At 34.9% G+C, this 144,179-nt stretch overlaps 9 protein-coding genes across 10 annotated transcripts; 6 read left to right on the forward strand and 3 right to left on the reverse strand.

Annotated features, from left to right (window-relative positions):
* The first annotated feature begins 12,528 nt into the window (after positions 1–12,528).
* On the forward strand, positions 12,529–14,830 carry LOC111987045 (cytochrome P450 71A9). Its single transcript, XM_024018740.2, has 2 exons — positions 12,529–13,485; positions 14,215–14,830. Exons 1-2 carry the CDS (start codon positions 12,550–12,552, stop codon positions 14,821–14,823), a joined length of 1,545 nt encoding a protein of 514 aa, XP_023874508.2. The 5' UTR covers positions 12,529–12,549; the 3' UTR covers positions 14,824–14,830.
* Positions 14,831–18,268: 3,438 nt separating this feature from the next.
* LOC136062413 (cytochrome P450 71A9-like) lies at positions 18,269–19,590 on the forward strand. The gene is given in 2 exon segments (XM_065761421.1): positions 18,269–18,845; positions 18,847–19,590. Coding segments are annotated over 2 exon segments (1,023 nt in total). The 5' UTR covers positions 18,269–18,325; the 3' UTR covers positions 19,350–19,590.
* Positions 19,591–21,559: 1,969 nt separating this feature from the next.
* Positions 21,560–30,015, forward strand: LOC111987054 (cytochrome P450 71A9). Its single transcript, XM_024018748.2, has 2 exons — positions 21,560–22,501; positions 29,118–30,015. Exons 1-2 carry the CDS (start codon positions 21,566–21,568, stop codon positions 29,727–29,729), a joined length of 1,548 nt encoding a protein of 515 aa, XP_023874516.2. The 5' UTR covers positions 21,560–21,565; the 3' UTR covers positions 29,730–30,015.
* Positions 30,016–32,814: 2,799 nt separating this feature from the next.
* Positions 32,815–35,474, forward strand: LOC111987052 (cytochrome P450 71A9-like). The gene is made up of 2 exons (XM_024018746.2): positions 32,815–33,729; positions 34,863–35,474. The coding sequence occupies exons 1-2, from the start codon at positions 32,815–32,817 to the stop codon at positions 35,472–35,474; spliced, it is 1,527 nt and encodes a 508-aa protein (XP_023874514.2).
* A 9,755-nt stretch (positions 35,475–45,229) lies between these two features.
* Positions 45,230–49,881, forward strand: LOC111987057 (small ribosomal subunit protein mS75). The gene is made up of 4 exons (XM_024018750.2): positions 45,230–45,488; positions 46,059–46,814; positions 48,454–48,643; positions 48,999–49,881. The coding sequence occupies exons 2-4, from the start codon at positions 46,132–46,134 to the stop codon at positions 49,215–49,217; spliced, it is 1,092 nt and encodes a 363-aa protein (XP_023874518.1). The 5' UTR covers positions 45,230–45,488; positions 46,059–46,131; the 3' UTR covers positions 49,218–49,881.
* Positions 49,882–58,052: 8,171 nt separating this feature from the next.
* Positions 58,053–63,306, forward strand: LOC111987056 (E3 ubiquitin-protein ligase RGLG2). Its single transcript, XM_024018749.2, has 12 exons — positions 58,053–58,273; positions 59,164–59,432; positions 60,430–60,514; positions 60,591–60,731; positions 60,825–60,938; positions 61,022–61,119; positions 62,014–62,093; positions 62,171–62,276; positions 62,392–62,519; positions 62,635–62,812; positions 62,984–63,040; positions 63,127–63,306. The coding sequence occupies exons 2-10, from the start codon at positions 59,187–59,189 to the stop codon at positions 62,762–62,764; spliced, it is 1,128 nt and encodes a 375-aa protein (XP_023874517.2). The 5' UTR covers positions 58,053–58,273; positions 59,164–59,186; the 3' UTR covers positions 62,765–62,812; positions 62,984–63,040; positions 63,127–63,306.
* Positions 63,307–102,608: 39,302 nt separating this feature from the next.
* LOC112006136 (proline transporter 2) lies at positions 102,609–105,651 on the reverse strand. The gene is made up of 8 exons (XM_024038436.2): positions 105,396–105,651; positions 104,748–104,972; positions 104,541–104,635; positions 104,273–104,459; positions 104,022–104,146; positions 103,717–103,932; positions 103,101–103,331; positions 102,609–103,002 (listed from the first exon to the last, which is right to left on the reverse strand). The coding sequence occupies exons 1-8, from the start codon at positions 105,508–105,510 to the stop codon at positions 102,853–102,855; spliced, it is 1,344 nt and encodes a 447-aa protein (XP_023894204.1). The 5' UTR covers positions 105,511–105,651; the 3' UTR covers positions 102,609–102,852.
* Positions 105,652–112,209: 6,558 nt separating this feature from the next.
* On the reverse strand, positions 112,210–114,934 carry LOC112006137 (proline transporter 1). 2 transcript variants are annotated; one of them, XM_024038437.2, is made up of 8 exons: positions 114,745–114,934; positions 114,160–114,384; positions 113,954–114,048; positions 113,686–113,872; positions 113,435–113,559; positions 113,130–113,345; positions 112,532–112,762; positions 112,210–112,433 (listed from the first exon to the last, which is right to left on the reverse strand). In XM_024038437.2, exons 1-8 carry the CDS (start codon positions 114,854–114,856, stop codon positions 112,284–112,286), a joined length of 1,341 nt encoding a protein of 446 aa, XP_023894205.2. In that variant the 5' UTR covers positions 114,857–114,934; the 3' UTR covers positions 112,210–112,283. The 2 variants fall into 2 exon arrangements, with proteins under 2 accessions (XP_023894205.2, XP_065617479.1); XM_065761407.1 differs by lacking the exon at positions 114,745–114,934 and adding an exon at positions 114,517–114,715 and having other exon boundaries at positions 112,258–112,433.
* Positions 114,935–132,504: 17,570 nt separating this feature from the next.
* Positions 132,505–133,290, reverse strand: LOC112004298 (uncharacterized). Its single transcript, XM_024036525.1, has one exon. The coding sequence runs from the start codon at positions 133,288–133,290 to the stop codon at positions 132,505–132,507; it is 786 nt and encodes a 261-aa protein (XP_023892293.1).
* Between the last annotated feature and the right edge of the window lie 10,889 nt (positions 133,291–144,179).

A 144,179-nucleotide genomic window follows, 5' to 3' on the forward strand; every position in this document is an offset into this window, starting at 1 on the left:
CTCAAGGTATGACAATGGAAGAGAGATGGAGAAGAGGCTACAATGATTTCTCACTAAGGATGAGTAGCTCTCTCTCACAAAGATGGGTGTGTGTGTTGTAGAAAACCTATCTAGGGTTTTTCTCTTTAAATAGCCTCCTTTACATTTGTGGGTAGTGAGGGTATATATAGTATGGGTGAAGGGTAAGAAAGTCACACATTAAAATCTTCCAGGCAGAATGTTTCGCGACTATCTCGTAGGAAGGCCTTACATGCGAGACACTCGTGAAAACGACAGCCTGGCACGACTCTTCAGCTTCCAGTCATGTGCTCCTCACATGGCTCTTTCGCGGGTTAGCTTCCAGCGAGACACCCGCGAGATCCATTGATTCTTGATTTAAGCTTGAGTTTTCACAAACTTGATACTAAACCCAATACAATAAAATCCCACAAAATACAAGAAACAAAATTAAAGCAATTACAACACTTTTTGTCATGGAATAAAGCCAACATAAAACATAGTTGTAAATCACAACTTTACAATCTCCCCCTTTGGCTATTTCATGACAAAACACCTTATAACAGACTTTAAAGTTAAATTTGAGTTTGGGAACAATGTCAAAACTCACTCACACCTAAATCTAGAAGCTGTGACAAAACACCCTATAACAGACTTTAAAGTTAAATGTGAGTTTGGGAACAATGTCAAAAATCACTCACACCTAAATTTAGAAGCTGTGATGCACTTGGAACGAGATACCTGTAACTTAAAACACTTGCACAAAACACATTAAACCCTCAAGGTAAATCAAGTGATAAAAGGACAAGTATAATGTAACAAGTAAAATGCGATTAAATAAACATGTTGTAAAACATATGAGCAACTTGATCAAAAACAAAATAGTCATATAGAAATGACCATAATGATCATGTAGCAAATGATCATCCGAACATGCAACTAAGCATAAAGATAAATGCATGTCCAACACATAAGCACGATGCAATAAGAGCAATAAAGCATATCAAAGCACCATAAAGCAACGAGAAAACAAGTATAAAGTAAATCAAGGTTTACTAAAAAACAATGTCTTCTTCCCTTTAGTATATGCATCTCCTCTATGACTTTCTCCCCCTACGAATATGCACAAGGTAGAATTTCTCCCCCTAAAAGTGTACAAATGAGTCATATAGAAATGACGATACTCTCCCCCTTTTTGTCATGAATAGACAAATTAATCAAGAGGAAGGAGGGAAAGAAAAGAAGATATGAACAAGATGATGCATGAGGTGTGCAAGATGTATGAGAAAATAAAGCTCAAATGCAAAATAAAACATCTTCAAAAAAAAATGCTATAAAGCATAAAGAACATGACATGTTAAGGATGATGAAACATGGTATAAACTTAGGCCTGACAAAGACATAAAAATATGTTATATGTGCTAAAAAGTCTAAAAAGACTAAACTAGCATGAATGAATGCAAAAACATGTCAAGTATTCAAGTGTGTGCAGCAAAGGTGCATCTAGTGTACATCTATTATGCATGTGAGATGCATGACCAATGCATGAATAAGTACTTACAGGGCAAGGTGTATAAAACACACAATTAATGATCAAAAAATAATAAACATGAATAATTATGGTGATTCCCAAAGTTTGGTACTCATCAGAGTCCAAAACAACGAGAAAATGCCATTTTGGCATTTTATTAAACTCTTAGAGTGCACACACTACACATGTATGTTAAATATTGCATGAACATATGAAAATCTTGCCTAAATACATGTTATATTTGCCATAAGGGGCCAACATCCAAAGCAACTCATCATTTAAAATAAAACCCAATCAAAAAGATTGACAAAAATTAAGTTTTCCAACTCCCATTTGAGAAAATCTCAACTGTGAACATAAAACTCCAAAAACATAATCTAAGGATCAAAATCAATGAAAAGAGTTAAATATTACCTTAGAAATGTTTATAAAATGTAAAACACTTGAATTTAGTTGGGTTTTGATGTAGAAACATTAAAACAGGGGTTTGGGAGAAGATAGGAGGCATTTAAAACAAGAAACTCACGAAATTACTTTTAAAAAGCTAATCTGGAAATTTTCGCGGGAAGCTGAGTCACGAAGTTACTTGCGAAAATTTTCGCGGGTAAGTCTTACTCTCGAGTTAATCGCGAAACTCTCTGTCTAAAGGTGAAAAACCTTTAAAATTGGACCATTGAACTCCCAATTGAGTCTATACATGAAATAGGTCACGAAAACACCTAGAAAATATGTTTTTCACACAAAAAACAATTTAAAAACTTTGAAAAACATAAGTGATACAAATCACTTCCAAAAGCAAACAAAAAGAACAAAAATCTTTTTGGTTTGAACCATATATGGTTGAGCACACACACATCACATTTGAACATGTACAAACATACAAATGAAATATGCATTCATTGAACATTAAACTTGTGTGTTGTGTGTGTGAATCAAGTGTGGAATAGTCCTTAAAACAGAGTGAAGCTTTAATAATCAATTTAATCAAGTCATATACAACTGATACTAAGTCAAGTGGACTATCTCTATTATAGAAATGAGCATATATGACATCTCACAAAATGATTACAAAACTTAGAAGCTTTTCATTTGGCTTCTACATAAATCATAACATTTGATCCTTTTTGGATAATACATCTTATTTTGAGATTGGTGCTTGAAATTTTTGATATTTCAACATTGAGAATTAGACTTTGGCTTTTTGAGCACCATACATTTCAATAAAAAATCGCTTTCCCTTTTTTCTAGTAAAATACTAGTATATATGACAGGCTTTTACAACTCGATATCTCTTTTTATTTGGAGATTTACATTTGGTGAGCTCTTTTGCAAAAACATAAAAATAAAGTGGGAAGATATATAGACACAAATCTATGTAAGTCTCAAGATCATCAAGACTATTGACCAATTATTCATTACAAGCTTGAATATTTGTTTACAACAATCACACATAGTTTTCAAGATAGCTTTCACATAGATAAATGTGCATATAAATATAAGCCAAGCTCGTAAATGCACTACGCCATTAGTACGAAGGTACTAGGCCAAATTCATATGAGATATGTGCTCAAACATATACGATCAAACTTTTTGAATTTTTCACTTTTTATGTGGTTTTGGATTTTTACACACACAAAACAAAGACAGAAAAAGTAAGATCAAAATAAAAAACAAAACAATGCATATGAAAGGATGCATGATGCACAAATGTATGACAATGAAGCATCTAATGCATGAAGGGTCCTACAAAGATCGAAAGAATTAGATCAAGGACCAAAAAAGCAAAAGCTCAAACATAGGAACCCTTCCTCATCCAAACGGATTGATTGTTTGGAATAAGTATCTCATGAGAAGTGAGGTGAGGGTTGGAAGAATGAGAACTGAAGATGCACATAGACAAGGAGTTAAGAGCATTAAATACTTTCTTTAACAACATACTATTTTCACTCAAATCAAGTTTACCATTTTTAGCACAACTTACAAGAGGCTCAAGTTTCTCTTTTCTTTTGATTCTTCTAAGAGCTTGAAACTTAGAGCAATGTGGTCTAAGATGACCAAAGGCACCACAATGGTGACAAATGATGTGTTTAGGTCCACTAGAACTTTTGGGAAGGGATCTAGCAACATGAGTTTGTTCTCTCTTTAACTTATGACATTGAGGTCTTATATGACCAATCACACCACAATGGTGACAAGTAGGAACAAACTTAGATTCACTCAATTCCCTATGATGGGACTTAAATAGAGGCTTAGGCTTAAGAGCCTTTCTCTCCACTTTTTGATTTCTTTTGTGTGGAGGAATGTACACCGATTTGTCCTTTGGGGTAGAATACACAATAGGAACAAAATCGGGTACTACAACATGATTGCAACATATAATTTCATCATTTTTAACAAAAATTTTAGCAATCAAACACTTGACATGCATCTTAAGAGATTCATTTTCATATTTTAGCTCATCAAAAAGTTTGTTAGCTAAAACAAGTTTAGCATCCAAGTCCATATTCAAACATTCAAACTCTTTTAGCTTTTCAAGAGAATTTTCAGCAAGTTTCTTATATTTCTCAACCACTTTGTTGAATTCATTGAGCTTAGTTATCAAATCATCATTTTCATAAAATAACTTACTTAAACACTTTTGAAACTTCTTAGCCTTTTTCTTTAAAGTTTGTCAACAACACCCATAGATTCAAGTAACATGTCATCACAATTATGAGGATTAACACTCATAGAGGCATTTTCACAAACACATGACATGTTACAATCAACAACATCTATAGAAACATACAAAGTATTATCCATGAAAACACACTCAAAGGGTCAAGGATCATACTTAGGTATTTAAACCACAACAAGTGTACCTGCTTTGATATCAATTAAAAGTTCGGAAATGTGTCAAAAACACAAGAGCTATTTAGACCCCCAATTAAAAATTACGGCTAGATTGCTTTTACTCTAACTTATTTAAGTGTGGAAACAAGAGTAAATGATATGCAAACAACCGAAACTATTCTAGTGCATAAACATGAACAACAAATAATAAAAGTAAAGCACAAGAGTAATGGAAGAGAGAATGAAAACACAAGATAACACGCCAATGTGTTATCGAAGAGAAAACTGAAGAACTCAACGAAAAACCTCTCCGCCGCCCTCCAAGCGGTAATCGATCCACTAGACAATTAGTTGGGATACATGAGTTAGCAAGAGACCCTCCAAACCTAATCTACCCGATGTACCTAAGCCCTCTAAACTCTTACTCCAACAAGGCTTCTTGAAACCGTGTCTTGTCTAGCTTTCTGGATCCCGCAATACGCCCGATTGCATCCATCGAGCCTCACCGGCTTCTTTTAGCAAATTTCCAAAGCTTTCCAAGATTCAAAACACTCTCTACACTCTGAATAGGTGTGAGTTGTGTTTTGGTATAAATCTCATCTCAATGTATGACAATAGGAGAGGGATGGAGAAAAGGCATGAAAAAGAGGTTACAATGATTTCTTACTAAGGATGAGTAGCTCTCTCTCACAAAGATATGTGTGTGTTGTAGAAAACCTATCTAGGGTTTTTCTCTCTAAATAGCCTCTTTTACATTTGTAGGTAATGAGGTATATATAGTATGGGTGAAGGGTAAGAAACTCACACATTAAAATCCTCAAAACAGAATGTTTCGCAACTATCTCGTAGGAAGGCCTTACTCTCGAGACACTCGCGAAAACGACAGCCTGGCATGACTCTTTAGCTTCCAGTCATGTGCTCCTCACATGACTCTTTTGTGGGTTAGCTTCCAGTGAGACACCCGCGAGATCCACTTATTCTTGATTTAAGCTTGAGTCTTCACCAACTTGATACTAAACTCAATACAATAAAATCTTACAAAATATAAGGAACAAAATTAAAGCAATTACAACACTTTTTGTCACGGAATAAAGCCAACATAAAACATAGTTGTAAATCACAACTTTACAACCTAAAAAATGTCCGAAGGTATTTTGGTCTTGGGGTATTTTGGTCACTTTTTAGGTTTCAAGGTTATTTTGGTTATTTTCTAGGTTTCAGGAGTATTTTATTAATTTTTTAAGTTTCCATGGTATTTCGGTCATTTTTTAGGTTTATGGAGTATATTGGTCATTTTTAATGCTTAGTGGTAATCTGGTCATTTTTTTAAGTTTTCATTGTATTTTGGTCATTTTTTATGGTTTTTGGGGGTATTGTGGTCATTTTTTAGGTTTTAGGAGTATTTTGATAATTTTTTAGGTTTTGTGGGTATTTCGATCATTTTTTAGGTTTATGGGGGTATTTTGGTTTTTTTTTTTTTTTTTTTTTTTTTTTTATACTTAGGGGATATTTTGGTCATTTTTTAAGCTGGGAGTATTTTTGGTAATTTTTTAGGTCTTTAGAGTATTTTGGTCAATTTTAGGTTTCAGAGGTATTTTTGTCATTTTTTAGATTTAGGGGGTATTTTGGTTATTTTTTTAGGCTTAGGGGATATTTTGCTCATTTTGTAGGTTTAGGAGTATAAATTTGGAATTGTTCGATGTGGAGCAAATGGAGGATCGGGTCCACCGATCATGTTGCCTCCATTTCTTGTCACTTTTAATGTTTTGAGAGTATTTTGGTCATTTTTTTGGTTTAGGGGATATTTTGGTTATTTTTTAGGTTTTGGGTATTTTAGTCATTTTCTAGGCTGAGAGGGTATTTTTAGTCATTTTTTTTTATCTTTCGTAGGCAGTTTCGAGGGTATTTTGGTCAAAAGTACTGTAACTACAAATTGTAATTGTAATTTCAAAAGTGCTAACATGCATGTAATTTTAGAGTTAATAATATTCTAGCTTTCAAAATTGTACTTATAATATTCTAGCTTTCAAATTTCAAAAGTGGTGTAATTCCTTTTTCTTTTTTTTAAGAATTATTATTTTTGAAAGAGCTATTACAGCGGTTTTAATACCACTGTAATAGGTCTTCACCCAGTTATTACCTATTAAAGCGGTTTAAAACTGCTGCAACAGGTGTTGACGTTGTCATACTTATTGTGATAGTTTTGATAACTACCGCAACAAGTTTGCATTTCGCCATAAGAAGTCTATTTACTTATTGCAGCGGTTTTAGACCCGCCACAATAAGTCTGAATTTTGCCATAATAACATTTTCAGGATTCCCACTCAACTTTTCGATTCCCATACAACCCTTAAGCAAAAATTTCGGTCTCTCACTCAAATATCAAAAATATATATATATATATATATTAAAAAAAAAAACCTTAGGGGCAGTTTGGATTTTGTGAAAACTGAGTGATATAACTCAATTTTCATCAACCATAACTCAAAATATGTGGAACTCACAGAAGAATTTTTGTTTGGGAAGATTTTTGAATAATGCTTTCATCACTCAAAAATCTAAAAATTTGAGTTATAGTGATGAAAACTAAAAACACATTTGAGATGTTATCAAGTGATTGAAAACTGAGTTCAATGGCAAAGTTGTAAAAAAATAAAGTGCTAGGACCCACTATACCTGCTCAAATCAGACTTTACTACTCTCTCTCACTAGTCATTTCACCACTTTTTTTTCCTCTCTCTCTTTCTCCCTCTCTCTTCTTCATTAAAAGTTAACACCAAGAAGCAACTGAGTTCTACTTTCTTCTTCTTCTTTTTTCTTTTTTTTTTTCCCCTTCCTTTTTGCCATTCTCATTACAGAAATTTTTTTCTTATTCTTTCTTCTTTACAGATCTTTTTCTTGGTGGGTTTATGGGTTGAGATCGGTGGGTTTACGGGCATTATGATTTGTTTTTGCTATCTCATTCACATTACTAAAAAATATGTGGGTATTGTTATTCTTGTTTTAGTTATGGCGTTGAGTTTCTACTGGGCATAGCGTGGTGTTGAGTTTCTACTGGGCATAGTGTGGTGTTGAGTTGTAGCTATAGTTTTGAGTTTCTACTTCTTGTTACCGTTCCAAAGTGGAAGAGAGGCGTGAAATGGAAGAGGCCTGGAAAAAAAAAATGGACCATTCTAACTTAGCATAGTAAATGGGTCCCACCACTTTGTGTAAAATTTTGAGTTATAGAAAACAAAATAAAAAAACCAAATAAGTTTTAATTTGAGTGAGTGAAAAAATAGAGAGAGAGATATGAGTTATGAAAATTAGGGCTGTCAAAGGGTTGAGTCGAGTCGGGTGTGTGCCCAACTCAGACTTGACCTGAATAGGGCAGGTGGATAAAAATTTGGCCCAAAACTAACCTAGAGATCTGGTCAGATTTTTCGGTTCAGGTCTTGTCGGTTTCGGATTGATTCGGGTCGGTCTTAGGTTTATCACCAGGGCTAAAATCTGGTCGAATCCGTCGAGATCTGGCCTAGATTTCGTTGGATAACAGCGAGATCTCACCAAATTTGGTCGGAAATTCGTAATAATTCACCGGAAAGGATAAAGGTTCGGTTCAGGTCAGGTGTCATGGGTTTTGAAACGAAAAACGGACAACCGACCCACGTGGGGTCGGGTTATCTAGTTTGGAACCCACGTACGATCGCCGGAGTCGTCAGATCGGGTGGTGGTGCGTGGGTTTGCCGGGTTGAGTGGGTTGCCAAGTATTTTGGACAGCCTTAATGAAAACTGAGTTTGAGTTATGAGTGATAGTGTTTCCACCATCCAAATAGGGTCTCACTTTCTCTCACTCTCCCTCTCACTCCCTCGCCAATCAGCCTACCCATCCCATTGTCATCTAGCTCGTTGCTGGCCTGACCATCCTCCTCGCCGTCCATCCCGCCGCCGGTCTTACCCACCAGCCACCCTGCCCCCACTGCTGTCCTCGAACTCCTCCCCTCCCTCAACTGCCTAACACATCCCTGACGGTATAGCTTTCCCTCTATTTTTTTTTTTTTCCTTTTTATGAAAGAATCCGTTTTACATGCTTCTCCTCTATTTGTTTATGTTTTCTTTTTGGCTTCTGGGTATAGATTATTGTTTAAGGGAAAGTTTAATTCTTTACAAATACAATATGGGTATTGGTCTATTTATACATATCATGAATTGATAGAAAACCTTTTTTTTTTTTTTTTTTTTTTTTTTTCTGATCTTAAATTCTCATGAAGCAAACCATTTGAGATATAAGATTTTATAGGATTGGTTTTTTTTTTTTTTTTTTGAAAGAGATTTTATAGGATTGTTGAAAGGGACAGAGTTTTGGCTTTTGTGGTTCATAATTCGTGGAAAAGAAAGGAGGTGTGGACCATGGCAAGTTGATAACTTGGACATTGTTGTGGTTTTTTTAAATTTTTATGATGGATAGTGATGGAAGCAGCTTAAGTGCACCACCAATACTTGAATTCGGACCTACATGTCTTAACTCAGAGTGTATGGTCACAAATTCACAATTATTCAATTTTTTTTTCCATAGTGGCAACAATCCCACTTCAGAGTACAAAAAACAAAAAAAGTTCCTTCACAAAGGGCCTTCCATAAGTCAAAAGTCCAGCTTTGTTGTTTGTCACTAAGGGCTGATGCTGCTGGTTGTGAATTTTTGTTGTAGTTGTTGTACATGCTAATATGCATTATGCTTCTATTGTACATAGTGTTAGTTATATTGTGACAATCGATAGCTGTTGGCAGATTCTTAAAAAGCACTTACTGAGAAATATTAACATGGGTTGTGTTTGTTTGCTTCATATTAATAGAAAGTTGCATGGTAAATTCAAATGTTAATAAAAAGTTGACCTCTGAAGAGTGTGCCACCTCAGCTTTGGGGCCTCCAAAATTTTACACCTCACCAATATTTTTAATTTTTATTTTTAACACGGTATTTTAGTTAATATTTTATTTTGTTTAAACGACCTTGATCCCGATAAAGCACTCCCCCTAACTTCATCAATCAATTTTTATTGAAAGAGACTTTGTGATTTAGAAATCTATGGTTATGGCTGAAGAGGATCCTCCCCATTTCAAGCCGGTTAAGATTTAATTGTACAACCTAAATACTTTTATCTCTAAATATCCCAATTAATACCATGGATACTGCAATATATCATTCAATATACAAAACCATGGCTTAATTAATGGTCACATAGTTAAATAGTAATGCTGTCATGACATATGGTACTTAAAGCATGTTAGTTTTCTGGTTGTGTCCTCTAATCATATTTTAAAGGTTAGATGTATATGATGTGCAGGAACTTGAAAGAACTTTATCTTGGAGGAACACTGCCAACTGATCTTACAAAGCTAGTCCACATAAATATCAGGTGGATGTTTTGACTTCATTTTTTATCATGTGCCCTTGTCTTTACAAAGCTAGTCCCCATTTTTTTTTTTTTTGTGTTTTTATTGTCTAATTTTTACTTTAGATTGAAATGCTTGTTCAAAAGATTGAGTAGAAAATCTACCCATCCTTTTTTCATGTGCTTCAAGAGATCCACAAAGCTCATTTAGTGTAAGCTTTGATAATTCTTTAGCTTCTTCAATTGCATCAACCACATGTTCATATTTTATTGACAAACTTCTTAGTGAGGAGAAAGTAACAGTGATTAGGTATTTAGGGACAAAGTTGTCTTTTAGGGACTAAGTTGGTTAGTTTTGAGAAGTTTTAGACCTAGTTAGTATTGGCTCAAACCTCAGGGTAGTTTTCTATAATTTACCCTAATTATTTTAATCTTCTATTGGTGACAAAAACTTTGGTATAACTAGATAATCTCCCAACTTAAAGGTAATTTCTTCTATTTTTAATTAAATATTTTATTGTCATTTCAATGATTTTGGTTAAATCACTTCTTTACTTGATGTATTAATTTTAATTAATCTATGCATAGCTTAGACATGCTAGTGTTCTACTAGTATATATATAAACTTCTTAGAAGAAACTATGATGCAATTATACAATGTACAAAATGTTTTCTGTATAAAGGTTTTACGACCACAAGCTTTCTTCTCATTATCGTACAATGGAAACCATTCATGTCAATTCCTTGAAGCCCACACCCATTTCTTACAAAAATATAAAAATAAAAGAGAGAGAGAGAGAGAGAGAGAGAGAGAGAGAGAGAGAGACCATAACCTTGCATTGAAGATTTGAGATAAGATTTTTAAAATAGATAAAATTTGGCTATAAAATTGGTTGTAGTATAAGACTATAATTCTCGCTAAAAAAATTAACATGGCTATATATTTTGAAAAACTAACTATTAAATTACATGTTCTTTATGTTGTTAATACACATATCAAATTTCATATTAATTGGATGTAATTTACTATTTGATTCATAAACTTATTTTTTATGCATAATTTTAGATTACAAAAAGTTAACAATTAAAGATTTGATTGATGACATGTTGATCTTTGATATTATGAAAATTTTGCAAGTATGAAGGATATAAAAAGAAAATATAATTTAGTGATGGATTTATTAAAATTCACATCTAATAAAAAAAAATTAAAAATGCATTTGGCAAATATTGGCCTTTTGAGTTAATGTTAACGGTCTCACGCTTAAAAACAAAAAAACAAAAAACAAAAAGCAGAAATTTTCTCTTCATTTTTTTTTTTTTTTTATAATTTTTTTATTATAATGCTTTAAACAAAAGTAAAGCACATCCAAATATAATACCAAAAGAAAATAAGAATTCTTTTGAGTTTAAAATGCAACTCCGACCACTCTCAACCATAGATAAATGGAGTTGATGACTAGTTTTTTTGGTTCTTTTGACATTGGTAACAGCCCATTCTGTTTTGTTAAGATTATCAAGAGGGAGGCTGGGTGCCTTGTTGTTTTGTAGGTGCTTTCTTCTTGAATAAAATTATTCATTCATCAAAACAAAAACAAAAATCCCAACTACCTTTTTAGTCGCTTTATTACAAAGAAACATCTCGAAGTGAATACCTTTCCCTCCCATATTGTCAAGAGTCACAAAAGAAAAGGAACCGGAGTTAGGATAAGATCTCTTTGAATCGACAATACACATGGCTCCACATCCTTATAAAATACTAATGGACAAGCCAAATCCGAGTTCTGCCGACGCGTTATCTGGAACATATACCTCCCTCAGCTTTTTGGGAACGTCCAGGCTTGAAATCTATGTACCCCTAATTGGATTAGGACCTCAACAATTAAAGTGAAAGAAGAGAATTCGCTATCCAATACAGTAAGTTTTTAGGGTTGTTTAGTAGGAGGAGTAAAAAAATGAGGGGATAGAAAAGTGAGAAAATAGAAAATATTTTAATTTCGTATTTTTTTTAATTGAGAGTGAAAAAGTGGAAAGATGAAAAAAGCGAATTGGTATAAATTTATTTATATTCTCTTGTTAAAAAAATGATGCCCAATTAAAACCAAAAAAGTGACAAACAACTAAAATAAATAAGCAATCACATAAATTTATTAAAAAATAAAAATCATGTCCAGGAAAAAAATCACATCTAAACGAAAAAACAAAACAAAAGCAAAAAACACACAAAAGAAAGCAAAAGAAAAAGAAAAAAAATATGAGCAAGCTACACTTGCCTGCCCAGTAAATCAAAAGAAGAAGAAGAAAAAAAGAAAAGAAAAAAGGAAAAGAAAAGGAAATGTCCAGGGAAAAAGAAAAAAAAAAAAAAAAAAAAAATGAAAAGGAAATGTCCAGGGAAAAAGAAAAAAAAAAAAAAAAAAAAAGAAGAAGAAGAAGAAGAGGAGGAGGCAACGTAGAGGAAGGGGGGAAAAAGGTAAAAAAAGTGAAGAGCAATGTACAAATGAAGCTCATGCGCAAGTGCATAGGGGCATTTTTGTCCATTAAGCATATTCATTTTCTCCCTTTAATTTTTTCTCAATTTTGGCGAAAAAACTTTTTAGTGAGCTCAGGGAAATAATATTTGAATTTTACTATTTATTTTCCTACATTTTCACTCAACTAAACATACTCTAAAAAAGTTTTTATTCCTATTTTTACTTCAAAATTTTTCATCCACCCTATTTCACTTCCAAACAAATTTACCTTCAAGACAATGATCAGTGATTACATTATATATGAATTGCCCACATCTTGCTATGTTGTTCTATATATGTAGTCTCAATGGGACTATATTATTACATTCATGTAGACATGGGTGTCTCCTCTTCGTTGTTCCAAACCTATTACATTTTCCTTGCTTTTCTTGCACCCATTTTGTTTTTGTTGCTGATCAAACAAAGGAAGAAGCTTGTTCAATCAAAGAAGCTCCCTCCTGGTCCCAGTAAGTTGCCTCTAATTGGCAACCTCCACCAACTTCGTGGCTTACCACATCGATCGCTTCAACACCTTTCTGATGAACAAGGACCCCTCATGTTCTTGCAACTAGGCTCAATCCCCAATTTAGTAATCTCCTCAGCTGATATAGCAAGAGAGATTTTCAAAACCCATGATCTTGTTTTTTCAGGCAGGCCTGTACTATATGCTACAAAGAAGCTTACTTACAACCTCTCTGCTGTGTCATTTGCTCCCTATGGTGAGTACTGGAGGGAGGTCAGAAAAATTGTAATCTTGGAGCTACTTAGTGCAAAGAGGGTCCAAAGTTTCCAGGCTGTGAGGGATGAAGAGGTTGCACTTATGCTTGATTCCATTGCGGTTTCGTCGGGTCTGGTTAATTTAAGTGAATTGACACTCTTGCTAGCAAATAACATTGTATGTCGTGTGGCTTTCGGTAAGAAGTATGATTGCGGAGAAGATAAAAGCAAGAAGCGTAGATTGCATGAGACTCTTCGTGAAACACAAGAATTATTCGGAGGGTTTTGCATAGCAGACTTCTTTCCATGGATGGGGTGGCTCAACAAGTTTAATGGTTTTGAAACTAGGCTGGAAAAGAATTTTCGAGAATTGGATGAGTCATTTGAGGAAGTCATTGCGGAGCACCTTGATCCCAGAAGGCCTGAACCTGAACGTGAAGATCTTGTTGATGTACTGATTCGAGTTCAGAAGGATTCAAACCAAGCTATTTCCCTTGGTAGTGACCATATCAAGGGTGTTCTCTCGGTATGCTCCTTTTACTTTGTTTATGCATCCTATTCTTTTCCAAAAGTATAAGGCATGTGCAAGAAATTCTAGTTAAATTAATGTGTTTTCAATCAAGATATCCGGAGTTTAAATCATTCATTCTCATTTAAACTTTAAGATTTAGATAGGTATCGTTCTGCTTTATAGATGGATGATATCTTATTTAATTATTATATTTTATTCATGGCTACATGTTATATTATATAATATGCATGTTACTTTATAAATTTTTGCCAGCCTTGGTAGAAACCATAAAGAAAATTTGCAATTCTAGGGAAATCCGTGACATTAATTTAATTTTATATCTTACTATATAAACTTTTGCCATCCTTAGTAGCCATAAAGTATATAGCAAATTTAGTATTTTTGGGCAATACAATACCTGTTACTTTATAAAATTTTACCCGTCTAAGTCATAAAGTCAGAACTTTAATAATCAATAAATCCAAAGACAAAACAAATTTTATAACCTTATAAAAAAAAATAATAATAATAATAATAATAACCATTTTCACATGTTAAAATGGTAGCTTGTGATTTTTTTTTGGAGTAAAATGGTAGTTTGTAATTGATAATGTACAATAAAGCGATTTTAGTGGTCTCATTCAAAAGTAATATTGTGCTCATCTATCACTTCAATAAATTGTGAAAAAATTGTGAAATTGTTGTCTTTTAACTATGTTGGTTTGTAATTTTTGGACAATACAGGACATGTTCCTTGCAGGCACTGAGACATCTTCAGCCACCCTAGTTTGGATAATGGCTGAGCTGATAAGGAATCCATTTATAATGCGAAGAGCACAAGCTGAGGTGAGAGAAGCTATAAAGGGAAAGGCAAAGGTGGAAGAAAACCACCTTCCCAAACTCGTGTACCTAAAAGCCATTGTAAAGGAGGGATTGAGACTCTATCCATCAGTCCCATTAATTCCAAGAGAAACAATAGATAGTTGCATGATTGAAGGGTACCATATTCCAGCGAAGACAAGAGTGTTTGTCAATGCAAAATCAATAGGAACAGATCCTAAGTATTGGAAGAATCCAAATGAGTTCCAACCTGAGCGATTCTTGGATTGCTTAGTTGATTTTAGAGGGCAACACTTCGAGTTTTTAACATTTGGATATGGTCGTAGAGGTTGTCCTGGAATGAACTTTGGAGTCCTTTTAATAGAGCTTGCACTGGCAAATCTCTTGCATCGTTTTGATTGGGAACTGCCTGATGGGATAAGAAGTCAAGATTTAGATATGGAAGAAGCAATTGGTCTTACAGTACACAAAAAAGTTCCACTTTGCCTTGTGGCTAATCCTGTGGCTTTGTAGTAAACAAAATGCATTGCCTGATGGGATAAGAAGTCAAGATTTAGATATGGAAGAAGCAATTGGTCTTACAGTACACAAAAAAGTTCCACTTTGCCTTGTGGCTAATCCTGTGGCTTTGTAGTAAACAAAATGCAATCTTTATGTCAAAAAATTAGGGCACAAAATAAAAGGCACCAATAATATTGTGTAATAAGCAAGTTCTGTGTGACTAAAAAACCAGTCTCTCAATTGGTTCCTAGTTAACTTGGTCAAACCGAACGGTTAGGTCTGTGACTAAAAAACTAGTCTTTGAATTGGTTCCCAGTTAACTTGGTCAAACCGAATGGTTAAGTCTGTTTTTAAAACTATGGTCGTACCTCAAATATGTTTTACAGGGTCTTCTCAATTTTCATTTGCTAAACTGAAATGAGGTCAATATTAAATATTATACAATAAAAATTGTGACATACATATGGGAGTGTGCTCTTCTTATAATTTTGATGGCTCTCTCTCTCTCTCTCTATATATATATATATACACGTGTGTTTTTTTTCTCCTTATGCCGTGTGAATACATTATTTTCCCCCCTTGACTCATGTTGAAAAATTCTTTTCTCGCTTTATTTTTTTACATTGAAGGCTTTTTATCTTGACTCGTAAAAAAATCTCGTTACACTACAAGTATATCGAAATTATTATTGTATTTTAAGTTCAAAGAAATTCAAATTACTATTTCAATTTAAATTCTGTTACAATTTTTTTGAAAACATTTACAATAAATTTAAATAATTATTTCAATCATCTATTGATGACAAAAACTTTGGAATTACTAAATAATCCCCCAACTTAAGGTAATTTCTTTTATTTTTTTAATTAAATATTTTATTTTCATTTCAATGATTTTGGTTAAATCACTTCTTTATTTGATATTTTAATTTTAATTAATCTGTGCATAGCTTAGACATGCTAGCATGCTACTAGTATATCTATAAACTTCTTAAAGGAAACTATGATGCTATTATACAAATGTACAAAATGTTTTCTGTATGAGCATCCACATCCGGATTTCATATCTCATCTTATTTTACCATCCAAAAAAGCTATTTTATTAATTATATCATACAATTTTACAATACACCCAACATTCCAACTTTTATTTTCCTATTCTACTCATTAAAATAATATTTCTACATAATAAAATAATATATCCCACAATTACCATAATTTACAATAAAACACGTTATTTATTCTTTCTCTCTCTCTTTATTTCTGTTCAACAACCACAATCACCACCACCGCTGCACTACACATACCTGACACCACCACTGCCACCACTAACAGCAACCCATAATCTACCGTCAACACCAAAAAAAAAAAAAAAAAAAAACTAGGCAGTAAACCCACGCCACCACCCACTGACCCAAAACCCATTCCGACGGAGCCACAGACACCCACCCACCATCGGCCCACCAACCACAACTACTTCCACCACCTCCATTGTCGGCCCACTAGCCACAACCACAAACCCAAATAGTTGAACCAAAAAAGAAAAAAAGAAAAAAACACAATCCAACGCCAACACAGCACCACCAACACAACACAGCCAAATCTAAATCAAAATCAAAATATAAAATCAAAATCAAAGTCCAAAATCCAAAATCAAATCCATCTGTTCTCACTGGCAGCGATGGCGAGAGAGAGAGGGTCGCCCATTGTTGTCTCTATTCATCCCAAACCCGTCATCATCATCATCATCTTCGACCCAAACGCCAAACGCCAAACACCACCCAAACGCCAACCCAAACACGACCCAAACGCCACCCAAATTCGACCCAAACGCCAGAAACTTACGACCTCCATGCCTCCACCACAACTTTTCTGATCGAGCCTCCACGCTGTTGCCTCCATTCCGTTGAAGAAGAGAGAGCAGGAAGAAGAGAAAGAAGAAAGAAAGAGAGAGAAATTGCCGAGTTAAAATGAGAGAGGAGAGAGAAATTGCCGAGTTAAAATGTGAGAGGAGAGAGAAATGAGAGTATTAAAAAAAAAAAAATTTATGCAATTCAGCTACAATATTATCTTACATTTGAGATGGTACTATGGCTATATCTCAATATAAATTTGGCCTTTTAGCATTTGACCTTCCTATTGTTGAGCAGTTTTGAGGCTTAAATGCCAAATGTTCCTAACATTTGGCATATACAAGCCCCACTACTGATGCTCTAAAGGTTTTACGACCACAAGCTTTCTTCTCATTATTGTAGAACGGAAGCCATTCATGTCAATTCCTTGAAGCCCACACCCATTTCTTTCAAAAATATAAAAATAAAAGAGAGAGAGAGAGAGAGAGAGAGAGGAATCATAACCTTGCATTGAAGATTTGGTACTGAGTGGTTTTGTGAGTGAGTATGCTGTGTGTTGTCTACATTGAACGCATCATTCATCAATCCAAACTACACTTTCTTCAAATTAACCCATCAAGAGTACAAATTGGCATTAACCCACAAGTTATGTGTTTGTGCTGTCGACAGTGAAGAGAGAGACAGAATCGATAATGACAAATGAAGGAAAACAGTACTGTTTTCTGAAAATAAAGAACGAAAAAAGAAAAAGAAAAGAAAAGAGATGGTATTAAGCAAAGATCCAATAATCACAAAATTGTCATAACATAAAGTTGAAGCTGAAACACCAAAAAGATGTTTTTACTTCTTAGAATTTGCATCTGCACAATAAATTTGAGATAAGATATTTAAAATGGATAAAATTTTGTTACAAAATTAATCGGATGTAATTTACTATTTAATTCATAAACTTATATTTTATATATAATTTTAGACTACAAAAACTTAAAAATTAAAGATTTGATTGATGATGATCTTTGATATGCTGAAAATTTTGTAAATATGAAAGATATAAGAATCCAAATGTGAATTTATCAAAATTCACATCTAATAAAAAATATTTAGAAGTGCATTTGGCGAGCATTGACCTTTTGAGTTAATGTAAACGATCTAACACTTAACTTTTTTTTTTTAAAAAGCAGAAATTTTTTCTTTAATTTTTTATCAGTTTTTTTTTATAATGCTTTGCCTTTAAACAAAAGTAAAGCACATCCAAATACAATACCAAAAGAAAATATGAATTCTCTGAGTTTAACATGCTACTCCGACCACTCTCAACCATAGATAAAAATGAAAAGAAAACATGAACTTCACTCCACATCCTTATAAAATACTAAAGGACAAGTCGAATCCGAGTTCTGCCTAACATCTTAGCTGGAACGTATACCTCCCTCTGCTTTTAGGGAAGGTCCAGGCTTGGAAGCTATGTCCTCCTAACTGGATTAGGACCTCAATGCTTGATTCCATATCCAGGATTAGTGAAAGAAGAGAATTCCTTATCCAATTCGGCAAAGTTTCAATGATTAGTGATTACATTAGACATGAATTGTTCACATCTTGCTATGTTGTTCTCTATATGTAGTTTCAATGGGACAATATAGTCTATATTGTTGCATTCATGCGGACATGGGTGCCTCCTCTTCCTTGTTCCAAAGCTATTACATTTTCTTTGCTTTTTTTGCACCCATTTTGTTTTTGTTACTGAACAAACAGAGGAAGAAGCTTGTTCAATCGAAGAAGCTCCCTCCTGGTCCAAGTAAGTTGCCTCTAATTGGCAACCTCCACCAACTTCGTGGCTTACCACATCGATCGCTTCAACACCTTTCTGATGAACATGGACCCCTCATGTTCTTGCAACTAGGCTCAATCCCCACTTTAGTAATCTCCTCAGCTGATATAGCAAGAGAGATTTTCAAAACCCATGATCTTGTTTTTTCAGGCAGGCCTGTACTATATGCTGCAAAGAAGCTTAGTTACAATCTCTCTGCTGTGTCATTTGCTCCCTATGGTGAGTACTGGAGGGAGGTCAGAAAAATTGTCATCTTGGAGCTACTTAGTGCAAAGAGGGTCCAAAGTTTCCAGGCTGTGAGGGATGAAGAGGTTGCACTTATGCTTGATTCCATAGCTGTTTCGTCGGGTCCTGGAAAAGTGAACAGTAAAATCACATGATTTTACTGTTCAGGAGACAAAAACACTGTTTATGCACTGTTTTGGCACTGTTCACGCACTAAAAAATATTAAAAATGGGTCCCACGGTACTATTTACACATTTAAAAATTATTTTGCTACAGTATTTTCAGTTTTCAGTTTTCAGTTTTCAGTTTCAGCAACAATAAGTTCAATCCAAACTCACCCTAAGTATTGGAAGAATCCAAATGAGTTCCAACCTGAGCGATTCTTGGATTGCTTAGTTGATTTTAGAGGGCAACACTTCGAGTTTTTAACATTTGGATATGGTCGTAGAGGTTGTCCTGGAATGAACTTTGGAGTCCTTTTAATAGAGCTTGCACTGGCAAATCTCTTGCATCGTTTTGATTGGGAACTGCCTGATGGGATAAGAAGTCAAGATTTAGATATGGAAGAAGCAATTGGTCTTACAGTACACAAAAAAGTTCCACTTTGCCTTGTGGCTAATCCTGTGGCTTTGTAGTAAACAAAATGCAATCTTTATGTCAAAAAATTAGGGCACAAAATAAAAGGCACCAATAATATTGTGTAATAAGCAAGTTCTGTGTGACTAAAAAACCAGTCTCTCAATTGGTTCCTAGTTAACTTGGTCAAACCGAACGGTTAGGTCTGTGACTAAAAAACTAGTCTTTGAATTGGTTCCCAGTTAACTTGGTCAAACCGAATGGTTAAGTCTGTTTTTAAAACTATGGTCGTACCTCAAATACGTTTTACAGGGTCTTCTCAATTTTCATTTGCTAAACTGAAATGAGGTCAATATTAAATATTATACAATAAAAATTGTGACATACATATGGGAGTTTGCTCTTCTTATAATTTTGATGGCTCTCTCTCTCTCTCTCTCTCTCTCTATATATATATATATACAGGTGTGTGTTTTTTTCTCCTTATGCCGTGTGAATCATTATTTTCCCCCCTTGACTCATGTCGAAAAATTCTTTTCTCGCTTTATTTTTTACATTGAAGGCTTTTTATCTTGACTCGTAAAAAAATCTCGTTACACTACACGTATATCGAAATTATTATTGTATTTTAAGTTCAAAGAAATTCAAATTACTATTTCAATTTAAACTCTGTTACAATTTTTTTGAAAACATTTAGAATAAATTTAAATAATTATTTTAATCATCTATTGATGACAAAAACTTTGGTATAACTAAATAATCCCCCAACTTAAGGTAATTTCTTTTATTTTTTTAATTAAATATTTTATTGTCATTTCAATGATTTTGTTTAAATCACTTCTTTATTTGATATTTTAATTTTAATTAATCTGTGCATAGCTTAGACATGCTAGCATGCTACTAGTATATATATAAACTTCTTAGAAGAAACTATGATGCTATTATACAAATGTACAAAATGTTTTCTGTATAAAGGTTTTACAACCACAAGCTTTCTTCTCATTATCGTAGAACGGAAGCCATTCATGTAAATTCCTTGAAGCCCACACCCATTTCTTACAAAAATATAAAAATAAAATAGAGAAAGAGAGAGAGGAACCATAACCTTGCATTGAAGAATTGGTACGGAGTGGTTTTGTGAGTGAGTATGCTGTGTGTTGTCTGCATTGAACGCATCATTCATCAACCCAAACTTCACTTTCTTCACATTAACCCATCAAGAGTACAAATTGGCATTAACCCACAAGTTATGTGTTTGTGCTGTCGACAGTGAAGAGAGAGACAGAATCGATAAAAACAAATGAAGGAAAACAGTACTGTTTTCTGAAAATAAAGAACGAAAAAAGAAAAAGAAAAGAAAAGAGATGGTATTAAGCAAAGATCCAACAAATCACAAAATTGTCATAACATAAAGTTGAAGCTGAAACACCAAAAAGATGTTCTTACTTCTTAGAATTTGCATCTGCACAATAAATTTGAGATAAGATATTTAAAATGAATAATATTTTGTTACAAAATTAATCGGATATAATTTATTATTTGATTCATAAACTTATTTTTTATGTATAATTTTAGACTATAAAAACTTAAAAATTAAATATTTAATTGACAACATATCGATTTTTGATATTTTGAAAATTTTACAAGTATTAAAGATATAAAAATTCAATGGTGAATTTATTAAAACTCACATCTAATAAAAAAATATTTGAAAGTGCATTTGACAAGCATTGGCCTTTTGAGTTAATGTTAACGGTCTCACACTTAAAATAATAATAATAATAAAAAGCAGAAATTTTTTTTCTTAATTTTTTTATCAGTTTTTTTTTAGAATGCTTTAAACAAAAGTAAAGCACATCTAAATACAATACCAAAAGAAAATATGAATTCTTTGAGTTTAACATGCTACTCTGACCACTCTCAACCATAGATAAAAATGAAAAGAAAACATGAACTTCGATTTCGTCCACTTGTTTGCTTGTCTTTGAATCGACAATACACGATTCCACATCCTTATAAAATACTAATGGACAAGTCAAATCCGAGTTCTGCCGAACATCTTAGCTGGAACGTATACCTCCCTCTGATTTAGGGAAGGTCCAGGCTTGAAATCTATGTCCCCCTAATTGGATTAGGACCTCAATGCTTGATTCCTTATCCAGGATTAGTGAAAGAAGAGAATTCCCTATCCAATACGGCAAGTTTCAATTATTAGTGATTACATTATATATGAATTGTCCACATCTTGCTATGTTGTTCTATATATGTAGTTTCAATGGTACTATATTGTTACATTCATGTGGACATGGGTGCCTCCTCTTCCTTGTTCCAAAGCTATTACATTTTCTTTGCTTTTTTTGCACCCATTTTGTTTTTGTTACTGAACAAACAAAGGAAGAAGCTTGTTCAATCAAAGAAGCTGCCTCCTGGTCCTAGTAAGTTGCCTCTAATTGGCAACCTCCACCAACTTCGTGGCTTACCACATCGATCACTTCAACACCTTTCTGATGAACATGGACCCCTCATGTTCTTGCAACTAGGCTCAATCCCCACTTTAGTAATCTCCTCAGCTGATATAGCAAGAGAGATTTTCAAAACCCATGATCTTGTTTTTTCGGGCAGGCCTGTACTATATGCTGCAAAGAAGCTTAGTTACAATCTCTCTGCTGTGTCATTTGCTCCCTATGGTGAGTACTGGAGGGAGGTCAGAAAAATTGTCATCTTGGAGCTACTTAGTGCAAAGAGGGTCCAAAGTTTCCAGGCTGTGAGGGATGAAGAGGTTGCACTTATGCTTGATTCCATAGCTGTTTCGTCGGGTCCAGTTAATTTAAGTGAATTAACACTTTTGCTGACAAATAACATTGTGTGTCGTGTGGCTTTTGGTAAGAAGTATGATAGCGGAGAAGATAAAAGCAAGAGTAGATTTCATGGGATTCTTAATGATACGCAGGACTTATTGGGAGGGCTTTGCATAGCAGACTTCTTTCCACGGATGGGATGGTGGCTCAGCAAGTTTAATGGCCTTGAAACTAGGCTGGAAAAGAATTTTAGAGAATTGGATGAGATATATGACAAAGTCATTGAGGAGCACCTTGATCTCAGAAGGCCTGAACCTGAGCATGAAGATCTTGTTGATGTATTGCTTCGAGTTCAGAAAGATTCAAACCAAGCTATTGCCCTTAGTGGTGACCACATCAAGGGTGTTCTCACGGTATGCTCCTTTTACTTTGTTTATGCATCCTATTATTTTCCAAAAGTATGAAACATGCCAAGAGTTTGTAACTAAATTGACATCTTTTAATATTTTCTATCGAGATATGTAGAATTTAAATTCACCATCTTCATCTAAGCCCTAAGCTCTTGGAGAGGTATTATCCCACCTAATAGACGGGTGATTTCTTATTTAATTGTATTACTTTATAAACTTTTGCACCTTTGAAGCCATAAAGTGTAATTTTTATTTTTATTTTTATTTTTTGAGAAGGAACTTAAGAAATTTTATTAAACTTGAAATGCCAAATTGGCTACATCTTGTTCTGCTACAGAAAGTAAAGTATGAGGAACTTCCTCCATCCATGCTGAATAATTAGGAACATGAATTGAAAATCTAGCTAGATTGTGTGCTAGTTTATTGCCGTCTCTTCTACAATGAGAGTATAGCAATTTCGTGTATAAACCTAAAAAAATAGTAGCATCCTGTATGAGGGGCTCCACTGAGGCCATGGTTGCTCTGCCTGTCTTTAAAGAGTCTACAATCAGCTCTGAGTCTCCTTCAAGAATTGCTTCAGTGAGGCCTAGTTCATGCCCAAATTCCAGAGCCCGTGCTGCTGCAATCGCCTCAATCTCTGCTGGTTGAAGTGCTTGGGAAATACTCTGAGCTAAGGACGCAAGAATCGCACCTGTGTGAGTGCGGACCACCACACCAATACCGCTTTTGTTCTCATCCCTGAAAATCACGCCATCAAAGTTAATCTTAACTAAGCTCGCATCAGGTGGCTTCCATCTTTCTTTTGGTTTCAACGGAGCTGGGAGAATCGGTGGGAGCACTGCTAAATATTCTGCCAGTTTCTCTTTTGCCTGCAACGTGAGCTGATACGATGTGCAGCATGCTTTATTGTTTTGAACTTGGTTTCGCTGGTGCCAAATTCCCCATGTGACCATCGCGAAGAGCTCCCTGTTTCCGTGGTTCGTGAGCACCTAAGACAGCAGCTCCTTGAAACTTGTCACACCTGATGTTTGTCGAGAACTCCACTCCATGTGTGTCCATACCGAGTCGAGCTCGCTGCAAGTCCACAACGCATGAAGCGCTGTTTCCTCCTCATTCCTGTATTGTTCACACCGATCGTTTTCTGTAATGTGTCTCCGCTTCAGGTTGGCTTTTGTGGGAATGGCCTCTCGACAAGCACGCCACAAGAAGTTCTTCACTTTGTTAGGAACTTGCAAACCCCAAATACTTTGCCAAAAAACCTTATCTCAGTTCTGTACTTCCTCCATCCCTTCCTCTTCTTCCTCCATCTTCAAAAACTGATATCCTGATTTACATGAATAAGCTCCACTTTGTGTCTACGGCCAGAACAGCTTGTCATCCCTTGAGTGTCTCGACAGAGGGATTTTCTTCACAAGTTCAGCTTCCTCAGGTACAAATAGCCCATCTATCAATTGCTCATTCCATGTCCGGCTCTCCTCATTTATCAACACATTCACTGTGGTCTCCTCCTAGCCCTCTAGCATTGGTTATTGGACACGAGTAGGGTGTTTGCGTGGCAGCCATGTGTGTTGCCAAATCTGGACGTCCTTCTCGTTGCCAATTCTCCAACAAGCTCCACATTTGATCACATCTCAACCATGTAAAATGCTCTTCCAAGCATATGAACCACGGCTAGACTCCGCTGCTTCTATTATTGTGCAATTTGGAAAGAACCGAGGTTTGAAGATCTTGTAGAATAAAGAGCCTTGATCTTGCAATAAGCGTCATGCTTGCTTAGCCAAGAGAGAGTCATTGGGTAAGGCTAAGTCACGAAAACTCATACTACCCTCATTTTTGGACTTCGTCATTTCACTCCATTTTAACCAATGAATTTTTCTTTTTTCTCCCCTTTGTCCCCACCAAAACTTCCTTATCATCACCTCAATTTCATTGCACAAACCCATTGGTAATTTGAAGCAACTCATTGCATAAGTTGGGATGGCTTGGATGACCGCCTTAATGAGAACCTCTCTTTCGGCTTGGGAGAGGAGTTTTCCTTCCCATCCTTGCAATTTTCTCCATACCCTCTCTTTGATATAGTTGAAACTAGCTCTTTTTCCTTTTTTGGTCAAGGAAGGCGGCCCTAAGTATTTTTCATAGTGTCGGATTTCACGAACTCCAAGAATCCCTTTAATGATTTGTCTGTTGGCTTCAGTAACTAACTTGCTGAAGAATAAGGCTGTTTTGTCTCTATTAATTTTCTGGCCTAAGACATCTTCATATACTAATAGCAGGTCCATCACTTTACTACATTTTGTGGAATTGGCCGTACAAAACAGAAGGCTATCATCTGCAAAATACAAATGGGTTAGTTTAGGTCCTTGTTTGCACAACCTGAACCCAGTGATATCTCCATTGCTGGCTGCCTTTTTTTATAAGGCCATGTAGGCCCTCAATACACAAGAGGAACAGGAATGGTGAAAGGGGGTCTTCTTGTCTATGACCCCTTGTGGGGTGAATCAAGCCCTTCATTTCACCATTCACAAGTATGGAATAGGTTACTATTTTGACACACATCATGATAAGACTTATCCATTGTTCACAAAACCCCATTTTTCTCATCACATTTTCCAAAAACACCCATTCAACCCTATTGTATGCTTTACTCATATCAAGCTTCAAAGCCATAAACCCATTTGAACAAGAATTATAATGTTTCATGGTATGCAAGGTTTCAAAGGCAATGAGAATATTATCGGTAATGAGGCGTCCTTTAGCAAAAGCTGATTGGTGTTCAGTAATGATATCATTGAGGAATTTTTTAAGCCTATTAGCAAGGAATTTAGAAAATATTTTATAAAGAACATTGCATAGACTTATGGGGCGATAATCTGACACACAACTAGGATTTTTCCTTTTTGGGATAAGGGTGATAAAGGTATGATTTACTGGGTGTGGGAGAGTACCTGAGTTTAGCCATGATAACACCGAGTGAGTCACATCCCCTTCAATCATAGGCCAAAAATGTTGAAAGAACAAAGTGGGCATTCCATCCAGACCAGGAGCCTTCATAGGAGCCATTTGTTTCAAAGCTTGTACTACTTTCCATTCCTCAAACTTGCACATTAATTCTTGATTCATATCATTCGGATTGAGTTGTGGAATTTGATCCAGGACCTCCTAGTGTAGTGGCGGATTAGAGGTTGTGAAAAGTTCTTGGTAGAAATTGATAAGGACCCTTCCTATCTCATTTGGCTCTACCTTCCAACTCCCATGTGAATCATTAATTCCCAAGATAACATTTTTCCTAAACCAATGGGAGGCCCGGGGATGGAAAAATTTTGTATTACCATCTCCATTTTTTAGCCAAAGAATACGGGAGTGTTGATTCCACATCCTAGCTTCTCGATCCATCAATACATTAATCTCCTCTTTCAATGCTTTAATCCGTAAATTGCTACCTGTTCTTACAACCACAGCTTCTTCAATAAGCAATTCTCTCTTCTTCTTTAATTCCCTTTAGACATTGCCAAATACATTATAATTCCACCAAGATAAGTCTTTATCACACTTGTCAAATTTTCCAATGATTTCACTATCTGAATCCCTTGCTACACACGACCTCCAAGCAGCTTCAACAACCTCTCCACACTTACTATCTGAAAGCCACATTTCCTCGAACCGAAATGGCTTCTTATATGATGGAATTTCAATACCTGTTGGATTAATGAACAAAGGGAAATGATTTGAGGAAAGGCAAGGTAGATGGTATACCTGAGTGCCAGGAAACTTCCTTAACCACTGATTGGTAGCTAGTCCACGATCAAGTCTCTCCTAAATTGAGTGTCCATCTGTATAATGTTTACTCCATGTGAAGTTCAACCCAATGTACCCTAATCCATAAATCCGCATTCGTCAATAACATCCCTAAATGCTTGCATCTGACCATGAGCACAAATAGCTTTACCCACCTTTTCCTCCTGTCTAGTGATTTCATTGGAATCCCTTGCACACAACCAAGGGATGTGTGGTTTATCATTGAGGGTTTGAAGTTTTGACCATGCTTCATGTCATCTTACTATCACCGGTTCCCCATAGAAGCCTGTGAATCGCCATTCCTGTGGAGTATTTTTCTCAACGAGTACATCAATACAGTATTTTGACGAATCCTCCACTGTGATTCTGATCTCTTCCTTCCACAAAAGAACCAAACCACCGCCTTTATTTCCACTTTCAACTGACCACTTATTTCTGAAATCAAAATTACGTAACACTTGATCTAGACTTACATTATCTGTCCATGTCTCGGCTAAAAACATGATAGTATGATCTTTTGCCTGGATGTAATCTCCAAGCTCCCTCACTGTACGTGGGTTCCCAAGCCCACGACAGTTCCACACTAAGAGACTCATTGTGATGGGTGGGGCTAATCATCAACCTCCGCCATTGTAGAAGAGTTAATCTCAAAGGAAACCATGTGTTTTTTGGTTAACCATTGGGATTGGATAGTTGCTCATGAGTTCTTTTTGTTTGTAACACTGAAATTTCCTTACCGGTAGTACTGTTTGTGTTTTTCAGTATAGCCTGATTAGGTACACATTTCCAGATCCCTTGTTGCTGCGTGGATTTTTTTTCTTGTTTACCAGTTATGTGTAATTGGGTTGTAGCTTGAATTTCGGACCCCTGTGCATGGCAAACCCTAGCCGCCTCTACTTCCTCATTAGAAACCCTAGCCGCCTCTGATTCCTCATTAATTGCGTGGCTTAAATTCTGTTTCCTTGTGACCTCATTATTAGGAGCTGACCTAGCATTTAATTTGGAAAAACCCTCATTAATCTCGGCAAGTAATTTGGAAAAACCCTAATCAATCTCGGCAAGTGTGGATAGGAAAGGATCTTGATGCACTGAATCAGATGGAGACTTACTTGGCTCATTATTGTGCACTAAATCCGGACTGCAAAAGGAGGAAAATTCATTTCATGCCTCATTTATTGGAGAGTTATTTTTCAAATTAAGCTCCTTATTACCCAACGGCTCTGCCTGGACGTGTTGCTGTTCAACAACAAGTGGGCAATAAATGTGTCCCTTTGTAACCATTCCCCTTAAATGAGACATTGAATTCTTGGTCTGAGTTTTTTCCACGTCAACCAAACCTCCCTGTGGTGGCTGAACCACCGTGGAATGTGCTCTAGGTTTCCCTGGAGTGGTCAGATTCTGAGGAGTGGAGGAAACTCCATTTGTTTTCTTGAACAAATCTAGAACAGTGACCAAGTTTTTCCTAGTCCGACTTGTAGGTGCAGCTCATAACCAAGAGCCGAACTGCTGGTCTTCAGCTTTAAGTGACCCTTCACTCTCTAGCCAGGTCTCACAATCTTTTATTGTCATGGTTGAGACATTCGCACCAATAGCAAATATTTGGTAGGAACTCATACTTGAACGATACCCAAATTTCCTTGCCTTGCCCCAGTGACACCATTCTTCCTCGGCTCAAAGGAATAGTAGTATCCACTCTAACTTGAACCTTCATAAAACTTCCACCCTCCCCTTTAGCTTCAAGCTTCTTGATGACCGTACCAACCTGCCTACAAATCCCCGCGGCCACCTTCTAATTCATGAATCTAATTGGAATGTCGTGTACTTGTACCCAAAAGGAAGTGTAATTGAACTGTAACTCTTCAACTGGCGTATCCTTATCATAGCCTTGCAACACCATGAAGTGTTTGTCAAAGCACCAAGGCTCATTCTTGAGAATAGTTTCAACTTCAAGCTCGTTCTCAAAAATAAAATGACTATGTGATTCCCCATATTCTTGACTTTGAAACCATTTTTTGATCTCCACAAAGGCTGAAAAGTCTAGGCAATAGCATCCATATTCAGCACTCTTCTTGTGAAGAATTTTGCTGCAATGATAAATTCTGGCGTGGCTATCTCCTCCTCCAGATCGATGGTAGGCCCTTGTCTGTCTAAAAGTGATAAACCTTTGCAATGGTTTGCTAGTTCATCCATGACTACTATGTTTCCCCAACCCCGAAAGAAATATAACCACAAACCTTAAGGATAAACTTGTTATCCTAAGGAACTCAAGCACCTACAAGTAGGGACAGAAAATTCTAAAGCCTAGGAGAAGCTCTGAAGGGAACTTTCACTACTGTGTAAATTTTGTTATTCATGGGCAGCAATACACATGTTATATTATAACATGCATGTTACTTTATGAATTTTTGCCAGCCTTGGAAACCAAAAAGAAAGTTTGCAATTACATGTTACTATATAAACTTTTGCCATCCTTAGTAGCCATAAAGTGTATAAGAAATTTAGTATTTTTGGGCAACACGACTTCTTACTTTATAAACTTCTATCTGCTTTTCTTCTCAAAAAAAAAAAAAAAAAAAAAAAAACCTTCTATTGGCTTTGGAAGTTATAAAATAAGACCTTTCATACTCAAAAAATCCAAAACACAATAAATTTTATAATCATTTTCACATATTAAAATGGTTGTTTGTGATTGATAATGTACAGTAAAAATATGTTAGTGGTGGTAGTCCTAATAAAAGTAATATTGCACTAATCATAATTTATCACCTCAATAAATTATTGCATCTTTTAACAGTGTGGTTTGTAATATTGTTAAACAATACAGGACATGTTCATTGCAGGCACTGACACATCTTCTACCATCCTAGTTTGGATAATGGCTGAGCTGATAAGGAATCCATCTGTAATGCAAAGAGCACAAACTGAGGTGAGAGAAGCTGTTAAGGGAAAAACAAAGGTTGAAGAAAACCACCTTTCTAAACTCATGTACCTAAAATCCATTGTAAAAGAGGGATTGAGACTCCATCCACCAGCCCCATTACTAGTTCCAAGGGAAACAACAGATGATTGCACCATTGAAGGTTACCATATTCCAGCCAAGACAAGGGTGTTTGTCAATGCAAAATCGATAGGAACAGACCCAAAGTATTGGAAGAATCAAAACGAGTTCCAACCTGAGAGATTCTTGGATAGTTCAGTCGATTTTAGAGGACAACACTTTGAGTTGTTACCATTTGGAGCTGGTCGTAGAGGATGCCCTGGAATGAACTTTGCAATCCTGATAATAGAGCTTGCACTAGCAAATCTCTTGCATCGTTTTGATTGGGAATTGCCTCATGGTATAAGAAGACAAGATTTGGATATGGAAGAAGCAATTGGTCTTTCAATGCACAAAAAAGTTCCTCTTTGCCTTGTAGCTAATCCTGTGGCTATATAGTACAAACAAAATGCAATCTTTTTATAAGAAAAATTAGGGCACAAAATAAAAGGCCACCTGTTTTTTACTATTCAAAACCAGCAAAATTGTTTCTATTTTTCTATTTGAGTTTAGGAAGACATTTAAAACCTCAAATCAATAATGGATTCAAATAACTTTGGCTTGGTTGAACTTTTATGATCCCTAGCAAAATTCAGCTCTTGAATTATTAGACTAGTCACATTTTGTATATCCAAGCCATGTTTTCATGCACCATTAGTAAAAGTTTACTTTTCCTAACGGATCACTTATATTTTCTTATCACTTCACAAATAAAAATCCTCTATCCTATATTTAGTGAACCATATATGTTAAACCGTGTGTGATTTTGTAAACCGGTTGATTCAATTGTGGTTCAAATGGTTCAAAGTAACATTGTGTAACAAGATCTGTGTGACTAAAAAACCAGCCTTTGAGTTGGTTCCTAAATTTACTGGGTCGAACAAGACTGTCAAGTCTATTTTATATAAAAGTACAAAATTTAATATATATATATATATATAACTAACTTTAAAGTATTTGTCTATGTATCGTACGATACGTATAATTTTACGATATAATACAATTCATATAATATGCACATTGCATCGTTCGATTCATGAGCATTTACAATACGAAACTTTTTACACACAATACAATATGTATTGTACGATACTAACAACTATGATTGTGTGTATTTGTTTTCTCCTTATGCCACGTGAATCTTGTAACTATGTGAGTACAAAACTCTCTCTTTTTTTCCCTCCTTGTTTCGAGTAGACAATTCTTTTGTCTCTTTATTTTTTACGGACATTTTATCTCGACTCATAAAGTAATCCTCTTCGCACTATAAGTATATCAAAATTATTGAGTTATTTTTGCTCATGATGAAATTTTACTATCAAATTTCAAAGAAATTCAAATTGCTATTTCAACTTAAACTCTGTTACAAAAAATTTGAAAAATTATATAATAAATTTCATTAATTATTTTAATCATCTATTGGAAAAAAATTTAGTATTACTAGATAATCTTCCAACTTATAACTTAAGGTAATTTCTTTTCTTTTCTTTTCTTTTTTCAATAAATATTTTATTGTAATTTCAATGATTTTTTTTTTTTAAATCACTTCTTTACTTGATATTTTAATTTTAATTAATCTGCATGTAGCATGGACATGCCACATAGAAGAACTAGGATGCAAATGACAAAATGTTGTGTATAAAGGCTTCAAAACATCTAGGGCTGTTTCAGTTTGGTTTGTGTTTTTTAAAATTATTTTTAAAAACAACAAAAACCTGTGTTTTGAGAATTACAATTGTTTTTTATTGCTCTCCAGTCTCTCCCCTAAACAAACTCATTTGGCATTTATGTTTCTATTCCTGATTTTCCCCCTCCCCCAAACCACGAATCAAAACTCAGCAAGTACACTGTGTGTTGTCAACATTGATTGAACCCATCAACCCAAACTTCACTTTCAACAAATTAACCCATCAAGGCTCCAAATTGGGCATATGAACCTACAAGTTAAGTGTGTGTATGCGCGTGCGCGCACTGCCGACACTGAAGAGAAGGGAGAGAATCGACAATGGCAAATGAGGAAGACAGTGTTGGCTGAAAATGAAGAAGGAAAGGAAAGAAAAGAAAAAGAAATGGTATTGATGGGTTCCGGAGCAAAGATCCAATAATTACAAAGTTGTCATAGCATAAAGTTGAAGCTAAAAACACCAAAAAGGTGTTGTTAGAATTTGAATCTGCACAATAAATTTGAGATGCGTTTTTTATGATTCGATTTTACAAAACAATTAGCCAAATAACTTTTCTATCTAGGCCTCACCTCGTTTGGTTTTTAAGTGGGAAATAGTTTTTAAAATAATTCAAACCAAATAATCTCTATTCTCTTATGTCTAGACATTTTAAAAGTCAATGACTAGATGAGATGGAGAACCCATAAATGGGTAAAAATTATATGAACTTAATTAATAGAAACTCACTAAGAGTTTAAATTGACAAAATAAATTAAATTAAATAGTTGACACTAATCTATATATCTATATAGTATATAAAAGTTGAAGAATAGTATTTAATGTTGTCACGCTTCTATAGAGCCACATCATTGGTCATGTCACCATTTTTTTATTTACTAATTGTTCCACTAATTATTTGATAATATTAAAAAGATTAAGAGTAATAAAGAAAAAGAAAAGTGTGGAAAGAGTTCTTTCTAAATTAAAGTAGATAAACTTATAAAAACAAGGAATATGTAAATTTAAAACCATCCAATATATTATTGGGGGGGGGGGGGGAGATAAATTTTTGTAACATCTTTAGCATCACTCAACAATAAAATACTGTGAAAAACAATATAATGAATAGATGTTTAGAATTATTTTTTGTGATTGGTGACTGCCAATTTGTAAGATATAAGTAGTAAAATCTGTAACATCTCTAACATCATTCAACAATAAAATACTATGAAAAGTATCATTAATAGTGAAAATGATAAAAATAATTATAGAAAAAAAAAAAAAAAAACAATTGTGAAATAGGTGTCAAACGTGTAGCAAGACAAAAGCTACATACAAGAACAGTGAAATATGTGAAAAGCTGAGATAGTTTGATGTTTGAGGAAACTGTTTTTTACTTTCTTTTTCCTGTCAGCATCACTTTCAAGTTTCAAGCAAGTGGGAGTCCTTTTTTCTGTTTTTTCTCTATGCACTTAAGATTACATGTATAAGAAAATTTTAGGAGAAGTCAGAGGGGGCAGGTGCCCCCCCTCGCCCCCCTCTGGCTCCGCCCCTGAGTGGACGAGTCTCATCTGAGTTCCGCCGAACATCTTAGCTGGAACGTGTGCTTCCCTCTGCTTTTAGGGATGGTCCTGCATGCAGGCTTGAAATCTATGTCCCCCTAATTGGATTAGGACCTCAACTGAACTTAGTAGAGAATTCCCTATCCAATACGACAAGTTGCATTGATTAGTGATTACATTTTATGAATTGTCCACATCTTGCTATTTTGTTCTATATATGTAGTTTCAATGGGACTATATTATTACATTCATGTAGACATGGGTGCTTCCTCTTTCTTTTTACAAAGCAATTACATTTTCTTTGCTTTTCTTGCACCCATTTTGTTGTTTTTGTTGTTACTTATCAAACAAAGGAATAAGCTTGTTCAATCAAAGAAGCTCCCTCCTGGTCCTAGTAAGCTCCCTCTAATTGGCAACCTCCACCAGCTTCGCGACTTACCACATCGATCAATTCAACGCCTTTCTGATGAACATGGACCCCTGATGTTCTTGCAACTAGGCTTAACTCCTACTTTAGTAATCTCCTCAGCTGATATGGCAAGAGAGATATACAAAACCCATGGTCTTGTTTTTTCAGGCAGGCCAGCACTATATGCTGCAAAGAAGCTTAGTTACAATCTCTCTGCTTTGACATTTGCTCCCTATGGTGAATACTGGAGAGAGGTCAGGAAAATTGTAATCTTGGAGCTACTTAGTGCAAAAAGGGTCCAAAGTTTCCGGGCTGTGAGGGGTGAAGAGGTTGCACTTATGCTTGATTCCATAGCTCGTTCTTCGGGTCCTCCGGTTAATCTTAGTGAATTGATACTTTTGCTAACAAGTAACATCGTGTGTCGTGTGACTTTTGGTAAGAAGCAAGATGGTGGAGAAGATAAAAGCAGGAGCAGATTTCATGAGATTCTTCATGAAACACAAGACTTATTGGGAGGATTTTGCGTAGCAGATTTCTTTCCATGGATGGGGTGGTGGCTCAGCAAGTTTAATGGCCTTGAAACTATGCTGGAAAAGAATTTTGGAGAATTGGACGAATTCATAGATAAAGTGATTGAGGAGCACCTTGATCCTAGAAGGCCTGAACCTGAGCATGAAGATCTTGTTGATGTACTGCTTGGAGTTCAGAAGGATTCAAACCAGTCTATTGTTCTTAGTAATGACCAAATCAAGGGTGTTCTCACGGTATGATCCTTTTGCTCTGTGCATATTGTGATCAATGCAACATCACTTTCATTAAAATCAATATTAATCATATCATTTTTTTTTTAACCAATAACAAGTTTACAACACAATCACCTAAGTTGTGCAACTTATTGTGTCTTGGAAAATGTTAACTGATATCTTAACTCTTAAGTGCATTGGTTTAAAAAAAAAAAAAAAAAAACATTTTTAGAAACTTTTTATGATAAACGAAAAAAAAAAAGATTTTTTTATAGTTTTTTATTTTTATTTTATATTTCTCAAAAAAATTGTATCAAAACTTTTGTAAAGTAATAAATTAACCAATGTTCTAAAGTCACCCATTAACTAGATTCTTGTGTCTTTGGACTTATTGTTATGCATCCTATTGTTTTCCAAAAGCAAAAGACAACTTTTCTTGCAATTTTTTTCCATAATTGCTGAGGTGGTAAGTCATTAATGATACACAGAATGGTTTTAGTGTGTAGACCCATATAGAATAAAAATGTTATGATCTATGACATCATTCATTGCTCTCATTTAATCACATTTAATTACAAACTTTTTCACGCCTTTAAAGCTATTTAGTAGAAAATTTTGATACTCTTAGTAACAACATTTAAATTTAATGGAAATTATTATTTCACACTCACCCGTGTAAAATAAGGATATCAAAATATCCACATTTACACTTGATCTAAATAGACTATAAAAGTTTTATATGTAAGACCATAACGGTCCATTTTATAACATGCATGCTACTTTTTAAACTTTTCCCATTGCAACCATAAAGAAATTTTGTTATTCTAGGAAATACNAAGAACTTTATCTCATGAACATCGGCTGTCAAGTTGAAACATGTGATTCTCTATTATCTATGTTCTATTCTCTCTTTTTTTGGGTTAAAAAGGGAGAATGTTCTATTCTCTCTTTCTCTCACTTCCACTCACTATAATTCTATCTACAGCATTTTCTCATTTAATTTTAAATAGTTACATAAGATTTTTTTTTTTCCTTAGGTAATACAGGACAAGTTAAATTCAGCAGTCATTTTTTTTTTTTTTTTTTTAAATGGCTTTGTAATTTTCCACCCTTGGAAGCCATAAAGTAAGAAAATTTTCTTTTGGGAAAAACAGGAGCTTTTCATTGCAGGAACTGACACATCTTCAGCCACAATAGTATGGATAATGGCTGAGCTGATAAGGAATCCATCCGTGATGCAAAGAGCACAAGCTGAGGTAAGAGAAGCTGTCAAGGGAAAAGAAAGGGTGGAAGAATGCCACCTTCCTAAACTCATATTCCTAAAATCAGTTGTAAAGGAGGGACTAAGGCTTCATCCACCAGCCCCATTACTAGTTCCAAAGGAAACTTTAGAGAATTGCACCATTGAAGGGTACAATATTCCTGCCAAAACAAGGGTTTTTGTCAATGCAAAGTCAATAGGAACAGACTCAAAGTATTGGAAGAATCAAAATGAGTTCCAACCTGAGAGATTTTTGGACAGCTCAGTTGATTTTAGAGGACAGCACTACGAGTTGTTACCGTTTGGAGCTGGTCGTAGAAGTTGTCCTGGAATAAACTTTGCAATCCTGGTAATAGAGCTTGCATTAGCAAATCTCTTGCATCGTTTTGATTGGGAACTGCCTCACGGGATAAGAAGACAGGATTTGGATATGGAAGAAGCATTTGGCCTTACAATGCATAAAAAGGTTCCTCTTTGCCTAGTACCTAACCCTGTGGCTTTATAAAAAAAATTATGGTGCAAAATTAAAGGTCACCTGTTTTTACTATTCAAACCCAGCATACATGTGAACACAAATTAAATTGATGAATGATGAGGTTCCCTTGCAGCTTAAGAGAGTGTTGTTGTTGTTGTTATTGCTATCATATTTAATTTCATTGCAATATTGTTGTACATAAAACTTTATTACACCACTCATCTATTTATACATAGTTTGTATATGATACAAGAGAGTTTCCAGTTATTGCTGGAATACTTGAATGACACTCGGTCATAAGGTGTCTATTTGCATGTTTCTTCTCTTCACTTGCTACCACCTATAGTTTATGTTTGCTGAAATGCTGACAACTAACTTTTATCTTGGCCGCATGGTTGACAAATAACAAAGTTAATTACTAATGAGATTTCCATTTGTTTGTTTGTTTGTTTAGACCCCTTAAAACAAATTGTTTAGCTTAATATATTAGCCAGATGATTACTTAGATTAATTATGAAATCTAGGTTAAACAGTGAAAGATCATATCATGCACAACAGCGAAAAAATAAATAATACAAAAATATGATCACCTAGGAAAACCAATAGAAAGAACCATTTCAAGGTAAAAATTTAATGAAGATTTGACCTAATTATCCTTAAGATAAACAAATCCACTAACAGAGAATTGAAGTTTTTACAGTAAGATTTAACCCTAAATCTATTGCTACTTCCAGTAGTAACTTACTAACAGAACCTCATGCAAGCTACGAATCCACGAACTCTTCTCTCTTAGATTTGTAGCACACAAGCTCCCACGTTTATGACTTTGAGATCTTACTTAAAGATTTTAGATCACCAGTTGTTGATCTTGTAGCAGCAGCTAGATTCCACCAGCACTTGATTGTAAATCTTGTTCCGGTAAATACTTGTGAAGTTAGAAAGTACAAAACCTCTCAGATCTCACAGGAGTAACTCATAAGTCTTTTTAGAGTCTTCAAAACGTAGTTAAGGTTTTTCTTTTATACTTAGGAATGTTGAACTAAAACCCTAAACATTTTCCAAGCTTAAGCCTGATTTAAAATTCTGCAGAAACTATTTTAGTATGATTTTCGATCGGTCGAGCTTCACTGAATTTCAATTCTTTTTCCTGCAGCTTGAATGTTCTTGAGACTTGACTTGAATCACATTGAGCAATGTCTAACACCTATCCTAGACATGTTTTTGTTCCCGGTTTACCAACATAAACAAATTAGGACTCTAAACATTTAATCCTAAATCTTTAGAACCTAACACCATTCATCGAAAGAAAGAATATAGGAATTACCACTGGATTTGGACATCTCAAGTAAGTGAATTTATTAAAATAATTTCTTTACAAAGATGTTCTTTCTCTTGAAGGATTCAAGGTTTTGCAATTAAAAACATCTTGTACGCTTAAAAGCGTCAATATTCAATTCATTCAAATTTTTAGGAAGTGCAAGTTTATAATAATTTGATTAAAAATAAATGTGACTGATAAATTAGTTGTTATATCATGATTAATGTTATTATAACACCAATGTATAGAATCTTTGTGAATCGGAAGCGTAGATTACGCAGTTGATACATATGCATGTAACATATAACATGCAATAGGAAGTTTCCACACGAAAATTACATGCAGAATTTATGGGGTTAGCATATGTTCATTACAATTCATAAACACTTTGTCCTGTCTATGTCACACACTAGCATAGTCATTGATGCATGTCCAGAAAGGCAAAAATACTTCTAGTAATTGTTTCTTATCAGTTGATGCACGTAGCTAGATACATTAACTGCATTAACTAGCTGCTATATATATAGATAGCTAGCTAGTGTTTTTGCTGCCAAACCATGTATAGATAGCAGCAGTATTATTTGCAGTTGAACATTAATAATTTTAACAACTGACATCAACATCGAGATCAAAGCCAAGGTCGACTTCACATTTGTACTGGAGTTGGCCGGAGAAATCAGCAGTACCTCCGGGAATAGGGTATAGAATTGGATAGCTCAATTGGGAAAGAACGCATTCACAGATATTTTTGGTTCCAAAGTTGCCCGCATACGTTTCCACCAATTCGAGGGCGTAACAGCATAAATCAAGATCGGGGTCTTTCAGGTTTCTTGTTTTGATAATAGGCTTGCAATAATTGATGTTTTTATTCACCAATACACAATAGGGAGGTAGTCCTTGTCTTCTTTGAGATCTTCTTAGGAACATTGTCTTCATGACGAACCCTCATTGTGTTTCCTTACACAGTTTCTTTGTTAATATTTTGTGTTGTAACAACTAACAAGTGTTTGAGCTCTACAATGTAACTCACTCATGGCCTTATGCCTTTTACAGAATTTTCATGGGGAGTACTTTGAGAGGCATTTACTAGATGGCTCACCTAATTTTTTACATTAAATTGCCTCTTTAATTGTAGGAGAAAAACAAACACACATAGGAATAAGGGGATGAGACTCTGACACAAAGATACACTACAAACTTTACTGGAAAGCTATAACAACTTCTGAGGGAAAGTAAAATTGTAACTCTTTTAATTCCATGGATAGAAATGGGGAAATGGAGGCCCTAGCTGTTGCCAAAATGGCGTAGTTGAAAAACTGTACCTAATACCCTTGTCAAATACGAATGTCATCAAGAATTCTGTATTTGTGTGTGTGTGTAATCTATAATAAGCAAAGTGAATATGAAATCCGTAAATATAAATATATAAAAGGTATATTTGATTTATAAAAAATGGAATATATTTATAAGATCTATATTGAAATCATGACAAAAGAGAAGAAAGAAAAAAAAAAAAAAAGGACAAATCATCTCTCTTTCTTTTTTTAAGTCTACATGCATGTATTTTAAGGGCATGGTGCAAATTGTGAATTTTGTTATGAGAGAGAGAGAGAGAGTGTGTGTCTATTAATTGTTCATTAAGGTAACTTCAATTTATTAGTTTTTCTTAGAAACAAACACGCACAAGGGAAAGTGAATATGGTTTTGAAATAATTTTTGGCTTAAGAAAATAAATATATCATTCTTTTTTTGGATGAATACTTAAAATAAGCTATTCCCCCGACCCGACCCCCAAGCCGAAAAAAAAAAATCCTTTAACAAATATATTTAATTGAATTAGTCAAATAAAATGAAAAATAAATCATACCAAACAAACGCAAAAAGATTGTGAATGCACGTTATCTCACCTGTCTCACAAAAAGATTGACCAATTAGGTCCACTTTAGTCTATTTGGTCCACTTTGATCCATTTCGGTCTACTTCAGTCCACATCGGTCCATTTGGTACACTTTGATCCATCTCGGTTTAACTCAGTCCACATCAGTCCATTTCGTTTCATTTCAGTTCAATCGGTCCAGTTTGGTTGATTTGGTCGAATACTGTCCACTTCATGGCTATGCATTTAAATGTTTCTATCAAATTATTTGAGTAATATCAATTGTAATTATGTGATAAGTTATAATTATCATGATAATATCCTAATAGAATGAAACTTTTGAATAATACATTCATATACATTTTATCACATCTCAAAATAATTATATTCCCACACATTAATTGCATGAGTTTGCAACTAGTTCAGAAAAAAAAATCTTGCATTCTACTCTTAATACTCTATATTTTACCAATTTCAATATGTTATGTGAGTGATTTGAAAAAAAAATAAAAAACTTTGGTTTCTTGTAAAGATAAAAATTGGGCAATTGCAGTTAGTGGAGCACTAAGAGTGGGAACAAAATAGTCCCATTTTCAATCTTTCTTATTTCATTCTATTCATGGTTAGGTCTTTGATATTCTAGATCTAAAAATATACAGATGGTCACGCCATCTAATGATCACCAACTCACTCCAATATCGAGCCGTGGTCCAGTACTCACTCTTTCCCAAATGCACCATCAAAGGACTCTAAACTTATTCGAATTATATGCCAAACAAGAAATTTTTCCAAGTGATAAAATTGTATATTGGTTTATATATATATACACACACACACATTATTGGTTTGGGATGTGAAGATTTGAGTCCTAGATATTTTCACCAAAAATAGCAGAAGGTGTCAATCAGATGAGCTACAAAGCTTTTAGCGTGATTATATAACTTTAGTGATTAGTGTCGAATTATTATTCTTTGGATGAAATTGAAGTTTTTTTTTTTTGGACAAAAAATTGAAGGATATATTGTTTATGATCAAAGTAGCAGCAGTATCAGTACCTGGTACTAACTTAAATGGGTACAGTAGGTGGACCGGCCCTACAAAGTTCCTTGCTTACGGGCAATTAGGCAATTCTAATATTTTGGTCTCTGGAAAGTTCACAAAATTGTGTTAACATTTTTAGTGATGTGGTTGATTTTTATTTTTTGTAAATACGTCATAAGTTTTTCTTTTTTTTTTTCTTTTTTTTTTTTTTCATACATCATAGGGCTACAAGACTATCAACCCTAGAAGAACCTTTTTTTATTTTTTATTTTTTTTATATTGGATTTGTTGGATTATATTTTCTTCTTATATTTTATGTGAAAAGTTTCTAGAAAATCAAAAATCAATAACTATATCATCAATCAAATGTTTAAATTTTAAATTTTTATAATTTAAAATTATACGTAAAAAAATAAATTTATTGATTGAATAGTAATTAATATCTTACTAGCTCAAAATTTGACATATATTTTAAAGACATAAAAAATATACAATCTAACGGTTAGATTTTCAAAGTATGTAATAATATTATTCTTTTGAAAATTCTATTCCAATTTGATTTAGATTGTTACTGATCAACCTAGCCCCAAGTTCCTTCTAGTGAAGATAAATTGTTGAGACATGGGATCCTCTCTCCCTATTAATTATTGTAGAGTGTTACTACCTATTTAAGAGAGAGCCTTTGACCAAGTCTCTATAATTACCCAATTTGATAAACTGCGATTACATTAAAGCAGTACAATAATTGCGCCTACATGTTTACAGTATTGGGTGCAAGCTTGTGATTTTGTTGATATATGCTTGGTAGTGAGGCTTTAACAACAATATTAAAATAGAGGCTTTAAAAAAACTTTTTTATGTTTTCATTAGAGGGGTACACGGGTAAGAAGAAGAGGGCGTTGCTGTTGCTATTGCATTTAATTTCATTGCAATATTGTTGTACAGAAAACTTCATTACAACTTACAACTATTTATAGATGTGTAACGTCTTTTACATAGTTCATAATTGATGCAAGACAGTTTCTAGTTATTGTTGGAATCCTTGAGAGACGCTTTAGACTTTGCATACATGACGCTCGGTCATGAGGTGTCCATTTGCATGTTTCTTCTCTTTCATTTGCTACCAACACTTATAACATTTTTATTTAAGTAAATGCTTGGATAAATGCTAACTTTACAATTTTTTTCTTGAATTTTTCTAACTTTATAACAAAAAAGTTATTATAACATGATAACAATACACACATATGTAACAAATTATCTCTACTTTCTAAGTGTTTGAGCTCTACAATGTCACTCATTCATGCCTTTTATAGAATTTTCATGGGGAGTACTTCGAGGGCATTACTAGTTGGCTCACCTAATTTTTTACATTAAATTGCCTCTTAAATTATAGGAGAGGTTTCTCAAAATATATATATATATATATATATAGGAGAGAAACAAATACACATAAGGATAAAGGAGTGAGGCTCTGATACAAAGGCACATCACAAATTTTAAGAAAAAGCTATAATAACTTTTGAGAAAAGGTAAAATTGTAGCTTTTTTAATTCCATGGATAGAAATGGGGAAATGGAGTTCCTAGCTGTTGCCAAAATGGCGTAGTTGAAAAACTGTTCCTAATACCTATAGTTGTCAAATATGAATCTCATCATGAATCAATATTGAAATCACACTAAAAGGTAATATTTTGATTATCTTGTGGTAATTACATAAGTAAAAAAAAAAAAAAATGAGAGAGGAGACAAAAAGAGATGAAAGAAAAAAGTACAAATTATCTATCTTCCTTTTTTTAAGTGTACATTCATGTATTTTAAGAGCATGGTGCAAATTGTAAATTTTGTTATGAGAGAGAGAGAGAGAGAGAGAGAGAGAGAGAGAGAGAGAGAGAGAGAGAGAGAGAGAGAGAGAGAGAGAGAGAGAGAGAGAGAGAGAGAGAGAGAGAGAGTCTCTTAAATTATAGGAGAGGTTTCTCAAAAAAAAAAAAAAAAAAAAAACATATATGTATATATATAGGAGAGAAACAAATACACATAAGGATAAAGGAGTGAGACTCTGATACAAAGGCACATCACAACTTTCAAGAAAAAGTTATAATAACTTTTGAGAAAAGGTAAAATTGTAGCTCTTTTAATTCCGTGGATAGAAATTGGGAAATGGAGTTCCTAGCTGTTGCCAAAATGGTGTAGTTGAAAAACTGTTCCTAATACCTATAGTTGTCAAATATGAATCTCATCATGAATCAATATTGAAATCACACTAAAAGGTAATATTTTGATTATCTTGTAGTAATTACATAAGTAAAAAAAAAAATAATAATAAAATGAGAGAGGAGACAAAAGAGATGAAAGAAAAAAGTACAAATTATCTATCTTTTTTTTTTAAGTGTACATTCATGTATTTTAAGAGCATGGTGCAAATTGTAAATTTTGTTATGAGAGAGAGAGAGAGAGAGAGAGAGAGAGAGAGAGAGAGAGAGAGAATTCGTGTCTATTAGAAACAAACACACACACGATAAACTGAATATGGTTCTAAAATAAATTCTGGCTTAAGGAAATAAAAAATAAATAAAAAAATAAAATTCTTTTTTTGTATGAATACTTAAAATAGGCTATTCTCCCCCTCCTCCACACCACCCTTGAGCCGGGAAAAAAAAAAATACTTTAACAATTATACCTAATTGAATTAGTCAAATAAAATGAAAAATAAATCATACCAAACAAACACAAAAAGATTGTGAATGCATATTATCTCACTTGTCTCACAAAAAGATTGACCAATTAGGTCCACATCAGTTCATTTGGTTCACTTTGATCCATTTCAGTCTAATCTGCTCCACATCAGTCCACTATGATCTATTTCGGTCTTATTCATTTGACATTGGTCCTTTTCTTTCTAGTTTGGTTCATTCAGTCCAGTTTGGTTGATTCAGTCCAATACTGTTCACTTTGGTCTGTTTCAGTCCTGTTTAGTCCATTTGGTCCAATTCCTTCCATTTGGTCCATTTCATGTATATATAAACTAAAAATAAATAAAAATGTTATCTTTTTTTTTTTTTTAATTGTTAAATGTGTTTCTATTTTATTATAAATATAGCATATAGTGAAATAATGTTATTCTATTGCTCAACATGATTTGGATAATTTGATATTTACAACTATACCTTTTATTTTGAATATTGTTCTCATTATATTTTATTCTATAAATTTTCTATTATCTCTCATATTATCTCCTGAAAAAACGGGGATTATGCTATCTCTCTCTAGATTCTTAATTCTTTCTTGCAATTATACTTTAAGTTTGTGAATTTTTATGTTTTTTAGTATCTCTACTTTGAAATGATACGTTTTGATTGTGTTTTTTGAGTTCCCTATCACAAGTCCTCTCTCTCCTCCTATATCTTTGGTTTCATTTTTTTTAAAATATAGTTAATCCTTAATTAGTTTGGAATTGAGAATTTGAGCTATATCAAAACATAATCTACATGGTTATGTATTTAAATGTCTCTATTATGGTTCAATGGGTTAGTGGGTGTTTAACGGATTGAAGAGTAAGTTACTTCGTTTTGTTTGAGGCATAAAATATTTGTACTTAAAATACATGCATAAAATGACTTTATGCCAAAATGCCCTAAAATGTATAAACAACCTGAAAATATTTTCAAATTGGCCAACATTTTTAGTTGCATCAAACACTTAAACATAGATAGATTTTTTTTTTCCTTGTAAAATAGCAATTGCAAAGTTAAAAGCACAATTGTTTATCTTAAGAAAATAATAACAAAACTTATATGAACTTGATATTCACATTGACAATATTTTTATAACTTAATTGGCTTTTATGTTTAAATTCTCTATCTCCAATGTGTGTATATAATACCTTAGATACAATATCTTAAGTACAATACTTTAGATATCCTTTTTAAAATTTAAACACCTATCAACTTATCTAATACGTGAAACTGGTATGTGTTTGATATAAAAGATGTTTTGGGGTTTACCCTTTCTATTTTCTGAAAACACTTTTCTGGGATGCATATTGGGTTGGGGGCAAGTTTTGGGTTGGGATGCATATTTTCTGAAAACACTTTTATGGTATTAGTTCAACAAGATGATTCTTCTTCTAAAATATAATAACAAAACCAATATATGTTTTTCTAACAGTGGGTTCACTTTTAGTGTTTTCATTTTGTGATTTTGGTTGTTTTATGGGTTTTGTGCTTTGATTTCGGTGGGTGTGATTTGATTTGTGATTTGGTGGGCTTCTGGGTTTTTGTTGCAATTTGATTTTGGTTGGGTTTTGGCCATGGTGGTGGTCGTGATTTGATTTTGGCTAGGTTTCGGCAGTGGTGCGTGGTTGGAGGAAAGCTCCGGCCATGGAGGTTTAGAAGAAGAGCTTGGTGGTCAGCCATGGAGCACGGTGTGACGTGGGTTGAGGCAGAGAGAGGATGAGAGGGAAACGGGGGCGGCCCTAGACATTTTGGAGCCTAAGGCGAGAACTAAAAATGAAGCCTTTTTTATACTTGTATATTAATTAAATTAATTTTTATATTATATTTTCATCATTATTTTCATTTTCTTCTAAATTATTTTGAAGTTCATTATCAAGATTTGTTGTATTGCAAAATTAAACATCATTTTCTTCTAAATTATTTTGGTGAATTTCTTACTCATTGGTGATATTTTCAACTAAATTTTGTGTTATATTTTGTTTATTACTAATAACAAATTTATCCATTGATCTTTTTTTAGACTCAATTAATTTTTCTTCTTTTTTTTCTTTTTTTAAGTTTTTTATATCCAGATGTATATTTTCTAGTAGATATTTTTAATCAAACAATATATTTATAAAGAATAAAATAAAAAATAAATTTCAAGTGTAGAGCAAATGAGAAATAGAACCTGATTTATATAAAAAGTATTGTTGTAGTTTCACTGAACAATAACAAGTTTTTAGTAATCTCAACCTGCATAAATTTTAAAAAAAAAAAATTAAGCACAAGCATAAAAAAAATTTAAGCACAGCCATAACACTAACACAAGACTTATTATAAGACCCACCCACCAAAAAAAAAAAAAACCTTGAAGGCCCAAACTTAACGCCCGGTCCAGGGAGGGTCCAGGCAGCCATAATGATAAACTGATAAGTGATAAACAAAGTTACAAAAGCAGCCAGGGAGGGCCCAAATAAACAAAGTTATCTTAAGTTCTTAACAAATAAAATGGAGTGCCAGTGCCCTGTGCCCAAATATTTATAATTTTATACCTGATTCCTGAACTCAGTACCTGATACGGTGAGGTGGGCAGTTGAGACTTGAGAGAGGCGGAGAGCAGAGAATCAGAGAGAGGCTTGAGCCTTGTGCTGTTGTCTGTTGAGCAGATGAGAACAGGCTGAACAGTGGAGACTGGAGACTGGATAAAAAAAAAAAAAACCTTGAAGGCCCAAACTTAACGCCCGGTCCAGGGAGGGTCCAGGCAGCCATAATGATAAACTGATAAGTGATAAACAAAGTTACAAAAGCAGCCAGGGAGGGCCCAAATAAACAAAGTTATCTTAAGTTCTTAACAAATAAAATGGAGTGCCAGTGCCCTGTGCCCAAATATTTATAATTTTATACCTGATTCCTGAACTCAGTACCTGATACGGTGAGGTGGGCAGTTGAGACTTGAGAGAGGCGGAGAGCAGAGAATCAGAGAGAGGCTTGAGCCTTGTGCTGTTGTCTGTTGAGCAGATGAGAACAGGCTGAACAGTGGAGACTGGAGACTGGAGAGTAGAGAGAGGCGGAGAGCAGAGACTAGAGAGAAAGGTAAAATTTTTAGGGTTTTGAGTGGATTTGTAGTTTATCTGGTTGATTTTTGGTCAATGATTTTGTTTAGAACCAATGTTTAATAGGATTTACCAAAATTTTTGTTTTCTTGGTTAAAAGGATCTGCCAGATTAATTCATTTTTGTAAATGGATCTGCCAGATTATTAGGTGATGACCTAATGAAAGGAATATTCACAATGCGTTTAGAATTGTTGGGGTTAGGCTTTTCTTTATACTGGTCAGGAGAACTTTTTTTTTGTTTTTTTGAACGTGAGATATAGAATTTCCTTTCCTTTTATCTGGGTTTCTTAGCTACCAAATAGATTTTTGGGCTTCTTAATCTTACATATCATAGTGCACTAATCTTTTCCTTTTTAAATTTGTTGTTTAATTTAATTTTTAAATCTTATTCTTGTCTGTGCGTATGCATATATACTATTACACATGCACCTGTTGGGTCTTGACTGCATAGCACTTCTGACCCTCCACCTTGCTATATTGCCATTTGAGCTAGAGCTCATAGGCCTCTATATTTTGCTAGTTTTTAGTTTTTATATTTTTGGTTCCAGGATCCTTGGTGGTTGTGGCGCTGCATTATAGAAGGGGATAACAATTCCACTTTTGCGGGAGATTGCTGAAACAATGCAAAATCTGCACCGTGTTATATCCCGATTGTCATCCACTTCACTAGGCTCAAGCACTACAACAGCCAGAGTTTTGACTGACAAAACAAAAACCAAGTTGAGAAATGATGCAATCAACTTGAGAGCCTTTTCGGCAAAATCTGGTGAAAATGACGGGAAAGATGAGTGGGAAAAGAGTGTGGCAGGATCATTTGGTAATACGACGTCAGGTGATTTGGGGTGGGATTCTGTGTCCTCTTGGTCGACTGGGTTGACCAAGGAGCATTTTGATGGTGAGGCACCCCCACCTAGTGGAGGAGACACGTCACATTCTTTGGTAATCTCTGGATTGCAAGAAATTGATGATAGGTTGAAAGAATTGGAGGCGGAGAATCGAAAGAGTAAGGCATTTGTGGATGGGTGGGGTGAGAGGATGCGGGAGATGAGTGTGCTGTTGAAGCAAGTAAGAGAGCCTGGTGCTAGAGGGTCTTATCTGAAGGACTCGGAGAAGGCCGAGATGTATCGCTTGCACAAACAGAACCCCGAGGTGTACACAGTCGAGAGGCTAGCCAAGGATTATAGGATTATGAGGCAAAGAGTGCATGCCATTCTTTGGTTGAAGGAGCTTGAGGAGGAAGAGGAGAAAAAGCTTGGGCATCCTTTGGATGATTCTGTTGAGCTCTTGCTTGATACTTGTCCTGAGTAAGTTATTACTTCTGAGCATTACTTAGTTCAAAGTGGAGTGGTACTTATTTCTGTTGTTATGATTTTTTGACTGGCAAATGTAGATGTTGTGTGGTTTATATTGATTGGAAATAGGTTCTGTGACATGTTTGTTTGTAAGATATGTTGTTTAGAAGAATTAGTTGCCAATCTTTGAATGACTGCATTGTGCTTATTTGAAGTTGTAACTTGTAATTACTTCGAAAATGTTGAAGCATTGGACTATTGATGGCCCAAAGGCCATTCTTCTACAGCCATTCACACTGATAGTGGTAGGTAGTTACATGATTTAACGATTGTCCATGTTTTATGAAATTATAATTTTCATCAAGCATCCCATATCTAGTCAGCCCATTGCTAATCTGGCCTGCTTATCTGGCAATGGCTAAGCCCCAGATAAGCCCTCTAAAGTCCAGATTAAAGTTTCTACTTTCACCCTGCCACTTTCTCTCACAGGTCTTGATGACAAATGACTACCTAAATTAATAAAATTGAAATACAAGTCAGTGGGTATGCACATTGTAATGTGAATTGTCTGCTTGTCTATCTTAAAATTGCTTGCTTTGAAAATACAAGTTACTGGCTTGCTGGAAAGGACACTTTGGCAAAACATTGAAATTTGGGAGGTTGGTCCTATATGCTTAATGTGGAGTAAGTGGAGAACAAGGAATGTGAGGACTTTTGAGTGGAGTGAGCCATCAGTAGTGAAATTGAAGTTTCTATTTTGAGATTGCTCTAAGATTGGACTACAACTGGTTATTCACTCTCTTCCTCATGCATTACAGCAATTGTTATTTTGATAAATAACGTAGTATGTTGCTAATTGATTAGATTGGTATGAACTGACAAAATTACTAGATTCTATTTGCTAGAATTGAGTTCATTATTAAAACCGGAACTTTTACCTATGAAAAAAAAAAAAAAAAATACTACAACTGGAATTTTTGGTGCATATTGGAGAGAGAGAGAGAGAGAGGATGTGGGGTGATGGTCAGTTGTAGTGGTGGCAGTGACTGGTGATTGAAATTGGTAGAATAGAGCTAGTGGCTATGGTGGCAGCTGATTTTTAATCTGAAAAGAATGTATTGCCTTCTTTGTTGGTGGTGGTGCTGAGAACTCATTCTAGACATTGTTGGTTATGGAAATCTTGACATCGTAATAAACAATCTTTGAGTGAGAGTAAGTGCGAGGATTGAGGTGACGTTTGAAAATTACTTTAGGCTGTTTGATACAGCTTAAGTTTATTGGCCTATTAAATAAGCTGTGAAAAATTATTTGTACCTAGAAAATTACGAGGTTTAGAGTCTATAGCATGCATGTGCATGTGCATGTGTAAATCCCATAATTGCTAGTACACATGCAAGCACATACATTACATGCACTCACATAAATTTTTTTTTTTTTTTTTTTAATTGATGTAAATATGATCGAGACAAAGTTTTGAGCTGGCAAATTGTTCATCATTATCACAATTAAGCTTTTGCTTATTGTTCTGAGATGGTGATTTGTTCATCTTCACCACAAATATACTTTAGCTTGCTGATGTATGCTGATTTTTCCTCTTATTGTATAGAACAAACTTTATTTCTTATTCTAATTATCTTCTTTCCTCTTGCAGATTTTTTAATTCTCATGACAGGGAATTCCATGTGGCTTCCCTTCCTTACAAACCTGACTTCAAAGTCATGCCAGAGGGTTGGGATGGTACCACCAGAGATCTCGATGAAGTCCACTATGAGATATCCCAGAAAGAAGATGAAATGCTTTATCAAGAATTTCTCCAGAAGATGAACTTCAACAAAAAGAAAGTAAGTTCTATTTGTTCCCTGCATTTGCCCTGGAACAAAGCAAGTGAAAAAATATATATATATATCATTTGTTATTGTTGTTTTAAGCTTTTGTGCTCTCTATTATTGGATTTCAATTACTTAAATGATTTCCTACAAGGGCAAACGAGCTCATCTATTTTTCCAGTCATGCTTCCTTAATCGTCACACACATTCAGATGAATGAGGTGAGGATTGAGGAAGCAGAACTTATTAGGTGTCTTGATTAGAGGAAGTTGGTTTGTACCCAATGGCTTATATATATATATATATAGGGGTTATATGATATGGCGTGTATCTTGAACCCTTCATATGATATGGTTTTGCTTGTGTACAGTTGGCAGGGGAGGTGAAATGCCACAAGTATAGCCGACGCCGTCCTTCAGAGGGGTGGAATTTTACGGTAGAGAAAATGGGACCACGAGGGAAACGTGGAGGTGGTGGTGGCTGGAAATTTGTCAGCTTGCCTGATGGTTCCAGTCGACCTCTGAATGAAATGGAGAAAATGTATGTGAAGCGAGAAACCCCCCGCCGCCGACGGAAGATATTGCCGTGATGACCATGTCTATGTTTGTGATTCAATCTCAAAATCAAGGATTTTTGTAGCTTTTGTGTTTTCAACTGAGGTTTTGTTATCATCATTTTATTTGCCTCAATTTTTATTTAATATTTTTCTTCTGGTGAATTAGTATTAAGACTTTTTAGGAAGCAACTTTGTTTTGAACAAAGTTGCCCTGTGAGCAATACTTCCTCCTTGCCTCTTATTGAGTCTAAGCTTGAGGAAACTTTAGGTGAAAATTAATGCAGCTTCAAGCAATTAGAGATTTTAAAAGCCTGGGTTTCTCTTAATGCTGCTGCAGTCTTCTCAAAGCTTGGACTAACCTAGTGGAGTGTTTGGAAACAGATTTTGCTGCAATCCTGAGCAGCAGAGTTGTCTGCTCTATCAATAGTGAAGCAATTATCACTTGGATGTTTAAACAGGACTGAAGTCCATCAGAATGGAAGTCCCATGCCACAAGTACAGCTAATGGAGTGGCTCATGAACTTTCTTCTGTATGATTTAGATCCATGTCATTTCCAAAATAATTTCCATTCTTGGCATGAGACATATTCTTTCTTCATCAGTTTTGTTAAGGTGTCTTTAACTTTATATCAAGTTTTGGCTTACTAATAATTTTAGTGCAATCTTGGAGAATGAATAGACATGGATCAATTTCTTATTTGTTGAGAAAATTTTAAATTATAGCTGGTTTATGGACTTGTCTAATTACTGTATGGGTTTGGTTAATGTATGCCTTAGGCATACATTAACAATCAATTTTAGGAAAATTTTAAGTTTTTTCCCCCTCACATTATGACAAGTAACCATGGAAAGAATACAACGTTTTTTGTAATTTTAAAAAAGAATTTAAATAATTGCTGACATGGTTTGGGCTACATGGCTCTACTGATGCAAGAAAGATGGTAATAGTAATTTTACCCGGCTTGGCCTGCCTACCTATGAGGCCACGTTGCTCCTCTGCAAAAAAAAAAATAATAATAATAATAATAATAATAATAATAATAAACAAATAAAAAAAAAAAATTTGAGTTTGCTCCTCTGCAAAAAAAAAAATAATAATAATAATAATAATAATAATAATAATAAACAAATAAAAAAAAAAAATTTGAGGCTACATTGCTTCTGAATACAAACAATTAAATTGCATAATGTATTAAGTTTAATTAGATCCATGTGATTTTAATTTCAAAACTTCAAACTAGTATATCTTGAGATAAGTATAAGGGATTTCTTCCTGTAATTATCTTGTAATTATGTGGTGCGTGAAATGGAGAGATTGTACACCTCCGGAGTATAATCAAGTGCTTGAAAATTTTTGGATACTCATGTTAACCGTATATCCTTTAGAGTTTGTGCCTGCCCCTCGAGCAGTGTCCAAAATTTGCTATTATGGCAAAAAAAGCACAATTAAGTTAATCAATTTGTTGACTAGTAAATCAACCAAGTGGAGCACGCCCCTAACGTAATTGCGGTGCAAAAAGTTTCCCATATCTGCATAGACTGCATTCATGACTATGCTAACTGTTGCCATGATATAGAAGTAGGTTATGAACCTAAAACTCAGTGGGCATGCTAGATGAATAAGGCTAAGCTAGCAGATTTATGATACATGTGAATATGTTTGACATGCTCTTGAATTGATTTCTGGAAAACTCAAAAAATTGTTTTAACATTTTTAGTGATGTGGCAGTTGAATTTTTATTTAATTTTTGTTAATACGTGCTAGGGCTACAAGACTGTCAACCTAAGAAGAATTTAGTGTGTGAGTTTTTTTATTATTTATTATTGACTGAATTTTCACAGTAAATTGCCTTTTTTTTTATATATATATATATTCTGTGAAAATTTCTAAAAAATCATAGATTAATCATAAATCAAAGTTTTAAATTTCAAAATTTTGTAGTTTAAAATTATGCATTGACATATGTATTAAGTACATAAAGAATATATAATCTTTTCAAAGTATGCAATCATGTTAATCTTTTGAAATTTTATTTATATTTTATTTAGATTGTTACTAATCAAGCTAGCATGCACCCAAGTTCCTTCTATGAAGACAAATTATATTGTTGTGTTGTACCAACCATTTGTTAAGAGAATTAGCAACAAGCTCTGGACCAAGTCTCTATAATTACCCGTTCTGATAAACTGCAATTACATTAAATTAAAGCTTGTGATTATGAGTGAGTAGAGGAGAGAATATGTATTTTTTTGAAATAGAGGCTTTAATTTTTTTTTTTTCTTTTTTTGGTAGAAACGGGTGATCTTATTTACTAAACATATAGTTTATACAACAACAGCATTATTCGACCTCCAGGCACACAATCTACTACTCCCGAGGCCGACCAAATCTCTTACTAAATAGTGAGATACAAAATTGGAACAAGCAGTATAAACAGACAAAAGATGCTATTGGTGGGCTCCTCGTTTCGCAAATGCATCAACGCATCCATTTGCTTCATGATATATAGGATGCGCCTGCATCTCCCACTCTTGCCCCATGAGGCTCCTTAATGCATGCATGTATACTGTATTCACTATTAGTGAGAATCTCCACCTTAAGGGCATGCTCTCATTACAAAGCAACCATATACCTCTAGAAAAACCAGTCGGATCTACTCTCCTAGAATGGGTGTACAGAAGGGTGTTGCGATGTTGATTTCGCTTAGGTAGAGAAAACGAAAAATGGCTTCGGGCAGACGTTCCGTTGACTCCACACTGGTTGAACTCACCTGGGCGTTCTGCTGCCAGAATGGCTGTGCAATTGGATAAGAAGAAAAGGGTGTTGTTGTTTCTTTAGAGGGGTACACGAGTAAGAAAAAAGGGATGTTGTTGCTATTGCATTTAATTTCATTGCAATATTGTTATACATAAAACCTCCTCACACCTACCACCGTGCACCCACCTACCACCGCGCACCCTCGGTGCAGTGGTCACTCTACAAGTATAAGTATTTGTGAGGTGTGAAGGGTAAGAGCCGAAGTTCAAGTCTCCAAGAAAAAGTTTCACACACATATGCTAGAGTAAAATTTCTATCTTGTAAATAAATAAATAACTTCCTCATAGTCACACCTTATAACTATTTATTGATGTGTAAAGTGGGTTGCATAGTTCATAAATGATGCAAGAGAGTTGCTATTTATTGCTTGAATCCTTGAGACGCTCTAGACTTTGCTTGAGTGACACTTGGTCATGAGGTGTCCATTTGCATGTTTCTTCTCTTCATTTGCTACCACCTATTGTTTATGTCTGCTGAAATGTTGACAACTAACCTTTATCTTGGCTGCATGGCTGACAAATATCAAGCTTAATTACTAATTAGATTCCAATGTCCAAAATGGCAGTCGGTATTTTGCAATTATTATAAGAGAAATTAACTTTGAGAACAACAAGTTTAGCAGTAGAATGAGCTGCAACTCCAAGTTTGTTCAGCAAAAAGTTAAAAGATCTCCTAACTCAACAAAACTCATAGTTAACAAAACATAAACTTAAATCTACCAATTAGTTTTTCAAAGGAAAGTTTAGAGATCAAAAAGCATTACTAATGACACTAGAAATACACCAGTCAGTTAGTTTTTCCTCTTTGTCAGGCCTCAACTCTTAATTTCTCACCATACTACCAAAAGCAAGTGCATCTTAGTATTTTGTTTACAGCTTTAAATCCGAAATCCAAGTTGTTGTCTAAGGCTTTATGAAAAGCTACCAAGGCATGTCATGTAGCATTCACACATTTCTTTGGTTCCGATGTCTTCCTCAATCATTTGCATGTAATTGAGGCTGAAATAGCATAAAGTATGCCCGGGAATATCCATGTCTCTTGCTTTGAGAAGAGGCTTGCATTCATCGACGTCTACACTCACCAATTCACAATAGGGAGAGAAAGGTCGTCCTAGTCTTCTGTGAGTTCTTCTTGCACTTCTTGTGGTCATCATCAATATGGTGAGGAGGAGGAAGGAGATAAGGAGCATTTTCTTTATGATAAACCTCGTTGTGTTTCCTTATACGGTTTCCTTTTTAAGTATTTTGTGTTGTAACAACTAACAAGTGTTTGTGTTCTACAATGTCACTCATTGCCTTATGCCTCTATAGAATTTTCATGGAGAGTATTTCGAGAGGCATGTACTAGTTAGCTCACCTGAATTTTTGACATTGAATTGCACTTGAATTATAGGTGAGAAACAAACACATACACGAAGGAAAGAAAAAAGAAAGAAAATGGAGCTTTGACACAAAATACACCATAAATTTTACACAAGTTATAATAACTTCTAAAAAAAATATGAAATTGTAGCTCTTTTTATTCCATGGGTAGGAATGAGAAAATGAAGGTCCTAGCAGTTGTCTAAATGGGCTAGTGGAAAAATCAGACCTTATACCTATAGTTGTCAAATGTGAATCTCATCATGAATCCTTTTGTTTTGTTTTGTTTGTTTGTTTTTGTTTTTTTTTTTAATCAACATTTTTTTTTTTTGTTAAAAAGTTTTTGCTGAAAGTTTGTTAAAGCATATTTGTACATAGAAAAATTTTGAAAAAGTGAGAAAAAATGGAAAAAAAAAAAAAGGGCGAGGTTTTAAAAAGTTAAATATAAAAGCTAAAAGTTGAAGTTGATACCAAACATATTCTAAAGGTCTGTTTTGATACATCTTATTTTGTTGAAAATTAAAAATACTGTAGCAAAATAATTTTTAAATGTGTGAATAGTACCGTGGAACCTATTTTTAATGAAAAAAATTACTGAAAAGTGAAGTTTGTAGATCCCATAAACAATGCACAGTTGCACTGTTCATGGAAAAAAAAGTGAATAACTGCAGTTGGGAAAAAAAAAAAAAAAAGTTGAAAACACGCAAAGTTTGAAAACGTAAACGTGGAGGTGCTATCCAAACCCACAATAAGTCTACATGCATGTCTTTTAAGAGTATGGTGCAAATTGTAAATTTTGTTAAATGAGAGAGAGAGAGAGAGAGAGAGAGAGAGAGTCAATGTTATATCACCTTTCAACATTTAACAGGGTCAATCTCAAAGTTATGAGAACGTTCTATCTCTTCCATCTAAAGTCATCTCCAATCCTTAGTTAATGAACGTCTCTCCTCACCAGTCACCATCATCACCTCCCTCCCTTTGTGATATATGCATGTGTTGAGCTTGAATCAAATAAATAGTAAGATTTTTTGAAGGCAAAAGTGGATCATGCATTGATTATCATCGAAAAAGATGATACTAATTGCAATATATATATTTTTTTTGGTGGGCATTCAATCTCTTTTTTATTTAAGGCAAATAGGTTTCATGCAGATGATGTTCTACCTATTTTACAAATAAAATAAATATTCTTAACAATTGTGTCAAATGAGGAGCTAATGGAGATGGTCTTTTTTTTTTTTTAGAAGAATATAGCGATGGACTTTTGTATTGTGACGATTGTCTACGATTTCAAATTCCTCTTGCCCTGGAGGTGCAAGACTCAAGCTGCTGGACATGTGAAATTGGGTTTAGTGGTGGGCTCGGGTTAGGTGGAATTGTGATGCGAGCCTGAAACATATTGGGCTTTTTTTTGGGTCTTGGAATAGCGAACATTTTGGGATTGCAAGCTTAAAAAAAAAAAAAAAAAAAAAAAAAAAAAAAAAAAAAAAAAAAAAAACCTCCTTAACAAAGCATGCCCATGAAAGCTGAACTACGCCACAAAAGTGTTCTTAATGAAACTTTTTCTTTTTTGAGAAGAATGTTACTATTGAAACTGCTTGCCTATTTGTAATGCAATTTTGAAGGAAAAAGGGTACTATAAATTTAAAAAAATGCTAAGTTTACAACAAATTCTAGATGGCAAGTTGTTTCTATTTTTAATCAGTACTTTTTTTTTTTTGTGTGTCCACTAATAACTACTTGCTGACTAGATGTGTTGTAAACGTAATATTTTACTTATATTCTACTAAATAAGTTATATAAATTAATACATCACTAATCACAAAAAAATATTTTAATTATTCATTTATTATTTTGTTTAAGAGGCACTAATTACTCTAATTATATTCTTTCTAACCATATTAGTTTCCAAGGTTTTAATAATAAAATTTTAATAATTTTAGCATTTTGGCTTTGAGAGGCAAGCTTTGCAAACTTAGTCAAGCATGGCATCATTACCAAAAGCTTGATAAGCCTTAGGTCTACTCTTGAATGAATGTTTTTCCTAACCAAACAAGAGATGGGACGTGGCTATTGTTCTCATCCAGAAGGCTCCTTTTATGAAGTTTGGAGGAAAGGTTTATAGAGAGCTTTGGTTCTTTTATAGGTGGACATGATTTATAATATATTGCACCAGAAGCAAATAATTGGGATCTCATTATTTACCAAAAAAAGTATTAATAATTGGGAACTCATGAAAGACTTCACCAATTTGTGAAGACCTAAAAGTTCTATTAGGGATGTTCCAGAATCTACAATATTGAGTTGTGTCAGAAATACTATTTCAAGTATAGAAGGCAATTGAAGATCTATAGTATATACATATTATTCAATTATGTCACTACATAATTTAATAATTTTTTCCTTTCTTTTGGATGTAACCAAAAACATCCCCAACCAAAAAAAAAAGGTTAATAAAATAAAGGAACTTCATGGAAAACAAAAAGGTGAAATGTAAGCAAAAGTGAGTTGATTATTGCTGTAATCCTAAGTAAAGTGACTTTTTTTTTTTTTCTTTTTTCCACAAGAATCTCAAAAAGGTCAAACAGAACTAGTCATGAATCATGATATACATATTTAATCACCACACTATAAAATAATTGATGTTTAAATGTTGAATATTCATTATGGATTTGAGTTAGTTCAGAATCTCTAGCTAGCTAAAAGGAATATAAAAAATATAAATAAATATAGTAGAAGAATACATTCTTTATTGTATCTCTATATACTCTTCAATCGCCATGCTATCCTATTTTTTCTTTTTTCTTTTTTACTCTTCAATTATTTAAAAATGGGTGTTAAATTCTGTCTACTGCAAAAGGACAAGGGCATCTGAAAGGATAAGAATGTGTGGAAAGCAAATTATTGGATGGGGCTTACTTGAGATATCCAATTCATTATTTTTAATCAGACCCACACCCAAAAAAAAAAAAAGGAAAAAAGAAGAAGAAGAAGAAGTTCATAGAACTTTATTTGGTTTTTAGAGTTATAAATAATATTAAATTGTATTTGTTTAAATTAATTAGAATTCATTCTCTTTTTAAATAAAAAATTTAACACTACATATTTCCTCTTTTTTTTTTTTGAGATAACACTACATATTTCCCGATTTAATTAAGTTTGATATTTTTTTAAATAAATAAGGTATATGTACTTAATTAGAATTTTTATTTATTAATATTTATTAATTAATTAATTATATATATATATATAAGAGAGAGAGAGAGAGAGAGAGAGAGAGAGAGAGTATATATATATATACAAACACAAAGTATTGCACCGGTTAGTGTCGGTTGTGACTAGATAGACAATTCCAAAGATATCTATTTTATACATTAGATTGAAATTATTGAATGGAACACTGGATTGTAAAAATGTAAAGAAACTTTGATATATAGAATATTATAGGAATCAATGAGTATATCTTTTTTTTTTTTTTTTTTTTCTGAATTATTAATTAAGAGTAAGGAATCTTAAAATTCCTTAAGTTAACCTTTTTTTGTTCTATTATAGAATATTAAGTGAATGTTTATCTTTAATATAATATTATTTCGATTTTTTTTTTTGAAAACTAATATTATTTGGATTTTATCCATTGGATTAGTGTCATTCCAATCAATACAATTTTTTATTTATTTTATAAACAATATAATCTATATCTGTATATATAATTTGAAATTTTGAATAGGATTAATTGGTGCATATTTAGTATTTATATTTTATTTATTTCCATATTATACCGTGTTTTTTTTTCTTTTTCTTTCTAAAGCTACATCACTTTATACCGTTTTCAGAAATTTAGAAAAATTAATTTACGATGATAAATTGATATATTGACTCTTTTTAATAAACATGAGACACCGTTCAATAAACATGATTTTATTCTTTCCAAGATAAACTCCAAGCTTTAAAAAAAAAAATTATTTATTAAAGGTTAGAAAGGTAAACTCCAAGTTAATTAAAAAAAATTCTTTCTCCAAAAAAAAAAAAAGATAATTAAAAAGAATCCAAGTTTCTAACTGTTTCATATCAATTATCACCAAATTGATCAAGTTTAAAATATACAACAAGGCAAATTACACCCTCTAAATTTGATCAAAATTTATTTTAGTTCTTTAATTTTACTTACATTCAATTGAGTACTCTAGATTTTAAGGTTATTCAATTAAGGGATTTTCATTAAATTCCATTAAATGTTGTGATTAAGTGTCTAAATTTTATTTTATTTTTCAAAATTTTCAAAGAAAAATTCAATTAATTTTTAAAAATTATTTTCCATAATTTTTTTATATAAATATTTTAACTGAAGTTGAGAAAAAAATATTTTAATTAAATAAACTTAAAAAACTTAATTTAACAAAAACAAAGTTTGAAATAAATTTTGGTCAAATTTAGAAAATACTCTTTACATTTTTTTTCTTTAAAATAATAGCGTAAAACACTTCATTATTAATTAAAATAAAAAAATTGATAAAAATAGTATTAATATGAGTTTATCTAGACTCTATAAAAGTGATATTTATCTTTAAAAAAAAAAAAAAAACCAAGGTGAAGCCAAAAAGTCACCGAACAATATAGAGGTGGCTGTCCCAATCAGCAAAAAAGCAGCAGCATGGTTTTTTGCTTGGAAACAAGCCTTTTTCTGCAGAGGAAACTTCCTGGAACCACTTATATTTTTATACACACACACACGCTATACATTCTTAATAATTACCATTATTAAACGCTATAACTTTTAAGCCCACAGATTTCTTCGCTCACCGAAAGAGACTATCTTTGACACATCCTACGATTCTTCCTCGTGGGCTGGTACCCAGAAAAAAAAAAAAACCACTAATGTGACTGAAGTTGACTTGCTCTCTTAGTAAAAGGTAAAATAAAATGCTTGTGATGTTTACATAGAATCTTATTAGATTTATTTTTAACAAAAAAAAAAAAAAGGTGCTTGTTTTTGTTTTTGTTCTGTTTATAAATTTGTGATATTTGTTAGTTTTGATGGGAAATTCTGGATTTTGGTAATGGGGTTTGTTTTCTATCTTTGGCTATAAATGTTGTGTTTTTTGTATGATATATGAGAACAATGTGTGTGATTTGAGATTCGGCTTCAAGGAATTTTGTCTATTTTTGGATTGTTTGGATTTAAATTATGGTTGGGACTAAGAAACTACGAAATTAAGATGATATGTAGAGTATGCTATTTTTTTTTTTTTTTTTTGAGATAGGAGTAAGCTTGTTTGGTTAGCATCTTTGGAGTACATTTCTTGCTTTAGGCGTGTAAAAATTATTTAATTTCAGTTCTGAGGGTAAAGAAGAGTATACTGTAAAAATTAATCTTTTTTGGAAATCAAAATAATGCAGACTGGTTGTCCTATATTAGGGGTCGAAAGCTGTAATGGAGTGCCTTCCGAATCAAAAAGAAGTACCTATCTGAGTGGAGGAATCAGGACTCTCAATATATTTATTATATTATATGGGATAAGGTTTGAAAGCTCGAAAGGTTGTCTACCAATCACTTTCCCAAGCCTCTGCAAAAAGTATAGTTTTGTGCAATGGGTATAACCTTTTTTCTTTTGTATGTGTTCAAAATTCCAAATTGTGAACTCCTAAATGCTTCATTTTTTTTTTTTTTTTGGGGGGGGGGGGTGTGGGGGGTGGTTAATTAGGGTTTTAGGTATTGAGTTTGATAAAAAAATGGTGTTGAGTTTGCATCAATGCTCTTATTTCGTCTGGCAGTTGTGTTCTTATTCTTTGGATATTGCAGAATTTCTGTAGGAAATTGAGGTAATGGGTGGGATTACTTCGAAGCGGTCAAGTCCTAGACAGGCTTCATCAATAGGATCTAATTCATACTCATGGAGTCATCAGAATCATCCACAGCCACCATACGCACAACCAACCCAAGAGTATTGGCAACAGCAGCAGTTTGCACCCCCACCTCCGACGTATGGGGGTGGTCAGGCCCCTGAGCCAAGAAGGCGGTTGGAGAGGAAGTATTCAAAGATAGATGATAATTATATTAGCCTGGAGCAGGTATATTGTATAATGTATGCACATTATTTCTAATGGATGAACTGGTGTAATTGTAGAATGTCAAGATATTGCTCATTTCTTTTGAAGATTTAGCATGCTTTCACTAGGAATGTGTTCAAGGGTGTGCTTCATAGTGAAAAAATCTGGTTCCTACGTCATGATTTTTTTTTTTTTAATAAATATTCTCATTTTCCATTTTAACTAAAGAGAAGATGTTTAATATTATCATTGTTGTAATTATATTTGAGATGCTTAACATTATTATAGTAGGACTTTCACATTGATGGCATAAACTGATGAATTGGGAGTGCATCAAATGTGAAATGTTTACTCTTGCCTCAGTGATGTTATTTTCTAACACTTATTTAATTTTTTTTTTAAAGTTATTCTCTAACACTTCATGATGTGATCCCAATTTACACTAAAAGGCACATGGTGTTCTTATAAGAGTCGTATAGGAGTACCTTTTTTGCTTTAGGGGATGGTGCCTTGGTGAGGCATTGGACACTGCATACTATGGTTATATTTTTAAAAATTTGCTTTGTAGAGTGAATCTCTAAAGGAGTTGTGGTGGTGTTGGGCATGTCCTGCATGTGGTCAACCTCATGGCATGAACATGGGATAATGTATCTGTGCTTCATATTTAGTTATGTACTCACCCAAATACATAATGTATTTGCTTTGTTCCTCATGTACATCAACCTGTTTTCATCTATTGGTGTACTCTTGATGAAAATGCAACTGGTTGATTGCATTTGTTTATGGCTCACTATATCTTGATATTTTCCGTCTTTGAGGTAAATCTGAATTTTCAGATAATTGTACTTACTGGTTTCTTTGTCTGCGTGTTATCATGATGTTGTTGAAGAAAGTATAGATAATTTTTTGTAGAAAATATGAACTTTTAAAATATTTGTTCTTATGAGGGCATATACGTAATGGTGATTTTAACTGCTCAGTGGCATAATGACATTGTAAAATTCTTTACTTACCTCAGGTTACTGAGGCATTGAAACGTGCTGGTCTAGAGTCTTCCAATCTTATTGTTGGTATTGACTTCACAAAGAGCAATGAGTGGACAGGTTTGGCCTCATAATGGTGCATATAAGCCCATCTTTCATTATTTAGTAAAGTATGTTTAACTTGCTTTCATATCAGGTGCGAGGTCCTTTAACAGGAGAAGCTTGCATCACGTTGGAGATGAACAAAATCCTTATGAGCAAGCAATATCTATTATTGGAAAAACATTGTCTTCCTTTGATGAGGATAACTTGATTCCCTGTTTTGGATTTGGAGATGGTATCTATTCTATAGAGGTGTTACATTGGTATTTTCTTTTTGAAATTCATCCTCTGGATAACTAAGATTATATATAATTCTACACATTGACAGCATCAACACATGATCAAGAAGTTTTCAGTTTCTATCCAGACGAGAGATTTTGTGATGGATTTGAAGAAGTATTGGCACGATATAGAGAATTGGTCCCTGTTCTACGACTTGCAGGTTTGAATCTGAATTATTCTTTTCACCTTCGTTTCTTTATTGGTCTTTACTCATGGTATTTTTGTTTCCCCTTCCTGCAACAGGGCCAACATCATTTGCTCCTGTCATTGAAATGGCCATCACTATTGTTGAGCAAAGTGGTGGCCAGTATCATGTGTTATTGATAATTGCTGATGGACAGGTACCTTGTCTCTGCTCTTTTCTTTGTAACAATTTATAGGAGACTCCTGATCAAGATGAACATATTTTAAAAACTGATATTATTCTGTAATTTCTAGAACCAAATATCAGAGGAAAAAGAAATTCTTTAGTGTTAAATGATGAAAGTGCTATATTTCAAGAAATTATGAAGTTTTCATTTAATTCCAATAGAAACCTAAAATTCATCATTTTGAATTTAGCCATTAATGAAACTTGTTTGACCCTGTATATCTAGTGACCTTTCCAAGGAAACTTGGAATATACATAGTTTATTTAAAAAGATTGTTTTAATTCTCTGGTATTGTTGATAACAAGGGCAACTGAAATAATTACTATAATTATTTAAACTTGGGAGAAAACACATTACTATAGAGTATAAATGGCAGAGTTCCTAGGTCACCAAGAATTTGGACTTATTTGTGTGAAGGGCTTATCAAATAGATTTCCCTGCCATACATATGGCTGCAAATATCTAATAATATTAGTAGCCTGTCAGATTTTCCTCATTAATGAAAGGATTAACAATTGAAGCAGAATCTTAGAGCGAAGCTCAGGAAAGGCACAAAGCCAATCCCACGGAGCAGTGAAACTTCATAGGGTATTTCTGTCCAGGTGCAGGTAGTAACATCTCATTGGTTGCTGGCTTTTTCTTAGAGGAAGCTGGACCTAACAAGTTTTAAGATTATAGCCAAGTTCCAGTTTAACACCTATTGTCTATATTAGTATAGCAATACGTGCAACTGGGAAAGTTTAAGTTTTTTATTGGAAAGTTTAATTGCAGTTAGGCATGCTACATTGGTGAGCTTGTCTGTGTTTGGTGTTTGTTATTTCAGATTGTTTATACCATATACCTTAAAACAGTGGGTTCTTGCAGGTGACAAGAAGTGTTGATACCGAGCGTGGTGATCTAAGCCCACAAGAAAAGAAAACTATTGATGCAATTGTGAAAGCCAGGTATTTCTTATAATTCTCTTTTTTGTATTTAAATACTCTTGCTCAAAAAACTTTTTTAATATTCTTGCAATTTGCAGTGAGTACCCTTTGTCAATTGTTTTAGTTGGTGTTGGAGATGGGCCATGGGACATGATGAGAGAATTTGATGATAACATCCCTGCTCGTGCCTTTGATAACTTCCAGGCAAGTTTCCATAGCTATTTGGATATCATTCTGCTCTATTTTGGAGCTTGTATCTTCTGACTTATTATTGGTCAATGTTTGATTGAGAACTAGAGTGTTCTTTTGGCTTTTGCAGTTTGTGAATTTTACAGAAATAATGTCAAAGAATATGGATCGTTCCAGCAAAGAAGCAGAATTTGCTCTAGCTGCACTGATGGAAATACCATCCCAGTATAAAGCAACACTAGAGCTTAATATATTGGGGTAACAATAAATGAATTTTCTATTGTACTTGGATGGTTCTGCTGTACCAGCATATAACAATTCATTTGCCATTTATTCTTTTTATTTTTTATTTTTTTCCCCATTGTTCAATCAGTGCCAGTAGGGGGAACACTATAGACAGGGTTCCTCTTCCCCCACCCATGTATGGTACAGCTCCCTTCAACACTAGAAAGCCTTCACAGTCAAGCAGTTTTCATTCAGGTGCACGTTCTTCTGGTGTATAGGAAACTGTTGGTGTCTCAGCTCCTCCAAGTTATGCTTCTGATAATCACGTAATGAATTCTTCCTACTTAAGGAATTGACTATGTGCCTTTGATAATCATGTCATGATGGCAGTCTTAAAATAGTGATGGCAATGTCACTAAAAGTAGACTGTTGTATCCATGTGGTCTCAAGTCAATTTGAGGAATTTTGAACTCTTTTTTTTTGGGTGGCCCTGACAGGTTTGTCCCATTTGCCTTATCAATCCAAGAGACATGGCCTTTGGTTGCGGACATCAGGTAATGCAGTTGGCAATTTTCTCAAATCTTTTCTTGAAGCCTAGATGAAAGAATGCATATGTAACTTACATTTTACAAATTTTCAGACATGTTGTGACTGCGGAGAAGATCTTGAGTTATGCCCCATTTGCCGGAGCTCCATCCAGACCAAAATAAGGCTCTATTAACTGGGAGCTGTTCTACTGGCAAATTTTGAGGTTGGCCTCAACTTTAGCTTCCAGACTTTTCCGGTCTCTTTGCTGGTTGAGAGTTGGTGCTGGATTTAATCGGATGCAATGTCAGATCTCGTAAAATTAGAGGCAAGGGGTTACTCATCAGATCTTCTGCCTTGTATATTTTGTGTTCTCACTACAAAAAACGCGGGCTATAGCTACGTTTTTTTTAGCCGCGTTTACAAAAAACGCGGCTATAGCTAACATATAGCCGCGTTTCTTCTAAAGCCTCAACCTATAGCTGCGTTTCTCAAAAACGCGGCTATAGCCAACCTATGGCTGCGTTTTTTAAATGCGGCTATAGGCCCAGCCGAATAATTTTTTTAGCCGCGTTTAAAACGCAGCTAAAGGTGACCTATAGTTGCGTTTTTAAAAAACGCGGCTATAGGTCCAGCTATATACCCTAAAGCCGCGTTTTTCAAACGCAGCTTAGTAAGCCTTTAGTGACGTTACCTATAGCTGCGTTTTTGAAAAACGCAGCTATAGGTTAGCCTTATAAATATGTCACTGACCTATAGCCGCGTTTTTATAAAAACGTGGCTATAGGTCAACCTTTTGTGACGTTACCTATAGCCGCGTTTTCAAAAAACGCGGCTATAGGTCCAGCCTGATAAAAACGTCATTGACCTACAGCCGCGTTTTTGAAAACGCGGCTATAGTTTATCCTTTTGTGATGTTACCTATAGCTGCGTTTTCAAAAAACGCGGCTATAGGTATCAAAAAAAAAAAAAAAAAAAATTTTTTTTTTTTTTTTTTTTTTTCCTTTTTTTTTTCTTTTTTAATTTGAAAATATCTTCTGTAGCCCATTACATTATGTGCTGCCTGTTCCAACTCGTCACAATTTTTATCAATTCTCAGTCTCTTCAGTGTGCTAAAAATTATTTTTTATGAGATGGTTCATGAACATGTATCCACGATGAGATTTTTCTTCCAGCATTCTTGAAATTATTCCAGCTTGTCCCAAGGAAAAACACTCGCAGTTGTAGGTCTAGGCTATTTGAAGATGACAACATTTGCTCAAACCCTTCTTGTTCTGCTACTTTCTAAAACCAACTTATTCCCTTTTACCAGTTGACTATCTCTCTCTCATATGTTAGGTACTCTTATCTTTGGCTAGTCCATAGGTTGGTTTCACATTGGAACCCGCCAAGGGTAGGTGCTATATTAGGCTGCCTTTCCTGGATTTTGACATAGCCAAAGCTTTGATTTTGAGCTTCATTATCTGCCAACCCTCATAAGAGCTGGATGCGATTCGTATTGAGACTGGAACATAACTAGTTTGTTGAGATTTGGTAAAGTTGTTCCATCAGCCAAAGACTTGTGTAAATTCAGTGAATTTTTAAAGATGATCGAATTGACTTTTGCATGCAAATCTATAGAGGCTGAAGAGACTGAAATAGTCACTTTTCTTGAATGCGTATTTAATTGGCTTGAACCAAAACACAGCCAAATATATAATCATCTTTACTCCACAGTATTCAACACAGTCCATCACCCTCCTGACCATCACATAACTGACAAAAAAAACACTATTCTCTTGCTTGAAGTCATTTGATCATTGGAACCTTTTTTTATTTCCATTCTGTTTGATTTAATGGTGCAGTTGGAGCTTGGAGGGTCCCCGGGAGGAAGCAAGCCAAGGGCAATGGCAGCTCCTTTAAAATGTCGGTGTATTGGCTATGCACATGGCATTGACCCACCATAACACTCATAATATTTGATCAAACAGAGGCAGGGTGGTCTGGTTAACAACTCCTGCAGCGTGACAATGGAAGAAGGTGCAATACCTTTAGCAATGATTTAGAAGATTCTGTCATGTTACGTTCACTCTGTTGAGTACGACATTTCGAGTAACAAGATTATGCCTCTTAAGGCTTTATGCTGATCCCTGGTGCTCCTCAGGTTCTTTCTTGAGCAATGGAACACTTAATACAAACTGGTGGATATGGCAGTGGTTCTAGATGAATTCGATACTTATTACTGGATGCTACGATCAAACCTCTACAAACCAAATACTAAAAAACAAGGCAGAAGGTTCTCAGTCCCCTACCAAAATAGCTAGAATATTATCATTTATCAGCCTTTCTCTTTACCTGATGGGAGGGCCTTCGTTGCTGGTGATAACTCTAACAATAGGTACAGTTTCAAAAACGTAGTCTATGGAACTGAAACTTAGGTTACAAGCATTTGTTCAACACTCACTGATTGGCAATACCATAATTGGAGTCTGGCTAAGGATAAAACTTAGGTACAATTCCATAAATGTTATACTTTAGGGTTTCCAAATTAAATTCAACAATATGATTACACTAATGAATGAGTCATGGTTGAATTTAATTGTTTTTGGAGACGACAATACAATTTTTTCTACATTGATAAATGCAACCACATAATTGAATTCAATTAGGGAATTAATATTACGTATAAAGAAGCGTACTTGAGTTTTGGGTTAATGCAGTTTTGGAACAACACCCTCCCCCCCTCCCCCCCGCGAAGTTCCTAGCATATCTCAGAGGGTGAGATGGTCCCATGCCTGAGAAATTTTAAAGGATACACAATGGAGTAAAATTTTTGTAGACAATACATTTGTAAGAGAAAGCAAGACTTTATTTTATTAATTAGACATGACATAAATTTGTAAGAGAAAACAAGATTTTATTATGTAGAATTATTAATTAGACATGACATAAATTCCCATGACTGACTCAGCACTACAATAACTTGTAGCATCTATGGAATGAACCATTTGGGATATATCAAACTGGCTAATATCCCGCACAATGTGCAGTGCATTTTTAGATATGGTAAAACGGGCAGGTCGGGTTGGGTTCGGGTCGGGTCAATCGGGTTGCGGGTCGGGTTGACCCGTATTTTTTCACATGAATTTTTTTTATTTTTATTTTTATAAAGAAAATAACATGTATCTGTCATTTGGAAAGTTATGCAACAAATTACTTGATGTAAAATGCATTATTTTGAATTCATCACTTATATCAAGAATGAACTCAGTTAAACTTATTAATACATATTCAACAATTTTAAAATTATACAAATCCTAACATTACTATCTCAAACAAAATAACACAAAGATAAGTAAAACAAATACACAAGTTTTATTTCTACACAATATCAACATTCCAAATATAAAATAAAATTACAAATGACTTATTGGATAACTCATTTGATAAAGAATAAAAATATATAAGACATTTACGATCTTGAAAATTAATTTTATAATCTATTATCAGTTGTGATTGACACTCTATTTCAATATGAGATATACTTTAAAATTTGATTGCTTACTTATTTATACATGGTCTCTTTTATGAATATCATATTATTGTTAAGCAACATACAGTCTAGGAAATATCATAATTTATTTTGAAAAGCCGTTTATTTTGGACATAAATTATTAAAATATAGGTCTAAGTATTCATAATTTATGCTAATTTGATACTTTAGCTTCACTATTTTCACACTTGTGAATATTTCTCACATGTCTACAATTTTAAATCTACGTTTTTAACTCTACTGTAACCAGATTATCTTGGCATGTACTTTGCTATTTGATATCTAAAAATATTTACTCATTACAGAATGTTCAACCATTTATCTTTCAATTAATTTGCATATAGTTATGTAAATGTATCAATTGTTTCCTTAAAGTTCACAATAAACAATTAAACCAATATTGTCTTAGTTTTACTATTTTTTTACCCAAAAAAAAAAAAGTTTTAAAAAAATGGTTCGGGTTCAGGTCAGGTCGCCAGTCGGATCGGGTTGACCTGCAAAAAACACGGGTCGAGTCACGGGTTAACCCGTTTTTTGCTTCGGCTCAAAAAATCGGGTTCGGGTCGGGTATTTTTCGGGTCGGGTCAGAAAATTCTGACTCCTTTTGCCATGTCTATGCATTTTAATAAATTTTCTAAGAAGTTATTTATGACCCATTCATGAATACTATTATAATTAGTCACATTTAATCTTTGAATTTTTGTAGTAAAACTAAATTCAAACTAAATACATTGGGGAAAAACTTTCTCTAATTCATGCAACTAGTAAATGTCACTAGACTATAGTTCACATTATCACCTGCAAACCTGTTAGTTCTTAGGTGTCTTTCTTGTATGATTTATGCTTTATATATAGAATCTATAGTGTTAATTTCTACATTTCTTATGTCACTAAAGTCTCTATATCAACAACTACAATTTTAATGTCAGTGAAAGTAGCTTTTCATTGATTTCAAAATTGATATGAGAGATAAGATTAAGGCACATTAACATTTTAATTGAAGAAAAGTTTGATTTTCAAAGATCATAATTATAATAGAGTGAAAATTGATAGAAGGATATCTTAATCAATTAGCTATAAAAACTGCTAGAGTTTTCATAATACAACAATAGAAAAAATAATGCCACAATAATACAATAATATTACAATTTAACCTCCAAATTTTAATTGAGTTAAAAGCAACCAAAACACCAAAAATACTACAAATCCTTAACAAGTATATGCATCATATAGAAAACCAAATTTTGGCACATAATATGAAAAAATCAGCCTAAACTCATTACAATTGGCACATAATATGAAAAATCAGCCTAAACACATTAGAATGCTACATCATAAAAATGTATACATAAAATCTAAACAAAATATTTAAGATGCACACAATATTTTGGAAATTAACATACCTTTCAGAAAGGGAGCCAAAGATATTGTTAGAGAAATTATAGAAGTTTAATTTTTAAGTCCAAAGGAAATGAGGACCTATACTGGACAAATGTGGAGGCAAATAATCATATTACCCAATTCGTTGAATCTAACTCTCGCAATTTTACATTGAAGTAAGCTTATGCAGAAAATTGAAAAGTTTTCTTAATTTGTACCTTCCCATGAATTTTTAGATCCATTTGTATATATCCAAAGCATTTAAAATTATAAATGTATACAAATTCTTTAAATTATATTAATATATTGAAATAAATGTATTTGTCATTACTTAAAATTTTGACATAAATGCTAAATTTGGATTAGGTGGAAACTTAAATGAAAAAAATGTCATACAATGCACCACTTGGCAAAACATTATGCTCTCTCGCAAGAGGTCTCTACTTATATATATATATATTGATTGATTGATGATTATAATTGATAAATGGTGGTTATCAATTATAATTTGATATATATATATATATATATAAAAGAAAGAGAAACAAGAGAGATTCCCAACCTATCTTTAAGGGGTAAAAAAAAACCTAAAAAGGAAGAAAGGAGATGGAGATGGGCTACTCCCAATTATAAGAGACAGTCTGACGAGCCACATTCTGTGACAAAAAAGTTTACATTCTTGAAGACAAAAATAAAATTCCAACAAGACAGAGAGCCTAAAACCCTTTAAAGTAAGAGAATAAAGGAGCTAAAAACCATGGGGGAGGAATGTAGCTGCAAAAGAGCTTTAATAGCTCCTTTGGAATCTCCTTCAAAGTTAATGATGAGGTCTAAAAAATCACCAATGAATTACACATCGCTCACACATTCCAAAAATCACCTGCACAGTAAGAAAGAGAAAAAACCTACAGAGAGCACCAGTGTGGTGCCGGCCAAATACCCTCTGAAGGTCAAGTTAGAACCTTTTACAACTCCAGAGTGCTAAAGAGGGTCGATTATGCGTACCTTGATTTGTGAAGGTATTGGGGCTTTTATAGTAGTCAAAAGTTGACCTCTTTTACTTGGAGTCGAAGTCCTTTCCTTGTAGAAATCATCTTTAAGAGCCCAAAACGTGGTGGACAAGTCTTTTCCTTATAGAGAAGATCTTCATCAATGTACGTAATCTCTAGAATTCCCTTTGCATTAGGATTCTGTTTAAGATTTTATGATAATGTGCTGCAAGTATTCCTATCAAGAGGTCCCAGCAGGCCCATGGCCAATTAGTCCGTTCCTTTCTCATTTGTCCACTCCGGATCCGTCCTCAATAGGTCTTGCACATAACAGGCTCGTCTACCTTTCAGCCCATAAACAATAAACAGCCCGTTCCATTATACTAGGTATCGTAGCTGTACATTTTTCCCCTTTCAGTTGCCCCCTCACCCGATGGATCCGTCATACATAAGCAAACGGACCCATGGGGTGACAGTTCCAAGCCTCAATCAATTGACTATGATACATAACTCTGCGAACTTATCCCCGTACACTGACAGGTTCAGAAGTAACACATTTATGACCTATGCCACGTGTCACCCCTTCAATGGTTGTTGTTTTAGAATGAGGTGTCGCTTCGTCTTCTGTGCACCTCTTCTATAAATATCAGCCCCTCTGCCTCTCATTTTTCTACTTTTCACTGAAAAATATTGTCAGAGCGCATCCATCACACCTATCAGAGACTACTCCGTTCACTCCTATACTCATCGTCTGCAATTTCCTTTGCTCATTCCGTAATTTTGGTAAGTAATCTTTTATCCGTCCTTTTTTTAATTTTTATTTACTTTTTGGTATTATATATATTTTTTAGACTTTATGCCCCCGTCGCTCTTTCCAAACCCGTCAGAGTCTTAGGTTTTGTCATTATATGTAGGCCATGTCTAGTACATCAAGTAACCAGTCAGTCATCTGTGACGGAGCGGACTACAAAGAGGTATATCCGTCAGGTCCTAAAGACCAAGACAATCTGAGCGAGGAGAGTAGTCTGTCTTCATCCTCCCTGTCCTCAACAAATGAGGATATGGAGATGATTGAAATAGAGGAGGGTTTAGCTGACGGAGAATAGCAAATAGTTAGATCCGTCATAGTAGCTGATGGACTTAAGGAGTTCATCATGCTTCCAGAGTGGACGGTGCATGCCTTTACATCCACCATTAAAGAACCTCACTTTAATACCCATAGGGCCCGTTACCAAATCCCAGATTACATCCCCCTCTGTCTGCCCTACAAGTCAGAAAAATGCTATTATGAAGGAGTGGACGATGTAGGGGTGTATGAACAGATGCTCAAGGCAGGCCTCTGGTTCCCTCTAAGTTCCCTACATCGTAAACTTCTTAAATACCTGGGTTTATCCGTCAGCCAGATATCCCCTAACGCCTGGAAGGTCTTTATAGCAATGGAGGTCCTGTACGGAGCTATGTCGGACGGTAGAAGAAGGCTGATGATAAGGGAATTCCTTCACTACTACCGTCCAGACGAGATAGATAAATCATAGTTTCGTTCCTAGGAGCCCCATCCTAAAAGTGATCTATGAAACCCCAGACTCAAATAGAGATTGGAAGAGCCGTTATTTTTTCATTGAGAGAGACGGTTGGATGTGTTATCCAGGGGAAACGGATTATATGCCCGTCGACACAATTTGGGGCATTTTAAACCCATCTGGTATGAACCCGTCGTATAGCAACTACTATGAGTTTATTTAATATTTATTGTGTTTTTAATGTCCGTCTTCTTTGGCACAGTTCGACGGCGTCCACAAATCACTCTCGAGGAGTTCAGTTTCCTTGAGAAAATTTTTGCAAAGTTAAAACCTGAGGAACGGACCTGGGCCAAGCTCGTTAACGTCAACACCATCCACTGGTACTACGACGAGCCCAAGCCAACTCCAGTGGCACTTAAGTACGAAGAGCGCACCCATCAACATAAGTCTGTCGTTCCTCATTGATCTTTTTTTTTTTTTTTTAACACTCGTCTACCTCTTCAGAGATGGACGATGCTAAAAGGAGAGCGGCTATCAGACTACAAGTTGCTAAAAACAAAGAAGCCAGAGCGGACGCTATGGGGACGGGCTTCAGCAAACAAACACTTAAGAGGAAACAACCCTCAAAGGGTGACCATGCACCCAAACAGCCCAAGGTTTCCCTGGAGCCCATCGTTGGCTTGATGGCTAGGGGGACTAAAACGGTCACCCCTGTGAAGTATGGGGCTGGTAAAGGCCTAATGACAGGTCCGTCTAGTAGCTAGAAGAAACCGCCCGTCCTACTCCGCGAGGATTCCAATTATGCTCTTGAGAAGCTCTCGTCCATAATATCGACTGATGACTACGAGTACTTGGGAAACCACTCAACGGAGGCGATGGGAGAGATGACCCTTTTCAGTATTGCACAAGTAACTCATCCGTCGCCATATGGTCGGTCCTTTCCCCCTTCTCTTTTGCCTTTCATTTTTAACTTATGTTTTCTTCCAGACCATGATTATGATGAAAGGCATGATGGGACAGTGTCTCAACTATGAGATGACCCTTGATCGTGTACATGAGAAGGCCAAGGTGACGGAGGACGAGCTGCTCGAGCTTAAGACCTGGAAGGTCGTCCAGGAGCAGAAACTTAAAATGGCTGAGACGGCTAGGGACGAATGTATCAAGATGACGGACCGTTTGAAGAAAGCTCTGGAGGAGAAGGACAAAGAGGCCCGTCAGGCGAAGGAGGTCGCGATACGCGAGTATCGTGACTCTGACGCCCTGATCACGGAACTGAGTCTTGCATATAACAATGGTTTTGACGATGCCATTCGTCAGGTAAAGACTTTGCATCCGGAGATGGACTTATCAACCGTCGCTATTACTGCCCTCGAGCAAACATTCGTTCAACCCGTCCAGACAGATGATACAGACGCTCTCTTTGGCGAGAACTCTCCCATCCGTGAAGCTCCTGTTGACCAGACGGTCATCGAAAGCGACCCTAAGGATGATCAAGCCCGTCATGGCGAGGAGAGAGATACGCCTGTTGAAAATTTGTAATAACTTAGTTTTTTTTTTTTTTTTTTTAGAAAAAAAAGTGTAGAACAATTTCTAATTCCCCGTCATGTTTTTGGGCTTTTGAACATTGCCCTTCTAGGGCTTTTCTTTATATATTTGTCAAACTCTGCAAGGTCCATCGACCTTTATTTAATTCTTGTGAAATGCAGCCGTCTTACTTTATTTGAGTATATTTTTGTTTTTCATGGATTTTGGATCTTAACACTCTTAGATGGATTCCGTCCAGTTTATGTGCTTCGTCTGTTTCTTTTTTATTCTATTGGGACTATCCGTCCAGTCTTGTGGACGTAGGCTTTGTTCGTCCATTGTTTGGACTCAAATTTTCATCCTCTTTGGATGATCCGTCCATCCTGTGGACTTTGTTTATTTTTTGGACATTTAGGGGTTAGTATCCTCTTGGGATGATCCGTCCATCTTGTGGACTCATCCGTCCATTTTCTGGACTTTAAAAGTAATCATCCTCTCAGGATGGTCCGTTCATTTTGTGGACTTAGCTTTTTATCCGTCCATTATCTGGACTTTGAGTCATCATCCTTTAGGATGATCCGTCCAGCTTGTGGACTTCGTTTTTTATCCGTCCATTATCTGGATTTTGAGAGTCATCATCATTTAGGATGATCCGTCCAGCTTGTGGACTTAGATTTTATCCGTCCATTATCTGGACTTGGAGAGTCATCATCCTTTAGGATGATCCGTCCAGCTTGTGGACTTAGTTTTTATTCGTCCATTCTTTGGACTTTAAGAGTTATCATCCTTTTAGGATGGTCCGTCCATCTCGTCGACTAGCCTTTTATCCATCCATTCTCAGGACTTTGTAGCTATCATCCTATTAGGATGATCCGTCCACTTGTGGAATTAGTTTATATCTGTCCATTTCCTTAAATAGACAACAAACATAGTCGAGTCTGAATATTCCTCTTATTAATTAAATGAAAATCATATGTTTGTAACAAGCCAAAAAATACCTTCCCCCTTGGGCTTAAAAAGGTACTTATAGAAAGAATCGTTTGAAGTAAAATCTAAGAAAACTAAATGATAAACTGGGAAATTGGGAAGTGCTGATGCTCTTCATATCTTCACACTGTCTCTACTGGTAGTATTTTCGAAGGTGCTCCGTGTTCCATGGGTGTTGTAGCTTCCGTTTGTCCATGGTTTCGAGGTGGTAGGTCTCCTTCCTCTGCCATGACGAGATCTTGTAGGGTCCCTCCCAGTTGGGGCCAAGCTTTCCTTGTGAAGGATCTTTAGCTGCCCCCATTACCTTCCATAGCACAAGATTTCCGATCTGAAAATCTCTGTGTCTGACATTGGAGTTGTACTATTTTGCCATGAGGTTCTGGTATCGTACCAACCTCTGCTCTGCTGTAGCTCGGACTTCGTCCACCAAGTCTAGCTGAAGCCACAAAGCCTCTTCGTTCTTATCCTCGTTATAGTTCTCCACCCGATAGCTCGTAAGCCCTACCTCTGCTGGAATTATAACCTCGCTTCCGTATGCTAGTCTAAATGGTGTTTCTCCAGTGGGTGTTCTTGCCGTAGTACGATATGCCCATAAGACACTTGGTAGCTCGTTAGGCCAGATGCCTTTTGCCCCTTAAAGCCGGGTCTTATGGTTTTGAGCAAGGACCGGTTTGTGACTTCGACTTGCCCATTGGCCTATGGGTGTGCGGGTGATGAGTAGTGATTCCTAATGCCTAGTTCCGAATAGAAGTCTTTGAACGCATTGTTGTCAAACTACTTTCCATTGTCGGAGACGAGCACTCTTGGTATCCCGAACCTGCATATGATATTCCTCCATGCAAAACTTCGGATGTTCCTCTCCGTGATAGTTGCTAGGGCTTCCGCCTCTACCCACTTAGTGAAATAGTCGATCCCCACTACCAGGAATTTTAGCTACCTTGCTGCCGTCGAGAAGGGGCCTATGATGTCTAGTCCCCATTGGGCGAATGGCCAAGGGGTCGTCATGGGTGTCAGCTCCTCGGTTGGTTGACTGATCAGGTTGTTGAGCTTTTTACATTTGTCGCAAGTCTTGACGTAGGCTTGTGCGTCCTTTTGTATTGTAGGCCAATAGTACCCTACTCGGATCAATTTGTGTGCTAAGGATCGTGCCCCTGAATGGTTTCCACAGATACCCTCGTGGACTTCTCTCATTACGTAGTCTGCTTCCTCGTGGCCCAAACACCTTAGGTACGGTCGTGAGAATCCCCTTTTGTATAAGACATCATTGATCATTACAAACCGCGAGGCTTGGACTTTCAGTTTTCTTGCTGCGTCTCTTCCGTCTAGTAACGTGCCCGTCTTCAGGTATGCTATTAATGGCGTAGTCCAATTGTTTTCGAAATTCACCTCCTGCACTTTTGTTCCATTGTCAATAATTGAGGAATTTTGGATAAACGACAATACCTGATCGAGGACCATCATAAACTCTGTAGAGGCTGCTTTTGCCAGACGATCGGCACATTCGTTCTCCTCCCTTGGGATTTGGACGAATGTGACTTTGAGGCTGCCAATCCGATTCTTGACTTCTTCCAAGTACTTCTTCATCCTTTCACTTCTACACTCTTAGATGCTACTAATTTGACTGGTTATTACCTGCGAATAGCAATGTACGACCATGTCCTCAGCATCTGCTGCCTTTGTGAGGTCTAATCCTACCACCAACGCTTCATACTCGGCCTCGTTGTTGGTTATTAGGAAGTCTAGCCGAATCATGCACTGAATTTTATCTCTGTCAGGGGTTTGAATTACCACACCGGTACCTCCCGCTTGCCTGTTTGAAGATCCGTCCGTGTGGATGTTCCATTGTCTGAGGGCGTCTGCCCCCTTGTCTTCTGTTTGAGTGTACTCAGCAATAAAGTCTGCCACTGCTTGTCCCTTTATTGCAATTCACGATCGATAATGTATGTCAAACTCGCTCAGCTCTATCACCCACAGAGCCATTCGTCCGGCAGCTTCAGAGTTGCTCATTGCTCTTTTCAGGGGTTGATTCGTCAAGACGATGATGGTATGGGCCTGAAAATATGGTTTAAGTTTTCAAGCTGCAGTTACCAGCGTGAAGGCGAGCTTCTCCATCTGGGGGTACCTTTCTTCTGCCCCCCAGAATCCCCTACTTATGAAATAGACGAGTCGCTGAGTTCCTTCCTCTTCTCTTACTAAGGCTGCGCTTACCGCTGCCCGCGAAACCGTTAGGTACAAATAAAGTTCTTCTCCTAGTTTGGATGGGCTGAGCAATGGTGGAGAGGTGAGGTATTTTTTCAGTTCTTCCCCTTGCTGACACTCGTCCTTCCACTCGAATGATTTCCTTAATATGCAGAAGAACGGTAGACATTTGTCCATTGCTTTAGAGACGAACTTATTTAAGGCCACAATTTTGCCATTCAAGCTTTGCACATCTTTTACCGTCCTTGGCGGTCCTAGCTTCATGATAGCCTGTATCTTTTCTGAGTTGATCTCTATTCCTCTTTGGGATACCATAAATCCCAAGAATTTCCCCGCCGTTACTCCAAACATGCACTTGCTTGGATTTAGCTTCATGTTGTATGATCGAAGGGTGTCGAACGTCTCCTGGAGGTCATTTAGGTGGTCATTTTCGCGCAGGCTCTTGACCAACATGTCATCAACATAGACTTATACGTTCCTCCCAATCTGGTGCACGAACATTTTGTTCATTAGTCTCTGGTATGTTGCCCCCGCATTCTTGAGTCCAAATGGCATCACCTTATAGTAAAAAAGTCCTTGGCTGGTAACGAAAGACGTTTTCTCTTGATCAGCTTCCTTCATCTTGATCTGATTGTAGCCTGAAAAGGCATCCATAAAACTTAGGAGCTGGTGTCTGGCCATTGAGTCGACCAGAGCATCTATCAGCGAGAGGGGGTAACTGTCCTTCAGGCATGCCTTGTTGAGGTCCGTGAAATCGATGCACATTCGCCACTTCCCGTTAGCCTTCTTGACCATGACTACATTTGCCAATGACTCTGGGTAATATACTTCCCAAATGAAATCCGCCTTAAGTAGTTTCCTGACCTCTTCCGCTATCGCTCGATCTCGTTCCTGAGCAAACGCTCACTTTTTCTGTTGGACAGGTAGGGATGTAGGGTTCACGTTAAGCTTGTGAACTATGATAGAGGGATCAATCCCGGGTATGTCCTCATGGCTCCATGCGAATACGTCTTGGTTCCTCTTGAGGAATGCCGTGAGGGCTTGACGCACTGGCTAGCTGGTTAATGTCCCTATCCTAGTTGTTCGCTCAGGCTTTGATTCATCGAGTATTATCTCCTCCAGCTCTTCAACTGGTTTTGCGACGGTCTGCTGTTCTTCTATACACATGGTCTGCTGGTGATCTTCCATTTCTAGCATGGCAATGTAGCATTCCCGGGTGGCCATTGGTTTCCTCGCAACTCCCAAATCCCATAATCCGTAGGGAACTTGATCATTAGGTGGTACATCGATGTTGCCACTTTCCACGAGTTAAGTGTGGGTCGTCCGAGAATACCATTGTAAGCAGACGAGCAGTCACCACAAGGAATGTTACGTCCCTAGTGATTTCTCGTGGATAATCGCCCACTGTTACCAAGAGTGTGATTGAGCCTAACGGGAATACCCTTGTTCCTCCAAAACTGACAAGAGGAGCATTCATTGGTATCAATCGCATTCTGTTGATCCCCATTTGCTGGAACGTTGGATAGTATAGGATGTCTGCCAAGCTGCCGTTGTCGATTAATACTTGGTGAACATTATAGTCCCCCATACGTACGCTAACAACTAGCGCGTCGTCATGTGGATGGTGGAGTCTTCTTGCGTCTTCCTCGGAGAATCCAATGATGGGGTTTTCCCTCCGTGCTGTCTTAAGTACAAAGCCTGTTAGCTGAACATTCTGGACCATCCTAAGATATGTCTTTCGAGCTTTTTTAGAGGAGCCAGTAGTTGCGATTCCCCCCACAAATCATCCTTATGTCTCCGATGGGGGGTCTAGGATGCTCATTATCTCGTCGGGGGGCCTGCTCTTGGTGATTGGGCTCCACTCTCTCTTTGTTGACGAATTTCTGCAACTTTCCTTATCTAATGAGGGCCTCAATCTGCTGCTTTAAATCATAGCAATCGGCCGTGTCATGACCGTGATCTCGGTGGAAACGACAGTACTTGTCTCGAGGTCGTTTGCTTGGGTCGCTCTTCAGGGCCCTGGAAACGTTAGCGCCCCCTCGTCCTTGATTTGCATCAAGACTTGGTCTATTGGGGCGTTTAGTGGTGTGAAGCTTCTGAACCTTCTCCCGGGGGTTTAGGGCGCCTTTCGTCCCTTCTGTCTCCTGTCCTTGGTCTCTTTTACCCTTAATCTTGCCGTGTGTCCCTCTGTCGCTCTCTCTTCCTGGGTTTTTCCTCCCGGACTAGTAGCGCATCTTTTACATTCATGTACTTAGTAGCCCTGTAGAGTACCTCTGATATGGTCTTGGGGTCGTTTTTGTATAGTGAGAACAAAAAATTGCCTTTTCGTAACCTGTTTGTGAAGGCTACGACCAGTATTTTGTCGTTAGCTTCATCGATCGAAAGCGCTTCCTTATTGAAGGGGATTATGTAGGATCTTAACGTCTCGTCCTCTCTCTGCCTGATGCTCATTAAGCATGCTGTGGATTTCTTGTACCTGTGTCCCCCTATAAAGTGTGAGGTGAACTGAGCACTTAACTCTTTAAAAGTGCTGATGGAGTTTGACGTCAGCTGACTGAACCATATTCTCGTGGAACCCTTCAACGTTGTACGGAAGGCCCTGCACATGATTTCGTCCGGTACCCCTTGTAGGTGCATCAACGTCTTGAAGGTCTCCAGGTGATCTAGGGGATCCTTGACTCCATCGTAACTCTCTATCTGTGGCATCCATAACTTATGCGGTAGGGGAAAGGAATTGACGGGGGCAGTGAATGGAGAGTCGGTCCGGTTCACTAGGTCGTCAAGATCGCTGGACACTCATCCCTTAAAGGCGTTCATCATGACCTCCATCTGTTCCTTCATCGCCTGCATCTCTGCGAAAATAGGAGGTGGAGTCGTGTCCATAAGGGATGGGAGGCTCACGTTTTGCCGTTCTGCTCTGCTTGGGGCATTGCTGCCTTCAGGTCTTTCTCGATCTCTTTGCATGGCATTGGTACCTTCCTGGTCCTCCCTCTGGTTATTGGGTGCTGTATTTTTCTGACGCAGCTATTCTTTTAAGTAGTGGTTTTGTTTGGTAAGGTGCTCCACGGCCGCGATGAGAGTTCGAACCTGTCTCTCGAGGGTAGTTGTGGGTGGTTCCTCTCCTTGGATGTCGATGGTGGTTGCCATCGAGCGAGTGAGCACCATACAACCCTTCTGTCTCAGGAATGAAGTAACGTTTGATCACTTCTTCTCTTGCCACAGACGTCGCCAACTGATGAGGTCTGAAAAATCACCAATGAATTACACGTCGCTCACACACTCCAAAAATCACCTACACAACAAGAAAGAGAAAAAACCTACAGAGAGCACTGGTGTGGTGCCAGCCAAATACCCTCCGACGGTCAAGTTAGAACCTTTTACAACTCAAGAGTGATAGAGAGGGTCAATTATGCGTACCTTGATTTGTGAAGGTATTGAGACTTTTATAGTAGTCGAAAGTTGAGCTTTTTTACTTGGAGTTGAAGTCCTTTCCTTGTAGAAATCATCTTTAAGAGCCCAAAACGTGGTGGACAAGTCTTTTCCTTATAGAGAAGATATTCATCAATATACGTAATCTCTAGAATCCCCTTTGCATTAGGATTCTGTTTAAGATTTTATGATAATGGGCCGCAAGTATTCCTATCAAGAGGTCCCAGCAAGCCCATGGCCAATCAGTCCGTTCCTTTCTCATCCGTCCACTCTGGATCTGTCCTCAACAGGTCTTGCACATAACAGGCTTGTCTACCTTTCACCCCATAAACAATAAATAGCCTGTTCCGTTATATTAGGTATCGTAGCCGTACATTTTTCCCCTTTCAGTTAATATATTGGAATTTATGGTGGACAGCGAGTTTTATTACTTGAAAAGCTGCATAGGCTTCGCCTTGAATTGATTTTGTAGGGGGGTAGAGATTTGAGTGGACAAACACAACAACCCCATATTCAGCGGCAACATTAAATGAAGTGAAAGAAGCATGGGTTAGATGGCGACATCGAAATTTACCTTCAACAAACCTAATTGTGAAGGACACCAACATATGTTTGAGGTTGAAACTTGAAACTAATAAGGACCAGATTGATAAGTGGTCAAGATAGGCCTTTTTATTCTTTTCAGCATCATTTGTAGGATTTGGAATGTGCTCAGGAAAAATGGTTTGGTTAAAGAATCTCCAAATATTTTCAAACATGACAGTAGCAAAGAGAGTAAACTCGTGACCTTTAGCAGGAATCTTCAAAAATTGATGTGGAAAGATGACATATTTTACTATATCACTTGGAGTCATTGAGAAAACTGTTTGATTTTTCAATATTTGGTGATAACCTCAAAAATGAGATAAAGTCGTTTTCAATACTTGAGCCATCATCATTAGTCATTGATTGCAGCAACCTAATTTGAGAATGAAAGGCAAAAGCTAATGCAATATGAAAACTATTAGGCCAATCCCCCATCATTATTAGCCAAAGATTCCAAAATTACTGAAAACAACTCTATCTCATTTTGAGGTCACTACCAAATATAGAAAAATAAGATAGCTTTTTAAAAAATATCTCATTTTTTAGAAAACATTAACATTGAAACAAATGGAGCAAATACTTTGTAACTCAATTGGTATCTTATGGAGTTTCCAATAAAGACCTTGATTGCACTGCATTTGGTAAAAGCATACACTTCCGTTTATCAAAATCATAACAAAGGTTCTTAAAATTCTTCTCTCTCTTGAGATTTTTTTTTTTTTTTTTTAATTTTTTGTTGTTGTTGTTGTCAATTTTAATTGATACAAGGTAAATTTTTAACCTTTTAATTTGAATTATTTGAACACAACCTTGTGCTAGAAAATTATTCAATCTTTTGTACTAAATCTATAATACAAACATAATTTATGTGAAGGAAATCGTAGCCACGTACTAATCCTCTACCAAAAGATTCCTATTTGGACTATTCTTTCATGAAAGGTGACTGATGATAGCAAATTACAAGAAAAATTATTAGGTACTCTTGGAGTACCATTAATGCGTAGTCCCTCATTTCATATGAATTGTGGGTCCCAATATTAATTTAATTAGTAAGACTCACAATTCATGTAAGATGAGAGAATACGCATTTATGGTACCATGGTTACTGTGCGTACCTTGATTTCTTAACCAGCATTACCAACAAATCCCGGCTACCATGGTTACATTAATTGCTCTCTACTAAATTCTCAATTTGTGTCACTTTCCTTAAAACGTAAATATCACAAAAAACACAAACTAAAGAGACCCCGTAAAATCCTTTAAAAAGCAAACCCACCACACTTCTATTCACAAGCACGACAGTCCTGGCTCTTAATATTAATATAGTTTATAACCCCATTTGAGCTTTGACATGGCTTCAGAAAACTTTTCCTATTATAAACAGAAACAAGAAAGTTGGTCGATTACAAGGTCACTAGGCAGGAGAAGACCGAAGGTTCGAATTCCGGGCTTGAGAAAAAAGAAGGGGTTTTTCAGTAGAGTTAAAGTTTCGTGGAGAAAGGCTTTGAAGAGGTTGAAGAATGGACAGGTTCACATGAATGATCTATTTGGTGGAAATTATCTGTTTATGCAGTTTCATTATAGGACTCCTTTTCACATGTGGTGAGAGACCTTATATGGGTCATGGCCTTCATGGCATGCCTTCTAGGCAAGGAAGAATTGCCAGAATATCTATCCATAAAATTTGGTTATGTATATTGTAATTACTCGTATAGTATTGTATGATGCTTAATACTTTTGTGTTAAGTAAGTAATATGGCTCTCTTGTCTTTGAATTAATATGATTATCTTCTTCCTCTTCCTTCTTCTTTTTATTTATTATTTTTTTTCCAGATAATTTAATTGTTATAACTAGTGGTAGAAAGAAATTTGAATCCTAATTCTTCTCATAAAAAAGATCAAACAACGTCATTGAATTGCAAGGAGATTGTAAGAAATATACTAGAATTTTTTTATTATAAATTAATTAATTAATCTACATAAATATATATATATATATATAACCGAAACCTATATAGTTCTCACAATTTTTCACATCAATATAATATTTAAATAAAATTATCATTTTATTTAAATAAAATTATTTTTGTTTAGTCTAAACTTAACAAGGAGTGAAACTCTATTTTTCTAACAATTTTATTGAAATGGTCAATAAAATAATATTAAAAAATTTATTTGGCATTTAATGAAAAAAAAATTATCTAACAAGTGATTTACACACGTGAAAAGGAACTAAACTGTGAATACATGTACTCCTACGTCTCTACCTAATCTAACCAAGAAAAACAAGAATCCTTATTCTACTAGAACAAGGTATAATAATGGCAGTATATAATTTGGGCTATAGTTCCCGTATAAGTCAATAGTGTTTTGAAAGAAACCCTAATCTATATTCTATATTCTATACATATATATATATATATATATAACCAAAACTTTTCACTTTTTATTAATCTCTTCAGAGCTTGCCACATCATTATCATTTTTTTTAAAACAAAATTATTTTTTTAAAACAATATCAACAGCTAAGTCCAAACTTTTTTTTTAAAGCTAAGTGGAGGTATGAGCTCTTCTTTTATTATTTTCTTCTTCTTTATTTTGTTAAAAAGAAAATTTTATTTTATGGTTTTTTATGTATTTTTTAAAAAGTAATTTTCGTATATGAACTACTAAATTTTCTTTAGCCATTTTTACTAAATAAAAAACCTTGCAATAATTGAAATTATTTTTTCGAATGCAACCCATCTTTCTCTTATATTTCTTTATTGTTTAGTCATATATATTTTGTTTTGTTTCAATAATTACTAAGCAATAAATCATTTGATTCTTTAATTTTTTTTGGTCTTTTAGAAGTTTTAATATTTAAATTTTTGAGTTAATTTTTTACAGTTACTGAAACTATCTGACAATTTTTTTGTAAGCCATTACACATTCAAGCAATGGCTTCTTTATCAAATTGTAATACAAATTGAAGTCATATAAGAGCAAATCATACAATGATGTAGTTTCTTAAATTTTTTATAACATTATTTTAGTCTACCTTACAAATATGTAGGTTCTTATGCATAGCACAGGATAACAACTACTTAATTAATAAAATAAAAGAGGCTAGCTAGTGATGTAGTGTTGTCAAGAAATATATTAAATAAAATATTTCACTATCATACGTTCTAAAAGATTCTTCATGAATCACTTCAGACGTAGTAGGTATGAAATCGACATATAACCAATACAATACAAAACGACCTTTTTCTTTTCTTTGAAAGCTTCTTCTATATTCTATGGAAATGTATGCTATAAAGTAAAGTGTTTGTTTGTTTAGACCACTTAAAGCAGATTGTTTCACTCAATATATTAGTCAAGTAATTACTTATGTTAATTATGAGATCTAGGTTAAATAATGAAAGATCATATTATACAAACAATGGAAAAGTAAGTAACACACAAATATGATCACTCAGGAAAACCAATGAAACAAACTGTTTCAAGGTAAAAACCTGAGGAGGATTTGGCCTAACTATTCTTTAGGTAAACAAATCCACTAATAGAGAATTGAAGTTTTTACAAAAGATTTAACCTTAAATACCTCCAATAGTAACTTACTGACACGACCATGTGCAAGTTTCGAATCCACGGACTCTTCTCTATTGAATTTGCTGCACACATGCTCCCACGCTTATGACTTTGAAATCCCACTCAAATGTTTCAGATCACCACTTGTTGATCTTGCAGCAACTAGATTCCACCAGCACCCAATTGTAGATCTTGTTCCGGTAGACACTTGTAGAGTTAGAAGGCACAGAACCCCTCAAATGTCATAAGAGTAACTCACAAGTCTTTCAAGAGTCATTAAAATGTAGTTAGGGTTTTCATTTTATACTTAGAAATGTTGGACTATGAAAGTTCAAATAGCGTGTAAAACCTTATAAACGTTTAGATCTCCAATTTACAAATTACCAATTCAAGCTTAATATCAAACACTGTAAGTGCTGAAAATGAACATAAGCTTATAACAGAATTGATAAAAAAAATCTAAACCAAATAAAATCACATCCACAACAGAAATTAAATGGAAAAAATTAGGGAAAGAGAGATGCAAACACAAAGACAACACAACGATGTGTTTTCGAAGAGGAAACCGAAACCCTTGGTGTAAAACCTCTCCGCCGCCCTCCAAGCAGTCAATAATCCACCAAAGAATGAAGTTGGGATACGTGAACAGCATAAGACCCTCCAAGCCTAATCTACCTAGTGTACCTACGCCCTCCAAGCTTCTTGCTCCAACGAGGTTGCGCCGAACTTTTTTCTTCTTTAGCTTACCAGATTCCACTATAACCCATAGCATCAACCAATATCCATTAGTCCCTTCCTAACTACTTTCCAAAGCACCAAAAAGCCTTCTCACAGATATGGGTATGGTGAGAAAATGATTTGGGTAATGAACCTCTCAAGGATGTAACAATGGAGAGGGTGAGAGTTGAGGAATTTAAAGATTCACTATGTAAAGATTGTGGATGAGTCAATATTATTTTTCTCTAGGGTTTCTCTCTCAAAATTCTCTCTAGAAGCTCTTTACATTTCGTGGGTATAAGGGGTATTTATACTGATGTGAGAATGGAAGGTGAAGAGTTAGTTTTTCAAAACAAAGCTGGCTGGTAACTTGGCCTCACGACTTGACTGAGTCGCGAGTTGACTGAGTTGCAAGTTCAAGCCGCGAGCTAACTGAATGGCCAGTTTAGACTTTTTTCCCTGTAGTGCTACAGATGGCATGATGGTTTAACTTCTCTGCATACTTCACTCGTGTGCTTCTTCTGACAGCTTGCCAGTCGCGAGCCACCCGTGAGATCCAGTTGTGAGTCCCTGCTTCACTACACAGTTTTAAGCATCTTCACACTCTTTCACACACTACCCTTACATGATTCCCACATAAATAAAAGGTTTCTAAGTGCTGAATTACAACCAAATTGCCACGAAATAAAGCCAACAAGATGATTGATTAAATTCAACTTTACAATCTCCCCCTTTGACTATTCTATGACAAAACCCTATAACAAACTCTAGACTTAACATGTGAGTTGGGAACAGTTGAACAAAACTCACTCACATCTAACTCTAGAATCTGTGAAACTCTTGAACCATAAGAACAAGTATCTCTTGAAACACAACAACACAATATGTTCATTGTATGCAGAAAAACTTATAATGCATATGGAGCAAGCACAATGCGATCGAGCAAAATGGAATTAAGCAATAAACCATGGCTTGACCAAAATGGAACAATCACTATAAATAGTGACCACAATACTCATTTACACATGGAATGAACATCCGAACATGCAAGCTAATAAGCTCAATGCAAAGTATCATTTGCATGTCCAACACTTAACCGATACAAAAACTCAAAGTAATTGCATCAAGGATATAAATCCAACAAGGACGTAAGAGTGATGTACATAAAGAAATGCATGACATTTAACAGTAAGTACTTAAGCTACAAAGTATGGATACAAACCCTAAAAGCTTACAAATGCATGGGTACAAAAGTACCATAAACATCTAAATAACATCTTATATATAATACCAATGTACCAAGAAGTTTCAAAAGTAAACAAATCCGTGAGTTTAAACCAAAACATTAACCATAGTGTAGCAAACCCATAATAAACACAAAACATTATCCAAAACATAATTCTAAAACACATAAACCCATAATAAAATAAACACTGAAATAAAGTTTTTATGGCAATCTCCCCCTCAAACTGGCACTCCCCATCAAGAGCTACCCCCAAAAATCTCCCACTTTTTGACCGGAATGGCCAAAAGGTCACTGCTTAGTGGAGAAGCTATCAAACTTTGCTGAGAGGATGTTCATCTGATCTTGAAGTGCAACTAGCTTGTCAGATTGTTCATTTTGGACATCTCTGTGCCCATCAATCTTCTCAAGGATGATCTGGAGTGCATTTGGAGGTATAGCTTATGAGGATGAAGCTCTGCTCCTCTTGCCATGGCCTCTTGAGCTTGAGGGTTCTCATGCAGCCTCTATCTCAGTGTCCATGTGTTCACCTTCTTCTTGGTCGCCTTCCTCTTCATCACCCGGAAGATGAACTCTTATCCTTGTGATGGTTAGCTTGTTAATTGCTGAGGGAGTAGACAACAGGTTGATATCTTAAGGGATCTCCACACCTTTCAACCTAAAAAGCCTCATAAGAAGGCTAGAAAAAATCAATTTGGCCCTGGAGGTTGTTTTGGTCTCATCAACAATGGTGTGGAAGATGTGAGAACTGATGTCTATGTAGGTTTTCTGCTTGAGCTCCATAAGAAAGATGGCTCTGGCATTGTTGATTGTGGTCAGTTTCTTCATTGGGTATAGGTTAAACATTATAATCACTGTTAGGCACCTTATGTCTGCTGAAAAGGCTACGATGTTGAGGCATCTCCCCTCTCTCACTCCACCAATATGTGTCTGAACAGTTTCTAAGGACAACATCCTATCCTTATAATGAGTGAGATCATGATCATCTATGCCTTGAAAACCTAATACATCATCAATATCATTCACATCTATAGTGAATTCCTTTCCTTTTATCCAACAATTAATCTTATGCTCTCTTAACACAGCATTTGCATAAGACTCCCTGATCAAAGGATCACAAACTACAAACAGGTCACTCAAAAGCTTATCCCAACCCCTTCCCTCAAAACAGCTTGGAATGAAGGTGTCCTTCAAATCCACCAAGTCAATAAATCTCTCTTGGATGAGAGGTGCCTTCAAGTAAAAATCTCTATATCTCTTAAAGTGATAAGGAGACCTGAACTTGGTATTGTCCATCTTCAGCCTTTTATCACCCTTCTTGGCAGTGGTTTTTTTCTTGGTAGGATTCATCTACAAAACACAGCAACATAGTCCACAAGAACAAAGCACAATAGATGAAAACTAAAAATATTAGTAACATGTTAGTGGCATAGAAAAGAACAGAGACTCATACCAACATTCAATCCATAATTAGTTCAGAAACAATCATGGAATGAGATAACACAAATCAGAAGAGTATAGAACAATTTGTCATCAATTCTTAGGCATAAAACATTTTGACAGTGAGCATAGAGCCCAGCATGAACAACATAGGGTACACAACCAAACACATACACCAACATGCAATAATCAACCATTGTGAACCAACCACACTCACAAATAGTGCATATCACAATAAACTCACAAAAGTAAGCATATGTCAATGAAACATATCTTAATGGGTATGAGATGCTCAAACCAACATAGAACAGTATACCAACTCAAAATAGAAACTAAATCATGATAACAATAATATCCAGCATCCTTAAATTAAGATCAACAGAACCCAAACATCCAAACTCAACAAAATAGACTAAACCCATGTTTGAACACCATAACTCTCAAACCCCAATAACAACTCAAAAATCCAAGAAAGCAGGGCTATAATCATGAAATACTTAGCGAAAATAAGAAAACCCATACCTTTTTCTTAGAGATTAAAGTTGAAATGATGAACAACAATGGAGGTTTTTGTGAGTAACATGGTGGGTTTGAGAGAGGAAAAAACGAGAAAGACAATGAACAGTCACAAAAAGTTCGAGGGAAAACTGAAAAGTTTTGAAAACTCCCCTTAAAGCGCAAAACACGCAATTTTTGCGACTAAACCAAGTTGCGAACAAGTCACCAAGGCAAGTCACTAGAACACTTATAACAAAACTTTCGAAAAAATTTTCAAAGTATTTTTCGTGACTGGAAGGTCTACCCGTAAGGAAGTCGCAAGGTAAGCCACGAAAATTTTATGTGTACCCTTCGTGACTAGACCTTTCACTCATGAATAAGACGCCACACTAAGCCATGAGAAACATAAAAACCCAAATTTTGAAAAATATTCTTAGTATTTTTCGCGATTGGGACATTGACTCGTCAATGAGTCACGAAAAATCTCTATGTAGGCTTGCGACTGGGGCATGCGACTAAACCAATCCGCAACTAAGTCGCCAGAACAAGGCAACACTATTTTTGAAGATTTTGACAATTTTTACAAAAACAAAATACTTTCCAAAAATAACTAAAACACACAAAAATCTTTTTGTGTTTGATCAACAAGGATTGAGCATTTGAAAACACATTTAATCAAGTACAATCACACAAATGAATATGACATTCATTGAACATAGACATGTGTGATGTGTGTGGGTATCAAAAATGAGATAGTCCTTAGTCTAATGTGAAGCTTCAATGATCAATTCAACCAAGACATACACAATTAGCACTAGATAATGTGACTTATCTCAATTATAGAAATATACATATATGAACTCCCACAAAAACTTGATAACATAACTTTGAAGCTTTTCATTTGGCCCCATATGCATCATATCATTTGATCTTTTTGAATCAATACATCTCATTCTGAGATCAATGCCTGAAATTTTTTATATTTCAATTTGATGAGTTAGCCTTTGGATTTTTGGGTATTATACATTTTATTTCAAGTCGCTTTTCCTTTTTCCTAGTCAAATACCTGTATGTGTGATAGGCTTTTGCAGCTCATTATTTCTTTTCATTTAGAGATTTACATTTATTGAGCTCTTTAAACTAATACAATAAAATAAAGAGTGTGAAGATATATAGACACAAGTCTATGCATGTCTCAAGATCAACAAAACCATTGACTAATCATTCATGACAAGTTTGAAAATTGATTTACAACAGTCATATAGATGTCTAGATTTTTCCCACAATAATATGAATGCATAAAAAACAAGATACGCTCGAAAATGCACAGAGCCATTTGTACAAAGGTACATGGCAAAACATGCTTTGAGACAAAACTCAACAATGTCGATCAAACTTTTTGGATTTTCTACTTTTTGAATTTTCTACTTTTTATGTGTTTTCGGATTTTTGACACAAAAGAAAGAAAAAGATTGATAAAAAACAACAATGTAAAAACATTTACAGCAAAAGCAAACAAACAAACAATTTTCAACTCAAACTAGTAAAAAGCACACAACCAAGCATAGTCACAAAACATAAGAAATATTAATGTATGAACATGTTGTAATATTTATGCATGAGTACCTTTCTTCACCCACACGTCACGTGCGTTTGGGGTGATATCTCTATAGGATTGGGTATGAGTGTTAAGGCTTTCAAACCTTCTAGTGAAGCTTTCCAAACAGGTGGTGAATGCACCAATCATCTTCATTACATCCATCATTCCGAAATCACCATCTCGATCTCTTGATTACTCAACAGCCCAAGTCCTCTTGACCTTTGATCACTTGCATTTTTCAATGCTCTCAACTTATGACAGTTTGGTCTGGTGTGTTCTTGAAATCCACAGTGATGACAGAAGTGTTGAGTTCTCAAATCTCTTTGTGACTTTGGGAGTGATTTCCCATTACCCTTAAGTTTGACCACTGGTTGTTTACAAGGCTTCGTCAGAAACCTTTGGTTAGTCACATTCTTCTTCTTCCTCGGCTTCACTTTCTTAGCATTCGTGGTATCTACCATTGGTTCTTTAGCTTTCACAAACTTCATTTCCTTGGATATATTGGCAACCGAACTGCTTTCACCGGTGTATCCTAATCCACTTTTGTCAGAGAAAGGCTTTTGATGAGCAAGTACTTCATCAAGCTTCTTGGAGGAAACTTGCTCTACCTTAGCATTGGCTTGAACTACCTCTAGCACAAGAAATTTTATCTTTGAGTAGACTTTGGTCAGCTCTCTATTTAGCGTCTCCATTTCACATTTGGTCTCCTTATATCACACTAGAAGACTTCTATAATCTTCCTCTACCCTCTTCATCTTTTTAATGGCTGCGTTAGCCACTTTTGCATATTCACCAGTCTTCTCAAGGAGGGAATTGTAGGTCTCTTGCAGTCCCATTGCTTCTTCATCTTCCTCATCTTCAGATTCCTCAACTGCATAAACAAAAACAAAGCACTAGTTCTATTCCATTTATTGCAAACAAAGTAAACTTCTGTTCCCTACAATTATTGTATATTCATTTATACTTTATTTTAGGTTTTAAAGATTTAGGATTAAATGTTTAGAATTCTAATTTGTATATGATACCAAACCGAGAACAAAAACATATCTAAAATAAATGTTAGACATTGCTTAAAGTGTTTCAAGTCAACTCTCAAAAATATTCAAGCTGCAAAAAAAAGAATTAAATTTTAGTGAAGCTTGATCGATCAAAAATTAGGCTCAACCAATTAAAAATCGCAAAAAAAAATAATTTCTGTAGAATTTAAATCAGGCCTAAGCCTGCAAAAATGTTTCAGGTTTTAGTCTGTAAGGTTGAATTTAATCACCCATCTTGTTAGCTTTATTCCGTGCCAATTTTCTTGTAATTTAGCAATTAGAAACACTGTACTTAGGTGAGAATCATATAAGGGTAGTGTGTAAAAAAGTGTGAAGAAATACTCAAGACTATGCAGTGAAACAAGGACTCACGACTGGATCTCGCAGGTGGCTCGCGACTGGCAAGCTGCTAGAAGAAGCACATGAGTGAAGCATGCAGAGAAGATGAATCGTCATGCTAGCTGTAGCACTACAGAAAAAAAAAGTCCAGACTAACCATTCAGTTAGCTTGTGGCTTGAACTCGTGACTCAATCAAGTCGTGAGGCTAAATTGCCAGCCAGCTCTGTTTTGAAAAACTGAGTCTTCGCATTCCATTCTCACACCAGTATAAATATCCCTTATACCCACGAAATGTAGAGAGTTTCCACAAAGAATTTTGAGAGAGAAACCCTAGAAAAAAACAAGATTGACTCATGCATAATATTGGCTCATTCACAATCTTTACATAGTAACTCTTCAAATTCCTTAACTCTCACCCTCTCCATTGTTACATCCTTGAAAGGTTCATTACCCAAATCATTTTCTCACCATACCCATACCTGTGAGAAGGTTTTTTGGTGCTTTGGGAAGCAGTTAGGAAGGGATCAATAGATATTAGTTGATGCTATGGGTTATAGTGAAATCCAGTAAGCTAAAGAAGACAAAGGTTCGGCGCAACCTCGTTGAAGCAAGAAGCTTAGAGGGCTTAAGTACACTTGGTAGATTAGGCTTGGATGTTCTTTTGCTAGTCATGTATCCCAACCTCATTCTTTAGTGGATTATTGACCGTTTGGAGGGCGGCGGAGAGGTTTTATGCTGAGGGTTTCAGTTTCCTCTTCAATAACACATTGTTGTATTATCCTTATGTTTGCATCTCTCTTCCCTTAATCTTTGCCATTTAATTTCTGCTGCGAATGTGATTTTATTTGGTTTAGATTGTTTATCAATTCTGTTATAAGCTTATATTCATTTTCCGCACTTACATTGTTTGATATTAAACTTGAATTGGTAATTTGTAAATTGGGGGTCTAACGTTGATAGGGTTTTACACGCTATTTGAACTTTCAATTGGTATCAGAGCAAATGCACTCTTTGTGGTTTAAACACCTTAATGCGATCCTTGACCTCGTATTGAGATGGACCGGTCTTAATCTCTAAATGCTCTACCATATTTTGATGGTAGCAACTATGCCTTTTAGAAATTCAAGATGAGGGCATTTTTCTGTTCAATGGATGAAACCGTTTGGGATGCGGTGGATATTGGATGGATTAGGCCAAAGGCAACCAAATCCAGGTGGGATAAGGCAACCCTCGCGGCGTCTAATGCAAAAAGCAAAGTACTTAACGCTATTTTTTGTGATGTATCTCCAGATGGGTTCCATAGGATATCGTGTTATTTTATTTTATTTTTTTAAATTATCATTGGACGTCCTTGGCAGGTATTAATTTGGTTATCAATGATCAATTTTGTTAACTCAAGAGCCAAGAAAGATACCAAGGCAAACTAGTGCTAATTTTGTTGTGACTTGTGAGCCTAAGTATTACATATTGCTCATATGGAGGTTATATTTAGGGTCCGATTAGATACAGCTGAAAACTAAAAACTGAAAAATACTGTAACAAATAATTGTTAAATATGTAAATAGTACAGTGAGACCCATTTTTAATGAAAAAGTTGCTGAAAAATAAAATTTGTAGGTCCATAAACAGTACACACCACAATGCATGGGAAAAGTAAAATATTGGCCTGAAACGTGTCAAAAAAAAAAAAAGCTGAAACACAAGCACGCATTTCAGCTTTTTTAGCCCAATCCATACGGGCACTTAATGACCCAACTTCCTCATGTTGTACTATTTGTTGGATGTAATTATGTGGCTCAAGCATTGGGATTTCCTTATGTAAGATGTAGCTACACGTACTGGGGATGTTTGTTATTGATTGTTTGCTTTAAAACATTGGTCAACAACCATCTCACTTTAAGTGTGCGTTTGGGAAGCGCATTACGCACGTTTTGTGTTTCTGGAAATTTTTTTTTTTTTTTCATATGTTGTAATTGTTGACTTTAGGGACATGAATACTGCACACACAATGCACATACAGTGCACACATAGTAACTTTTTTTGCAACTTTTCAATCATGAGACCCACAAATTTAACTTTTTAACAATTTTTTCATTAAAAAGAGGTCCTACGGTACTATTTACACATTTAAAAATTATTTTGCTATAGTATTTTTCAATTTTTAGTTTTCAGCTTTCAGCTGTATCCAAACGGACCCTAAGAGAGTTTGTAAGTGTTGGTACCTTGATTTCAGACAACTTGAAAGCCCTGGTCGTAGCTATCTAGAAGATGAAATGTATAAAAGGGTTCATTTGTCTCATGTTTATAGGCTCTAAAGTCTAAGAGTCTTAAGTGAATATTCTGTCTTTGAAGCAATATTATAAGGGGCATATAAATTCTTTCACTAGAAACTTTTTCTTTAAGTGCTGGGACTCGGAAAGTTTGTCTTAGGAATTTATGTTATTCTACAAAAGAATAATGATGCCTCTCTGGGATGTTCTAGAAAGATTTAACTATATGGATTTGGTAGGGGTAGATGTAATTGAGAAGTAGAGAAATGAATGTTAGGATGGTCTTCAAAGAAAACTGCATTTTGCAGTTTTTGTATCTGATAACTGAAAAGGTCCATTACCCACTGTTTATTCTGGCAAAACAGGTTCATTGTTTGATGGCAGAAGATCTCATCCGGCCCTAACTTTCAGCATTTTTTATGATGTTCATTCGTGTCACTAGTCACTACAATTGTTTAGATGCTTCTGACTTGCGTTCTTAGATTTCTACTAAGATGATTTAGCTTGCCAACAACATTTTCTTATCGGCTTTTAGTCTATTCGTTTATGTACAGTTTTTTAAAGGTTCAACTTTTTTAGATTCAACTATATATACTTTAACCAACTTTCAGCAAATAAGCCTCTAGCAAAAACTCATCCAAATGGCCACAAATTGATCCATTCTCTAGGATTTTTAGATTATGAGATGTCTTTAACATTAGTTCAGCAAGTAAATGACGTTGTTATTATCTATAATTTCTATCACTATGAGTTTGTGTCTAATGATAGGCCATTACCATAACAAATCTACTACTAAGTCTCGTAGTGTTGTATACTTTATTTTAGTAGCAAATGAACTCATCAACATTGTTTTGGTTTTATTTCAAAGAGCTGTGTATAGAAGACCATCATCTAATTCTTGGTTATTAAATATATATTGTACTTGTAACGAATTATAAATATTCATGTATTTGCAAAGAAACTATACTGCTGAACATCGTTAACAATCAACTGAACTGCAGAAATTGTGGTTACAACAGCAAGTAGAGAAAAAAGAATAATGTTGGACCAATGCCGCACCTTCTTTTCTACTCTGGCTGTCTTTCCTTTGACCTGTCACAGGGATAGAGTAAATATATTTTAGTTTTATTTATTGCTTCTTTTATATCTTTCATAAGTAAAATCAAAGCAGTCCAGAAAAGGTTAGTTACCTTGAGAAAATTCATACTTGGGAACACAAAGGCTATAGGTATGAGCGTAAAGGATCCAAACAAGTTCACAAAGTCCCCCATGAAAAGGAAAAGCTGCTGTCACGAATGTATTAAATGAGATGAGGAGTGCGCTCGCACATAGAATCTACGTTTGATGTTTTCTTTCGAATCCATGCTCTCATCAAGCTTGAGGAACTTAGTATCAAGGGTCTCATGAATTGGTGCCAGAAACATCTATGTTCATTATCAACACAATGAATCAGACTTCAGTTGAAAGGTCCCCATTAAGTTATTACAGCAATTTAATCATAAGGACTCTTCATATAGTTTGCTATCTTTTAGCTTATTGTGGACTTTTGAATTTTTTGTACCGGAAAAAATTATAATTGTAACGTTTCAACACAGCATAAACTTCAAGTAGAAGCTTGGTACGTAGAAATAATAATAGAAGTTTTGCAAAAGGCTTTATGGGAGTCTTTTGCCTTGAAGGTCAAATTCTTTAGCAATTTTCCCATAACCTAAGGCTTACTAGAAAATAACGTAGAGGCAGGGCCGGCCCTAGATATTTTGAGGACTTAGGCTAGAACTAAAAATGAGTCTTTTTTATACTTATATATTAATTAAATTAATGTTTATTTAATATTTTTATATTATAATATATTTCATTTAAAATATATTTTTCTTGCATTTTGATATGCAAATTGACTAATTAAATTTTTGTATTCAAGTTCTTCTAACATCTCTTTTTCAATCGATAATATAGCTAATCCACTTAATCTTTCTTTGTGTCAATATTTTTCCAATTACCTAGATCATAAATATTTGAAGGAATATAATTCAACATGTCATTATTATTTTCATTTTCTTCTAGTTGAACATCATTATGGTGAATTTGTTCATTTGTGACATTTTCATCATTATTTTCATTTTCATCTAAATTATTTTGAAGTTCATTTTCAAGATTTGTTGTATTGTAAAATTGAACATCATTGTTATCTTGCAATTGTATCATTTCACTATCTTCTAACTCTTTTTGGTGAATTTCTTGCTCATTTGTGATATTTTCATCTAAATTTTGTGTTATATTTTGTTTATTACTAATAATAAATTTATCCATTGATCCTTTTTTAGACTTAATTAATTCTTTTTTTCTTTTTTTAAGTTTTTCATATCCATATGCATATTTTCTAGTAGACATTTTTAATCAAACAATATATTTATAAAGACTAAAATAAAAAATAACTTTCAAGTGTAGAACAAATGAGAAATAGAACCTGATTTATATAAAAAGTATTGTTGTAGTTTCACCGAACAATAACAAGTTTTTAGCAATTTCAACCTGTAAAGACTTATCCAATATATTACCACTAACTAATATATATATATATATATAAAAACACAAGATTAAAATTAAAAAATAAAAAAAATTAAACACAAGCATAACAAAAATTTAAGCACAGCCATAACACAAGGCTTATTAATAAGACTCACCTACAAATAAACACAAAACAAATCGTATCTAATATCTATAACCCAAAAAAAAAAAAAAAAAAAAAACCGCAGGCTTAAAAAAAAATTGTGAAGGCCCAAACAAACGTGAAACGTCCAGCAGGAGGCAGGCCCAATCTTTTAATCCTAAGTCTGAACAAATAAAATAAAGTCTTAAGAGAAACGCTGAAACTAAAGCCAAGCGCCCAAATAGGCAAATAATTTATACCTGAAACGCAAAGAAGTCAAAACCTAGAGCAGAGGCGCAGAGCTCTGAGCAGTAATTCTTCAGCCTATCAAACAATACAATTTTTTCTTTGTTCATTAATGCAACCACATGGTGGAATTTAATAACGGAATAGTTGAATTTAAGTAGGAAATCTAATATTGCATCTAAAGAAGTGCACTTAGAGTTTTGCGTTAATGCAGTTCTGGAGCCCCCCGTCCCATGCTTGAGAAATTTTAAAGGATACACAATGGAGTAAAATTTTTGTAGACAATACGCATTTGTAAAAGAAAGCAAGACTTTCTTACGTAGAATTATTAATTAGACATGACATAAATTCCCATTAGCGACTCAGCAGAGTGCCACTTTCAATAACTTGTAGCATCTATGGAATGGACCGTTTGGATTATATCAAATTATAATTGATAACCATCATTTATCTATTACAGACCCTACAAAACCAAAGCCCAGCTAATACAGTTTGTGCGTGTGTGTGTGTGAGATCAAAGATAATATAAGTTAAAGTTGAGCCATCTTTTATATATATATATATATATATATTAAAGAAAAACGAAAGAGATTCCTAACTCATCTTCAAGGGTAAAAAAACCTAAGAAATAAGGAAAGAAATGGAGATGGACCATCCCAATTATTAGAGACAGCCTAACAAGACCCATTATGAGACAAAAAGTTACATTCTTCAAGACAAAAATAAAATACCACCAAGACAGGGAGCCTAAAACCCTTTTCAGGTTGGAGAATAAAAAAGCTAAAAACCATGGTCAAGGGTATGCATGGGTCGGGTTGGATCAGGTTAAAGAGATTTTTTGACCCAACCTACCATGATAGGTCAAAAACAATTCAACTCAACTCAACACATCACATAAGTCCAACCTAACTCAACCCAACCCAACCCACATGGATCAAGTTGAATCCATCGGTTGGACAAATTTTATTTATTTATTATTATTAAATTGAGTAGAACAAAAATATAAATATAAATATATTTTAAAAAATTCAAAGATTAGTATTAATGTAACTCCTTAAAGGCAAACAATACTAATGACTAAACAACAATAGTAATTTACTAGAGTTTGTGTGAACTAATTGGCTTTTATATAGGATAGGAAGAACTAGTTATTTTATAAAAAATTATTAATTATATAATATATTTTAAATATATATATATATATTATATATTGGTGGGTCGGGTTGGGTTTGGCGGGTTTAAAATTTTATAATCCAAACCCAACCCGATCCGCTATCAAAAAAATTTGTGTAATCCAACCCAACCCACCAAGGCCTAAAAACCGACCCAACCTGGTGGGTTGAGTTGGGTCAAGTCGGTTTTGGCAGGTTGGTGGGTTGGATGCACACCCTTAACCATGGGAGAAGAATGTAGCTGCAAAAGAGATACAACAACTCAAGTAACACTTAGGTACTCCTGAAATACGGAGAATTGTGTTCCTTCCTCTCACATTTATGGTGGGATCCATTATGAATCTGAGAAGAAAAAGTACTATTTATCTATGCTTCGAAAGTACCTAAGAATGTTCCCTTTGGAATTTCCTTCAAAGATAACATATTCAAATTTATGGTGGACAATGAGTTTTATTACTTGAATGGGCAAACGCAACATCCCCATATTCATTTTGGCACATAGAATAGTATAGTAGTAGTGAATAGGATGGGTTAGATTCGCCATCTAACCTTCACCCAACTTGATTGTGAAGGACACCGACATAAGTTTGAGGTTGAAACTTGAAACTAATAAGGTCCAGGTTGAAAAGTGGTCAAGATAGGCCTTTCTATTCTTTTCAGCATCTTTTGTAGGATTTGGGATGTGCTCAGGAAAAATGGTTTGGTTACAGAATCTCCAAATATTTTCAAACATTACAGTAGCAAAGAGAGTAAACTTGTGACCTTTAGTAGGAATCTTCAAAAATTGATGTGGGAAGATGACATATTTTACTAGATCACTTGGAGTCGTTGGGAAAAATATCTTATTTTATTATGTATGGTGATGACCTCAAAATGAAATAGAGGTGTTTTCAATACTTGAGCCATCATTAGCCATTGATTGCAAAGGCTTGATTTGAGAATGAAAAGGCTAAGGCTGATGCAATATGAAAACTATTAGGCCAATCCCCATCATTAGCCAAAAGTTCCAAAATTAATGAAAATAATCTCATTTTGAGGTCACTCTCAGACATAGAGAATTGAGATAGTTTTTTCAAAAATATTTTTTGAAAAATAACTCAATTTTTAGAAAAACATTAATATTGAAACAATCAGAGCATATTTTTCAGTCTTTCCAATAAAGAACTTCATTGCCCTGCATCTAGTAAAAGCATGCACTTGCGTTTATCAAATTCACAACAAAGGTTCTTAAAATTCTTCTTTCTCTTGAAATTTTTGAAGTTGTCAATTTTAGTTGTTACAAAGTAAATTTTTAACTTTTATTTGAATTTTCTAATACTAGTCCTTGTGAATTGTTTGAACACAACCTTGTGCTAGAAAATTATGCAATATTTTGTACTAAATCTATAAAACAAAAATAATTTATGTGAAGGAAATCTTAGCCACTTACTAATCCTCTACGAAAACATTCCTCTTTGAACTGTTCTTTGATGAAAGGTGATTGGTGATAGAAAATCACGAAGGGTTACCATCTTTGAGTCATTATTCCTAACCAGCATTACCAACAAATTCCGGCTACCATGGCTAGATTAATTGCTCTCAACTATATGCTCCATTTGTGTCACTTTCTTTAAAACGTAACTATCACAAGAAACACAAACTTAAGAGACCCCGTGAAATCCAATAAAAAGCAAACCCACCACACTTCTCTTCACATGCACTACAGTCAGTCCTAGATCTTATTATTAATATAGTTCATAACCCCATTTGAGCTTTGACATGGCTTCAGAAAACTTTTCCTATTATAAACTGAAACAAGAAAGTTGGTTGATTGATGAAGAATCAAAAGATGAGAGATCACTCAGAAAGAAAAGGAGATGGTCCAAGATTACAAGGTCACTAGGCAGGAGGAGACCGAAGGTTCGAATTCCGGGCTTGAGGAGGTTCTTGAGGAAAAAGAAGAGGTTTTTCAATAGAGTTAAAGTTTCATGGAGAAAGGCTTTGAAGAGGTTGAAGAATGGACAGGTTCACATGAATGATCTATTTGGTGGAAATTATCTGGTTATGCAGTTTAATTATGGGACTCCTTTCAGATGTGGTGAGAGACCTTATATGGGTCATGGCCTTCATAGCATGCCCTCTAGGCAAGGAAGAATTGCCTGAATATATCTATCCATTAAATTTGGTAATGTATATTGTAATTACTCGTATAGTATTGTATGATGCTTATTACTTTTGTGTTAAGTAAGTAATATGGCTCTCTCATGTCTTTGAATTTATGTGATTATCTTCTTACTCTTCGTTCTTCTTATTTTATTTTGAATAATTCAATTGTTATAACTAGTGGGAGAAAGAAATTTGAATCCTAATTCTTCTCATAAAAAAGATCAAACAATGTCATTGAATTGCAAGGGGATTGTAAGAAATATACTAGAATTTTTGGATTATAATTTATAATAAATTAATTAACAAAATAAAAGAGGCTAGTAATGGTAGTGTTGACAAGAAATATATTTAATAAAATATTTCATTATCATACATTCTAGAAAATTCTCCACGAATCACTTCAGACTTAGTTGTTATGAAATCGACATATAACCTGTACAATACAGAACGACTTTTTTCTTTTCTTTGAAAGCTTCTATATTCTATGAAAATGTGTGCTATAAAGTTAAGTATAGATGAACATACAATAATTGTAAGGAACAGAAGTCTTACTTTGTTTGCAATAAATGGAACAGAAGTGGTGCTTTGTTTTTTTTTTTTTAATGCAAGAAATAATGAGCAATGCTATTGATAAAAAAATATTACAATAGTTGACAAGTTTTTACTTATTATTATCTAGAGTCACTGTTAATATCAATTTTTTACCCACAACTAATAAATAATAATCTGTAACATTAGTTTTTTTTTTTTTTTTTCTATATTTTTTAAAAAGTGTTACATTAGTAGGAATGTTAAAGTTTTTGTCAAATATTTTTTGTGCCTATATACTTTCTCATAAAATATCGTTCTTTTGTATCTATCTCAAGTTATTGCTACCAGCTTTAATCCAACATTAATTTAGATTTTAAATCTAGATTTTGAAATCCAATCTGGTCCAAATAGTCTTTAAGTTTGAAGATCTTCAATAAAGTACGAAAATTCTTAGGTAGCAGTAATTTAAAATTTACTCTCTTTTTTCCCCGTAAAGTTCCCATGTATTTGAAAATTTTAGGAGGATGAGAATATGGAGGTCAATTTTTTATATAATTTTTGGATTTTCAAGTTTTAGTTTTTATTTCCTTATTTCTAATTTCTTTTTGTTTTTTTAGTCTAAATAATTTACTGTGGTTTGGAATATTTTATTTGGGACATTGGAATTAATTTTTATAGAACCTATGCATTAGTTCTTATATGCTATAATGTGTTCTTGATATGATATAGATTACGGTGGTGTGACATTAAGGTGTTTGGCTCATTTTATTTTTTCTAACATTATCATAATATAATATTACAAAATATATTACATTACCTTAATCTTATTACATTCCTAAACAATGTAATGTTATATTCTTGTATTGAGATTATATTAATGTAACATTATAATAATATAACATTACAATGTAATGTAACATCGAGAGAACCAAATGCCCTCTAAAATGAAAATTGAAGTACATCATAATATATATATATATATATATATTTTAAAATCACTCTTCATGATGGAGTCTTAAATTAGGGTAGTGTGTAATTTTTTTTTTTTTAATTCAGGTTAGTATGTAATTAAACCAAGATTTATTGGTGTTTAATTTTAAAAATTGTCAAGGGTCTTTTAATTCAATTATATTGGCTAGTCTTTTTTATTGGGAGGACAAGTTGCAAATTCCTTCTCCCACTTAACCATTTATCTAAAAAATTAAAAAATATTCTATAAAAAAATTAAAAAATAAGGAAGAGGAAGAAAATAAATTAAAATATGAATTTAGCATCAAACATGCCATAAATTCCTTACATATATATAATTATATTCCGTTTATTTCATTGGAAAATACTTTCAAAAGTTGATTTCTTTCCTTACTTGATTATGACCCTAAAATTATATACTAGATAACTTAAAAAAAAAAAAAAAAAAAACCTATTTGAGTGATTAAGAGCTTGTTTGAATTAAGCATCACTCATAACTCAAATTCAATTCCCATAACTCATTTCTCTATCTCTATTTTTTCAATCACTCTAGAAATAACTTGTTTGGTTTCATATATTAATGCATTTTTCTATAACTCAAATTTTTGTATAAAGTGTTGAGACCTATTGAAAACCCATAACTCGAAACTCAAAAACATCTAAACTGTGTTCTCAGTTTCCATGACCCAAACTCAAATTCCTGAGTTTTAAGCTATTAAAACTCAACTAAAAAATCAGTCCAAACAAGTTGAGTTTCGATGTTATTTTTGAGTTTTGGGTGATCCAAACACCCTCGTACTCACACTATTTGTTATAATTCCATATATTTCAAGCAAAACAAATGATGCATTAAAGAAAAACCGGTAAAGAACAGTAAAATAACTGTTTTTTAATTAAAAAAATTATTTAATATAACAGTAAAATAACGGTTAAACCAACTAACTTTCAAGAAAACCCCAGCATTGAGATGCGACAAAAAAAAGCTCTCAAAAAAACACGGCTTTATGTCCAGTGAAAATTTCAAAGCAGTCATTGCTGTTTCTCTGCTAAAATCTTGTTCATCCAAATCTCTCTCTCTCTTCAACGACGCCATCCGAGCCTTTTCTAAGACTTTCGTTGCTTTGTGTTCAATCAATAAAAGTTCACGTTCGAACGTTTTGCCAACCCTTGTTTGCTTAACTCGCGTCACGTGCCACTCTAAATGATCTTTATCATGGAATTGAGGTCCACGGACCCTTTGTGAAAATGGGTGTGTTCCAGTTATAAAGGCTTTGATTGACATGTACGGTTAATGTGGTGCATTAAAGAGGACACATGGAGTGTTTGATGAAATGGGTGGAAGAGATTTGGTTGGCTCGCTGGGAGGATTTGGACCATATGGTGAATGCCTTGATGATGAGATGCCAGTGGGGAATGTGGAAAATGTTGGTTTATGTAGAGATAAAGGTATACAGCGCGTGCTATTTTTTTTTTTATAGGATGCTGGAGAAAAATGCTGTTTTTTGGACTACTGAGTTGGTAGTGTGAGCCCTATGTGGACAAAGGGGTTTGGCAAGAAATGAAGGAGAGAAGTGTAATTAAGCTTCATGGGTGCAGTTGGGTTGAGATTAGTCGCAAAGATCATGAAAATGAAATCAAGAACTGAAACCTTAATGTGTGCCACAAGTCATCATTGATGTGTGAAAAGAAAACTCTTGCTGTTTAAAATTCAGGGAGGGTTAGTTCTTTCTGATTGTATTCAATCTTCTGCTTTGCAACACATTGGATTCTGTTCTCATTTGTGTGTGTGCGTGTTTTTTTTTTTAATTATTATTATTTATTTATTTATTTATCATTGGACGTCCTTGGCAGGTATTAATTTGGTTATCAATGATCAATTTTGTTAACTCAGGAACCAGGAAAGATACCAAGGCAAACTAGTGCTAATATTGTTGTGACTTGTGAGCCTAAGGATTACATATTGCACATATGGAGGTTATATTTAATGACCCAGCTTCCTCATGCTGTACTATTTGTTGGATGTAGTTATGTGGCTCAAGCATTGGGATTTCCTTATGTAGGTAGGATGTAGCTACGCGTACTGGGGATGTTTGTTATTAATTGTTTGCATTAAAATATTGGTCAACAACCATCTCAGTTGAAGAGAGTTTGTATAGTGTTGGTACCTTGATTTCAGACAACTTGAAAGCCCTGGTCGTAGCTATCTAGAAGATGAAATGTATAAAAGGGTTCCTTTGTCTCATGTTTATAGGCTCTAAAGTCTAAGAGTCTTAAGTGAATATTCTGTCTTTGAAGCAATATTATAAGGGGCATATAAATTCTTTCACTAGAAACTTTTTCTTTAAGTGCTGGGACTCGGAAAGTTTGTCTTAGGAATTTATGTTATTCTACAAAAGAATAATGATGCCTCTCTGGGATGTTCTAGAAAGATTTAACTACATGGATTTGGTAGGGGTAGATGTAATTGAGAAGTAGAGAAATGAATGTTAGGATGGTCTTCAAAGAAAACTGCATTTTGCAGTTTTTGTATCTGATAACTGAAAAGGTCCATTACCCACTGTTTATTCTGGCAAAACAGGTTCATTGTTTGATGGCAGAAAATCTCATCCGGCCCTAACTTTCAGCATTTTTTATGATGTTCATTTGTGTCACTAGTCACTACAATTGTTTAGATGCTTCTAACTTGCATTCTAAGATTTCTACTAAGATGATTTAGCTTGCCAACAACATTTTCTTATCGGCTTTTAGTCTATTTGTTTATATACTTTTTGTTAAAGCTTCACCTTTTCTAGATAAAACTATACTTTAACCAACTTTCAGCAAATAAGCCTCTGGCAAAAAGCTCATCCAAATGGCCACAAATGGATCCATTCTATAGGATTTTTAGTTATGAGATGTCTTTAACATTAGTTCAGCAAGTAAATGACGTTGTTATTTTCTACAATTTCTATCATTATGAGTTTGTATCTAATGATTAGTCATTACCATAACAAATCTAATACTAAGTCTCGTAGTGTTGTATACTTTATTTTAGTAGCAAATGAACTCATCAACATTGTTTTGGTTTTATTTCAAAGAGTTGTGTATAGAAGACCATCATCTAATGGAACACTGCCTTACAATATTTTCAAATCATCTGCCATCTTGAACAGAGTTGTTACTTGTGAACATTTTTTATTTAAACAAGGGACCTCACATCAGTCAGTTTGTCATTTATCTAATTCTTTGTTATTAAATATATATAGTACTTGTAACGAATTACATATATTCATGTATTTGCAAAGAAACTATACTGCTGAACATCATTACCAATCAACCGAACTGCAGAAATTGTGGTTACTACAGCAAGTAGAGAAAAAAGAATAATGTTGGACCAATGCCACACCTTCTTTTCTAGCCTGGCTGTCTTTCCTTTGACCTGCCACAGGGATAGAGTAAATATATTTTAGTTTTACTTATTGCTTCTTTAACATCTTTCATAAGTAAAATCAAAGCAGTCCAGAAAAGGTTAGTTACCTTGAGAAAAATCATGCTTGGGAACACAAAGGTTATAGGTATGAGAGTAAATGATCCAAACAAGTTCACAAAGTCCCCCATGAAAGGAAAAGCTGCTGTCACGAATGTGTTAAATGAGAAGAGGAGTGCTCGAACATAGAATCTACGTTTGATGTTTTCTTTCGAATCCATGCTCTCATCAAGCTTGAGGAACTTAGTATCAAGGGTCTCATGAATTGGTGCAAGAAACATCTATGTTCATTATCAACACAATGAATCAGACTTCAGTTGAAAGTTCCCCGTTAAGTCGTTAAAGCAACTTAATCATAAGGACTGTTCATATAGTTTGCTATCTTTAAGCTTTTTGTGGGCTTTGAATTTTGTGTACTGGAAAAATTTATAATTGTAACGTTTCAACATAGCATAAACTTCAGGTAGAAGCCTGGTAGTAATAATAATAGAAGTGGTTTACCAAAAAAAAAACATAATAATAATAATAATAATAGAAGTTTTGCAGAAGGCTTTATGGGAGATTGCGCTTACTTCTTAAGTCTAGCTTTCCCATTTCCTATCCTGCTAAGGTGTATGGTTAAATCTGAGCTTAACCTTAAAATGAAAATGAAAATATATATCTTACATGCTGGGAGACTATAGACTGTAGAAAGGTAGCAAAGTTGATGACAATCTTGACCCATTTGGGACCGCTTAGGTCTTCAGGAAGGTATGTGGATACCACTGAACCATAAGCCCAGTAACCTACGATGCTTACACCATAGTAAACTAAGAGCCCTGCTGTGTATTGAGTATATAAGGCTTTTCTCATGTTCTCGACTGCTGGCTTGCGCAAAGTTGACTGCAGAGTGAATATAGAAATATTAATGGTGAATTATAGATTTTGAGATGAACTTACTCTTCATAATCTGTCTATATTACTCTAGTAACCTGTATTTCGAGTAGCAAGCCAGAGGTGTTACAAACAATAATGGCTGAAATTGCACCAAAGCCATTGAACACCTTGTCTGCTTTACTTCCATGAATCTTATAATCTTTCTTTTTGTTAGATTTCCCTGCCCAAAATTGCAACAAATTAATGTTTAAGCAAAGCATGGAGATGGTAACAAAGCTTCCACAATGCAAGATTATTGTTGAAAACATTTCAAGGACAAAATAGGCCAAAGGTAAAGTATATCTACCGTCCTTAACTAGTACCACCAGAAGGATGATAATGTAAGTGAAGGTGAGGATGGTAGAGATTCCTAACCATCTTCTCATTGCGGACATAGTTGGAATGAGAAATGCGAATAAGAAGTATGCTGCCCCAGTTATGATGATGTAATATTGGAGCCTCAAGGGTGAATCACTAAATTCTGAATTGATCTCCTGCTTCCAGTGAAACATTCAAGAATTGATACTTTAGTACACAAAAACAAGCAACATACTACGTTTGAAATTATTAATTACCTTAAGTGCTTTACCACCAAGGAGAATGAAACCCATGTTTCCAAGAAGAATGGTCAAGTATTGGAACACCCAGGTGATATAATACAATTCTCTACCTTGAAAACAAAGAAACAAATAGTTTAATGCCTGTATTTGACTCTTTTTGACAACCAGGACATTAAAGACATATACCCTTGCAAATTTTTGTTGGTATGTGATAAAACTTACCAAAAAGAAAGCCCATAAGATCTCTGTATCTAATGAACCTCTGGCCATTGATGAAGTGAAAAGCAGCCAAGAGCCAGTTAGCATAGGCAGTGTAGAGACCCACAACAACCAGACATATGATACCCCAAGTCCAACCCAGAGGCACCAACATAAGATTTGAAAAACTCAATATGTATCCGCAGTTGAAACTTGTCACCAGCAGCAACCCAACTTGTTGCCAGGAATCTATAAATTCATATCAATTAATGGTAGTGAAGAAATAAAACCTTGATGCATTTGGAACCTATTTAAATAGAGTAGGGCTTAATACAATCTTTTTTATATAACTAAACATGAAGAATAAAACAAATTCAGTGGACTTATAAAGCCTCGAGATAAATATTGGTGTATAAGACTGTAAATCTCTGAACATAGAGAACATACCATGTTTATGCTTTTCACTATTCGTTATTTGACTTAGTTCTATGCTATAAAATCCACTTAAGGCCTTTTATCATACAGAAGAAACAAAACTTAGAACAGATTCAAATAGAAGTTGCATAAAAACAGCTGAGAAGAAACCCAGATGTGGAGGACTTAGTATAATCTCATGTATAACTAAACATGAAGTGAAAATCCAGTTGAGTTGAATATAAAGAGTAAACATACCATGGTCTATGGTATGAGCAGATGTAAGACCATTTTCATGTTTTACACTGCTCATTATTGGACCTTGTTCAGTACTGAAAGCTTCTATATTACTTGTTTCTTCCTTTGTTTCCATTGCTCCTATGGTGTTGCTAGCTACCTTGGATCCCAATTTATTTCTGAGACTTAGTTCAGGCTTTCTACTACAATGACAATCATGGTGAGAGTAGACTTTCTAATTCAGGAACACATAAATGTGACATCAAGCTGCCGTCATTAGATCATGTTCTTCAAAGTATTGGACTCGGGAAGTCCAATTTGACCGATCAGTCAAAAGGATAGACTTTTTAATCATACAAAATTTTTACAGTACTTCTTAGAACCGTCGATAGACTTAGTTGTTATTTGTGCTTAATAAAACTATAAAAGTAGTCTCAATTGGCGTCTATACGAAAGTGATGTTTTTCTGATCACACTATGACAATTTAACCAATTGTGAAAAATGTTTTGTGTTAATTGTAGGTATACATGTCTGAGTGAACATGAAATATAAATAAGAGAAATGTTATATTCACAATATTTTCATTACAAATCTTAAGTAGTATGTTATTATTGGTTTTTATGGATGAACGGAAAAGTAATTTTAAGCTGTAGATTCAAAATTAAAATCAATAACTACTTACTACTTATAATATGTTGTGAAAATGTTGTGAAAATGTTGTGAATGTAACACCTCTCTATAAATAAAGAACTTGAATTTTTTTTTATTTAATAAGAATTCCAGAATTAATATACATAGTAAGACTAATTAAATCAAATCTATATACTTAAACTATGGCACTAAGTGGTGTCTTGACACATGACACAGGAGTGTGCAAAACTTCAACAAACCCAATAAAAAATTATATATATAGTCATCCCAAATTCTTCATGACAATATCAATTGAGTCCTCCATAGTGAGACCCATAAAAATAAAGAATTTGTGATTTTTTTTAGTTCAATAAGAATTTGAAAATTTATATACATAGTGGGACTAAATAAAATCTATATGCTTAAACATTATGTGGTATCTTAACACAGGAGTGTATGAAACTTCAGCAAGCCCAATCGAAAATCATATATCTAGTCATTCACATTCTTTAAGATGATATCAATTGGGTCCTCCACAGTGAGACCCATACAAATAAAGAATTTGAGATTTTTTTTTTAATTTAATAAGAATTTGAAAATTTATAGACATAGTGGGACTAAATCAAATCTATATACTTAAACTTTTGGCATTAAGTGGTATTTTGACACAGGAGTGTCCAAAACTTCAGCAAGCTCAATCAAAAATCATATATCTACTCATCCTGCATTCTTCAAGCTAATATCAATTGGGTCCTCCATAGTGGGACCCATATAAATAAATAAAGAATTTTAGATTTTTTTTATTCAATAAGAATTTGAGAATTAATATACATAGTGGGACTAAAATCAAATCTATATACTTTACTAGTAAAAAAAAAACAAAAAAACCTATATACTTAAACTTTGGCATTAACTGGTGTCTTGACACAAAAGTGTCTGAAACTTCAACAAGCCCAATCGAAAACCATATATCTAGCCATCTTGCATTCTTCATGCCGATATCAGTTGGGTCCTCCAAACTTTTCCGGTATCACGTCCTTATATTTGATATTAAAGTAAATCTTAAAAACAGCTTAAGTATTATATCTTAGGTTTTTAAATTTAATAGACATAGATCAAATTTGAGAAATATCTTTTTAAAAATGAATTAGAGAATTTATATAACACAAGTAATGTGTTATACTAAAGTCTTAATTAAAAACTCCCAAGGTAATAACTCCCCAAAAATGCATTATGTATTTGGATGGGCACCGAGGTTACATCTATTAAGCCTTTTAAATCCAATAATTTCTTTCTCCTTGTTTACCTTTTATTATCAAAATTTTCAAAAAAAAAAAAAAAGCATTATTCGTAATTTACTTTATTGGGTTTGACAAAGATTCCACGTGTTGTCCTTATCATTACATAATCAGGCATCAACGAGAGTAAGCTGTTTCTTCTGTGCGCAAAACTCGGATTATATGCGTGCCCACTTGCCCCCGAGTTCCTGCATTTTTTTTTTTTAATTTCATTTTAAATCCTATAATTTAGATATAATCAAAATTAAATCCTAAATTTCAAAAATATTAAATTAAACCTTAAATTTTTGAAAAGCAATAAACTTTTAAAATTGGTACATCACCATTAAATAAAGATTTACCATATAAAATATTTAAATGAATTTTAGTTAACTCAATTAATAAAAAAAAAAGTATCGTTAAATAAAATATATGAAAAAAGAAATGAAAAAAATGAAAGAAAAGACATACATGTTGGACTAAAGGATGGATGATGGTGAAAGTGAAAGCTATGGAAATCGGGGTGGCCTTTGCTTGGGATGTTGGTATAAGGGATGTGGTACTTGAAAGTGATTCCAAGATGGTGGCTAACTCTCTTCTAGGTTTATATACTCTTCCTATGGTTATCTTCAATGTTCTGGTTGGTCTAGCTCACAAGCTTAAAGATTTTAGATCAGCTCAAATCTCTCACGCAAAGTAACAAGACAATAAACCTGCACATTTATTGCCAAAATGTGTCAAACAAATAGATAATATTGATAATTATGTAACATAGATAAAGGAAGATCAATTGCTAATTGAGTCTGTTGTTGCTCATAATATACTAAATTTATCTTCTTTTTAATAAAGATACACGTTTCTCATAAAAAAAATTAAAATAAAAAAAATTAAAATAATAAGGATGGCTGATGCAATTGGGGACAAATTTCCAACGTAACATTGGAAGGGAATCTATTGGTGGGCAGTAGAACAAGATGTGTACGCATTGTTCTTAGCCATCCATTTACAATTTTCAAAAGAATATTCGAATTTTGTTTCTAATCAAAGGATCAAAGGAAAATACAACTTTTTTGTTGAGGTGGATTGAAAAGGTTGAGTTTGGAAACAGAATGTTTGTATTGCCTCTTGTGCAGAAAGTATTACATCAATTTTGATTCTAAAATTTAATTTTTTTTTTTTCTTTTCAAAAGTTTAGGATTTAATTTTGGTACCTTTAGAAATAATAGGATTTAAAATGAAATTTAATATATATATATATATATATTTTGGGTCATAACATCATCATAACTATTTTTTTTAATACATGATCATGTTCCATCACTATTTCAACAGCTATTGAGTCAGAACTTTTGTTTTTGTTTTTTAAGAATCATTGAGTTAGACTTTACTATCTAAATTTGCTGACATAAATATTTATACCATGACTTATTCTTTAATGTAAGTTTGTGGAAAGCAACATAGTCCAATCTAAGACCAATCGTTAAGAAGCTGGACTGTCTTCATTTTGTACACGTATTTTGATTTTCAAGCACCGACTGTAGAGTCTCAAATGAATACCTAAAAATAAATATTTAAATTACGTAATTGGTGACACATCAATTTATAATCTTTTTTTTATTTTTTGATAAAACATCAATTTGTAATCTTAATATGGTAAAAGTTGTAGGACTCATAACACTACTAAAAAAAAAGATAAGGAGTAAACGTGTTGATTAATTAAATGCATTCTATTGACTAATGGGGGGGGGGGGGTCTTAATTATTATATTTTTGTGAAACAACCTTAATAAAAAAATTATGACATATATAATATATATATATATATATATAATATTATATTAATTAATAAAGGAGGAGTTAGACGATTACCTAAGTTGCCTATATAATTAAGCCATCACTCTATGGTATGTGACATTATCAAACACATTTTGTGCATTACAAAATTGTCTTTTTAAATCCTTAATGGTATTTAAAATAAGGATAAAACTAAGGCATAATTCTTTAGGGGAAATACCTTTGATTCCTCGATTAAATTAAACAATGTGATTGTATTGAGTCTATTGACTAATGAGCCATATGATTCAATTTAATTATCATAGAAAAGAATAGCATTTTTTTTTTTTTGGGTTGTATTTGTCAGTACACCTATGATGTTGAATTTAATTAGGTAACCTAATTATTGCATTTAAGAAATTGTATCTGATTCTCAAAAAAAAAAAAAAATATATATATATATATATATATCTAAATATTTCCTTAAAATAATACAATTGACCACGTGGACATATGTATTAGACGATGATTAGCTATTGTGCTCACGAAAGTGACAAAATTCTACATAATGGGTCAATTGTGTTATTTTACATACTACAAGGATTTAAAAAGTCAATTTTGTAGCACAAAAACTGTGTTTGATAATGACCCATATCACAAGAGACCTCTCTGCATTTAAACCTTATTTTAAATCAACACGGATAGAAATGTATTACATTAATATCTTGAATAGTTTCTCAAGAAAAAAACAAAAAAATCTTGAATATCATGCCCCACCAATACTGATTGAAGATTGATATCTTTAATATCTTTAACATGCATATATTATATGTATTTTGTTCAAGTTACATATGATGTAACTTTAAATAATGTTACACAATTATATTTTGAAAATATCATTGTTAGATTATATATTCTATATGTTCTTAACTTGAATACCAAATTTTATTTTAATTATATGCTATTTACTATTTGATCTATAAACTTATATTTATATATTATTTTAAACTAAAAAACTTGATTTTAAACAATTCATTAATAATATAACTATTAATTTTTTATTATATGAAAATTTTACAAGTGTGGAGAATATAAAAAATAATATAATCTAATGATAAATTTATTAAAATTCGAATATATATATATATATATATATTCCCCCATCATTGTAAAGTCTTATCGTTTTGAATGTTAATTGGGATATGCACGTATCTTTATCTATTTATATTCTTTTTTGAGTAGGATATGCACGAAAACTCATGTAAGTAAGCGACTACACCATTTTGTGGGAGATCGATATACATCGGTGATGACAGAACGAGTCGGCCATTCAATTGATTTGATAGAGGACTCCAATTTCAACATCTAGTTGCCGCTAATTTTGATTTGGTAAAAAAAATCTAAAACAATGAACAAGTTGGCAATAAAAAAATCTAGGAAGAATTTGAGTAAAAGCTTAGGCCTATCATGGGGTTTGGCAGTTTGTATAAATATCACTAACCTGTTATATCCATAAAATATTGAATTATTCTATGATTTATTTTGTAATGCTTGCATCTATTGTGATGTGTTCTATATCATATTTTTATAAACTTAATTTGAACAAAGCATGATGATGCAGTAACTGTCAACAGTACCAATTAAAAAAGAATTTAAAAACCCGAGCACATTTGTTAGTCAAACACACGCGAATTACAAGTAATTTTGTTGCTTGGATTGAGGAGAGTCTATGTTTATAGAATAAGCACTTTGCCACTATATAAATTTTGCTTTTTCTAATGAATAAAAGTTTCAGCTTCTTATTTAAAAAAAAAAAAAGGATTTCAACTTCAAATTTCTAATTTTTTTTTTCTCAGACTTTGTCTCCCAATCCTTATTTAGGTTTATTTATGTTCATAAGACATAAAATTTTAAGGTAGAATGGCATTCTTCTTTAATTCTTAGGTTTATTTTTATTGGTTTATTGTCCTTAAAAAATAAGATGGGCAACTAGTGCAAGTAAAAAAAAATTTTTTTTTTTTTTTAAAGGTGAAGTTTTGAAGAATTGTTCATGAGCCAAATAGCTGAATAAACAGAGGTGGGATTGGTAGGGAATATGGCAAATGAGCACATAGTATACTATAGCATATTTATTTATTAATACTAGTTTAGCTAAAATTGAATTTTTCAGAGCATTCAACTTTTTAGAGCACCTAGACCATTCCCATAAACATAGGTAATTGAATTTTTTAGCTAAAATCTAGTTGGCTCAGTCCAAAATGTACTCCATTACACCAGCTAGCATATTTATTAATTACTAGTTTAGCTAAAATTGAATTTTTTAGAGCACTTAGAGCATTCCTCTCTACATGAATAATTGAATTTTTCAGCTAAAATCTAGTTAGCTCAGTCCAAAATGTACTTCATCACGCCAGCTTGTGCTTGTCAAATTTCTTGAAAGATACAATATCTCATCAAATTTGATTTGGTACCACTGCATTTTGCAGTTTTTGTATCTGATAACTGAAAAGGTCCATTACCCACTGTTTATTCTGGCAAAACAGGTTCATTGTTTGATGGCAGAAGATCTCAATATGGCCCTAACTTTCAGCATTTTTTATGATGATCATTTGTGTCAGTAGTCACTACAATTGTTTAGATGCTTCTGACTTGCATTCTAAGATTTCAACTAAGATGATTTAGCTTGCCAACAACTATCGGCTTTTAGTTTATTTGTTTGTGTACAGTTTTTTAAAGCTTCACATTTTTTAGATACAACTACACTTTAACCAACTTTCAGCAAATAAGCCTCTAGCAAAAAGCTCATCCAAATGGCCACAAATGGATCCATTCTATAGGATTTTTAGATTATGAGATGTCTTTTACATTAATTCAGCAAGTAAACGTTGTTGTTATTATCTATAATTTCTATCACTATGAGTTTGTGTCTAATGATAGGTCATTACCATAACAAATCTACTACTAAGTCTCGTAGTATTGTATACTTTATTTTAGTAGCAAACGAACTCATCAACAGTGTTTTGATTTTATTTCAAAGAGTTGTGTATAGAAGACCATCATCTAATGGAACACTGCCTTACAATATTTTCAATTCACCTGCCATCTTTAACAGAGTTTTTACTTGAACATTTTATCTTTAAACAAGGGACTTCACATCACTCAATTTTTTTCATTTATCTAATTCTTGGTTATTAAATCATATATAGTACTTGTAACGAATTACATATATTCATGTATTTGCAAAGAAACTATACTGCTGAACATCATTAACAATCAACCGAACTGCGGAAATTGTGGTTACAACAGCAAGTAGAGAAAAAAGAATAATGTTGGACCAATGCCACACCAACTTTTCTAGTCTGGATGTCTTTCCTTTGACCTGTCACAGGGATAGAGTAAATATAATTTAGTTTTACTTGTTGCTTCTTTAATATCTTTCATAAGTAAAATCAAAGCAGTCCAGGAAAGGCTAGTTACCTTGAGAAAAATCATACTTGGGAACACAAAGGTTATAGGTATGAGCGTAAATGATCCAAACAAGTTCACAAAGTCCCCCATGAAAGGAAAAGCTGCTGTCACGAATGTGTTAAATGAGAAGAGGACTGCTCGCACATAGAATCTACGTTTGATGTTTTCTTTCGAATCCATACTCTCATCAAGCTTGAGAAACTTAGTATCAAGGGTCTCATGAATTGGTGCAAGAAACATCTATGTTCATTATCAACACAATGAATCAGACTTCAGTTGAAAGGTCCCCGTTAAGTCATTATCATAAGGACTTTTCGTATAGTTTGCTATCTTTTAGCTTTTTGTGGACTTTGAATTTTGTGTACTGGAAAAATTATAATTGTAACGTTTCAACAAAGCATAAACTTCAAGTAGAAGCTTGGTAGTAATAATAATAGAAATTTTGCAAAAGGCTTTATGGGGGTACTTTGCCTTGAAGGTCAAGTTCTTTAGTAATTTTCCCATAACCTAAGGCTTACTAGAAAATAACTTAGAGGTGGCCTTTCCTGTCATGAGTATGGTTAAATCCGAGCTTAACCTTAAAAAGAAATTAAGCTATATATCTTACATGCTGGGAGACTATAGACTGTAGAAAGGTAGCGAAGTTGATGACAATCTTGGCCCATTTGGGACCGCTTAGCTCTTCAGGAAGGTATGTGGATACCGCTGAACCATAAGCCCAGTAACCTACAATGCTTACACCATAGTAAACTAAGAGCCCTGCAGTGTATTGAGTGTATAAGGCTTTTCTCATGTTCTCGACTGCTGGCTTGCGCAAAGTTGACTGCAGAGTGAATATAGAAAGATTAATGGTGAATTATAGATTTTGAGATAAACTTCCTCTTCATAATCTGTCTACATTACTATATTAACCTGTATTTCGAGTAGCATGCCGGAGGTGTTACAGACAATAATGGCTGAAATTGCACCAAAGCCATTGAACACCTTGTCTACTTTACTTCCATGAATCTTATAATCTTTGTTTTTATTAGATTTCCCTGCCCAAAATTGCAACAAATTAATGTTTGAGCAAAGCATGTAGATGGTAACAAAGCTTCCACAATGCAGGATCGTTGTTAAAAACATTTCAAGGACAAAATAGGCCAAAGGCAAAGTATATCTACCGTCTTTAACTAGTACCACCAGAAGGATGATAATGTAAGCGAAGGTGAGGATGGTAGAGATTCCCAGCCATCTTCTCAATGCGGACATAGTTGGAATGAGAAATGCGAATAAGAAATAGGATGCTCCAGTTATGATGATGTAATATTGGAGCCTCAAGGGTGAATCACTAAATTCTGAATTGATCTCCTGCTTCCAGTGAAACATTCAAGAATTGGTACTTTAGTACACAAAAACAAGCAACATAGTATGCTTGAAATTATTAATTACCTTAAGCGCTTTACCACCGAGAAGAATGAAACCCATGTTTGCAAGAAGAATGGTCAAGTATTGGAACACCCAGGTGATATAATACAATTCTCTGCCTTGAAAACAAAGAAACAAATAGTTTAATGCCTGTATTTGACTCTTTTGACAACCAGGACATTAAAGACATATACCCTTGCAAATTTTTGTTGGTATGTGATAAAACTCACCAAAAAGAAAGCCCATAAGATCTCTGTATCTAATGAACCTCTGGCCATTGATGAAGTGAAAAGCGGCCAAGAGCCAGTTAGCATAGGCAGTGTAGAGACCCACAACAACCAGACATATGATACCCCAAGTCCAACCCAGAGGCACCAACATAAGATTTGAAAAACTCAATATGTATCCGCAGTTGAAGCTTGTCACCAGCAGCAACCCAACTTGTTGCCAGGAATCTGTAAATTCATATCAATTAATGGTAGTGAAGAAACAAAACCTTGATGCATTTGGAGCCTATTTAAATAGAGTAGGGCTTAATATAATCCTTTTTATATAAAACTGTAAATCTCTGAATATAGAGAACATACCATGTTTATGCTTTCACTATTCGTTATTTGACTTAGTTCTATGCTATAAAATCCACTTAAGGCCTTTTATCATACAGAAGAAACAAAGCTTAGAACAGATTCTAGTAGAAGTTGCGTAAAAACAGCAGAGAAGAAACCCAGATGTGGAGGACTTGGTATAATCTCATGCATGTATAACTAAATATGAAGTGAAAATCCGGTTGAGTTGACTATAAAGAGTAAACATACCATGGTCTATGGTATGAGCAGATGTAAGACCATTTTCATGTTTTACGCTGCTCATTATTGGACCTTGTTCAGTAATGAAAGCTTCTATATAACTTTCTTCCCTGGTTGCCATTGCTCCTATGGAGTTGCTAGCAACCTTGGATCCCAATTTATTTCTGAGACATAGTACAGGCTTTCTTCTACAATGATAACATGGTGAGAGTAGACTTTTTGAAATTTTTTTTTTACTATATAAAAATATTTAATATTTTAATAATTAACCCTCAAAAATGGGACTTGGCCCCCTAACTATTTGAGATGGTCCAATAATTTTCTTAAAAAAAATTGTCCAATTTGTCTAGTAGTTATAGAGAACGTATTGTTTCTCAAATTCATTTTTTATAGTAAAATGTGTTCTCGTATTTTTTAAAGTTTTGAATCATTTATGTCTTTGAACTTTTCATTAATTTAATTGAAATTTTTTTACTCACAACAGTAGACAATTTGGTAACTTATATTGAAAATGAAAATTGTAAGGATTTCACTATGAAAGATAGTGAAAGATTAATTTAATTCAATGAAACATTTAATTTTAAGAATTCACTATGAAAGATACTAATTTTGTGTGTATGTATATAGATACATGTGTTTGTATGTGTATAAAAGTTTGTATAGACTAATATATTAGCAACACAAATCACCCCCTCCCCCTCCCCCCAAACAAAAATTTCTAGCTCTAATGACAGCAGCTTGATGTCACCTTCAAATTATTGGACTTAGGGAGTCCAATCTGAGCGATTAGTGAAAAGGATAGATGTGTGAGTGAACAATTTAACAAATTTTGAAAAAGGTTTTGTCTTAATTGTTAAATATACATGTGAGTGAACATGAAATATAAAATAAGAGAAATACTATGTTCATAACATTTTCACTACAAATCCTAAGTGATATGTTGTTATTGGTTTTTATGGATGGGCAAAAACGTAATTTTAAGTTGTGAATTCAAAATTAAAACCAATAACTACTTGCCACATATGATTTGTTGTGAAAATATTGTGAATGTGGCACCTCTCTATAAATAAAAAACTTGAAATTTTTTTTATTTAATAAGAATTCGAGAATTAATATATATACATAGTAAGATTGAATCAAATCTATATACTTAAACTATGGCATTAAGTGGTGTCTTGATATGGGAGTGTCTGAAACTTCAGCAAACCCAATCAAAAATCATATATCAAGGCTTACGACCGTGTAGAATGGGTTTTTCTTGAAGGTATGATGAAGCAAATGGGCTTTGATGAAAGGTGGATCACCCTTATCATGGAGTGCATCTCTACTGTCAGCTACTCCGTCCTCATTAATGGCGAACCTTCTGAAACGATCCAGCTATACAGAGGACTACGTTAAGGGGACCCACTATCCCCTTACTTATTCCTTATTTGCTCTGAAGGTCTTCACGGCCTTATTCAAAAAGAGGTGGATGCAGGTCATATTCGGGGTGTTTCCATCTGTAGAAAGGGCCCAAGATTAACCCACCTTTTCTTTGCGGACGACAGTTTGGTTTTCTGCAGAGCCACTCTAGCTGAATGTCAGAAAATTCAAGACCTCCTGTGCACCTATGAGAAAGCCTCGGGGCAGCAGCTAAACCGAAACAAAACTAGCCTTTTCTTCAGCAAGTCCACTCCTCCAAACACCCTTGCTCAAATAAAAGATTCCTTAGGAGTTCCTGAGATCAAACAATATGAGAAATACCTTGGTCTCCCTTCCTTTGTTGGGAAAAACAAGAAAGCAAGCCTGATGTTCATCAAAGAAAGGGTTTTAGCAAAGCTTCAAGGCTAGAAGGAACAACTGCTTTCTCAAGCAGGGCGTGAAATTCTCCTCAAAGCAGTCATTCAAGCAATCCCAACCTTTGCAATGAGTTGCTTCAAAATCCCGATCACTCTTTGTGAAGATATTGAATCTTTGATCTGGAAATTTTGGTGGGGGCAGTGGGGTAATCAAAGAAAAATTCACTAGACCAAATGGTAAATGCTTTGTCAGCCAAAAAGTTTGGGTGGCATGGGTTTCAAAGAACTTCGAAAATTTAATGACGCCATGCTCGCAAAACAGGTGTGGCGGCTTCTGGATAACAAGGATTCTCTATTCCACAGGTTCTTCAAAGCCAAGTACTTCCCAAAAGGGTCCATACTTGATGCTAAGGAAGGCATTGGGTCTTTTGCGTGGAAGAGTATTCTTAAGGGGAGGGCTGTGATTGAGAAAGGAATGCTTTGGCGTGTGGGAAATGGAGCTTCAATCAAGATTTATCAAGATGCCTGGCTCCCAAACCCCCATTCTAATCGAGTTACATCTCCTAGGGTTTTCCTTGGAAATGATGCACCTGTCTCAATCCTAATTGACCAGGAAAGAAAATACTGGAATAGGGGAATTATAGATGAAATATTTTTGCCTCATGATGCTTCCCTGATTAAGGCTATTCCCCTTAGCCATGAAAATAGTAAGGACTTGATATTCTGGCCCAGGAACTCCAACGGAAACTTTTCTGTTAAATCGGGTTATAAGCTGCTCATGGAGTGTGACTTGGTTGATTGACCAACAACCTCAGATCTGTCCTTGTCAAAGAAAGTATGGAATGGAATTTGGAGTCTGCGAACCCCGAACAGGGTGAAGTCACTACTTTGGAGAGCCGGGCTAGATTCCCTGCCCACGAGAGCGAATCTTAAGAAGAGAAAACTACTGACTGCTGACTCATGCCCTCATTGCAACCTCGAAAAAGAAACCTCTCTTCATGCCATCTGGACTTGCCCCGTTCTGAAGTCAATTTGGATGGTCCACTTTGACTGGTTAATCAAGGACTCCTGGAACTGCAATTCCTTGCTGGACATCATCCAACTCTGTCAAGAGAAAAACGATCTTACTGATTTGTTTGCTATGACAGCCTCGTTGCTTTGGTCTCGCAGGAATCAATTGAGGGTTGGAGTGGCTGCAGTCCTAGTGTGCCGAATCAACTCAATGGCAGTGGCCAACCTTCTCGAATTCCGGCTTGCTTCCCCTCCTCCTCCTCCTCGTGCTGTGCCCAATATCTGTCCCGTCAAATGGTCTCCTCCTCCACCAGGCTGGCTCAAGATCAACTTTGACGGCGCAACTTTTTCTTCCAAAGGTTTAGCGGGTCTGGTTGCTATTGTTAGAAACGACAAAGGTCTCGTAATGGCTACCTATACACAATCCATTCCACTGCCTACCTCTATAGAGATGGTGGAAGTGTTGGCGGCACGTAGTGCTATCGGTTTTCTTAGGGAGCTGCATTTTGATCAGGTGATCGTTGAGGGCGATTCGGAAGTTATAATCAATGCCATTAACAAGGGAGGTTTTTCATCCTCAAGCTATGGGCACATTATTAGGGATATTAAACTTGCCTCTTCAGCCTTCCATAACTTGGCTTTCAGCCACACCCGTCGGCTTGGAAACAAAGTAGCACATAAGCTTGCGCGATTGGATTGTAATTTTTCCCAACTCCATGTCTGGATGGAGGATGTTCCTTTGGACATTGCTTCTGTGTACCTTTCCGACTTACCTGAATGAATTCTCCCCCCACTCTTCCAGGGGTGGCTTCTCAAAAAAAAAAAAAATCTATATACTTGAACTTTGGCATTAAGTGGTGTCTTGACATAGGAGTGTCTGAAACTTCAACAAACCCAATCAAAAATCATATATTTAGTCACCTCACATTCTTTGTGATGATATCAATTAGGTCCTCCATAGTGGGGCCCATAAAAACAAAGAATGTGAGATTTTAAAAAAAAAAAATTTAATAAGAATTTGAAAATTTATATACATAGTGGGACTAAATCAAATCTATATACTTATATATATATATATATATATATAATATAAAATTTTTACTCTAGCCTAATCTAAGTGTATATGTGTGTAAAACTCTCTCTTGAAGACTTGAACCCTGTCCCTTGCTCCCCACACACCACAAGCATTTATACTTGTAGAGTGACTACTGCACCAAGGGTGTGCGGTGATCAAATCTATATACTTAAACTTTTGGCATTAAGTGGTGTCTTGACATAGGAGTGTCCGAAACTTTAGCCAACTCAATCAAAAATCATATACCTAGTCATCCTGCAATCTTTAAGCCAATGTCGGTTGGGTCCTCCATTGTGGGACCCATATAAATAAATAAAGAATTTTAGATTTTTTTTTTTATTCAATAAGAATTTGAGAATAATATACATAGTGGAACTAAAATCAAATCTATATACTTTATTAGCCAAAAAAAAAAATAAAAAATCTATATACTTAAACTTTGGCATTAAGTGGTGTCTTGACACAAGAGTGTCCAAAGCTTCAACAAGCCCAATCGAAAATCATATATCTAGCCATTATTTAGATCCTCCATACTTTTCCAGTATCATATCCTTATATTTGATATTAAAGTAAAACTTAGAAATAACTTAAGTGTTGTACCTTAGATTTTTTTAATTTAATAGACACAGATCAAATTTGAGAAAAAAATTTTTTAAATGAATTAAAGAATTTATATAACACAAGTAATGTGTTTTATTAAAGTCTTAATTATAAATTCCACAGGTAATAACTCTCCAAGAATGCATTATGCAATGGGTGGGCTCCGGGGTCACATCTATTAAGCTTTTTATATCCATTAATTTCTTTCTCCCTGTTTACCTTTTAATTACCTTTAAAAAAAAAAATAGCATTATTCATAATTTAATTTATTGGGTTTGACAAAGATTCCACGTGCTGTCCTTATCATTACATAATCAGGCGTCAATGGGTGTAAACTTTTTCTTCTGTGCCCAAAACTAGGCTTATATGCGTGCCTACCTGCCCCCAATTTCCCGCATTTTTTTTTTCAATTTCATTTTAAATCTTATAATTTAGAAATAATCAAAATTAAATACTATAATTTCAAAAAAAATAAATTAAACCTTAAATTTTTGAAAAGCAATAAAGTAAACTTTTAAAATTGGTACATCACCATTAAATAAAGATTTACAATAAAAAAAATATTTAAATAGATTTCAGTTAGCTTATTAATAAAAAAAATTTATTGTTGAATAAAATATACGAAAAAGAAATAAAAAAAAATAATAATAAAAAGAAGGAAAAGACGTAAACGTTGGACTAAAAGATGGCTTATGGTGAAAGCTATGAAATTCGGGGTGGCTTTTACTTGAGACGTTGGTATAAGAGATATGATAGTTGAGGGTGATCCCAAGACAGTGACTAACACTGTTTTAGGTTTATATACTCCTTCTATGGTTGTTTTTAATGTTTTAGTTGGTCTAGCTCACAAGCTTAAAGATTTTAGATCAGTTCAAATTTCCCACGTGAAGTAACAAGATAATAAACTTGCATATTTATTGGCAAAATTTGTCCAAAAAATAGATAATATTGATAATTATATAATATAAATAGAAGAAAATCTATTGCTGATTGAGTTAGTTGATGCTCATGATGTACTGAATTTACCTTCTTCTTAATAAAGATAAAAGTTTCTCATAGAAATTAAATAAATAAAAAATTAAACAGTGAGGATGGCTAATGCAATTGGAGACAAATTTCCAACGTAACATTGGAAAGGAATATATTAGTGGGCAGTAGAACAAAATGGGTACGCATTGTTCTTAGCCATCCATTTACAATTTTCAAAAGAATATTCGAAATTTGGTTCTAATCAAAGGATTAAAGGAAAGTACAAATTTTTTGTAAGGGTGGATTGAAAAAGTTGATTTTGGAAACAGAATGTTTGTATTGCCTCTTTTGCATAAAGTATTACATTAATTTTGATTCTAATTTTTTTTTTTCAAAAGTTTAGGATTTAATTTTGGTACCTTTAGAAATAATAGGATTTAAAATGAAATTTAATTTTTTTTTTTTTTTGGGTCATAAGTCGTTGATGCTCCAATCTATTTCTTCTTTTGGTATGTATTTGTTCAAAAACACTCCAATTCCGCTCACATCCCGAAGAGGCAGCTGTTTGGCTAAGGATTTGAATTGCAAACTTTTGTAAGGTTGAAGCACAAGATCCAAACAACTTCCACCACTCATCTAAGTTCCATATACAACACAAAACAAAGATACAAATAATCACTAAACACAACTATACTTATCCCAAAATTATTAAAAAAAAAAAAAAAAAGCTATGATCTTTAAAACATATTTTCATTTTATTATTAGTTAAAGTAAACAATATCTTACCCGGCTGAGATGTCTTGGCTGATTCTTAAGCAAGTTGGGTTCCAAAAGTTTGTTCACGCTCTCGAAATAGCCTTAATTCCTCCACCAACTTCAATCGACCAACTAAGACTTTTGATTCAATAACATCTGTCACAACAGATTGTGTCTCTAGCCTTTTATTAAGAGTGGATGAGTCATATTGGAAGGCAGGATTCAACCAATAAGCAGCAGTATGAATATCTCTATAGAATTGATTATCCCAACGATCCTTGATAATATTAACATAAGGCTCCCATAGTCTCTTCTTGTTCTTGAAATTTTTTTTGATTCCATCAATTACTCTATACATATCTTAGTTAGAAAATATACCTTTCAATAATAAAATCTATTTTTAACAACAATTTGACTTTTACTATGGAAAATATTATTGTTAGGGTTATTCCTTTTTTGTAAAGTCCAATTAGTTAATGATTATTTTAACCTTCATTTGGATGGAAAGTTTTTTCATTAGGAAATTATGCTAAAAATTATATTTGGAAATATTGCAAGAAAAGACCATTATTATTTAAATAAAAGCGATATATAAAAATGTAAAGTTGTAATTTACAACTATATGTTTTGTTGGCTTTTATTTCGTGCCAAATTTGATTGTAATTTTATTCAATCTTTTGTACCCTGTATCTACTGTAGGATTTGATTGTAAGGGTTGTGTGATATATATATATATATATATAGAGAGAGAGAGAGAGAGAGAGAGAGAGAGAGAGAGAGAGAGAGAGAGAGAGAGAGAGAGAGAGAGAGAGANAATGAAAAACGATAGCAATAACATTTATTCAAGAAGCAAACTCTAACACATTAATTCAATGAGAAACAAACTCTAACACAATATTAATTCAAGAATAAAGAGTACATAATGTGGATATTTCCCTTCATTCTAAAGGAGAAGGAAAATCCAATAAAAAAGAAGCAACTAGACTAGCGATGGTGATTTTTTTTTTTTTTTTGGGATTATTTCCACGGGTAACAGATATCATATTTGCCACTCTCAAAATTGAAGAGACAAGGGCCAGCCTCTTTAACACTCCATGGGCAATCGTGTTTGCATCGATTTCCATCTACATCGTAGTTATAAATGTCAAAATGGTGTGATGCACCTTGCCAATCCATACTGCAATAAAACAGTGTATGGCCCCCAAAACTAGGGCGGAAAACAAACTGAAACGCCCCACCTTTAGAAAGTGCATGGACTCCGAGATCGTTGTCCTTAGATTGACAATGGAGGTTCAACACCAAACCATTTTCCAAATCATTGGTGATTTTCATATGTACCTTAGATGGAATAAGTCCTCCTTCACACGTAGTTACCAGCAGCAAGAGAAGTAGCAATGATGCTAACCTAATGAAAGAACTCATGATCGATGTTGGTGGGAGATAACTAAATATTGTTTTAGAATATTGGTCTCTGTCTTTTTGAGGTCTTATTTATAGGGCAACTTCTTCATGGTACGTAGCTAGTGACATGCATTTCTATGCTATGATTCAGGAACACAGCGTCAATTTAGGAGTAACGTTTCAAATTCATTTAGGAAAATATGGGACGCCATTTTGGTTGATTTCCCTATTTTATATATTATTACTAGCATTCATTTAGGAATAATGTTTCAAATTCATTTGTGGATTCCAATTAGCTCAACTGGTAAAATCTCTGATAGTTATATAAGAGATTTTAGGTTCAATCTTCGCCTACACAAAAAATTGATTAATGTTTTGGTCTGATAATAAATAGCTATTATCAGGAACGGACGCCATAAGTTGAAACTCTTTAAAAAAATATGTTTCAAATTCATTTAAGCAATTATGGGATGCCATTTTTATTGATTAGAGAGGAGAGGGGGGGAGGGGTGAATCAGATTTGAACAAAAAGGTAAAAAATGCAGATTTCTTGGGATGTGTTTTGTTTCCTTCCATTGATGTGTTATGTTTCATATGCTATTTTAAAAAGAAGTCCACAATTAATGGCCATATTATTTATGTTGTATCTACTAAACAGTTATGAATAAGATTATTTGGAATACAGTATACATTCAACTTCAAAGTATATTTCAACCATAATAGTACCAACTCTCAAGAACTAAAAATTTAAGATTCTTAAGGCTCCGTTTGGGAGTTTATAAGGAAATAAAATGGAATGGAATGATCATAAAGGAATAGAAATGGATAGAATGTATTTAAGTAAGGAAAATGAATGGAAAAAAAAATAGAATGGAATGGAATTAAGTAATCTTAATTGGATGTTTTAAAATAGAGGAATGGAAATGAATGAAAATGAATGAAATGTAAGTAATATTATTTGGGAGCAACATGGAGGAAATGAAATTGAATCATTTTATGAAATATTACTATTAAAACCCTATTTTAAAATAAAGAGTTGAATATGTAGGGATATTTTGAGAGTTTTAGTAAAAAAAAAAATCATTAAATCTAATTTCATTTCCTCCCATTTTTTCTAATTTTGGGGGAAATGAAAATTTGAGGTTTTAAAAAAATAGAGAAGAATGAGTGTTTCCTCTTACCCATTCCATTCGCTCCCACTTAAACTCCCAAATAAGGAAATGAGCTTTCTATTTCCTCCATTAAAACTCTTAAATAAGGGAAGGGAAGAATTTTAAAATTATTCTTTTCATTCATTTCCATTACATTCTATTACCTCCTTCCAAACAAGGCCTAAGAGTTTAAACTTTTAAAAATTAATAAATATTTTGAAATTCAATAGGTCAACAAACCTTTTTTTTTTCCTTACTTATCAAATGAACAATGAGAAATGAGTATTTGTATAATCTACTAATTGATATTCTTACAAGTTAATTTTCAAGTTTATCAAAAATTCTATAAAAAAATTAATAAATAAGTAGTATAAAAGTTAGGTAAAATATTTTGTATATGCAACTATTTGTGGTTATTTTTTGACACACCCATAGTTAGATGCTAGTCGTCTATATATATTCTATAATATTTCTAGCATTATGGGGGTGTTGTCTAATGATAAGTCATCTCCAATTCATAATGCACAACTTTGAAGTCTTATTTGCTGTATTTTAGCGGCAAACATTATCTCATCAACATCCTTTCAGTTTTTAACTTTTATGTGAAAGATTTTCACAACATTTTCACTTTATCTGCCACATTAACGAAGTTATAATTGCAAAAATTTTCATCAGATGAGGGATCTCAATGCAGTTAATTTTTTTCATTTTATCTTATTATTGATTTATTAAACATGTAGTACATGTAAGAAATTACATATATTATGCATCTGCAAAAAAGCTATAGGTCTGAACGTTGTCAATGATCAACCTAACTGCAGAAATCGTGCCACAGCAAGGAAAGAAAAAAAGAACAATGTTGAACCAATGCCACAGCTTCTTTTCTAGTCTAGCTGACTTTCCCTTGACCTGTACACAAGGATAAAGCAAATACAATTTAGTTTTACTTCTAGCTTCTTTCATATCTTTCAAAAAGCAGTCCAGAAAAGATATGTTATTACCTTGATATAAATCATACTTGGGAACACTAAGGTTTTAGGTACATGCATAAACGATCCCAACAAGTTTACAAAGTCTCCCATGAAAGGTAAAGCTGCTGTCACAAATGTATTTTGATGAAGCGTAAATTCGTCAGTCAATCGTCAGATGGAAGAGCTCTCCGGTCACCGGTATGGTGCCTACCATAGAGCCTCCGATGCCAAAGTCAATATATAATGTTACTGGAAACTGGACCAAGTAAAGATAAAAGTCTCTTAGTATGTATGTACCTTGCTATTGGCAATATGTGGGCTTTTTATACTCTTTCATGGCCTCTAGCCGTTGGAGTAATTATGGAGATCTTAATGCTCCTTCTGGTAACGTTTGGGGGCAGTGTAATGCGGCATCAATGTGCTCTAACGATCCATATAGTTGGCCTTCTAACCGTTCTGGGTTTAATTGACTGCATTGAATGGTCTGGATGTCTTCGTCAGTAACGTGCATGAATACTTCGTCACCCTTGAGGGTATCTTCGTCTACAAATGGGGTCGTCCATGTGGGACGGACTCGTCAGTCCTGTCAGTTGCCCCCGGATTCTGTGTTCGTCATGCCTTTGACGATCATGGAATTTGAAGGGCCACATGTAGCAGGTGGCTTTTGGGATTCTGCTCTGTATTAAGTGCGAAGTGACGGCGCTCCACATAACGTGGCACACGTGGCATGCGCTGACTAGTGGAGTTAATGCTCGAATAGCTGGGACTATTGGGCTTCCCGCAAGTTTTTCAGTTTCCAAAGCCTTAGTTTTTTTAAACTCCCTTTCTTCTCACTTTTCCTTTTCACTTTTTTCAAGAACTTCTAATCATTTTTATGGGCTTCTTCTCCGCCAACTTCTCTGTGCAACTCTCCTCCCAACTGGTGCGTCGTGCGGTGGTGGTTCTTTTCCTCGAGGTGTGTTACCTACTCATTTCTTTTCTCATTTTGTCTATACATATGGTGGTGGATTTCTGATTTTTCCCATCTCTTTTTCTTTTTATGTTTGGCTCGCTGGGTTTTGGGATTTTTAGGCTTTTTGTGTTTTCCAGTTTACTTATGGTTGGTAGTTCTAAGGCTAGGATAGCTTGCCCCTCAATCTCATTTCTTTTCGCTCGATTAGGGGGTTCGTTGGGAAATTTTCCTCACCTCGAGAATTTTGTTTACGAAGGTAGTTGCATAGCTGTAGTGTTGGCCGACCTTTTGCCTTTAATTCGTGAGTCAATAGATTGGTTTGATAACTTGGTGAGAGAGGGAAGAATGACGTCTGAGATTAGATCCAGTGAGCTCGAGACTGGGTTATCATCTAGCAGTAACCCAGCGGAGGAAGATATAGCCGTCTCCGCGCCTCGAGAAGTTAGGGCTTTTCATGCCTTGAGGGAGGAGTGTAGATTGGACGCTGACACGCTAGGTAGGTTTAGGGATAGGTTTCAGTTCCCAGACCGAGTTAGGGTTCATCTGCCTAGCGAGGTAGACTGGGCTTGTCACTTCTTTCCTGGGGAGATTTGTTTCTACGAATCTGCCTTTGTTTGTGGATTGAGGTTTCCCGTCCATCCTTTCATGATGGAACTCTTGGATCATTTTGGCATTGCCCTCGGGCAGCTTATGCCCAATTCGTGGCGGATTTTGGTTAGTTGTATGGGGATCTGGCTAGCCGCCAATGACGGGGATATGCTCAAGGTGGGCGAGCTTGTCCATTTGTACCGTTTAAAAGCATCAAAGGAGTATGGGTACTACGAATTGGTGCCCTGGGAAAGAAGAACTAGGATCGTCAAGGGTTTACCGTCGTCATTCAGGTACTGGAAGTCTAGATTTTTCTTTGTGTCTGGGGATGATTTTGAGACTACCTCTGGCGAGGTTTGGGGTGAGATCCCGAGGTTGCGTCGTCAGTGGGAAACCCCGACTTTAGGTGCGTCAATATCTATCCTCGTCCTTTGAATTCTGTTGTGCTTATTTCCATGGCAATTGACCCTTTTTTTTTTTTTTTTTGCACAGTTAAGAGACGACCTAAGCTCAAGAGCAGGTACAGGGAACGAGTACAGAAGGCAATTGATTACGCGCTGACGATTGAAAGCTGGGACAAGCTTGTTGACCCCAGAACACTAGCCTTCTACTGCCTCGGACCGGATCCTTCTGCCATCGTCCTGCGTAACCTTGAGATTGAAGGAAAAAAGAGTAAGTGTTATATTCGTCAGTATTCACCTTCCTTCTTCCGTTTGATTTTTCTTTTTACTAGTGTTTTCTCCTTGCAGAAATGACGACCAAATTCAATAAGTGTATGTACGCAAAGATGAGATCCAAGAAGGATGAGCCTCTATCAAATTTGGGCACAAAGACAGTGTGTGTCACTGGAAAGGGAAGTCATGCTACTCCAACTTCCTTCGTTCGTCCAGTTGTTTCTGCAGGTGAGACAACGAGGACGGCTTCTCCTATGGTTTCCTTGGAGGAGATAGGTGGCACTCCCATCTCTAAAAGACCGCGACTGTCTGAAAAGGAGAAGGAGAAAACTGCCCCTCGTCCGTCTACCCTTTGGAATGATGAGAAGATGGCCGTAGACCGTGCCCACGAAGCAGTGATGTCTGCAGACTTGAGGGCTTTGTCGGGAATCCCTTTTAACGAGGTTGTAGCTCGTCATGTTCACAAGCTCGTTCAAGTGCTGGGGGAGAGTTTGCATCTTTCTTCTGAGTATTTCACTCAGGAAGCTAAGGTGGCGTCTATGACGTCTAGGATTGAGGTTTTGGAGGCAAAGAACTCAACGCTGAAGAAGGACCTTATTGCCTCCATGGGTGAGGCGAACACTCTGAAGGAGTAGGTTAAGAAGCTGAATGACGACCTCAGGATTGAGCGCCAATTGACTACGGAGAAGGACGAGCAACTTCTTGGAGCCAAGAAGAGTCTTAAGACTATAGTAGCCAGGTCTGTTAAAGCCTTTCAAACCACTGACGAGTACAACACTGTGCTCTTTAGTTGGTATTTTAAGGGATTCAAGCTCTTGAGGAGATACCTCGTGAAGCACCCTTCTAGAGTGGATATGCAGACGCTGGACCTGGAGGAGGTGGATCAAGAGATGGCTGCAGACGAGGCTGCTCGATCTTCTGCTTCTGAGCATGAAGCCCACGTGGATGCTCCTGCTGACGATGCTCCTGCTGATGCAGCTCCTGCTAACTCAACTCCTGCAGACAATGATGCTGTCCGAACCTAACACTTCAACAAAAAGTTTTTTTTTTTTTTTTTTTTTTGGGAATGCCCTTTATGTTTTGGGCAATTTATGTAAATCTAATTTCTGAACAATTTCAATTTCTATCTGCCTTAAGAAAAATGCTTTTAGCCTAGTGTTTTTGGGAATTTGGTTGCAGAAACACTTGTAATCTACCCGTTAGTTTTGGGCTTTTATTTAATTTACATCTACGTACTTACTTGTATTTGTGTTTGTATGACTGCGGGCTGTGATACGTTGGCTTCAACCGTTCATGTTGCACATCTGTCTATGCGGGGTTAGTCCCTTAACCCTTTAGGGCCCGTCATTGTTAGTGACTTATTTCCGTTCTATGCGCAATCCAGTTATGTAGTCATTACTCGTACTCTGTTAAGGGGTTTTGTAGTTGTCAGTAACTTACATCCGTCAACGCGGAATCTTATTACTCAACCATTTTTGGCTTTACTCGTACCCTTTTAAGGGGGGTTTTATAGCCGTCAGTAACTTACATCCGTCAAGGCGGAATCTTGTTACTTAACCATTTTTGGCCTTACTTGTACCCTTTTAAGGGGCTTCATAGCCGCCAGTAACTTACATCCGTCAAGGCGGAATCTTGTTACTTAACCATTGTTGGCTTTATTTGTACCCTTTTAAAGGGCTTTATAGCCGTCAGTAACTTACATTCGTCAAGGCGGAATCTTGTTACTTAACCATTTTTGGCTTTTGTGACTTATCCCTTTTTGGGGATTTTTTAGTCGTCAATAACTCACACCCATCAAAGCAGAATCTTGTTACTTAGCCATTTTTTGCTTTTCTTGTGACTTATGATTGAATAGACCTGCTCACAGAGAAATATTAGCTGGATAACATCTTTATTGATTTCAATAATGAATACATTTAAACGTTACTTCTATTGATGGTATTTTTTCAAGTGTTCAATGTTCCATGGCCTCGGTAGTCTTTGTCCGTCTAGGGTTTCTAGGTGGTAGCTACCTTGCCTGGAGTAATGGACGACTCGGTAAGGTCCTTCCTATGTGGGGCCGAGCTTCCCTTGAGTAGGATCTTTGGTCGCTGGGGTTACTTTTCGCAGGACGAGGTCGCCAATGTTGAGTCGTCTGAGTTTCACCCTTCTATTGTTATAGTCCGTCATCTTTTTCCGATATTCCGTCACTCTGTTGCAAGCTTTGTCTCTTACTTCATCTAGACAGTCTAGGTTGAATTGTAGCCGATCATTATTGGCTTCCTCGTTGAACATTTCTCGCCTGGTGCTGGTTACTCCTACTTCGACCGGGATCACTACTTCAGTCCCGTAGGTAAGCCTGAAAGGGGTTTCACCCGTCGAGGTTCTTGCTGTTGTTCTGTAGGCCCACAAGACACTAGGCAATTCTTCTGACCAGGCGCCCTTCACGTCGTCCAGCTTAGTTTTTATGATCTTGAGTAGCGTACGGTTCGTTACCTCCGTCTGTCCGTTCACCTATGGATGTCCTGGCGATGAGAACTGGTTCTGGATTCCCAGTCCTGAGCAGAAATCTTTAAAGCCTTGGCAGTCGAATTGTCGTCCGTTATCTGATATGATCGTCATTGGGATCCCGAACCTGCAAACTATATTCTTCCACACGAAGCTTCGGATTTTTGCTTCGGTGATGGTCGCCAGTGGCTCTGCTTCAACCCATTTCGTGAAATAATCAATAGCAACTAGCAAGAATTTTACCTAACCTTTGCCTAGGGGTAGTGGGCCGACGATGTCGATTCCCCATTGCGCAAACAGCCATGGGGATGTTATCGTCGTCAGTGTTTCTGCTGGGAGTCGTTGGACATTCCCGAACCGTTGGCACTTGTCACATTTCTTGACGAACTGCATTGCGTCTACCTGCATAGTGGGCCAGAAGTAACCTATCCGAATAACTTTGCTTACCAGGGATCTAGGGCCAACATGGTCCCCACAGATACCCTCATGTATCTCTTCCAAGATATACCTAGCTTCTTCTTCACTAACACACTTCAAGTATGGCATGGAGAAACCTCTCTTGTATAGGGTGTCGTTGAGGATTGTAAATCTGGCTGCCCTCTTCTTAATCTTCCTGGCTTCGTCTGTATTCGGAGGGAGGTACCCGTCTTAGAGGAAAGATATGGTAGGTGTCATCCAGCTGCCTGTGCTCTGGATTGAGAATGTTGAGACTTCTTCAATGCTGGGGCATCTCTGGATTTCCATCTTTAGGTCCACGTTCGTTATTCCTCCTTCTGACGACACTATCTTCGAGACTTCGTCTACTTCCACATTTTGGGTCCTCGGTATCTGTACGAACTCTACTTCATCGAACTCCTGAGTTAAACGTTTCGTCAGCTTGAGGTATTTCTGCATTCTCTCTTCCTTCGCTTCATATTCTCCCTGAATCTGCCCAACTACCAGTTTTGAGTCATTTTTTACTAATAGATTCTTGGCCCCAAGTGCCTTTCCGAGCCTCAATCTTGTCAGAATCCCTTCATATTCTGCTTCGTTGTTGGTGGCAGGAAATTTTAGCTGAACTCCATACTTCAGTACTCCTTCTTCTAGGGTAACTATGACAACCCCTACTCCCCCCTGATTTCGAGCTGACGAACCATTGGTCTCTATCGTCCATTTTCGACCTCGTTGGCATGCTGATCTTTATCCGGGGAAGTGAACTCGGCGATATAATCCACCAAAGCTTGTGCTTTAATGGCTGTCCTAGGATGGTACTCGATGTCAAATTGGCTGAGTTCAATTGCCTATTGGACCATTCTTCCAGCTACTTCGGGCTTGTTCATGGATTTTTTGATAGGTTGGTCCGTCATTACCAGGATGGGATTGGCTTGGAAATATTGCCTTAGTTTCTGAGATGCCACTATCAATGCAAATGCAATCTTCTCAATCTTTGGATACCTGGATTCAGCCTCCTGGAAGGCTTGGCTGACGTAATAAATCGAGAGCTGCTTCTTGCCTTCTTCTCTAATCAAGGCTCCATTGACGGCTATATTCGATACTGCTAAGTACAAATATAGGTTCTCACCTTCTTTGGACGAGCTTAGAAAGGGTGGATTACTCAAGTAGCGTTTGAGCTCCTAGAAGGCTGTTTCGCATTCGTCGGTCCAAGTAAAGGCTTGCTTCAAAGTTTTGAAGAAGGGTAGGCATTTGTCCGTAGCTCTAAAGACGAACCTATTGAGGGCTGCAATTCTTCCAGTAAGTTTCTGGACTTCCTTAACGGTCCTAGGTGATGCCATGTTGATTATGGCTCGCACCTTCTCCGAGTTTGCCTCTATTCCTCTTTGGGATACCATGAATCCCAGGAATTTTCCCGAAACTACACCGAAAACACACTTACTGAGATTTAGCTTCATTTGGTATTGCTTGAGGGTGGCAAATGTTTCCTTGAGATCATCCAGATGAGCAAGTTCTTCTTTACTCTTGACGAGCATGTCATCTACGTATACCTCCATATTTTTGCCTATCTGTTTGCTGAACATTTTGTTTACCAGTCTCTGATAAGTAGCACCTGCATTCTTCAATCCAAAGGGCATTACCCTATAGCAGTAGAGCCCCTGGTTGGTGATGAAAGCAGTCCTCTCTTGATCTTCGTCAGCCATTTGTATCTGGTTGTATCCCGAGAAGGCATCCATGAACGTCAACAGCTTATGTCCGGCAGTAGAGTCCACAAGCTGATCAATTCTTGGTAGGGGGAAACTATCTTTTGGACATGCTTTATTCAAGTCCGTGAAGTCCACACACATTCTCCACTTCTCATTTGCTTTTTTCATGAGGACGACGTTAGAAAGCCAAACGGGATAGTAGACCTCCTGGATGAATCCTGCCTTGAGCAGTTTATTTACCTCGTCTGTGACAGCCTGATCTCGTTCTGGGGCAAAAACCCTTCTCTTCTGCTTGACGGGTTTCTTCTCTGGATCCACGTCCAGCTTGTGCTGGATGACCTCTGTGGATATATCGGGCATGTCCTCAGGGCTCGATGCGAAGACATCTTGGTTCTCTTTTAGGAATTGGACTAGCATCGACTTCATCTCGAGGCTTAGCATCGTCCCTATCCTCGTCGTCTTGGTGTCATCTTCTTCGTCTAGTTTTATTATTTCCAGGGGTTCTATTTTGTCTTCTTCTTTCTCTTCAATCGTCCACGTGTGGTTTTCTTTTGCAGCCAAGACGACCTGGTAGCATTCTCTGGCTAAGACTTGATCGTCTTTTACTTCTCCAACCCCGTTGTCCGTTGGGAACTTCACCTTCAGGCAGTAGGTGGACGTGGCTGCCTTCCATTTGTTGAGTGTGGGTCTTCCAATAATCACATTGTAAGACGAGGGGCAGTCTACCACTAAAAAGTCTATTTGGTGAGTCAATTGCTTTGGGTAGGTCCCTACCGTAACCGTCAATGACACTATGCCCTTGGGATATACACTGTCTCCACTGAAGCTGACGATAGGGGTTTCAAATGGGCACAGTCTCTTTGGATCTAACTTGAGTTGCTGGAATGCCGGGAGGTAGATTATATCTGCTGAGCTACCGTTGTCTACGAGGATCCTTTTGGTGTTGAACCCTTCTATAGTCAGCATTACGACTAACGGATCATTGTGTGGCTGCTTCACTCCTCTGGCATCTGTTTCATTGAAAGAAATATCTTGGTCCATCCGTCGCTGCTTGGACCGAGGTATCATGTGGACACTGTTCACTTGTCTTTGATAGGCCTTCCTGAGGGACTTGAATGACCCCCCGGTGATGGGTCCCCCTGTGATCGTCTGTATCTCCCTAATCACATTCTGAGGTGGTTGGGATTGACGGCTACTGTCCCTGGACGAGGATTCATGCTAGTTCTTGTTTCCGTCTTGAAATTTATTGTATTCTCTCTTCTTCACAAATTTCTGTAATTTTCCCTTCCATATCAACTCCTCTATCTGTTCTTTCAAGTCCCGACAATCTTCTGTATAATGGCCATGATCCTTGTGAAATCGGCAATACTTATTCTTATTGCAGACATTAGGTGACGAATGCAATGGCCTCAGCCATTTAAGGTAGTGTTTGTCCTTAATCTGCGTTAAGATTTTGTCAACAGGCATAACAAGAGGAGTAAGTTTTACCGCCTTTAGATTTTTATCGTCTCTCCTTCTGTTACCGTCATTAGTCCGACGATCTGGGTGTTCCCTTTTCTGTCCCCTACGTTCATCCTCCTTCCTTCCTCTGTCTCCTGGCTTTTCTGTATCCCTTATGGCTGCTAACGCATCTTCGGCATTCATGTACTTCTGTGCTTTTATGAGCATTTCTGCCATCGTTTTTGGAGGGTTCTTCGTGAGTGAGGCCACGAGATCCCTAGATTTTAGACCTACTTTAAAAGTAGTCAGCTGCACCTTATCGTCTGCTTCGTCCACTTTTAGGATCTCCCTAGTGAAGCGCTTAACGTACGATTGCAGGGTTTCTTTTTCCCCTTGCCTAATGGTAAGCAAATAATCTGCTGGCCTCTTGGGATGCTGTCCCCCAATGAAGTGCCGTAAGAAGGCATTACTCAATTGGTCAAAGTTGTCAATGGATGACGTTGGCAGCTTGGTGAACCATTCCCTTGCAGCTCCTTTAAAGGTAGTGGGAAAGGAACGGCACATTATCTCGTCAAGGGGCTGCTAGAGCCCTAGAGTTGTTTTGAAGGTGTTGAGGTGATCTTGTGGGTCCTTGAGCCCATCAAATGGCTCCAGCTGTGGCAGCCTAAACTTCGAAGGTACTGGGCATCCCAAGACCACGATTGTGAAAGGCGAGTTTATTGCCCTTACCAATCTGCCCACGTTCTGGTCTGTCTTCTCCCTGATGGCATTTTTCAACTTGTCCATCTCTTTCCTCATTTCCTGAAGAAGATCTGAATTTTGGTCTCCTGGAGTAGTAGGCCTTGGATGACCACTTCTCCAGTGGCTATTTCCCTCGTCCTCCGTGTTGTTTTTGGATTGATTCTCCTCCTGTTGAATCTGTAGTTTCATCTCCTGATTTTGCTTGGTGAGTTCCTCGACAACGACTGTGAAAGCTTGAACCTGCTGGACTAAGGCTGCGGGATCTTGGTTGGATTCCATTTGAAAATAATTGTTGATTGGAAACTATTTTCTTAAGTCAAAACATGAAAATGTCGTTCCCCACAGACGGCGCCAAACTGATGAAGCATAAATTTGTCAATCAATCGTCAGATGGAAGAGCTCTCTGGTCACCGATGTGGTGCTTGCCACAGAGCCTCCGATGCCAAAGTCAATATATAATGTTACTGGAAACTGGACCAAGTAAAGATAAAAGTCTCTTAGTATGTATGTACCTTGCTATTGGCAATGTGTGGGCTTTTTATACTCTTTCATGGCCTCTGGCCGTTGGAGTAGTTATGGAGATCTTAATGCTCCTTCTGGTAACGTTTGGGGGCAGTGTAATGCGGCATCAATGTGCTCTAACAGTCCATACAGTTGGCCTTCTAACCGTTTTGGGTTTAATTGACTGCATTGAATGGCCTGGATGTCTTCGTCAGTAACGTGCATGAATACTTCGTCACCCTTAAGGGTATCTTCGTCTACAAATGGGGTCGTCTGTGTGGGACGGACTCGTCAGTCCTGTCATATTTAATATGAAGAAGATTGCTCGCAAAAAGAATCTACATTTGATGTTTTCTATTGAATTCATGTTGTTATCAAGCTTGAGGAACTTCTGAGTTCATTATATCAACAAATTAAAGGTACGAGAATTAAGTTGAAAAGTTCTTTCAAGTCATAACAGTAATCAGCATCCACAAACTCAATATCAGCAATACTAAATTCCAAAAACAGGAGTATGTTGTAAAATATAGTTGTTTTGCTACATACTTTAAAAATATATGTTAATTAGTCATTTTTCCATTTTGAGAACGAGGTCTCATAAAACTGTTTCATGAAATATTCTCTCATAAATGCTGATTAGTCATTTTCCTAATGCAAGTCTTTTGAAAGTCAAAGTTTCCTTTTGAGTTATGTTTTCCTCCATTAAACCTTAATTTTAAATTTGAATCCCATAACAAATTAAGAATTTTGCAACATACAAGTCAAACATGAATTCATTAATTAATGAGAAAACCAAGCAATCTAAATATATTCTAAGAATTTATACTTATGAATAGGGATGTAATTGTATGTGCTAATTCAATTTTTTATGCTTTCACCGAAATTTTTTCTTAAAAAATTTCCTAATGCAAAATTTTCACTTGAAAAGTCAAGTTTCCTTTTGAGTCATGTCTTCATGTGTGACATATCTAATTTAGTCAATTTCTCATCTAATTAAGTTTCATTTTGAATTATGGACATAATTTATGGACCTCAAAATAAAAAGTGCTCAATTGCAAATCAATCCCAATTGCTTGCATGATATACATGCATATCTATTGGAGATAATAGTGGAATTTGGCTACTAAAAAAAAGCCTATTCTATTTAATTCATTTTATTTAATGAAAATTTATCTATTACCATAAATGTCTAATTATTTTGACTATTCCTAAAAATTAATTATAAAAACCATCCAATATAAAAAAAAGCCTATTCTATTTAATTCAAAATTAACTATTACCATAAATGTCTAATTTATTTTGACTATTCCTAAAAATCAATTATAGGAAGCATCCTAAGATTAATATTTGTTTGCTCTTTGTTAATTTTTTTTTTTTCAATAACAGAGATGAAAAAACAAATCTAACCTGAGACCAACTTGAAACCCCCTAACCATGCGCCAAAAATTTTAGGTAAGGTCAGGTTCCTCCTTGAAAATACTAGTTCGGGTTTCGGGTGGCTGAGAAACCGACCTAACCTGAAAAAAGCTCAATCTTGTCAGTTGTCATCATAATTTACCGACACTATGGGTGTATTTTGATATTGCTTATTTGCTAAAAACTGAAAATTTATTGCTGAAAACATTGTAGCAAAATAATTTTTAAATGAGTAAATAGTGTTGTGGGACCCAAAAATGCATTGGAATATGTGTTTTGCTGAGTTTGGTGGAAAAATGAACAGTATCCATGGGACTCACTAAAAAACGCAGAACGCATGGATTAGGCAAAACACCCAATCCAAACGCCTGCTACATGTTGTTTTTGGCTTATTACAGGACATTGCAAGTTCATATATTCTAAGAGTTATGCTAGTGCCACATAAAGTGGCATAACTTGTGCCACAATTCGCCCACGTGGCGAGTTGTGAGTGGTAGAGGGGTGTCCCCACATGGATCTATCGCCACGTGGGCAAGCTGTGGCACTAGCACAACTCATATTCCAAGGATATGTTGCCACACGGTGCTTCAAGAATTACTACATTTTTTATTTAGCCAAAAATAAAATAAAATAAAAATAAGGCATCCTGAGGCTGTGTTTGGTTCCCGTAAAATATTTTCCGGGAAATAAATATTTTTCGGGAAAGGAAAATGTATTCAGGCTATTTGGTTGCATCAGAATTCGTTTTATGAAAAATAAATTCCAGTGTTTGGTTCGTTCAAACATTTTTACGGAAAATGCTTTACATAGTCAAGCCACCCAATTTTCCATACACTTCCTTAGCTGTAAACATGTGGAAAATGAATCAATTCCACACTCACTCACAAAAGAAACAAAACCCCAAAAAAAAAAAAAAAAAAAAAAATCATCAAATCTTGTTAAATTATCTCTCTCTCTCTCTCTCTCTCTCTCTCTCTCTCTCTCTCTCTGAAAATGCTTTGAAGTGAAAATAGGAACTGAAAATAATTTTCAGGGTCAAAGCTTATGTTTTACGATCAAATGAAAATAATTTCCGGAAAATCTATTTTCAAAGCCAACCAAACAGTCTATTTTACGGAAAATGATTTCTTGAAACCATTTGAAGCCAAAACAAACTGACCCTGAATTTTACTTTTAATTAGATCATCCTAACAAAACAGCTCCTTTATTTTCAAATTTTATTGGGTTTTTATCCTTTCACAACACTTTTACGCGTTAAAATGTGGACAATTTTAAACTTTGAACATTCTCGTATCAATTGTGAATATGTATGTGAAATAGTGAATGTAAACCAATGTGAAATGATATTTTTTTTCAATTCTTCTCGTTCTCAATTGCTATAAAACCAGACTTTTATGACCTAAGTCCATGACATAATGTATATGACCTCGAAACTTTTAGTGGATGCTATCATTTTCTAAAGGAAAAGTCTCTCGATACTGATGATTCACAAATTTTTACACCCGATATTTGTGGTTTTGTGTTGTGGTAAGTCCAATCGAGTGTTTTCTCAAATGCTAGTGAGTGAGATGTGATTAATTTTGGGTGAATTTGTCTGTCGCATGACTGTTTTCTAAATGAATCAAGGAAAGCATCATTAACATGCGTCTTTCATTTTTGTACATTTATTATAGGCCTGTCAATCTCCAATCCAAACAAGTTTGAACCCAAGCCCAATCTTTTTTTTCCCCTCCTGCTGAAAAAAGGTAAGCCCATTCCATTTAGTATGTTCAGGCCGAAATATATACGTATTCCTGGGCTTGAGTCGAATGTGGTTGAGGCTAAACCCATCCCGCCCGAAGCCTTTTAATGTAGATTGTTAACTACTGACTTGTCAAGATGTATTGATTCTCCTTTTGGATTAACTACCGACACAATTTTTATTATATACCATTTTACAACTCGCTGTTACAATTTGTGAAAAGAATTGTAGAAAAAAAATTGTGACTCTAGACTTTATTGAAAAGTATATTCACATAACAAAATATTAGAAATTTTACACATTTTTCTTTTTTTTTGAGAAAAAAAAAGGAAATTCACGTGTGACAGTCATTGTCCAACGTCCTACGATACATTTGGGTAAGCCCATGAGTACCACCAACTCGAACCGAAGCTCAAAACTTCAAAAAATTTACACCTTATATGGATAAACATTCTTGCCTCATTTAAGGCTACCACAAAAAAGAAAAAGAAAAGCATGTCACAGCTCTTAAGGACTCTTTTAAAAAAAGAAACAAACACATATACACAAACAAGGGGGAGAAAACGAAATTTTAACACAAAAATACACTATAAACTCCAATAACTCTTGGTTTTGCAGCCATTCTTTATTTTTAACAAACAAGTCTATGGCCACCTGCTTAACCCTTTGTTTTATCAACAATCCTATGAATATACCCAATTTCACATCCTATTAAGTTGTTAACTTATGATGAGTCTTGACTTTTGAACGTAATATCACATTTACATAGTTGTACCACTAATCAATTATTATGCAATAATCACAACTTAACATATTAATTGTGCGTGTAAAATTAGATATTTCCCTAAATTTATTGCTGCTTTTAACGATCGAAGATAGTCCAAACATGTAAATAGCCCGCAATCCTACTCATAGCCACGTCAGTCAAGGTCAGGTCGTATGTCTTAATCCATTTCCGGGTACCCTCCAGATTACTACTTGTATTGTGCCATTAAGGTCTAATGGTGTGATATTATAATCATTTCATTTTGACTTTGAACATTGAATTGAAGAGTCAAAAAAGTTTGATAGGATTATGGGATAAAAGTAGAAATAAGAATAATTAGTTTCAGGTATTGGGACTAATTTCAGGGTTTTTTTTTTAATTTTATTTATTTATTAATTTCAGGTATTGTTATTCCATTTTATCAAATTTTTGACTACATAATCTGAGCATTTGATTAGATAATCTGTGCACACGTTATTTATCAACCCACTCCCTATAATGTACACCCTCTGTTTAACTTGTATCTTCGATGTTTTAATTTCTTGGTGTCAAAAATAAGGTTTATAAAGTTGCAAACTAATGTGTCTTTAATCACAAAAAATTAATTTACATGTTTATTTGTTTTTTTTTTTTTAGTCTAGCTTGGTTCAATGTTTATTCATTGAAAGGAACAGTGATGGGCCACAAATATAAGATATTGAAAAAGACATACCCACAACAATTGAGATGATATCTATTAGTCAAGGAGAATGGTTGACAATCATGTGACCAATAGTAGTATTTGTATAGAATTGTCTATAGTTCAGATCACGTGACCCTAGCCCCAAGAAAGGAAAAAGATAAGGTAGGGGCTGACAATAGGGTTAGAAAAACAAAAGCATTAGTTTACCAAAAAAAAAAAGAAAACAAAAAACATTTCCAGATGTGTTTTCTGTTGTCTTTATAATTACGCATGAGAAAAGTCCCGTGGTAGCTCTTAGACTACTTGTTAGAAGAGAATTAGGTTTGATATGTACGACTAGCCACCCAACACGACTCTAGATATGATCTTGGTTGAGATGGTGAAACAAATGAAAATATAGAAAATGTAAGAATGATGGAAATATGGAAGTATAGAAAATGTTTCAGTTTCTCTTACGTGTACAATGGGGACTAGGGGATGATTAAGTGAAAATAAAAATATTGAAAATGTAATTTGCATAAATTTATTTTTCTTGCCTAATTAAATTTGAAGCAATTTTTTATCATTAGCATATAAAAATAATTTTCTTTCTATTTTGTTATATCTATTAAATTACTGAGATGAATACGTCCCATTTCTTATGTTATATTATTTACCTGTCAATTTTATACAATAAAAATTGTTATCAATTGAAATAAACACATCACAAAAAAAAAAAAAAAAAAAATCAACATATTGTACAAAATAAAAAGGCAATAGAAATACATACCACAACAATATGATAATTCAAAAAAAACAAATAAAATAGAAATTTCAAAATAAAAACCGTTAGGAGGTCACAAGTTTAAAACAAATATCCACTAATTAAATACGAGTTTTACAATGCTAAATAACTCTATTACTAGTAAAACCTACTACCGTTACTAAACATAGCTCCATCAATTCAAATAAAGCTCGATCTATTGAAACTGGAATTTTTTATCCATCAAACAAGTATCAAAAGCTTATTTCGAAAAGCTGAAACTTGCACAGTGACATGAAGAACCTAAGATGCAATCTTGTCCATACAAAATAAAATTCTAAACTAGATACAAGATTTAATTTGCTCATGGTTAACGAACCTAAATCTACAACCTAACAATAGGAAATTGCTTGAGAGAAGACCAGGTTTGTCAAATCGTGTTTATCTGCTTTGCAAGGACTGTAGGATTGTGGACTATTCCATTATGTATACATGTCTTGCTTGCCAGTTGCCATAGCTGGTACAGATGCAAATAACGTGATGCTATTTTCTTCATTTTTATTTGTGCCCAAGTATTTTGATGGAAAAGCAATCATTTTTATCCACTCATTTACTATTAGTTTCATGCATACAAGTCGAGTTCAAAGAGACTTTTTCAGCTGGTCAGTATTTCAAACCAGGCTTGAGCATTATAGATTTTGGCCCAATTCATCATTTTATTACAATCAAATTTTGAAGTGTCAATCAATTGTCCATCAAAATTTCTCACCAAATCATTACACAGAAAATTTTTTCCATTTTTCATTCCCTCATTTCTCTGGCCCCAAAGAAAAAAAAAAAAAAAAAGGCTTTTTTGCGGAAACCCGAAAGTGGAATCTAAAAGCTGGATGGGCTAGTAACAGAGGAATCGGAAATAGGATTTGAGAAATTATTGGGCGGTGACAATAAACTTTTTTGGATTGTAATTTGTAAGGTGCTTGGACTAGCAATAAACTTTGAACAACTTTGTTTGGGCTTTACGGTCTTACAAACTCCCATAAGTGGATTGTGTTGTTGTCTTGAGGCTGCTTTGGCACAATCTTTGTTTTGGGCATTTAGGCTGTATTCAACTAAAAATTACAATTGCATGAAAGCTCTGAAACACTAATTTTTAAAGCCGATTTAAGAAGCATATTTATTTTAAAAAAAAAAAATAAGAAATTATATCCATTATTTTCTGCTTTTCTTTCTAATAGCTTTTATGGTACTTTCCCTCCTTGGTCTTAAGCTCAATCTATTTTTGGTAATCAATTTATAATAGTAATTTTTTTTTATTGCTCGTAAAAAAAAAGAAAAAAAATTGGTTCTTGTTCTTAAGTGGTTTTTCTAAAATTATTATTATTATTATTTATTGTTTCACTGCAGATCAAAGTGCAAATGGTGGGGAAACCTAGTCAATCTAAAACAAACTCGTAGAAAAAGTGAAAACCCATTCATTTAGAAAAATAATTTTGAGTTCTTTGTGTTCGTTATTAGACCCTTGAAAAACACACGTTGTTTAACCTAGTTTAATATTCAAGTTGTTACTTAGATTAATTATGCAAATCTAGATTAAACATACTTCACATGCAATCAACACAGCGGAAATTAAAAGACATAGGATTTGATGACTCAGGGAAATTAATGAAATAATCGAGTTTGAAGGTAAAAAACCTAGAAAAGATTTAACATAAACAATTCACAAGACAATTCATTAATAGAATGAAAGTCTTTATAATAGACTTAACCCTATATCTATTGCTACCTCATGTAATACTTACTCACGTGACCACACGCAGCTCCAAATCCACATACTCTTATATTATGAATATGTTTCAAATAAACACTCTAGTTTGTGACTCTTTAGCACAAAGATTTAGATTTTTAGCACCTTTGATGACTAGTGATGGTAGCATCTTTTACAACATCAGATCTTGAGTTTCTTCAAAGAATATTGCCGGTAGAAGATTTGAGAAAGTTTTGGGTACAAAATGCCTAGATCTACAATAGAAGGCACAATATGCACTCTTCTCTGTCTTTTAAAATGTGTCTTAAGGTTTCCATTAAATAGTATATGAATTATATCTGAAACTCTAATCACTTATTGGAAATGAACTGTTGGCCTTAATTAAATTCTACAGATCCATGTCTTAATCGGTCGAATCTGGCAAGTTTCGAATTTTCTAAACATGCAGCTTCCTTGTTCTTGTGTTCTAACATGTAGCACTTTGAGCATTGTTTAATTGTACCTAAAGACTTAGAAATCTATATCAAGATAAGTTTGTGCTCACAGTTTGCTAATTATTCTAAACTTTTAGAACCTAGCACTTTGTGATAAAAAATATGAAAGATGTGGGTCATTTGGAAATAAATTTTATTATTCACAATTTTGAGCTTTTTACAAGGGTTATGAATAAATTTTCTCAATTTATATTGCAAATAAAGCATTTGAAAAGGATGAATTGGCTTTGAAATGCGGCCCTTGAGGGCTAAATTAACTTTTTCGGAAATACCACCACGCACTCTTGATATTGTTATCACTCCACAAGTATAAGATTTTGGGGGAGGGAGGAGAGAGGGGTAAGAGTCAGGGGTTTAAGTTTTTAAGAGGAAGTTTCACACACATATACATTTATATTAAGATAAAGAAAAAACAAATAAAGATTTTTTTTTTTGGTTTATTTAATGAAATTGATTGGGTTAAAATTCTCCTCTCTCTTTTTCACATGATAAGATTTCAGGTCTCTATTTTTATACAATACTAGTATGTAGCTCCGTGCATATACACAAGTACAATTAAATATGCATAGGTACAATTAAAAATTTTAAAAGAGGTTCAAATTATAAATGGTATTAGTTTACACTTTTTTTAAACCATACATTTCTAAAATAATGCATTTTATAATATAATTTTTATAGAATTTTATTAATAATGAGTTCATCATAAGAAGTAACAATTATAAATTACACACACACATCTATTATAATTATTCTATTGAAGTAATAAGAAAAAAAAATTTGAAGGAATATTATAGAATAAAATTTGATATAAAATGTGTATTTCACATTACAAACACCTACATGATGTTGATAGTGACCTCTTAGATATATCTCTTTCCTTCTCTTACAAATGTTTTGTCAATCTCAAGTCTTTTATTTTAGTAATAGTGAAATAGTGCATTTCATTTAACAATCTACAACATTTTTGTGTCTCTCTATCTCTCTCCAAGGCCTTATCTAGTTAGTTATATTAATCCTTAATATTTTTTATTTAGTTTTTAATATAACCTACCATCCTCAAAACACACCTGTAGACCAAACAATAATAAGTTGTAGGAGGCTTGCATGTAAAACACATGTAACAGTTCCTTAATTTTGCACCATTTCAGAAATTAAGTGTCTAGGAACACAAAGTTAATATTTAAAGTCCTAGTAATGCGTTCAACAATGACAACAATATAAATATAGTAATGTAATACTTGCAATTGACTAATTTATCCAAAGGGGGAAAAAAGTAACTACACATCACACACCAAAATAACAATAAAAAACAGTAGGTAAAATGTTGCAATTGGGCCTTGGCTCAAGTGGTAGAGGGATGACTGATAAGATATCAGGTAGTACTTAGCTACAAATCTTGCTTAACAAACATATGCTGAGATGATGACCACTATTCTCCTTACAGCATCAGATTTTTAGTTCCAAACTACCACCTAGGACTCAAAGCAAATTCAAATTAGTAAATTACAACATGCTTGACATGGGTTAAATAAGTTAGCTACAAAAGCTGGGACACCTGCAAACATGTATGCCACACACACATATTGATACAAACGTATCTATTTATGAAATGTTCACATGTGAAGTCATTTAATGTTACCCATAGAAGATTGAAAGAAGCAATAAAAGATATTTCAAGATATACGTGACACTATTAGCTTACTGCATCAACAAAACACATGCTCTCCAAATTGCAAACAACACAAACTCCTAGGTCTAGCAACACATAAAATGCCCCAACAATTTGGAAACTTTATATAGATGCAGCATCAAGGTAAAGAGTAGCATCTTCAATGTGCTCTGATATCCAAAGACAAAGGTGAATAAGTAATATTAGAATAGATCAACTAAATGTTGGACAAAAGTAATCACATGTCAAGTTAATACCATCACTAAATTCAAAGCAACTGCAATATTGAACTATACTTAGTGCCTCTCAAAGGCAAATACAAAGCAGGAACTTAAAAGTAGAAATGCATTAAAATACATGCATATTTAGAAAAAAGAAAACTACTTTTCATCTAGACAAAAGCTATGTCAGTGATCAGGAAACTATCATTAGACTTGTGCTTATACCTCTAGTAACAATGTGCCCAATAAGGATATCAAATTAAACACACATAAAGAACAATGAAGGCATCACCACTCTGGGATAAAATTTGTTAAGTTACAACTTATAAGGCATCAACTGTTTCACAACCTTCACCAAATTCATTTTGGTCTTCAACTTTGTGGTGTCTTCAACTTGAAGCACATAAATTCATTTAGGTGCCTTATAATTGGTCCTTATAGCCTAGGTGTCTCCTCTACTTTCCAAAGAAAATAATAGATGGACACTAAGAACTAAGAAGGCATCATCACAAACCTCTAACCTATGCTTGTTAGATTAAAATTAGACTACATATATCCCAACTCTGATCAAGCAAACCAAAATGTTGTTTATAAAATTAGAGAGCATTTTTTCAAAAATATTTTATATAGACAATTCAAAGAACTATTCAAAAACTTGAGACAAAATAAAATAGCTTTCATCTAACGCTATACATAAAATGGGTTGACAAAAAAT

This window comes from Quercus suber, unplaced genomic scaffold (genome assembly GCF_002906115.3).
Source record: "Quercus suber isolate HL8 unplaced genomic scaffold, Cork oak 2.0 scaffold_411, whole genome shotgun sequence".
In the NCBI taxonomy this organism is placed as follows: domain Eukaryota; kingdom Viridiplantae; phylum Streptophyta; class Magnoliopsida; order Fagales; family Fagaceae; genus Quercus; species Quercus suber.

Excerpts from the sequence above, each read along its gene's own strand:
- LOC111987045 (XM_024018740.2), top strand. The coding sequence starts at position 12,550 with ATGGGACTATATTATTACATTCATGTAGACATGGGTGTCTCCTCTTCG. Across the intron at positions 13,486-14,214 it reads ATATCAAGGGTGTTCTCTCG|GACATGTTCCTTGCAGGCAC; the intron begins GTATGCTCCTTT and ends TGGACAATACAG.
- LOC111987054 (XM_024018748.2), top strand. The coding sequence starts at position 21,566 with ATGGTACTATATTGTTACATTCATGTGGACATGGGTGCCTCCTCTTCC. Across the intron at positions 22,502-29,117 it reads ACATCAAGGGTGTTCTCACG|GACATGTTCATTGCAGGCAC; the intron begins GTATGCTCCTTT and ends TAAACAATACAG.
- LOC111987052 (XM_024018746.2), top strand. The coding sequence starts at position 32,815 with ATGGGTGCTTCCTCTTTCTTTTTACAAAGCAATTACATTTTCTTTGCT. Across the intron at positions 33,730-34,862 it reads AAATCAAGGGTGTTCTCACG|GAGCTTTTCATTGCAGGAAC; the intron begins GTATGATCCTTT and ends TGGGAAAAACAG.
- LOC111987057 (XM_024018750.2), top strand. The coding sequence starts at position 46,132 with ATGCAAAATCTGCACCGTGTTATATCCCGATTGTCATCCACTTCACTA. Across the intron at positions 46,815-48,453 it reads TTGCTTGATACTTGTCCTGA|ATTTTTTAATTCTCATGACA; the intron begins GTAAGTTATTAC and ends TTCCTCTTGCAG. Across the intron at positions 48,644-48,998 it reads TGAACTTCAACAAAAAGAAA|TTGGCAGGGGAGGTGAAATG; the intron begins GTAAGTTCTATT and ends GCTTGTGTACAG.
- LOC111987056 (XM_024018749.2), top strand. The coding sequence starts at position 59,187 with ATGGGTGGGATTACTTCGAAGCGGTCAAGTCCTAGACAGGCTTCATCA. Across the intron at positions 60,939-61,021 it reads CCCTGTTCTACGACTTGCAG|GGCCAACATCATTTGCTCCT; the intron begins GTTTGAATCTGA and ends TTCCTGCAACAG. Across the intron at positions 61,120-62,013 it reads TGATAATTGCTGATGGACAG|GTGACAAGAAGTGTTGATAC; the intron begins GTACCTTGTCTC and ends GGGTTCTTGCAG.
- LOC112006136 (XM_024038436.2), bottom strand. The coding sequence starts at position 105,510 with ATGGAAACAAAGGAAGAAACAAGTAATATAGAAGCTTTCAGTACTGAA. Across the intron at positions 104,973-105,395 it reads TGCTCATACCATAGACCATG|ATTCCTGGCAACAAGTTGGG; the intron begins GTATGTTTACTC and ends ATGAATTTATAG. Across the intron at positions 104,147-104,272 it reads GGTGGTACTAGTTAAGGACG|GGAAATCTAACAAAAAGAAA; the intron begins GTAGATATACTT and ends AATTTTGGGCAG.
- LOC112006137 (XM_024038437.2), bottom strand. The coding sequence starts at position 114,856 with ATGGCAACCAGGGAAGAAAGTTATATAGAAGCTTTCATTACTGAACAA. Across the intron at positions 114,385-114,744 it reads TGCTCATACCATAGACCATG|ATTCCTGGCAACAAGTTGGG; the intron begins GTATGTTTACTC and ends ATGAATTTACAG. Across the intron at positions 112,434-112,531 it reads CAAGTATGATTTTTCTCAAG|GTCAAAGGAAAGACATCCAG; the intron begins GTAACTAGCCTT and ends TCCCTGTGACAG.
- LOC112004298 (XM_024036525.1), bottom strand. The coding sequence starts at position 133,290 with ATGTGCCGTTCCTTTCCCACTACCTTTAAAGGAGCTGCAAGGGAATGG.